General features: G+C 50.1%; 7 protein-coding genes across 8 annotated transcripts; 5 read left to right on the plus strand and 2 right to left on the minus strand.

Moving 5' to 3' along the window:
* Positions 1 to 3,522: 3,522 nt before the first annotated feature.
* LOC119933313 (DELTA-thalatoxin-Avl1a-like) lies at positions 3,523 to 8,585 on the minus strand. The gene is made up of 2 exons (XM_038752764.1): positions 8,485 to 8,585; positions 3,523 to 3,946 (listed from the first exon to the last, which is right to left on the minus strand). The coding sequence occupies exons 1-2, from the start codon at positions 8,583 to 8,585 to the stop codon at positions 3,523 to 3,525; spliced, it is 525 nt and encodes a 174-aa protein (XP_038608692.1).
* Positions 8,586 to 13,395: 4,810 nt separating this feature from the next.
* CABP5 (calcium binding protein 5) lies at positions 13,396 to 16,288 on the plus strand. Its single transcript, XM_038752765.1, has 6 exons — positions 13,396 to 13,458; positions 14,029 to 14,059; positions 14,172 to 14,315; positions 14,732 to 14,841; positions 15,732 to 15,879; positions 16,263 to 16,288. Exons 1-6 carry the CDS (start codon positions 13,396 to 13,398, stop codon positions 16,286 to 16,288), a joined length of 522 nt encoding a protein of 173 aa, XP_038608693.1.
* Positions 16,289 to 26,923: 10,635 nt separating this feature from the next.
* On the plus strand, positions 26,924 to 42,514 carry LOC119932887 (epididymal sperm-binding protein 1-like). The gene is made up of 5 exons (XM_038752012.1): positions 26,924 to 26,993; positions 33,478 to 33,618; positions 39,417 to 39,563; positions 40,279 to 40,437; positions 42,125 to 42,514. Exons 1-5 carry the CDS (start codon positions 26,924 to 26,926, stop codon positions 42,286 to 42,288), a joined length of 681 nt encoding a protein of 226 aa, XP_038607940.1. The 3' UTR covers positions 42,289 to 42,514.
* Positions 42,515 to 44,051: 1,537 nt separating this feature from the next.
* Positions 44,052 to 54,649, minus strand: ZNF787 (zinc finger protein 787). Its single transcript, XM_038752014.1, has 5 exons — positions 54,627 to 54,649; positions 47,586 to 47,645; positions 46,049 to 46,157; positions 44,850 to 45,619; positions 44,052 to 44,783 (listed from the first exon to the last, which is right to left on the minus strand). The coding sequence occupies exons 3-5, from the start codon at positions 46,125 to 46,127 to the stop codon at positions 44,601 to 44,603; spliced, it is 1,032 nt and encodes a 343-aa protein (XP_038607942.1). The 5' UTR covers positions 46,128 to 46,157; positions 47,586 to 47,645; positions 54,627 to 54,649; the 3' UTR covers positions 44,052 to 44,600.
* Positions 46,394 to 88,113, plus strand: LOC119932889 (vomeronasal type-2 receptor 26-like). Its single transcript, XM_038752015.1, has 12 exons — positions 46,394 to 46,526; positions 47,566 to 47,616; positions 54,660 to 54,794; positions 54,923 to 55,120; positions 55,268 to 55,488; positions 64,541 to 64,776; positions 67,084 to 67,375; positions 70,249 to 70,620; positions 76,004 to 76,300; positions 79,530 to 79,760; positions 85,256 to 85,379; positions 87,041 to 88,113. Exons 1-12 carry the CDS (start codon positions 46,394 to 46,396, stop codon positions 88,111 to 88,113), a joined length of 3,363 nt encoding a protein of 1,120 aa, XP_038607943.1.
* A 10,079-nt stretch (positions 88,114 to 98,192) lies between these two features.
* On the plus strand, positions 98,193 to 110,225 carry LOC119933280 (zinc finger protein 500-like). Of its 2 annotated transcripts, none has more exons than XM_038752718.1 (6): positions 98,193 to 98,601; positions 98,937 to 99,087; positions 100,314 to 100,396; positions 105,215 to 105,332; positions 106,908 to 107,015; positions 108,015 to 110,225. In XM_038752718.1, the coding sequence occupies exons 1-6, from the start codon at positions 98,212 to 98,214 to the stop codon at positions 108,779 to 108,781; spliced, it is 1,617 nt and encodes a 538-aa protein (XP_038608646.1). In that variant the 5' UTR covers positions 98,193 to 98,211; the 3' UTR covers positions 108,782 to 110,225. The 2 variants fall into 2 exon arrangements, with proteins under 2 accessions (XP_038608646.1, XP_038608647.1); XM_038752719.1 differs by having other exon boundaries at positions 106,911 to 107,015.
* On the plus strand, positions 109,537 to 128,447 carry LOC119933295 (epididymal sperm-binding protein 1-like). Its single transcript, XM_038752742.1, has 8 exons — positions 109,537 to 109,614; positions 113,967 to 114,131; positions 116,915 to 117,079; positions 119,663 to 119,827; positions 122,523 to 122,687; positions 124,253 to 124,417; positions 126,870 to 127,038; positions 128,356 to 128,447. Exons 1-7 carry the CDS (start codon positions 109,575 to 109,577, stop codon positions 127,031 to 127,033), a joined length of 1,029 nt encoding a protein of 342 aa, XP_038608670.1. The 5' UTR covers positions 109,537 to 109,574; the 3' UTR covers positions 127,034 to 127,038; positions 128,356 to 128,447.
* Positions 128,448 to 133,380: the final 4,933 nt, after the last annotated feature.

Below are 133,380 nucleotides of genomic sequence, written 5' to 3' on the forward strand. Positions count from 1 at the left end.
CAAGCACTGTTCTAAGCTCTGGGTTAGCGCTGAAGCACAGCTGTCTAGGCCTTGCATGAAACCCTTTTCAGCCAACCGTTCCCTCCGAGTTGTTTTGTTTCTAGGCCTGTTTGATTGTCTCCTAACCACTTGTTTAAGTGAACAAGAGTAACTCTGGTGACTAGAATCTCTAGGAGTGGTAAAATACCAAGGGATGGGACGTGAGGGGTCTTTAGGCCTGGACTCCATTTTGTCTGTCCAAGCTGCCATTCACTCGAACCAGGCATATCACGTATCCTCCCCGCTCCTTTGTTCTCTCAATCAATCAATCAATCAATCGTATTTATTGAGTGCTTACTGTGTGTAGAGCACTGTACTAAGCGCTTGGGAAGTACAAGTTGGCAACATATAGAGACAGTCCCTACCCAACAGTGGGCTCTCCTTCTAGGTATCGATCTGCTTATCAGAAAGTTTAGTTTATGGAGGTTTTGAGACAGGGAGAAGTCAGGTCAGGATTCCAAATCTGCTTATCAGTAGTCTTTGCTCACCGGATCCCTATAATGGAGAGAACCAGGCAGGGCCTAATAATTACCCCAGTAAAATTTATTGCTGTTTGCAATAAGGTATATACAGCGATTTGTGCTCTTCGATCAGGTGTGAAGCTTGGATTCTGAACCAATTGTATGTAACGAAACTGTATTGCTTGAAGGTGACCTGACCTTGACTTAAGCAGAGGAAATTCTGCCCATCAAACACCGCTCCCTGCTAGTGCTAGAAGTGCTAATAGTAATAAACTTACCCAAGCGCTTAGTGCAGTGCTCCACGGCTGGGAGAGGTCACTAAACTCCAGCGCATAGAAAGGAGGAAATGGTGGTTGATGTTGAGCAGTGTAGCCGGACAATTTTTCTTTAATGGTATTCGCTAAACTCTTACTATGAGCCAGGCATTTTACTGGCTGGGGTAGGTGTGAGCCGGTGAGATCCCACATGGGGCTTATAGTCTAAGTAGAAGGGAGTGGTAAAATACAGGTGAAGACACTGAGGCACAGAGAAGTTAAGTGGCTTAATAATAATAATAATAATGATGATGATGATGGTATACGTTAAGTGCTTACTATATGCAAAGCACTGTTCTAAGCTCTGGGGGGATACAAGGTGACCAGGGTGTCCCACGTGGGGCTCACAATCTTAATCCCCATTTTACAAATGAGGTAACTGAGGCACAGAGAAGTTGAGTGACTTGCCCAAAGTCACACAGCCGGTAAGTGGCGGAGCTGGGATTAGAACCCATGACTTGCCCGAGGTCATGCAGCCAGGATTAGAAACTAGTTTTTTTGTGTGGTTTTTATTTTTGGGTATTTGTTAAGAGTTTACTATGTGCTGGGCACTATACTAAGCTCCGGAGTAGATACAAGCTATTCAGGTTGGGCACAGTTCCCGTCCCACAGGGGGCTCACAGTCTTAATCCCCATTTTACAGATGAGGTAGGTAACTGAGGCCCAGAGAAGTGAAGCGACTTGCCCAAGGTCACACAGCAGAAAAACGGAGGAGCCAGGATTAGAACCCACATCCTTTGACTCCCAGGCCACACTGCTTCTCGGTGGTTCAGAATGCTGGGAAATGAATCGGGGAAGGCTTGTTGGAGGGAGGGGGTTTTTAGAAGGGGTTTGAACAGGGTCAGGGGGCTGCGGTCTCTCTGATGTGGGAGGGAGGGAGTTTCAAGCAGTGGAAAGAGCAGGAGAAGGAGATGGGAGTGTCGAAAGTCTAACGGGAGAGCTGGGGGATAATCAATCAATCGTATTTATTGAGCACTTACTGTGTGCAGAGCACTGTACTAAGCGCTTGGGAAGTGCAAGTTAGCAACGTATAGAGACGGTCCCTACCCAACAGTGGGCTCACAGTCTAAAAGGGGAAGAGAAAGCGGCAGGGAGCAGGTGCGAGAGGCCGAGAAGCCGACTGGGAACAGTCTTCAAAGCACATCTGAGCAAACACTGGAAGTCCAGTCCATAAATCCCAATTGTCGATCACAATGGTATTTGTTAAGTGCCTACTCTGTGCCGAGCCCTGTGCTGAACACTGTGGGAGATACCAAGGTAATCAGACAGGTCACCGTTCCTTTCCAACACAGGATGAACAGTCAAAGAGGCAGAGAAAACAGGTATTTCAATCCCCATTTTTCAGGCAATCAATCAGTTGTATTTATTGAACACTTACTGTGTGCAGAGCACTGAACTAAGCGCTTGGGAGAGCACAATACAGCAGAGTTGGAAGACATGTTCTTTGCTCACATTGAGGTCACAAGGAGACTGAAGTATAGAGCAGTTAATTTTCTCATGGCATTTCCTAAGCGCTGTTCCAAGCACTGGGGCAGATAGAAGTTAATCAGGTGGGACACAGTCTAAGTAGGAAGGAGGTATTCATTCAGTCGTATTTATTGAGCGCTTACTGCGTGCAGAGCACTGGACTAAGTGCTTGGGCAGTACAAGTTGGCAACAGATACCGAGACTACCTATCCAACAGCGGGCTCACAGGCTAGAAGGGGGTGACAGACAACGAAACAAAACATGTGGACAGGTGTCCAAATAGTCAGAACAAATAGAATTAAAGCAATATGCACAATTGAATTGAATCCCCATTTTACAGATGAGGAAACTGGGACACAGAGAAATGAAGTGATTTGCCTGAGATCACGCGGCGGGCAATTGGTGGAGCCGGGAGCAGAACCCAAGTCCTCTGACTCCCAGGGCCCTACTCTCGAATGACTTTTCCAAGGTCACCCAGCAGACAGAGTGGTGGAAGCAGGACTCGAACCCGGGCCCTGTGCTCTTTCTCCTAGGCCAGGCCGACTCATCATTTCCAAAAATCAGAATCCAACTGTCGGCAGTTGCGGTCACCAATAAAAAATGACCAGGGACAGGGGCAGGGCGGTGGGCTGTCATTGACTAGAAGCGGCGTGGCTCAGTAGAAAAGAGTGCGGGCTTTGGAATCAGAGGTCATGGGTTCAAATCCCGGCTCCGCCAGTTGTCAGCTGTGTGACTTTGGGCAAGTCACTTAACTTCTCTGTGCCCCAGTTACCTCATCTGGTAAATGGGGATGAAGACTGTGAGCCCCACGTGGGACAACCTGATCACCTTGTAACCTCCCCAGTGCTTAGAACAGTGCTTTGCACATAGTAAGCGCTTAATAAATGCCATTATTATTATTATTATTATTATTATTATTATTAGCAAAGTTGCGCTCCGGGGGTTGGACGGCTGGCGAGCTGAGCTGCGACTGAAGGCGGGGCATCTTTCTGGGCATTCGGGCCTGGGGGTGGAGGATCAATCAATCAATCGTATTTATTGAGCTCTTACTGTGTGCAGAGCGCTGTACTAAGCGCTTGGGAAGTACAAACTGGCAACATATAGAGACAGTCCCTACCCAACAGTGGGCTCACAGTCTAGAAGGATGGGAGGGGTGCGGAGAGAGGCCGGGACCCCCCAGGACAAACAGTGGGGGCTGGGAGGGGCAGCTCGGACTGGTTCCGGCCTTCCCGGAAACTGGATTAAAAGTCGTCGGCCTCGACGTGAACCTTGAGGATGGCCTTGACGTTGTTGGACATGGTGGCCGTGACCATGAGCCGCCCCGCCCGCAGGACCAGGGGAAGCTGGGATTCACAGAGCTTCTCCTTGGCCACCACCAGCCACGTCTTCTCCGTTTCCTGGTAGAGGAGATCGAACAGGGCCTTCAGGTCCTGGGTCCCTTCGCTATAGCTGGAGAGGGCCACGGCGAACTCCATCTTGTAGAGGTTGTAGTCGAAGGGGTTGGAGAACATGACGGCCAGGGTGTGGTCTTCGATCTCGTACACCAAGAGCCCCACGCTTCCCCGGAGGGAGAAGTTTCTTTTCACGAAGACGCAGTGCCCCTTGGCAGCAGGAGGGATGAGGGGAGTTGGCGGGGTGTGGTTGTGGCCGCTGAAGCAGTAGGTCCTGGGGGAGGCAGGGAGAGGAAGGAAGGCGTCTACCTCAGAGGACAGTAGAACACCTTTTAGACTGTGAGCCCACTGTTGGGTAGGGACTTCCTTCCTCTCCCCCTCGTCCCCCTCTCCATCCCCCCCTTCTTACCTCCTTCCCTTCCCCACAGCACCTGTATATATGTATATATGTTTGTACAGATTTATTACTCTATTTATTTATTTATTTTACTTGTACATATCTATTCTATTTATTTTATTTTGTTAGTATGTTTGGTTTTGTTCTCTGTCTTCCCCTTTTAGACTGTGAGCCCACTGTTGGGTAGGGACTGTCTCTATATGTGGCCAACTTGTACTTCCCAAGTGCTTAGTCCAGTGCTCTGCACATAGTAAGCGCTCAATAAATACGATTGATGATGATGATGATGACTGTCTCTCTGTGTTGCCAACTTGTGCTGCCCAAGCGCTTAGTACAGTGCTCTGCACACGGTAAGCGCTCAATAAATCCGATTGATTGACTGATTGATTGGTGAGGGAGAGGTCCGCCCTCCACCCCCCGGGGAGAGATTCATTCATTCATTCCTTCAAGCGTATTTATTCATTTGTTCATTCATTCAATCGTACTTATTGAGCGCTTACTGTGTGCAGATCACTGTACTAAGCGCTTGGGAAGTACAAGTTGGCAACACGTAAGTTTGTTGTGGGCAGGGAATGTGTCTGTTTATTGTTGTATTGTACTCTTCCAAGCACGTAGTACAGTGCTCTGCTCACGGTAAGCACTCAGTAAATGTGACTGTACATATTTACTCTTGTCCATATTTACTATTCTATTTATTTTGTTAATGATGTGCATCTAGCTTTATTTCTATTTATTCTGATGACTTGACACCTGTCCACATGTTTCATTTTGTTGTCTGCCTCCCGCTTCTAGACTGTGAGCCTGTTGTTGGGTAGGGACCGTTTCTATATGATGCCAGCTTGTACTTCCCAAGCGCTTAGTACAGTGCTGTGCACACAGTAAGCGCTCAATAAATATGATTGATTGATTGATTGATTAGTACAGTGCTCTGCATACAGTAAGCACTCAATAAATACTATTGAATGAATGAATGAATGAGTATTGAGACGGTCCCTACCCAACAACAGGCTCACAGTCTAGAAGGGGGAGACAGACAACAGAACAAAACACTTATTGAGCGCTTACTGTGTGCAGAGCACTGGACTAAGCGCTTGGAAAGTACAATTTGGCATCAAATAGAGACAATCCCTACCCAACAATGGGCTCACAGTCTAGAAGCGGGAAGACAGATCACAAAACAAAACAAGTAGACAGGCATCAATAGCATCAGTATAAATAAATAGACATAGATATATACACATCATTAACAAAATAAATAGAATAATAAATATGTACATATATATGTGTGTGTATATATATATATATATATATATATATATATATATATATATATAGTGACAGTGGGGTGCAGAGATCAGGCTTAGAGCAACAGCTATGACACCACACCCTAAACTCACACACTCCTTTGTGACATCATACCCTGTCCTCCCAGGGCCACTGTGTCATCGTAATATGTGCTACCTATGTAGAGTGTGAGCTCCTTGAGGGCAGTGACCACGTCTACCTACTCTAGACTCTAGCCTGTGAGCCCACTGTTGGGTAGGGACCGTCTCTCTATGTTGCCAACTTGTACTTCCCAAGCGCTTAGTGCAGTGCTCTGCACACAGTAAGCGCTCAATAAATACGATTGATGGATTGATTGATTGATTCATTCATTCCATCATATTTATTGAGTGCTTACTGCGGGCAGAGCACTGTACTAAGCGCTTGGGAAGTAGGGAAGCAGCGTGGCTCAGCGGAAAGAGCCCGGGCTTTGAAGTCAGAGGTCATCGGGTCAAATCCCGGCTCTGCCACTTGTCAGCTGTGTGACTTTGGGCAAGTCACTTCACTTCTCTGAGCCTCAGTTACCTCCTCTGTAAAATGGGGATTAAGACTGTGAGCCCCACGTGGGACAACCTGATCACCTTGTAAATTCCCCAGCGCTTAGAACAGTGCTCTGTACATAGTAAGCACTTAATAAATGCCATTATTATTATTATTACTCCATTGAGTAGCAGAATGGCCTAATGGAAAGAGCCTGAGCTTGGGGGTCAGGGGAACTGGGTTCTAATTCCAGCTCTGCCACGTGCCTGCTGTGTGACCTTGGACAACTCACTTCACTTCTCCCCCTCTAGACTGTAAGCTCATTATAGGCAGGGAAGGGGACTGTTAATTCTGTTGTATTGTACTCTCCCAGGTGCTTAGAACAGTGCTCTGCGCATAATAAGCACTCAATAAATACCACTGGTTGATTCTCCGTCCCTCAGATGCCTCATCTGCGGAATGAGGATCCAAACCCTGTTCTCCCTCCTACTTCAACTGTGAGTCCCATTTCAGACCTGACTATCTTGTGTCTCCCCCTCCCCATCCCCCTGGCCCTCCCTCCTTCCCCTCTCCACAGCACCTGTATATATGTTTGTACAGATTTCTTGCTCTATTTATTTTACTTGTACATATTTACGATTCTATTTATCTTGTTGATGTGCATCTAGCTTCACTTCTATTTATTCTGACAACTTGACACCTGTCAACATGTTTTGTTTTGTGGTCTGTCTCCCCCTTCTAGACTGTGAGCCCATTGTTGGGTAGGGACCATCTCTATATGTTGCCAACTTGTACTTCCCAAGTACAGTGCTCTGTACACAGTAAGCGCTCAATAAATACGATGGAATGAATGAATGAATGAATACCCCAGTGCTTAGTACAGTGCTTGGCACATAGTAAGCATTGAACAAATACCACAATTATTATTATGATTATTATTATTTTCCCAAGCACTTAGTACAATGCTCTGCACATAGTAAGCGCTCAACAAATACCCGTGATTGAACTCCTAGTGGCTGCCCATAATAATAATAATAATGATGGCATTTATTAAGCGCTTACTATGTGCAAAGCACTGTTCTAAGCACTGGGGGGGATACAAGGTATTCAAGTTGTCCCGCATGGGGCTCACAGGCTTCAACCCCATTTTACAGATGAGGTAACTGAGGCTCTGAGAAGTTAAGTATGTTTGGTTTTGTTCTCTGTCTCCCCCTTTTAGACTGTGAGCCAACTGTTGGGTAGGGACTGTCTCTATATGTTGCCAATTTGTGCTTCCCAAGCGCTTAGTACAGTGCTCTGCACATAGTAAGCGCTCAATAAATACGATTGATTGATTGATTGATTGATTAAGTGACTTGCCCAAGGTCACACAGCAGTCACGTGGTGGGGCCGGGGTTCGAACCCATGACCTCTGACTCCAAAGCCCGTGCCATCTAATTCAGCATCAAGCAAAAACTCCTCACCATTGGCTTTAGAGCACTTAACCCCCTTGCCCGCTCCTACAACCCAGCCCGCACATTTTGTTCCTCTGGTGCCGCTAACCTCACTGTGCCTTGAATCCCGGCTCCGCCACTTGTCTGCTGTGTGACCTTGGGCAAGTCACTTCACTTCTCTGAGCCTCAGTTCCCTCATCTGTAAAATGGGGATTCAGACTGGGAGCCCTAAGTGGGACAACCTGATCACTTTGTATCCCCCCCCCCCCCAGCGCTTAGAACAGTGCTTGGCACATAGTAAGCGCTTAACAAATACCAAAATTATTATTATTATCAATGTATTTATTTATGTATAGCTATTGATTTATATTAATGTCTGTCTCCCCCTCTAGACTGTGAGTTCACTGTGGGAAGGGAATATGTTTCATGTTCTATTGTACTGTCCCAAGTGCTTAGTACAGTGCTTTGCACACAGTAAGTGCTCAATGAATATGGTTATTATTATTATTAATGATAATAATAATATGGCCTGGGTGACATCATGCCCCATGCTTCTGTGGCCTCCTCCTGCATGTCACCCTGTGCGAATGGGGCCATTGTGACATCGTATCCTGTGCTTCTGTGGCACCTTTCTCCATCTAAGCCCATGCCACACAGACATCACAGTCCCAGGGCACCCTGGCCCTTGCCGCCTGGCCCTGGCAGCTCTCCGGGCACGGAAGGGGTTGGTTGGGTGTTGGGTGGGCAGAGGTCAGAATCGACGATCAGCCCACCCAAGGTCCCCGGAGAACGGTTCAAGGCCCAGGGGTCCAGTTCGGTCTGTCACCTGGTCCTCCGGGCCACCCAGTGCTTGGTCCAGGACCCCAACCGTTCCCTGCGCTGCCCCCACCTTCCTCCCCCAGCAATGTGGTCCCGGGCCGGGATCCCTACTCTCTCAAGCGCTTAGTACAGTGCTCGATAAATACACTGACTGATCAGTCTGGAAGTTCTTCCTTTGGTCTGACTCGATCCTTCATGCTGTAACGAGGCCCTGGGCTGGGACTCATCCGGGAGTTGACCAGGATTACCCTGGTCTTCCTTCGGGATGGGCCGGGGGCCGGGGCGGGACGGAAGGGCGGAGGGTCCGGTTCTAGGACCCCGGGATGGATCGGCCGGAGAAGCCCGGGGGAGCGTCCTCACCTGGGGGAGCGAAACACCATGTTCGTGTCATTGGTGACCTCGATCCCCACACATCGCCCGGAATCCACCTTCTGGACCAGCTTTTCAATGGTCTGCTCCATGTCGGCCTCCTCTCGGGGGTCCCGCCGGGCACGTAGGGCCTGTGGATGAGGGCTGCGTGGGGGACTGAGAGGACGGAACCCCCCCCAGCCTGTTATAACCTTTAGGACTGAGGGGGAGGAGCCAGGAGGTGACCTTATTCCCTCCCCACCCCGTCCCCAAAACCTCCACTTCCCTTTCCTCCGATCCCAGTTTCCTGTGACAGGGCTGGGAGAGGAATTCTGTGGTCCAGGGGGGTCCTGACTGGGGGAGTCTCCCCTGCTGCTGGGGCTGAGGAGCTATGGGAGGGAGGATATGGGGAAGTTGGAAATGGCCTGAGTCCTGGGTTCGAGTCCCTAGATGAGCCAGTGAAAGTGCCAGCCAGAGCCGGCCGGAGTCCAGATCCCCAACATTGGTTTTGGGGAGACAGATCGGCGAGGGTCTTGGCCCAGAGCGGACCTCAGCGGGCAGACTGTGGGCCAACCCAGGACTTGGGCAGCTGCAGCACAGACTGCCGCTGCAGACTGAGAGATTGAGGTGAGATTTAAGGACGATGAGATTTTAGACCGTAAGCTCCTTCCCTAGACTGTAAGCTCCCTGCGGGCAGGGAAAATGTTTACCAACTCCACCAACTCAGAGAAGCATCATCAATTGTATTTTTCATCAATCGTATTTATTGAGCCCTTACTGTGTGCAGAGCACTGTACTAGAGGCAGCGTGGCCTAATGGGCAGACCATGGGCCTAGGAGTCAGAGGACCTGGTTTCTAATCTCACCTCCACCACTTGTCAGCTGGGTGACCTTGGGCAAGTTACTCCACTTCTCTATGCCTCAGTTTCCTCATCTGTAAAATGAGGAACCCTGTCCTCCCCCTGACTTTCGCATCACCATAGACGGCACCGGGCTCAGTGGAAAGAGCCCGGGCTTTGGAGTCAGAGGTCACGGGTTCAAATCCCGGCTCCGCCAATTGTCAGCTGTGTGACTTTGGGCAAGTCACTTCACTTCTCTGGGCCTCAGTTACCTCATCTGTAAAATGGGGATTAAGACTGGGAGCCCCCCGTGGGACAACCCGATCACCTTGTAACCTCCCCGGCACTTAGAACAGTGCTTTGCACGTAGTAAGCACTTAATAAATGCCATTATGATTATTATTATCCTTCCTGTCTCACAGCCCCGTAACACTGGCATTTTCCTTGAATCCGCTCTCTCATTCAATCCACATATTCAATCCGTCACCAAATCCTGTCGGTTCCACCTTCACAACATTACTAAGATCCGCCCTTTCCTCTCCCTCCATACTGATACCACGTTAACACAGTCGCTCACCCTATCTCTCCTGAATTGCTGCATCAGCCTCCTTGCTGACCTCCCAGCCTCCTGTCTGTCTCTCCCCACTCCAGTCCATACTTCACTTTGCTGCCCGGGATCGTTTTTCTACAAAAAAATTCAGGACACATCACCCCGTTCCCCCCCAAATTCCAGTGGTTGCCCAACCACCTCTGTATCAAACAAAAACTCCTCTCCATTGCCTTTAAAGCAGTCCATCACCTTGCCCTCTCCTACCTTGCCTCACTTCTCTCCTTCTACCACCCAGTCCGCACACCTTGCTCCTCTCGTGCTAACCTTCTCACTGGGCCTCGATTTCGCCTGCCTCACCGCCGACCCCATAGCCCATGTCCCGCCTCTGGCCTGGAATGCCCTCCTTCCGCTAATGATGATGATGATGGCATTTATTAAGCGCTTACTATGTGCAAAGCACTGTTCTAATCCGACAGACAACCGCTCTCCCCGGCTTCGAAGCCTTGTTGAAGGCCCACCTGCTCCAGGAGGTCTTCCCAGGCTAAGCCCCACTTTTCCTCATCTCCCACTCCCTTACTCATCGCCCTGACTTGCTCCCAGCCCCTAAGCACTTACTTACATATCTATTTCATTATTTGTATTGATATCTGTCCTCCCTGCCCAGACTGTAAGCTCATTGTGGATAGGGAATGCCACTGTTTACTACATTTTCCCAAGCACTTAGTACAGTGCTGTGCACACAGTAAGTGCTCAGTAAATACAATCAATCAATCAATCAATCGTATTTATTGAGCGCTTACTGTGTGCAGAGCACTGTACTAAGCGCTTGGGAAGTACAAGTTGGCAACATATAGAGACAGTCCCTACCCAACAGTGGGCTCACAGTCTAAAAGGGAATGAATGAATGAATAAAATGAAGGAATAAAAGTCTTTCTCCCTCCAATTTAGACTCTATCTGAGCTCTATGTGAGACAGGGACTATCTAGCCTGATTATTTTGTATCTACTCCAGCGCTTTGTACTTGATACATAGTACATACAATCATAAAACAAACCAAAAAAACCTTGTTATATTCTCCCAAGTGCTTAGTATAGTGCTCTGCACACAGCAAGTGCTCAAAAATGCCACTGATTGACTGACTGCTTGAAGGGCTTCCCACTTGAGAAGAAAGGAAGAAAATGGGCAGAGGATAAAGGGCCACCATGGAGGTGTCTTTCACCGGAAGCAAGAGTGTCTCCTCTAGCTGGCCTGGAGGCAGAGAGCTGGATGAGATGACCTGTGAAAGACATCATCAATAGTATTTATTGAGCGCTTACTGTGCGCGGAGCACTGTACTAAGCGCTTGAGGAACTCTGCCCTGGGCTCACTTCCTCCAGCTCAATCCTTGGCGGTCTGAAAGGAAGGAACCTGTCAGGATCGGGGGCACCCAGGGGGGCTCAGGGAGAAGACGGCACAATTTCCCCGGTGGCTTCGCTCCACGATCCGGTGGGAAGGGAGATCTCACATCCACAGACTCCTGCTCCCAAATATCAGGAGCAGCAGGGTGAGAAGCAGCGTGGCCTGGTGACTAGTGCCCAAGCCTGGGAGTCAGAGGATGTGGGTTCGAATCCTGGGTCCGCTCCTTGTCTGCTGTGTGACCTTGGGGAAGTCACTTCACTTCTCTGGGCCTCAGTTACTTCATCTGTAAAACTGGGATTAAAGCTGTGAGCTCATATGAGACAGGGACTGTGTCCAGCCTGATTACCTCATATCTACCCCAGTGCTTAGAGCAGTGCTTGGCACATAGTAAGCGTGTAACAAATACCACAATCATCATCATCGTCAAATGTGACAACCCCCACACACAAACACACACACACAGTTACTTTCTTGGGAAGTGACCATTCTCGGGAAAATTCTGAAAAATCAGCGGATTCCAGGAGGAACAGGGGGATTACCTGTATATATGTATATATGTTTGTACATATTTATTACTCTACTTATTTATTTATTTTACTTGTACATATCTATTCTATTTATTTTGCTTTGTTAGTATGTTTGGTTTTGTTCTCTGTCTCCCCCCTTTTAGACTGTGAGCCCACTGCTGGGTAGGGACTGTCTCTATATGTTGCCAACTTGTACTTCCCAAGCACTTAGTACAGTGCTCTGCACACAGTGAGCACTCAATAAATACGATTGATGGTGATGGTGATGATTACCTAGTGACGAGGGTGACAGCAAGCCAGGGAGGTAGCTGGGAGGTGGCAGGGAGTGAGGGGGTTTCAGATTCATTTAGGGCCCGGGTAGTTTGGAGAGTCATGTAAATCACTCACTGTATGCAGAGAGCACTGTCTGCTTCTCTAGAGGGTAAGCTCATCACGGGCAGGAAATATGTGTCTACCAACTCTGTTATAATGTACTCTCCCAAGCACTTGGTACAGTGCTGTGCACATAGCAAGTGCTCAATAAATACCATTGATGATGAAGATGATGGGGGTTTACCAACTCTGTTGTACTGTAATTTCCCAAGCGCTTAGTATAGTGCGCTGCACCCAGTAAGCACTCAGTAAATACCACCCATTGATTCAAGGACTGGAATTTTAAGTAGGGGAGGGTGCCTGATGGGGCTAAGTAAGGAAGTTTTCTGATTGTAGGTGTTGTGTTTCTGGGAGGTGCCTGCGTGGGGTGTGTGTGTGTGTGTGTGTGTGAGTGAGTGTGTTTGTGTGCATGCGTGCGTTCGATGTATTTAGTTTCTGTGGGTCTCAGCCATAAGACCCGTTCTTCCTCTTTCAGTTTTATTTGCAGTGAAACTTCTTTTTTTTTCCTGTCTCCCATTCTCTTATTCCAGAAATCCCTGTTCAAAGTCTATTCCTAGTGTCTGTCCAGTGCTCAGTCCCTCAGTCTCTCTGTCATTCTCTCTCTCTCTCCCTCTCTCTCTGTCTGTCTTTCTCTGTCCCTGCCTGTCTCCATAGATCCCTGGCTGTCTCTCAAATAACCCTTTGCTTTTCTCTGGGTCTCGGGCTCTGGCTTCCAAGTTGTCTCTGTCTCCGTCTCTGCCTGCCTGTCTCTGGGACTCTTTCCCTCACCGACTCCTTTACCGGGAAAAACCATCCCAATCCATTCCTGGGAGCCTCCAGTCCACCCGTCCTCTCCCTCTCCCCCCTCATTCCCGCCCCCCAGCCAACCACCCCAACCCCCAGACCTTGGGCTAAGAGCAGATGGACAGTTAGCAATACCTCCTGTCCAATACCCCTCCCCAATTCCCCCCGCCTCAGGAGATTTGGTGTTGCAGATGTCCCGGCATTAGGGGAGAAGGATAAACCCAGAGAAAGCCAGTTATCGACAGAGAGAGAGAGAGAGAGAGAGAGAGAGAGAGAGAGAGAGAGAGAGAGAGAGAGAGAGAGAGGAGGCAGAGGCAGAGTTGGAGATACAAGAACAGAGACTGAGAGAAAGCAGTAAAGAAGAACTCAGGGAGTTAGTGAGGAGAGAGCCTGAGGGCAGAAGGCAGAGGACATTGGGGAGGGGGTGCTGGAGCCCCTGGCCCCCCTCTTCCACCATGCAGCTCCCCATGGGCCCTGCCTGCATCTTCCTCAGGAAAGGGATCGCCAAGAAGCAGAGGGTGAGAGTGCCTCAGAGGGGGAGCGAAGAAGGGGAAGAGGAGCTGGACAAGGCGGAGAGTGAGGAGGGGGAGAGAGAGGAGAGAGATGGACCCGCTGGGAAGGGAGGAAGAGAGGGAGAAAAGAGCAAGAGGAGCGAGAGGAAGGGACAAGTTGAGGAGAGTTGGAGCAAGGGAGAGAGGGATAGGGGAGGAGAAGAGGGGGAGAGAGGGAGAGGCAGGGGGAGTGAAGAGAGTAGTAGAGGAAGATTTGTTGACTGGTGCGACTGATACGATTGATTGATTGCAGATGGGGAGAAAGGGAAGGTGGGCAATGGGAGATGGGAGAAGCTGGAGAGGGAGAGCAAATAGAGGAGAGGAAGGTAGGGAAAAGCAAAGGGAGATGGGACAGAGAAGAGATTCAGGACGGGGAGGGGAGGGAAGAGATGGATCAGCAGGAAAAGGAGAAGGGCTGGGAGGTGGGGCAGGAGGTTGCTAGGGGCCCGATGGGGGTGGGGCTGGACCAGGGAGGAGGGTGGCAGGGGGGTCCCTCCCCCCATCTTCCCCCAGCTCCCCCATCTGACTCTCCCCTAGGAGCGGCCTCTGGGGCAGGATGAGATTGAAGGTAAGGGCACCTTTGTCTCTCTCAGCCTGATTTGGGGACCCCTCCCTTTTGTGTTGATTTCGCGGGGGCCCTCACTCTCTCTTTGGTGGTTTCGCCACCCTATCCCACCCAGAACTCCGGGGGGCCTTCTTGGAGTTCGACAAGGACCGGGACGGATTCATCTCCTGCAAGGACCTGGGCAACTTAATGCGGTCGATGGGCTACATGCCGACCGAGATGGAGCTGGCCGAACTGGGCCAGCAGATCCGCATGAACCGTAATCCCGGGGCCGGGGCCGGGGCCGGGGCTTGGGGGTGGGGGAAAGCGAGGGTCTAGGGGTCCGGAGGCCCCAGCCTAAATCTCTTCCCCTTTTTGGGCCTCAATTTCCCCATCTGCAAAATGGGGCTGCGATAGCTTTCCTTCCGTCGGCCTATGGTGGGTCCCAGGGGGGCGGCTGCAGGGAAAGGGCTTTGTCCAGGGCTCGGGTGGGGGTGGGAGGTCCTGGCCACCCTGGTGGGGTGGTGGGAGCCCAAGGAGGGACCCAGGGGGTGCAGACAAGGGCTGGAGGCCTGGGCTCTCCTTTCTCCCTTTCTCCTCTCCCCTTCTCTCTGTCTGTCTGTCTGTCTGTCCCCTTTCCCACTTCCTCCACCCCCTCCCCATCTCCTCCACCCCCCTCGCCCCCTGCCCCCGCAGAGGGCGGGCGCGTGGACTTCGAAAACTTCGTGGAGCTCATGGCACCCAAGCTGCTGGCGGAGACGGCGGGCATGATTGGCCTGCACGAGATGCGGGACGCCTTCAAGGAGGTCAGCTGGGCCGGACAGAAGCATATGGACAACCAGATAGACGGACAGGAGGGGATGCAAGTGGACAGACAGACAGACAGACAGGTGGATAGACAGATGGGCCAAACAGACAAAGAGGCCAGCAGTAGGAAAAACAGGCAGGTGGACAGAGGGACAGTAAGCGCTCATAGTAAGCGTTCAATAAATATGATTGATGATGATAGACAGGATGGTAGAGAGGCAAGCAGTAGGATGAACAGGCAGATGGACAGATAGACCGAGAAAGACAGAGAGAGAGCGCGCCGGTCAGACAGTAGGCATTCATTCATTCATTCGTACTTAGCGAATGCTTACTGTGTGCAGAGCACTGTACTAAGCACTTGGAAAGCACAATTCAGCAATAAAGAGAGACAATCCCCGCCCACACCGGGCTTACAGTCTAGAAGGGGGGAGATAGACATCAAAAGAAGTAAACAGGCATCAGTAGAAATAAATAGAATTAGGTGGACAGAGAGAGAGAGAGATAAAAAGAGAGTGGGGTGGTCAGAGAGGCAAGCAGATAGAGAGAGAGAGAGAAACATACCCAGAGAAAGATAGAGAGAGTGGCAGTCAGATGGGAGGCAGGAGGACAGAGAGAGAGAGACACAGACAGAGAGAGAGAGAGTGGCGGTCAGACAGCAGACAGGCAGTGGGATAGACAGACAGACAGACAGACCAACATGCAGTCAGACTGTTGGGTCTCCCCCCCGGATGCAGGGAGGGAGGCTGGGGTGAGCCGGGGTGGTCCTGGGGTCTGGGGGCAGCCGGGGGAAGGGACCGTCTCACTGCCCCTCTGCTGATCTTCCCCCTCCCTCGGCCCCTCGGGCCTTGGGCCTCGGGCCTCGGGCCTCGGCCGCCTGGGCCGCTCTTAGTTCGACACGAACGGGGACGGGTCGATCACGCTGCTGGAGCTGCGGCAGGCCATGCAGAGGCTGCTGGGAGAGCGGCTCAGCGCCCTCGAGGTGGCCCACGTCGTGAGGGAGGCCGATGCCAACGGCGACGGCACGGTGGACTTTGAAGGTGAGAGGGCGGGACTGGGGCCCGGCGGCCAGAGGGACGGACACAGGTTGGGAGGTCAGTGGCCCCGGACGGACGGAAGAATGGGTGGGGGTCGGAAGGATCCGCGGACACACCTTCACACCTCTTCATGGGGCACAGGGCCGCGGGACTGACCTCTCCCGTAACCCTTTGCTCCCAGCGTTTAGAATAACAACAACAATAATAATAATGGTATCTGTTAAGCGCTTGCTATGTGCCAAGCACTGTTCTAATCACTGGGGGAAGATACAAGGTGATCAGGCTGTCCCACATGGGGCTCACAGTCTTAGTCCCCATTTTACAGATGAGGTGCTTGGCACCTAGTAAGCGCTTAACAAATACCACCATTATTATTATGTCCCCAGAGTTTGTGAAGATGATGTCTCGCTGAGCTGATGTCCCCCCAGTAAAGCACCTGGGACGGAGCCGGAAAGAAGGGCCGAGGCGCCGATCCTTCCTATTCCTGCCCCCTTCCCCACCACTCCTGACCCCTGAAGGTCATCATCAATCGTATTTATTGAGCGCTTACTGTATGCAGAGCACTGGACTAAGCGCTTGGGAAGTCCAAGTTGGCAACATATAGAGACGGTCCCTACCCAATAGTGGGCTCACAGTCTAAAAGGGGCTCACGGTCTAAAAGGTCTTGACTGAAGGCCCAGCTCCTCAGACAGGGCAGTGGGGGAGGGCGGCAGGGGACTGCCAACGATGGGGCTGGGGGGAGGCGGCAGGAAGGACCCTTATTTGGGGTCATTCTCTCCTCCTCTGGACGTCTCATCTCAGCTAAGCCCCCCATCTCTGAGGAGAACGGTCTGTACTCTCCCCCACCCTAGACGTCCATTGGAACTGCGGAAGATATTAGCCTCTGGTTCCCCTTCCCTGGGGGAAGTCCTTCCCCACGGTCTCACTTGCCTCCCTCCTGCTGCAGAAACCAGTAATAACTGGTTTCTAACTAATAACTAATCCCAGATCAGATCAGATCAGACCCTGTCCCGTTTGCACCCTGGGGCTTTTCCATGTAAAATCGTCTCTAGACAGTAAGGTCGTTGTGGACAGGGGATGTATCTGTTTATTGTTCTTTTGTCCTCTCCCAATTGTCAGAAATATCCTCTGGGGCTGCCTGCTTAGGAGTTGGGGGTCCACTGACCCTTCCTGTCACATGTGGCCCTCTTTGAGAAGCAGTGTGTTTCAGTAAAAAGAGCCCGGGCTTTGGAGTCAGAGGTTGTGGGTTCAAATCCCGGCTCTGCCAACTGTCAGCTGTGTGACTTTGGGCAAGTCACTTAACTTCTCTGGGCCTCAGTTACCTCATCTGTAAAATGGGGATTAAAACTGTGAGGCCCCCCGTGGGACAACCTGATCACCTTGTAACCTCCCCAGCGCTTAGAACAGTGCTTTGCACATAGTAAGTGCTTAACAAATATCATCATTATTATTATTTAAGGGGTCCTCCCCCCTCTGGTTGAAGGAAGCCCACAATGACCCTAAATAATAATGATGATAATAATGGCATTAAGCCCTTACGATCTGCCAAGCATTGTACTAAACGCTGGGGTGGCCGCAAGATAATCAGTTCGGACACGGTCCTTGTCCCACACAGGCCTCACAGTCTAAGTCAGAGGGAGAACAAGCATTGAATCCCCATTTTACAGATGAGGAGACTGAGGCCCAGAGAAGTGAAGTGACTTGCCCACGGTCACAGAGCAGGCAAGGGGCAGAGCCGTGGTTAGAACCCAGGTATCCCGAATCCCAGTCCTGTGCTCTTTCTACTAGGCTGGAACAAAGATTGAAGTGAGGCTTTCCTGGTTTTTATCGGGAAATTATGTTCTCTGGGACAGGGTTTGCGGGGGAGGGGGATCGTGAAGAAGAAAACTATAAAGAGCCTCATTCTTCAGGGCAGTGGAAAGGATTAATGGCCAGGGAACCAGAGATCACGGTGATGGCTCAAGAAATCCCACTGGCTGCTGGTTCATGCCCCCTTTTTTTTGGTATTTCTTATACGCTTACTATGTGCCAGGCACTGTACTAAGCGCTGTGGTAGATACAACCTAATCAGGTTGAACACAGTCCCTGTCCCACAGAGCCTCACAGTCTTAATCCCCATTTTACAGATGAGGTAACTGAGGCCCGGAGAAGTGAAGTGACTTGCCCGAGGCCACACGGCAGACAAGTGGCAGAGCTGGGATTAGAACCCAGATCCTTTTGATTCCCAGGCCTGGGCTCTGCTTCATTCAGCCCCTCCGGATCCTTTCCCCCACAGCCTCTTTTCCGCAGCTTGAGAGAGGGGAGGCATGAAGAAGCCCTGCCCATCCCATCCCCTTCACTCCGGAGGGATAATCTGTTCTTTTCCAGGAACAAGGGAGGGGGAGAGGCTGGGACAAGAGGGAGGTGGATTGAACGATAAATCTGGATTAGAAGAGCTCAGGATGTGCCAATCTGTGGAAAATTAATTTCGCCCTTAAACCCGGGGAGATGTCATGAGGGAGTTGGGATCGAGGAATCCACAGATCCGCCCTTTGGCGAAGTCAGCTAGAAGGTCGACCCAACCAGTCCCCTCCCTCCATGCCGGATGACCCCATCTCTAGGCCCTCATAGCCAGGTGGGGGTGGGAGGGTCTCCCCTTTTCTCCAAGCAGCGTGGCTCAGTGGAAAAGAGCTCGGGCTATGGAGTCAGAGGTCATGGGTTCAAATCCCGGCTCCGCCAGTTGTCAGCTGGGTGACTTTGGGCAAGTCACTTCACTTCTCTGGGCCTCAGTTACCTCATCTGGAAAATGGGGATGAAGACTGTGAGCCCCCCGTGGGACAATCTGATCACCCTGTATCTTCCCCAGCGCTTGGAACAGTGCTTTGCACATAGTAAGCGTTTAATAAATGCCATTATTATTATTATTATTACTAAGAACATGGGCTCAGGAGTCAGAGGACATGGGTTCTAATCCCGGCTCCACCACCTGTCTGCTATGTGACCTTGGGTGAGCCACTTAACTTCTCTGAGCCTCAGTTCCCTCATCTGTCAAATGGGGATGAAGACTGTGAGCCCCGCGTGGGACTGCCTGATGACCCTGTAGCTACCCCAGCGCTTAGAACGGTGCTTGGCACATAGTAAGCACTTAACAAATACCACAATAATAATAATTATTATTGTTAAGACCCTCCCCCGGACCCTGTCCTCCTGCTCAATCAATCAATCAATCAATCGTATTTATTGAGCGCTTACTGTGTGCAGAGCACTGTACTAAGCGCTTGGGAAGTACAAGTTGGCAACATATAGAGACAGTCCCTACCCAACAGTGGGCTCACAGTCTAGAAGGCTCCTGGTTTGAAGATAATTAGAGGCTCTCCCCACTCCCAAGCCGGCTCTTTTCGTCATCCTCGTCTCGGCGCCCTAATTCTCTGCCTCTCTTCATGCGTCACTGCCAACAGAAACCGACCTCTCCACCCGGCATGAATTGTCCATCTCTAATCTGACCTCCCTGTCCAGCTGACCTCACCGGGAACGCCCTGGCTCCCAATGCCAGAGAACGGAGGCGTTTATCTCCGATCACATCAGATCAGATGAGACCCTGTCCTGTTTGCACCCCGGGGCTTTTTCATGTAAAATCGTCTCTGGACAGTAAGGTCGTTGTGGACAGGGGATGTATCTGTTTATTGTTATTTTGTCCTCTCCCAAGCGCTTAGTAGAGTGCTCTGCATACCGTAAACGCTCAGTAAATATGATCGAGTGAATCTAAGAGGGAACCATTTGTCTGCTGTGTGACTTTGAAGGAGTCGCCTAACTTCTCTGGCCTCCATTCCCTCATCCTTAAAATGGGGATTAAGACTGTAAACTCCTTGTGGGCAGGGAATTTGTCTGTTATATTGTACCCTTTCAAGCGTTTAGTTCAGTGCTCTGCGCACAGTAAACGCTCAGTAAATACGATTGTCTGACTGTGAGCCCCATGAGGGGCAGGGTCTATGTCCAACCAGATGATCTTGTACAATATTGCTAAGTGCTTACTATGTTCCAAGCACTGTGAGCCCACTGTTTTTAGACTGTGAGCCCACTGTTGGGTAGGGACTGTCTCTACATGTTGCCAACATGTACTTCCCAAGCGCTTAATACAGTGCTCTGCACACAGTAAGCACTCAATAAATACAATTGATTGATTGATTGATTGATTCTAAGCGTTGGAGGAGATACAAGGTAAGCAGGTTGTCCCACTTGGGGCTCAGCCTTAATCCCCATTTTACAGATGAGGTAACCGAGGCACAGAGCATTTAAGCGGCTTGCCCAAGGTCACACAGCAGACAAGTGGTGGAGCTGGGATTCGAACCCACATTCTCTGACTCCGAAGCCCGTGCTCTTTCCACTAAGCCACGCTGCGTATTTATCCCCAGCGTTTAGTACAGTGTCTGGTGCAGAGTAAGTGCTTAATACCACAATTTTTGAAAAAAATCAGGAGGCACGGGGCAGGGATAAATACACAGCCTGGAGGATGGGGATGAAAGGTACCGGGGTGGGGTGGAAGAAGACAGCTGTCGGGGGGGGGAGATGTTTCAGTTTCTCTTATCAATTCACCAATCGATCGATGGTATTTTTTTGAGCACTTCCTGTGTGTAGAACACTGTACTAAGCGCTTGAGAGAGTTCAATACGACAGAGTTGATAGGCACGTTCCCTGCCCACTTTTATCTTAAGCTCATAATAATAATGCTAGTATTTGTTAAGTGCTTACTATGTGCCAAGCACTGTTCTTAGGGAAGAGACATTGCAGGAGTGATGGACATCGGGGGGGAACTAAGTAAGGGCTCTCTGCTTGTGGGCAGGGAATGCGATTTGTTTAATGTTGTCGTGTATGCTCCCAAGCGCTTAGTACGGTGCTCTGCATACAGGAAGCACTCGGTAAATACTAGTGAATAAACGAAGGAATAAGGGCAAAGGGAGAGAAAGGAGAGGGGAGGTGATGAGAATTGGGGTGGAAACTTCTGGGGTTCATCATCATCATCATCAATCGTATTTATTAAGCGCTTACTGTGTGCAGAGCACTGTACTAAGCGCTTGGGAAGTACAAGTTGGCAACGTATAGAGACAGTCCCTACCCAACAGTGGGCTCACAGTCTGGGGTTGAGGGCTCCAAGCACTGTGCTAAACACTGGGGCTCAGAACCCACCCCGGGACTTCACCTGCCTGTCAGGGAAATGTCATGGTATTCAAAGCTTCATCTTGTGGGAAAAGCAGTCTTCGCGCTCTCTGGATGGAACTGCCCTACTTTTTATTTTTATTTATGTATTATTATTATTATTATCATTATTGTTATTATGGTATTTGTTCATTCAATCGTATTTATTGAGCCCTTACTGTGCGCAGAGCACTGGACTAAGCACTTGGGAAAGTACAGTACAGTAATAAAGAGAGACAATCCCTGCCCACAACGGGCTTACAGTCTAGAGGCTGGGGGAAGGTTTGTTAACCGCTTACTACGTGCCAGGCACCTTACTGAGCCCTGGGATGGATCCAAGCTCATCAAGTTGGGCACAGTCCCTGCTCCCACACGGAGCGCAGCCTTAATTCCCATTTTGCAGATGAGGTCACTGAGGCCCAGAGAAGTGAAGGGATTTGCAGCATAGAGAAGCAGCCTGGCTCAGTGGAAAGAGCCCGGGCTTGGGAGTCAGACGTCATGGCTTCGAATCCCACTCTGCCTCATGTCTGCTGTGTGACCTTGGGCAAGTCACTTAACTTCTCTGAGCCTCATCTGTAAAATGGGGATTAAGATTGTGAGCCCCACGTGGGACAACCTGATTACTTTGTATTCCCCCCCCCCAGCGCTTAGAACAGTGCTTTGCACATAGTAAGCGCTTAACAAATGCCATTATTATTATTTTTTTTTTCCAAGGTCACGCAACAGACAGGTGGCAGAGCCGGGATTAGAATACAGATCCTTCTGACGCCCAGGTCCATGGTCTAACCACTGAGCCATCCTGCTTGCTCCTGGGCCTTAGCGTTCCTCTGTGCGTTATTCATCAGTAGCTAATTAAGCCCAAGCCCTTCTGGGTCACTAATTTCTGACCTTATTCACCCACAGCTGTAGATGGGGTGGGCACTGTGACTGCAGAGAAAGAGCAGGAGCCTGGTTGTACAGGTTTTTTTTTTTATGGCATTTGTTAAGCGCTTACTATGTGCCAGGCACTGTAATAAGCACGGGGGTAGGTAAAAGATAATCAAGTTGGGCACAGTTCCCGTCCCACTAGGAGTTTACAGTCTACAAAGGGAGACAGACATGAAAATGTATTACAGATAAGGGAAATAGTTATAGTTATCTTGAATCTACCCCAGTGTTTAGCACAGTGCTTGGCGATTAATCCATCAGGGGTATTTATTGAGCACTTACTATGTGCAGGGCGTTGTGTTAAGTGCTTGGGAAAGTACAACAGAAATGGCAGGCACTCTCTGCCCACAAGGAATCTACAGTCTATGTGGGGAGACGGATAAAACAATAGATTAGGGACAGGGGAAATAGTAGAGAAAAGAATATTTACACAAGTACTGAATGGCTGGGTTGAATAACAAGGTACACAGCTGAATTCATATTGATATAGTGATACATATGGAACTCAATAAATATCAAAAATAACTAATGCGACTTTCCTCCCTGGGTTGAATACTGTACCTTTCAGCTGCAATACTGAATAAAGTCACTCTCCCAACGCTTAGTACAGTGCTCTGCACACAGTAAGTGCTTAATAAATGTTATTATTACTATTAGCACCTTTGTCATATTGTACAGTGCTCTGCACACAGTAAGTGCTTAATCAAAGCTATTACTACTACTATCAACTCCGTTGTATTGTTACCTTTCCAGCACTTAGCACAGTGCTCTGCACAGTGCAGGCACTTAACGCTATTATTATTACTACCAACTCTGTTGTACTGCACTCTTCCAGCACTTAGCACAGTGTTCTGCACACAGCTTTTAATAAATGCTATTATCACTACTAATACCAACTCTGTTGTACTCCCCAGTGCTTAGTACAGTGTTCTCCACACAGTAAGCTCTTAATAAATGCTATTATCACTACTACTAATACCAACTCTGTTTTATTGTACTCTTCCAGCGCTTAGTACAGTGCTCCGTACACAATAAGCACTTAATCAATGCTATTACTACTGCTACTATGCCGATGATGAGGGGATGACAGTGAGATGGGGGGCAACCTGTTGGCTGGGGGTCCTGGAGGGAAATACCGGGAGCCCAAGCGCTGGGTTCTAATCCCGCTCCACCACGTCTGTTTGTGACCTTAGGCAAGTCACTTCACTTCTCTGTGCCTCAGTTACCTCATGTGTAAAATGGGGATTAAGAGTGTGAGCCCCATGCGGGACAGGGACTGTGTCCAACCTGATGAGCCTGTATCTACCACAGTGCTTGGCACATAGTAAGCACTTAACAAGTACTCTTATTATTATCATTATTACTAAAATGGTCCCAAAGGCCCTGGGGAAGGAGGCAGTGGGCTAGAGTTCTGGACTGAAATGTCTCAGGTGGAAGATCTGGGAGCTGCCAGGCTGCCCCACTGCCCCTCAGGGTGGGCTTCAGTAGAGAAGCAGCATGGCCCAGTGGAAAGAGCGCGGGTTTGGGAGTCAGAGGTCATGGGTTCGAATCCCTGCTCCGCCACTTGTTAGTCGTGTGACCTTGGGCCACTTCTCTGTGCTTCAGTGACCTCATCTGTCAAATGGGGATGAAGACCATCCCCATCTCTCCCCCTCGTCCCCCTCTCCATCCCCCCCATCTTACCTCCTTCCCTTCCCCACAGCGCCTGTATATATGTTTGTACATATTTATTACTCTATTTATTTATTTGTTTTACTTGTACATATCTATTCTATTTATTTTATTTTGTTACTATGTTTGGTTTTGTTCTCTGTCTCCCCCTTTTAGACTGTGAGCCCACTGTTGGGTAGGGACTGTCTCTATATGTTGCCAACTTGGACTTCCCAAGCGCTTAGTACAGTGCTCTGCACACAGTAAGTGCTCAATAAATACGATTGATGATGATGATGATGATGAAGACTGTGAGCCCCATGTGGGACAACCTAATAACCTTGTATCCCCCCAGGGCTTAGAACACCGCTTTGCACATAGTAAGCGCTTAACAAATACCATCATTATTATTACTAGCAGGCAGGGGCTCTGAGCCTCAGAGAAATCTGGTGGTGGGGGGCTCGGGCAGCGAGAGGATGGGAGGAGAGAGAGCCCAGGAGTGGAGGGAACATTCCTCCCCTCACTCCTGGCAACGAAGCCAAAAATCTGGATTGCCCACCGGCTCATGGAGAAGGCAGAGGGCCAGTCCTGCCAGAGCCAGTGTGAACCAGCCCCAGATCTGCCCCTCAATCAATCAATCAATCAATCAATCATATTTATTGAGCGCTTACTGTGTGCAGAGCACTGTACTAAGAGCTTGGGAAGTACAAGTTGGCAACATCTAGAGACAGTCCCTACCCAACAGTGGGCTCACAGTCTAAAAGGGGGGAGACAAAGAACAAAACCAAACATACTAACAAAATAAAATAAATAGAATAGATATGTACAAGTAAAATAAATAAATAATGTACAAACATATATACATATATACAGGTGCGGTGGGGAAGGGAAGGAGGTAAGATGGGGGGATGGAGAGGGGGACGAGGGGGAGACGAGGAAAGAGGCTCAAATCCAGCCCACCCTCAAAGCCTCCTAACCACTCAGGAGGCAAGGCTGACCCTCTGAATGGCTCTGGGTGGGGTGGGCATAAATCAGTCAGTCAATCATATCTGTTGGGTAATAATAATGATAATAATGATGACATTTATTAAGCGCTTACTATGTGCAAAGCACCGTTCTAAGCGCTGGGGAGATTACAAGGTGACCAAGTTGTCCCCAGGGGGGCTCACAGTCTTAATCCCCATTTGACAGATGGGGGAACTGAGGCCCAGAGAAGTGAAGTGACTTGCCCAAAGTCACCCAGCTGACAACTGGTGGAACCGGGATTTAAACCCCTGACCTCTGACTCCAAAGTCCCTCGAGCCCCCTCCTTCTTCTCCCCCTCCTCCCCCTCCCCATCCCCCCACTTTACCTCCTTCCCCTCCCCACAGCACCTGTATATGTGTATATATGTTTGTACATATTTATTACTCTATTTATTTATTTTACTTGTACATATTTATTCTACTTATTTTATTTTGTTAATATGTTTTGTTTTGTTGTCCGTCTCCCCCTTCTAGACTGTGAGCCCGCCGTTGGGTAGGGACCGTCTCTATATGTTGCCGACTTGTACTTCCCAAGCGCTTAGTACAGTGCTCTGCACACAGTAAGCGCTCAATAAATATGATTGAATGAATGAATGAATGAATGAATGAATGAATGAAAAAGTCCGTGCTCTTTCCACTGAGCCACGCTGCTTCTCCGCAGGCTTACTGTGTGCCTAGTACTGTACTAAGCACTTGGGAGAGAACAATATGACAATAAACAAACACATTCCCAGCCCACAGGGAGCTTCTAGTCTACAGGGGGAGACAGACATTAACAGAAATAAATAAATTACAGATATGAATAGAAGTGGTGTGGCGCTGGGAAGGACAAAGGGAGCAAGTCAGGGTGATGCAGAAGGGAGTGGGAGAAGAGGAAAGGAGGGCTTATCGGGGAAGAGGAGATGTGTCTTTAATAAGGCTTTGAATGTGGGGGGGAGTAATGAGCCTGCCCAGGAGGGAGAACTACAAGCCCCAGAACGCATTGCCCTCCTCTGCCCCCTTAAATGAACCAGCAGTCCCGCCCCCTTGGCTGCTGTAAATTAGGATCAGGTGAGGAGGGGGGCTGGATTGGATCCAAGGGAGGGAGACTGCAGGTTGTAGGCTTCCTTGGATTAATGTCACAGGGCCCTGCTGGGAGGGTGGGGGGAAGCTAGGTGGGGGGCACCTTCTGTCTTGGCCATTTATTAGACTCCAGTGGGTTCTGCTCAGGATCCTGGCCTCCAGGCTGACACAACTTCTGCCCCTGGCGTACCCCACTGTGGCTACTCAGTGGGCTGTAAAGGAGCCCGGGCGGGTTTCGGGTGGGAGAGCATGAAAGCCCTTTGCCTCGGGGCCTAAACAGGACGTTCTGCCACAGGGAACGGATGGGGGGCATTTTGGCTTTGCTGTGCCCTCGTTAGTGTCTAAGAGACAGAGCCTCATCCCTGCTGGCTGGGGCCTGGTCGTCTGGTTCTTTCCCCAACCCTCCTCTCACCAAGTAATGATGACATTTATTAAGCACTTACTATATGCAAAGCTCTGTTCTAAGCGCTGGGGAGGTTACAAGCTGATCAGGTTGTCCCACGGGGGGCTCACAATCTTAGTCCCCATTTTACAGATGAGGTAACAGGCTCAGAGAAGTTAAGTGACTTGCCCAAAGTCACACAGCTGCCAAGTTGCGGAGCCGGGATTTGAACCCATGACCTCTGACTCCAAAGCCCGGGCTCTTTCTACTGAGCCACGCTGCTTCCCACCAAGTAGGGTGGGAGGGTCTGGCCTTGACCCAGGAGAGGCAGAGTTGTGCCCCTAATCATCTCTGGGGGTGTCTCTCTGAACCCATCCTGCCTTCCCTCACCCTTTCCAGCCTCCTGGGACTTGTGGTCAGCGGATGCCATATACTGGGCACCGGTAAGGAAAGGAGGCCGTCGTCAGCCAGTGAGTGATTCGATCCCAGTCAGTAAATCATAGTAGGTCAATTATTTGGTGTCCATCAGCTATTCAATCAAGTACAGCCCCAGTCCACCAATTATCAATCAGTGGCATTTATTGGGTGCTTACTGCGTGCAGAGCACTTGTACTAAGCGCTTGGAAGAGTACCATGCCGCAGGGCCAGGGGTCATTAAGCCGGGAGTGGGGGTCAGTTCCGCCTCTTCCAGAGGCCCTCGCCCCCAGGTTGTCCTGGGGAAGGGGGCTGGGCAGGACGAGGGGAGGGGTGGGGGTATATAGGAGGCCGGGAGTCCGCCCGGCCCACAGCTCCTTTGGAGGCGGCGGGGAGGATGAGGATGGGGCTGGCCATGGTCACCGTCCTGAGCTGGCTGTCTCTGGGTTTCCAGTTCAGCGATTCCTCCTTGTGGGCAGTTTCAGGTGAAACCAAATAATAATAATGATGGTATTTAAGTGCTTACTATATGCCAATGTGGGGCAATAAGGTTGGTGGGGGGGTGGGACAGGAGGGAATTCATTCTTTCAATTGTATTTATTGAGCACTTGTGTGCAGAGCACTGTTCTAAGCGCTTGGGAACATATAGAGATGGTCCCTACTGAACAGTGGGCTCACAGTCTAGAAGGGAATGGGCTGGAGGTGGGAGTGGGGCAAGTTCACAGGGTCATGGGGCCGGGGAGGGGTTTAGGGGGGATCATCATCAATCGTATTTATTGAGCGCTTACTGTGTGCAGAGCACTGTACTAAGCGCTTGGGAAGTACAAGTTGGCAACATATAGAGACATCGAGGCAGGGGGCCAGGGATAAATTCACGGGGGCGTGGGGATAGGAGGTCATGGAGAGTGGTGGATGGAGGAGCCGATCAGGGGCCTCTGGAAACTGATGAATGATCCTGCCGTGGCCCTTAGGTCAGGATGGTCCTGAGCTCTCTGCCGTCCAACGGAGGTGGGGAATTCAAGGAGGGCCTCAGAGATCAGCAGGGGAAATCAAGTCAGATGGCAGCGGGGAAGAGAAGGTTAAGGGGAATGAGCAGAAGGTGTCTCAATCAATCAATCAATCGTATTTATTGAGCGCTTACTTTGTGCAGAGCACTGTACTAAGCGCTTGGGAAGTACAAGTCGGCAACATATAGAGACCGTCCCTACCCAACAGTGCGCTCACAGTCTAAAAGAGTCTCACAGTCTCGGTCTTGGGGGCTCCACCGGGAGATCAGAGCACCCGAGGAGGGAACCGAAGGAAGCCACTGCAGGTTTTGAGGTTTGAGGAAGAGTTGACCAACCATCATCATCATCAATCGTATTTATTGAGCGCTTACTATGTGCAGAGCACTGTACTAAGTGCTTGGGAAGTACAAATTGGCAACATATAGAGACAGTCCTACCCAACAGTGGGCTCACAGTCTAAAAGGGGGTGACAGAGAACAAAACCAAACATACTAACAAAATAAAATAAATAGAATAGATATGTACAAATAAAATAAATAAATAGAGTAAAAAAATATGTACAAACATATATACAACCATGAAGGAAGAGAGCGATGCTGGGCTGGGAGCCGGAGAATGACGTGGCGTCTCTTACCCGGGAAGACCCTAGGCACAGGAGGGGTTTGGATGAATCCTTCCTGGAGATGAGGGGAAGGACAAATTGACAAGTGGTTCCTGATGGGGGAGGGAGCATATCTCAATATGCTTTGAGATATTATTCGTGGTTCTTCACAGCAAGGTCAGAGGAGGGAGAGGAGACGGAGGGGTCCCTCCGCCTGAACTGCCAATAAGCCTTTAAATGAATTCGCCAGAAATGCGTGGGGCCAACTCATGAATATTAAAGAAGTCACACTAGGGTAACGACTACTGATGCAGTCACAAACTAGAAGGGGCCTCATTAGTATTAATGAGATGGGGAGGGAGGGTTCGTTAATGACATTTTTTAAGCACTTATGTGTCAAACTCAAAGGGCTGCGGCGCTTAGTACAGTGCTCTGCACGCAGTAAGCGCTCAATAAATGCGATTGAATGAATGAATGAATTTATTTTATTTGTCCATATTTATTCTGTTTATTTTGTTAATATGTTTTGTTTCGTTGTCTGTCTCCCCCTTCTAGACCGTCTCTATATGTTGCCAGCTTGGACTTCCCAAGCGCTTAGTGCAGTGCTCCGCACACAGTAAGCGCTCAATAAATGCGATTGAATGAATGAATGAATTTATTTGTCCATATTTATTCTACTCATTTTATTTTGTTAATATGTTTTGTTTCGTTGTCTGTCTCCCCCTTCTAGCCTGTCTCTATATGTTGCCAACTTGTACTTCCCAAGCGCTTAGTACAGTGCTCTGCACACAGTAAGCGCTCAATAAATATGATTGAATGAATGAATGAATGAATAACAATAATAATGATGGCATTTATTAAGCACTTACTATGTACTGAGCCACACGGCTTCTCAAGTTCGGTAGGTACCTACCGTGTACCTTCTCAAGGTAGGTACAAGTTAATTAGGTTGGAGACAGTCCCTGTCCCGCATGGGGCTCACAGTCTAAAGTAGGAGGGAGAACAGATATTTAATCCCCATTGAGGAAACTGAGGCACAGAGAAGTGAAGTGACTTGCTTGAATTGCTCTGCCAATTTTCGGGATTAGAACCCAGGTCCTTCTGTCTCTTCCCAAGCGCTTAGTACAGTGCTCTGCACACAGTAAGCGCTCAATAAATACGATTGATGATGATGATGTCCATACTCTATCCACTAGGCCATGCTGCTCCTCTATGTTCCACCTGACAGCCTCTGGGAACTTCTTCGCTCTCACTATAATCCCTCCTGCTGCAGCTCCCCGTCTTTGGCTGTAGCCCCTGCCCCAAAATAAGCCTTTGGAAATGTACCCCACGGGGCCTTTTTGGGTGGTTGGGGTCTGTTGTGACTCCGACCGGGTTCTGCTGCCTTGAGGTGAGGGTGCCCCTCCGGCCCCCATTCATTCATTCATTCAATCAATCGTATTTACTGGGCGCTTCCTGTGTGCAGAGCACTGTACTAAGCGCTTGGGAGAGTACACTATAACAATCATCAGACACATTCCCTCCCCACAGGGAGCTCGAAGTCTAGAGGGAGAGACGGACATTAATAGAAATAAATATAGATAAATGACAGATATGGACATAAGTATTTACTGAGCGCTTACTGTGTGCAGAGCACTACACTATAACAATCATCAGACACATTCCCTCACCACAGGGAGCTCAAAGTCTAGAGGGAGAGACGGACATTAATAGAAATAAATATAGATAAATAAATGGCAGATACGGACATAAGTATTTACTGAGCGCTTACTGTGTGCAGAGCACCGTACTAAGCGCTTGGGAGAGTACACTATAACAATCATCAGACACATTCCCTCCCCACAGGGAGCTCAAAGACTAGAGGGAGAGACGGACGTTAATAGAAATAAATATAGATAAATGACAGATACGGACATAAGTATTTACTGAGCGCATACTGTGTGCAGAGCACTGTACTAAGCGCTTGGGAGAGTACACTATAACAATCTTCAGACACATTCCCTCCCCACAGGGAGCTCGAAGTCTAGAGGGAGAGACGGACATTAATAGAAATAAATATAGATAAATAAATGACAGATACGGACATAAGTATTTACTGAGCACTTACTGTGTGACATTAATAGAAATAAATATAGATAAATGACAGATACGGACATAAGTATTTACTGAGCACTTACTGTATGCAGAGCACCGTACTAAGCACTTGGGAGAGGACACTATAACAATCATCAGACACATTCCCTCCCCACAGGGAGCTCGAAGTCTAGAGGGAGAGATGGATATTAATAGAAATAAATATAGATAAATAAATGACAGATACGGACATAAGTACTTACTGAGCGCTTACTGTGTGCAGAGCACCGTACTAAGCGCTTGGGAGAGTACACTATAACAATCATCAGACACATTCCCTCCCCACAGGGAGCTCGAAGTCTAGAGGGAGAGACGGACATTAATAGAAATAAATATAGATGAATAAATGACAGATACGGACATAAGTATTTACTGAGCACTTACTGTGTGACATTAATAGAAATAAATATAGATAAATGACAGATACGGACATAAGTATTTACTGAGCACTTACTGTGTGCAGAGCACCGTACTAAGCGCTTGGGAGAGGACACTATAACAATCATCAGACACATTCCCTCCCCACAGGGAGCTCGAAGTCTAGAGGGAGAGACGGACATTAATAGAAATAAATATAGATAAATGACAGATACGGACATAAGTATTTACTGAGCACTTACTGTGTGCAGAGCACCGTACTAAGCGCTTGGGAGAGTACACTATAACAATTATCAGACACATTCCCTCCCCACAGGGAGCTCGAAGTCTAGAGGGAGAGATGGATATTAATAGAAATAAATATAGATAAATAAATGACAGATACGGACATAAGTACTTACTGAGCGCTTACTGTGTGCAGAGCACCGTACTAAGCACTTGGGAGAGTACACTATAACAATCATCAGACACATTCCCTCCCCACAGGGAGCTCGAAGTCTAGAGGGAGAGACGGACGTTAATAGAAATAAATATAGATAAATGACAGATATGGACATAAGTATTTACTGAGCACTTACTGTGTGACATTAATAGAAATAAATATAGATAAATGACAGATACGGACATAAGTATTTACTGAGCGCTTACTGTGTGCAGAGCACCGTACTAAGCGCTTGGGAGAGTACACTATAACAATCATCAGACACATTCCCTTCCCACAGGGAGCTTGAAGTCTAGAGGGAGAGACGGACGTTAATAGAAATAAATATAGATAAATGACAGATATGGACATAAGTATTTACTGAGCACTTACTGTGTGACATTAATAGAAATAAATATAGATAAATGACAGATACGGACATAAGTATTTACTGAGCGCTTACTGTGTGCAGAGCACCGTACTAAGCGCTTGGGAGAATACACTATAACAATCATCAGACACATTCCCTCCCCACAGGGAGCTCGAAGTCTAGAGGGAGAGACGGACATTAATAGAAATAAATATAGATAAATGACAGATACGGACATAAGTATTTACTGAGCGCTTACTGCGTGCAGAGCACCGTACTAAGCGCTTGGGAGAGTACACTATAACAATCATCAGACACATTCCCTCCCCACAGGGAGCTCGAAGTCTAGAGGGAGAGACGGACATTAATAGAAATAAATATAGATAAATAAATGACAGATATAGACATAAGTATTTACTGAGCACTTACTGTGTGACATTAATAGAAATAAATATAGATAAATGACAGATACGGACTTAAGTATTTACTGAGCGCTTACTGTGTGCAGAGCACCGTACTAAGCGCTTGGGAGAGTACACTATAACAATCATCAGATACATTCCCTCCCCACAGGGAGCTCGAAGTCTAGAGGGAGAGACGGACGTTAATAGAAATAAATATAGATAAATGACAGATACGGACATAAGTATTTACTGAGCGCTCACTGTGTGCAGAGCACCGTACTAAGCACTTGGGAGAGTACACTATAACAATCATCAGACACATTCCCTTCCCACAGGGAGCTTGAAGTCTAGAGGGAGAGACGGACGTTAATAGAAATAAATATAGATAAATGACAGATATGGACATAAGTATTTACTGAGCACTTACTGTGTGACATTAATAGAAATAAATATAGATAAATGACAGATACGGACATAAGTATTTACTGAGCGCTTACTGTGTGCAGAGCACCGTACTAAGCGCTTGGGAGAATACACTATAACAATCATCAGACACATTCCCTCCCCACAGGGAGCTCGAAGTCTAGAGGGAGAGACGGACATTAATAGAAATAAATATAGATAAATGACAGATACGGACATAAGTATTTACTGAGCACTCACTGTGTGCAGAGCACCATACTAAGCGCTTGGGAGAGTACACTATAACAATCATCAGACACATTCCCTTCCCACAGGGAGCTCCAAGTCTAGAGGGAAAGACGGACGTTAATAGAAATAAATATAGATAAATGACAGATATGGACATAAGTATTTACTGAGCGCTTCCTGTGTGCACAGCACCGTACTAAGCGCTTGGGAGAGTACACTATAACAATCATCAGACACATTCCCTCCCCACAGGGAGCTCCAAGTCTAGAGGGAGAGACGGACATTAATAGAAATAAATATAGATAAATAAATGGCAGATACGGACATAAGTGTTATGGGGCTGGGAGGGGGCGATGAATAAAGGGAGCAAGCCAAGGTGACGCAGAAGGGAGTGGGAGAAGAGGAAAGGAGGGCTTAGTCACGGAAGGCCTCCTGGAGGAGATGTACCTCACGAGAAGCAGTGTGGCTCAGTGGAAAGAGCCCGGGCTTCGGAGTCAGAGGTCATGGGTTCGAATCCCGGCTCCGCCACATGTCTGCTGTGTGACCTTGGGCAAGTCACTTAACTTCTCTGAGCCTCAGTTACCTCATCTGTAAAATGGGGATCAAGACTGTGAGCCCCACGTGGGACAACCCGATCACTTTGTATCCCCCCAAGCGCTTAGAACAGTGCTTCGCACATAGTAAGCGCTTAACAAATGCCAACATTATTATTATTATTGTCTGCTGCGTGACTTTGGGCAAGCCACTTCACTTCTCTGGCTACCTCATCCGTAAAATGGGGATTAAGACCATGAGCCCCACACGGGACAACCTTGAGTGCCCTGTATCTGCTCCAGCGCTTAGAACAGTGTTTGGCACAGAGTAAGCACTTAACAAATATCATTATTATTGTGAATAAGGCTTTGAAGGTCGGGAGTGGGGGGAAGAGTCATTGTCCGTCGGATATGAGGAGGGAGGGCTTTCTGATGTCCGGCCGCTTGGTTTGTGTTTGTGTTCTCTGGCAGAAGGGACAGGCCCTTGCCATTTCCCCTTCAAGTACAAGGCCACTCTCCACTATTCCTGCACCCAAGAAAGCAGCTTTTCTCACTGGTGCGCCACAGAGCCACAGTACAGCTCCAAAAACTGGCGGAAATGTAACCAAGAAGGTAAGAAAGCCCCCCCAACCCCGGGCCGGTGGTGGTCTCCCTCCACGCCAGCCCCTTCCTCTTAGCACCCGAGTCTCTCGGCGATTCTATTTATTTTGTTAGTATGTTTGGTTTCGTTCTTGGTCTCCCCCTTTTAGACTGTGAGCCCACTGTTGGGTAGGGACTGTCTCTAGATGTTGCCAACTTGGACTTCCCAAGCGCTTAGTACAGTGCTTTGCACACAGTAATAATACTAATAATAATAATAATAATAATGGTATTTGTTAAGTGCTTACCACGTGCAAAGCACTGTTCTAAGCGCTGGGGGGGTACAGTGTGATCAAGGTGTCCCACGTAGGGCTCACAGTCTTAATCCCCATTTTAACAGATGAGGTAACTGAGACTCAGAGAAGTGAAGTGACTTGCCCAAGGTCACACAGCAGACTTGTGGTGGAGCCGGAATTCGAACCCACGACCTCTGACTCCAAAGCCCGGGCTTTTTCCACTGAGCCACGCTGCTTCTCAGTAAGCGCTCAATAAATACGATTGATTGATTGACCACATCCAGAGCCCCCCTCCCCTCAGGGTCCCTTTGTCCCTGGCCCTTTCCTCACTTATATTGTATTATTACTAGTATTATGGTACTTGTTAAGTGCCTACTATGTGCCCAGCACTGTTCTAAGCACTGGGGTAGATTCGAGTTAGGTTGGACACGGTCCCTCGTCATCAATCATATTTATTGAGCGCTTACTATGTGCAGAGCACTGAAAGTCCCTGACCTTCACAGGGCTCACGATCTTAATCCCCATTTTACAGAGGAGGGAACTGAGGCCCAGAGAAATGAAGTGACTTGCCCAAGGTCACGCAGCAGACGTGACGGAGCCGGGATTAGAACCCATGGCCTTCTGACTCACGGGCCCGTGCTCTAACCACTATGCGACGCTGCTTCTCCAAGCAGCGTATTCTCCCAAGAGCTTAGTACATTGCTCTGCACACAATAAGTACTAGATAAATACCACTGATGCACCTTTTATAATAATAATAACGGCATTTATTAAGCGCTTACTATGTGCAAAGCGCTGTTCTAAGCGCTGGGGAGGTTACAAGGTGATCAGGTTGTCCCATGGGGGGCTCGCAGTCTTAATCCCCATTTTACAGATGAGGTGACTGAGGCACAGAAAGTAAAGTGCCTTGCCCGAAGCCACGCAGCTGACAATTGGCGGAGCCGGGATTTGAACCCATGACCTCTGACTCCAAAGTCCGTGCTCTTTCCACTGAGCCACGCTGCTTCTCTAATGTATTTGTAGGGTACTCATTGTATGCAGAGCGCTATACTGAGCGTTTGAGGGAGTGTGACGGAGTTGGTAGACAGCCTCCCTACCCACAGGAGCTTACAGTCTAGAGAGCTTTACTCTGTATAGTCAATTAAACAGTGGTATTTACTGAGCATTTATTGGGTGCAGAGCACTGGATTAAGTGCTCGGGAGAGTGCAACAGAATTGGTAGACCCGTTCCCTGCCCATAACGAGTTTACGGTCTAGAGGGGAAGACGGACGTTAATATACATGGATAAAGTAGAGAAGCAGCATGGCTCAGTGGAAAGAGCCCGGGCTTTGGAGTCAGAGGCCATGGGTTCAAATCCCGGCTCCGCCACTTGTCAGCCGTGTGACTTTGGGCAAGTCACTTCACTTCTCTGGGCCTCAGTTCCCTCATCTGTAAAATGGGGATGAAGACTGTGAGCCCCACGTGGGACAATCTGATCACCTTGTAACCTCCCCAGCGCTTAGAACGGTGCTTTGCACATAGTAAGCGCTTAATAAATGCCATTTAAAAAAAATAAAAAAATAAAAAAATAATAAAAATGTATGGATACGTCTGTAAGAACTGTGGGGTGAGTATCGAGTGTCGAGCGCTGTACTGAGTGTTTGGGAGAGTAAAATAGAATTAGGAGACATGTTCACTGCCCTCAAGGAGTTTACACTCTTGTGGAATCAATCAATCAATCAAGCAATCGTATTTATTGAGCGCTGTGTGCAGAGCACTGTACTAAGCGCTTGGGAAGTACAAGTTGGCAACATATAGATCAATCAATCAAGAGATAGACACTAAACTAAATTACAGATAGAAAGTGGTAATAGAGGATATCCTCTATTGGAAAGCTCTCCCTCTTCATATCTGATGATTCATATCTTCATATCTTCATATCTGACGATTGATGATGATGATCTGACAGATAATTACTCTCCCCACCTTCAAAGCCTTATCGAAGGCACATCTCCTCCAAGAGGCCTTCCCTGACTAAGCCCTCATTTCCTCTGCTCTCACTCCCTTCTGCGTCGCCCTTGCACTTGGATTTGCTCCCTTTATTCACAGGACTTAGATACATATCTGTAATTAATTTATTTAATTTATTTAGTCAATCAATCAATCGTATTTATTGAGCGCTTACTGTGTACAAAGCACTGTACTAAGCGCTTGGAAAGTACAAGTTGGCAACATATAGAGACAGTCCCTACCCAACAGTGGGCTCACAGTCTAAAATTAATTACATTAATGTCTGTCTACCTCTCTAGACTCTCAGCTCACTGTGGGCAGGGAACATATCTACCAACTCTGTTATAGTGTCCTCTCCCACGCAGTTAGTACAGTGTTCCAGACACAGTAAACGCTCAGTAAATATGACTGAAGACATGTACAAGGTCTTTGGGAGTTGCGTTAAAATGCTTAGTTGACGAGGAAGTGCTGAAATAGCAGCAGTGGAAATAATAACAGTAATGATGATGGTATTTGTTAAGCGCTTACTATGTGCCAAGCACTGTTCTAAGTGCTGGGGGAGATACAAGCTAATCAGGTTGTCCCCCGTGGGGCTCACAGTCTTAATCCCCAGAGTGGAAATGATAATAATAATAATAATGGTGGTATTTGTTAAGCGCTTACTATGTGCCAAGCACTGTTCTAAGTGCTGGGGGAGATACAAGCTAATCAGTTTGACCCCGTGGGGCTCAGGGTCTTAATCCCCAGAGTGGAAATGATAAAAATAATAATAATAATGATGGTATTTGTTAAGCGCTTACTATGTGCCAAGCACTGTTCTAAGCACTGGGGGAGATACAAGCTAATCAGGTTGTCCCCCGTGGGGCTCACAGTCTTAATCCCCAGAGTGGAAATGATAATAATAATAATGATGATGGTATTTGTTAAGCGCTTACTATGTGCCAAGCACTGTTCTAAGTGCTGGGGGAGATACAAGCTAATCAGGTTGTCCCCCGTGGGGCTCACAGTCTTAATCCCCAGAGTGGAAATGATAATAATAATAATGGTATTAAGTGCTTACTATGTGCCAAGCACTGTTCTAAGTGCTGGGGTAGATACAAGCTAATCAGGTTGTCCCCCGTGGGGCTCACAGTCTTAATCCCCAGAGTGGAAATGATAATAATAATAATAATAATAATGGTATTTGTTAAGCGCTTACTATGTGCCAAGCACTGTTCTAAGTGCTGGGGGAGATACAAGCTAATCAGGTTGTCCCCCGTGGGGTCACAGTCTTAATCCCCAGAGTGGAAATGATAATAATAATAATAATAATGGTATTTGTTAAGCGCTTACTATGTGCCAAGCACTGTTCTAAGTGCTGGGGGAGATACAAGCTAATCAGGTTGTCCCCCGTGGGGCTCAGAGTCTTAATCCCCAGAGTGGAAATGATAATAATAATAATAATGATGGTATTTGTTAAGCGCTTACTATGTGCCAAGCAATGTTCTAAGTGCTGGGGGAGATACAAGCTAATCAGGGTGTCCCCCATGGGGCTCACAGTCTTAATCCCCAGAGTGGAAATGATAATAATAATAATAATGATGGTGGTATTTGTTAAGTGCTTACTATGTGCCAAGCACTGTCCTAAGTGCTGGGGGAGATACAAGCTAATCAGGTTGTCCCCCGTGGGGCTCACAGTCTTAATCCTCAGGTGGAAATGATAATAATAATAATAATAATAATGGTATTTGTTAAGCGCTTACTATGTGCCAAGCACTGTTCTAAGTGCTGGGGGAGATACAAGCTAATCAGGTTGTCCCCCGTGGGGCTCACAGTCTTAATCCCCAGAGCGGAAATGATGATAACAATAATAATAATGGTATTTGTTAAGTGCTTACTATGTGCCAAGCACTGTTCTAAATGCGGGGGGAGATACAAGCTAATCAGGTTGTCCCATGTGGGGCTCACAGACTTAATCCCCATTTGACAGATGAAGTCACTGAGGCACAGAGAAGTGAAGTGACTTGACCAGGGTTCCACATCAGACAAACGGCAGAGCCGGGATTAGAATCCAAGTCCTTCTGACTCCCAGGCTTTATTCATTGAGCACGCTGCTTCCCTGGAGGAGATGTGATTTCAGAGGGGTTTTGGAGAGGGGAAGAGCGGCAGTTTGCCGGATATGAAGAGAGAGAAAGAGTTCCAGGCAGAAGGAAGGACATGATCAAGGGTCTGGAGTGGGAGAAGTAGCATGGTGTAGTGGCTAGAGCCCAGGCCTGGCCGTTTAAAAGGCTGTGGATTCTAATCCTGGCTCTTCTATGTGCCTGCTGTGTGACCTTGGACAAGTCACTTTACTTGTTTGTGCCTCAGTTACCTCATCTGTAAACTGGGGATCGAGACTGTGAGCCCCGCATGGGACTACCCGATTTGCTCCTATCCACCTCAGTGCTTAGTAAGGTGCCCGGCACATAGTAAGTGCTTAATGACGACTTGACACCCGTCCACATGTTTTGTTTTGTTGTCTTTCTCTCCCTTCTAGTCTGTGAGCCCACTGTTGGGTAGGGACCATCTCTATATGTTGCCAACTTGTACTTCCCAAGCGCTTAGTCCAGTGCTCTGCACACAGTAAGCGCTCAAATACAATTGAATGAATGAATGAACAGATATCACTGATTCATTCATTCAGTCGTATTTCTTGAGCGCTTACTGTGTGCGGAGCACTGGACTAAGCGCTTGGGAAGTACAAGTTGGCAACATAGAGAAGCAGCGTGGCTCAGTGGAAAGAGCATGGGCTTTGGAGTCAGAGGTCATGGGTTCGAATCCCGGCTCCACCAAGTCTGCTGTGTGACCTTGGGCAAGTCACTTAACTTCTCTGAGCCTCAGTTCCCTCATCTGTAAAAATGGGGATTAAGACTGTGAGCCCCACGTGGGACAACTTGATCACATTGTACACATACATACATACATACATATTTATTACTCTATTTATTTATTTATTTATTTATTTTACTTGTACATTTGATCCTATTTATTTCATTTTGTTGGTATGTTTGGTTTTGTTCTCTGTCTCCCCCTTTTAGACTGTGAGCCCACTGTTGGGTAGGGACTGTCTCTATGTGTTGCCAATTTGTACTTCCCAAGCGCTTAGTACAGTGCTCTGCACATAGTAAGCGCTCAATAAATACGATTGATTGATTGATTGATTGACTGTATCCCCCCCCCCGCGCTTAGAACAGTGCTTTGCACATAGTAAGCGCTTAACAAATGCCACCATTATTATTATATAGAGACGGTCCCTACCCAACAGTGGGCTCACACTATGATTACTACTAGTAATTCACCTTGTATCCCCCCAGTGCTTAGAACAGTGTTTTGCACATAATAAGCACTTTAACAAATACCGTTATTATTATTATTAGTAGTAGTAGTAGTATTAATAGTTGGCTGGAGAGCGAGTAGGCCGGCCCAACTATCAGGGGCCGAACCACGGAGCGGGGAGGGCAAAAATCCCAAACTCCCACTTCCGAGAAGACGTGGAGGGGCTTCGGCCTCGGGCTTTCGCTTTTCAGATTTTCCCAGGTGCATCTTCCCCTTCACCTACGGCGGCAGACGCTACACCGCCTGCACCACCAACGGGTCCTTCGGCGACAAGCCGTGGTGCGCGGTGACCAGCCGTTTTGAAGAAGTCAAGCAATGGAAGTACTGCGTCCTCAAGCGTGAGCGGGGCGCGGGGCGGGAGGGGAGGAGGACACGGCGAGGCGGGGGGACGGGGGCTGGGGAAAAAGTGCAGACCCGACTTTTGAGGGGAAAGGTCGGGGGAAGGAGAAAGATAAAAGTAGGGAGTAGGTTCAAAGTCGGCCGAACAGTTCGAAGTCCAGATGCACATCAACAGACCCGTACCTACATCCACGGGGGCTACCATTTGATCTATCAATCAATCGAGCAGCGTGGCTCAGTGGAAAGAGCCCGGGCTTTGGAGTCCGAGGTCATGGGTGCGAATTCCGGCTCTGCCGCTGGTCAGCTTTGTGACTTTGGGCGAGTCACTTCTCTGTGCCTCAGTTACGTCATCTGTAAAATGGGGATGAAGACTGTGGGCCCCCTGTGGGACAACCTGATCACCTCGTGTCCTCCCCAGTGCTTAGAACGGTGCTTGGCACATAGTAAGCGCTTAACAAATGCCATCATTATTATTAATCAATGGCATTTACGGAGCATTTACTCCGTGCAGGGCACTGTATTAGGCGCACAGGACAACAGAATTAGCAGACGTGTCCCCCGCCCACAACGCACTTCTCATCTAGAGGGTCTGCAAGAGGAGGGGATTGACGGAACCCATTTGGCCGTTGGGTTTTTTGACCCGTGGCCCACTTTTTATCATCCTCGTCGTTGACGGTATTTATTGAGCACCCGCTCCCACCCCTCTCTGGACAGCCTACGGCGGGAACTCCAAAGGCAGGCCCTGCGTCTTCCCATCCATCTACAAGGGGAGGACGGTCCAGGCCTGCATCGAGGAAGAGAGGGCCCAGCTCTGGTGTCCGACCACCGCCAACTTTGACCAGGACCGGCAGTGGAGTTTCTGTCCAGACCAAGGTAAGGGGCTCTGGGTGGGGAGGAGCTGTTGGGTAGGGACTGTCTCTATGTGTGTTGCCAACTTGTACTTCCCAAGCGCTTAGTACAGTGCTCTGCACACAGTAAGTGCTCAATAAATACGATTGATTGAGGACCAAATTGGAGGACCCGAGTTTGGCCAGGGGCCGCCCAACTGATCCAGCCTTCAGGCACGTGAATGCCCAAATCATCCAGGGCCAATGATGCCCTATCCCTTTTGGGGGGAAGATTTTTGGGATTTGGCTTAGTGTTTCTGGGATCACGGGGACTGGCCGACCCTTGTCATTCAGCTTGGGGGCCACTGTGACCCTCGGGTCATTTTCTGACTTTGGAGGGGAGGGGGGTCGGCTTACATTCTCTGGTGGGTGGCGGATAGGATCGTCTGAGCCGCGACCAACAGGTGTTCACCGAATATCCCGGGAGGGGAGGAGCCCGGGGACAAGAGGAAAGTTCCTGCCTTCAAGGAGCTTCTGGGGGAATGGAAGAGGTAACAGGCACAAGGTCAACGGAGACCCGGTGACCGCAAGAATAAGTGGAAAGAGAAGAGGGGGTCGCGGACTGAGCTGGCAGGAGGACGGTAGATCAGGGAGAAGAGAAAAAGAAGAGAAGGTGGAGGCAGTGAAGAAGAAAAAGGAGGAGGTGAAGGAGGTGGGGGTGTTGGAGGAGGAAAGGGGTGGAGGAGAAGGAAAAGGAGGTGGAAGAGGACATGGAAGAGGTGGAGGAGGAAGTGGAGAAGGAAAAGGAGGCGGAAGAAGCTTGGCTTAGAGGAAAGAGCCCGGGCTTGGGTGTCAGAGATCGTAGGTTCTAATCCCGGCTCTGCCACTCGTCAGCTGTGTGGCTTTGGTTAAGTCACTTCACTTCTCTGTGCCTATTACCTCATCTGAAAAATGGGGATTAAGACTGAGTCCCACCTGGGTCCACTTGATGACCTTGTACCTACCCAGCCCTTAGAACAGTGCGTGGCACCTAGTAAGCGCTTAACAGCGTGGCTCAGTGGAAAGAGCCCGGGCTTTGGAGTTGGAGGTCATAGGTTCAAATCCCAGCTCCGCCACTTGTCAGCTGTGTGACTCTGGGCAAGTCACTTAACTTTTCTCAGTTACCTCATCTGGAAAATGGGGATTAAGTCTGTGAGCCCCCCATGGGACAACTTGATTACCTTATCTCTACCCCAGCGCTTAGAACAGTGCACATAGTAAGCGCTTAATAAATGCCATCATCATCATCACTATCATTCTTCTTATTATAAATACTTTTGAATGGATGAATGGCATGGATGAGGAGGTGGAGGGAAAAGAGTTGGAAGAGGAGGAGGTGGAGGAGGACAAGGTGACAGAAGAAGGGGAGGAGGAAAAGGAGGAGGAGGAAGTAGAGGAGGAGATGGAGATGGAAGCGACGATTTAACAGAGGAGATGGAGGCACGGCGGACAGGATCTGGGAGACAGTTCCACACGGAGGAGAGAGCGTGGGCAAGGGGGAAAAGCCCAAAGAGGGAGGGGAACTTCTACAAGGTGGGCTCACCTTGGCCAGGAATGGGGGGGCAATGAAGGGGAACAGTAGAGGAGAGTGGGCAGATGGAAGGGAGACAGCCACGTATGCATGTGTGTTGGGGGGCAAAGGGGGTTGTCTTTGAAGGCCACAATCAGAGCTCTTGGCTTCTCTCCCACTCCAGCTGTCCTACAGGAATTCCCACCGAAAGCGTGCCGCTTCCCCTTCATATACAAGGGCAAGGTCTATTATTCCTGCACCGCCAAGGGCTCCAAGATGAACCTCAAGTGGTGTGCCACCACTCACACCTACGAGACGGACGGGGCCTGGATTTACTGCAGCCCTTAGGGTGAGCGTGGGGATCCTCGGGTGCACAGAGGCCTGCCTCGGCAGGGAGGGGAGGGTAAGGAGGAAATCGATGCACTGGAGGTTTCCTTGAGGCCTAAGCTCATCCTCTACCCTGTAGCCATTGTGGGCAGGGGATGTGTCTGCTTATCATTTTACTGTACTCTCACACACACTTAGTACAGTGCTCTGCACACAGCAAGTGCTCAATAAATACGACTGAATCGAACAGACCCACAGAATCAGGTTCTGACATAGAGGCCCAGGCGCTGGGGAGCAGAGGGAGACAGAGATGGAGCGGCAGAGAGGGAGAGAAAATCGGATGGGGAGCGTGTTGAACATGCCATGGTAAGCTGTTTGGGTTGACATGTCATCCCAGACCCCCCATGGGAGATCCCCTTCCCGGTGTGGGGGCAGTAAGTGGGGAAGGCTTCCTGGAGGAGGTGACCTGAACTCTACAGTGCAGGAAAAAGGGAGGGAGGAGAGGCAAGGAAATCTGTGCCCACTACTTGAGGCTCAGCTGTGGGAAGGGGCGGCCCAGGGGTCCACAGGCATCGTTTCTCTAGACTCAGCCTACCTCTCCTCCTCCCAGCTGGGCCTCCCCCCTCATAAATCCTGGAAGGAGCAAAGACTGCAGGTCAAGACCCCATAGGAACTCTGCTAAGCAAATAAGGATTCCCAGTTGCCTCCACGCTTGTGGTGTTTAAGCGCGTACCTTGTGCTAAGCACTGTACTACGGGCTGGGATAGGTACAAGATCATTAGATCCCACACGGGACTTACAGTCTAAGTAGGAGAGGGAGCAGGTAGCGAATCCCTAGTTTGCAGATGAGGGAACTGGGGCACAGAGATATTAAGAGTCTTGCCCAAGGTCACACAGCAGGCGAGGGGTGGAGCTGGGCTTAAAACTCAGGTCCCCCGATGTCTGAGTGCTCTTCAATCCACCAGTGGTATTTATTGGTGCTTACAGTGGGCAGGGCACTGTACTAGCGCTGGGGTAGATGATCAGGTTGGACACAGTTCCTGTCATCATCATCAATCGTATTTATTAAGTGCTTACTGACCCACACTGCACTGTACTAAGCGCTTGGGAAGTACAAGTTGGCAACATATAGAGACAGTCCCTGTCCTACGTAGGGCTCACAGTCTTAATCCCCATTCGACAGATGAGGGAACTGAGGCCCAGAGAAGCGACTTGCCCAAAGTCACAGAGCAGACAAGTGGGGGAGCTGGGATTAGAACCCAGGTCCTGCTGAGCCCCAGGCCCGTGCTCTTATCCACTAGGCCACACCGCTTCTCTGATCGACTCATTGTGTGAGCAAACCGAGATCGGGGGACGGGGCTGAGCAGGAGGAGCCGGGGGGGGCTGGATGGAAGACACAGCGAGGGCAAGGATGGCATGGGGCGAGAGAGGTCACGGGTGGCCTGTCGGGGAGGAGAACTGTGCCGTGTCAAGGCCGAGCCACGGTCCCAGCCGGGCAACTAAACCGGCACAGCTCGGGAGAGCAGTCTGGCTCCTGCCCTCTCCTGGGAAACGCCTCTCGGCATCTCCTGAGGCCCAAGACGGCTTCCGCGAGATCTCTGAGCCCGGGTGTGGGGCGAGGGGTGGGGGGAGCAGATGTCCCCGCCCTCCGCTTGCAGGGTCCAGCAGCAGGGTGGCCCAAGAAGCGTAGCCGGAGGCCTCTTTCCACCCGGCCTCGGTCTTCCCTCCGCTCGCCCTCCACACCGGCCAGGGACCGAGACACACACACAGGGGACTGAGGCTGACTTGTTTATTGGCCCAGCTCCTACCCGCCGACCCCCGGCCGGTGGCCCAGGGCTGGGCTGAGCTGGGGAGGGGGCTTGTGTCGAGGTTTCCCGGGCCCCCTTCCCCGCCCCGGGCACCGGCCTCCCCGAGCCCAGCCTCCAGTCTTCCTCTGATCCCATTCCAGTTCCGCCTTTTGCGATCTCAGCCCGTGGGCTCTGCGCTCAGGGGCGGGAGGAGGGGACGGTGCCCTTTGGCTTCGCCCCCCGCCCTCCAGGACGCCTCCCCGCTCCCCGCTCGCAGCAGGCCAGATGGGGGCAACGAGAGGAAGAGGATGGGGAGAGCGAGGGCAGAGGAGAGGTCGGGGGATCGGGGCGGGCGCCTCAAAAAAAAAACCGGAGACAAATCAAGCCTACGAGAAACTCCTACGGGCCTGCTCCGGTCCTACGGAGGGCCCGGGCCGCCCTCGCCGGGGCAAGGGGGCTCGGGGCCCCCGTGCCGCGGGCCCCGGGAGGCGGCCCGGCCCCGGTGGCTTGGGAGGAGAGACGCACGGGAGGCGGCGGGCCTCCCCACTACCGACCGCTCTCCTGGCAGTGGGGGCAGCGGCCGGCCCGGCCCGGCCCCCGGTAGTAGCTGTTGCCGCAGCCTCCGCAGACGCGGGGCGCCTCCACCGCGTGCACCTGTTTGTGGCGACGCAGGGCCGCCCCTTGCCGGAAGCCCTCGCCGCACTCCACGCAGATGTGCGCCGGCTCCTCCTCCTCCCCGTCCTCCCCGTCCTCCCCCTCGCCGTCCTCGTCGTCCCCCTCCGTGGCGGCGGCGGCGGCGGCGGCGGCCCCCCGGCCCTCCTCGCGGTGGGTGCGCTGGTGAGCCAGCAGGCCGGCGCTCAGCCCGAAGCCCCTCCCGCACTCCACGCACACGTAGGGCTTGGGGGCCGGGGGCGGGCGGCGGGTCGGCCGGCCGGGGCCGGGGGTCCCGGGCCCGGCGGGCAGCCCGGGTCCCCGGGCGGCCGGCGGGTGGAGGCGGAGGTGGCGGGCCAGGCTCTTGCTCTGGCTGAAGCCGCGGGCGCAGTGCGGGCAGCAGAAGGGCTTCTCGCCCGTGTGGGAGCGACGGTGCTTGGCCAGGCTCTTGCTCTGCGTGAAGGAGCGGCCGCAGTCGGGGCAGGCGTACGGCTTCTCGCCCGTGTGGATGCGCTGGTGCTGCATGAGGTTGGAGCTCCAGCTGAACCGCTTGCCGCACTCGGTGCAGGCGTAGGGCTTCTCGCCCGTGTGGGTGCGCCGGTGCTGCACCAGGTGGGAGCTCTGGCTGAAGCTCTTCCCGCACTCGCCGCAGGTGTTGGGCCGCTCGCCCGTGTGCGTGCGCTGGTGGCGCGTCAGCTTGGACCAGTGGCTGAAGCTCTTGCCGCACTCGTTGCAGATGTACGGGCTCTGGCCCGGGGCCCCCGGGCGGGGCCGCGGGGCGCCCGGGACCCTGGCCGCCCCGCCCCCGCGCCGCCGGCCCGCCGGGGGAGGGACCGCGCCGGCCGCGGAGCCCCCCTTCGGGCTGGACGCGCCGCCCTCGTCCTCCTCGCTGTCCGTCATGATCAGGATGCCCACTGTGTGGCCGGAGGTGGGGGGGGAGAGGAGCGGTCAGGCTTTGCGGCCGGGGACGCCCGGCCCACCCCCTCTGCTCCTCCTGGCCGGAGGGCGGTGGGAGGGGGTCCCCGGTGCACCCTGAGCACCCCCCCGGGGGCGAGGCCACCGCTGGGTCTGGCCCCGGATGAGCGCGGGGTCTAATGACGGGGTGGGGCGCGGGGGGCCAAACCTCGTGGTGGGCAGGGAATGGGTCTGTTCTATTGGACTCTCCCCCGTGCTTGGTACACGGTAAGCGCTCGATGGATACGACCGACCGAAAGAGGGAAAGTCGGGGTAGTTGATGGGGGCGGATCATCCCGACCCGGGGCCCCCGGAGTCCGGGGAGGAGGGAGTGGTGGGGATGGGGAGGGGGCGGGGGGGGGATGAAGACGGAAGGTCTCGCTCCTTACCTGGGTGCTCAAGGCTGGGGATCTGCTGCTCTTCCGAATCCAGGGGCCCCGAGGCCCAGGGCTCTTCCCGCAGCTCCATGCCAGGGAGGGGGCGGGCCACGGGATCCTGCTGGGGGAAGACAGGCCGGGGGGGTTGGGGGGTGTCACCGGAGCCTCCCCGCCCCCACCCGGGGCCATCCCGGCGGGACCAACCCAGGCCCCAGGTGCTGCCTCAGTCACTCAGTCATACTTATTCAGCGCTGACTTTGTGCAGAGCACTGTACTAAACGCTTACGGCTGTGGGCTCCCCCAGGCATCACCCCCTCCCATCCCCGCCCCACCCCGCCCCGCCGGCCTCTGTGGTCCATGCCTCCCCCCACCAGGGCCCCTCTTGAGGACCCCCGGCCCCTGACCTCCCCTCTCCAACCCCTAGGACACGTGTCCAACATGAGACAGTGGAGGAAGGAGGGAGTGGGAGCCCCCCGCTCCCCGGTAGTCGGTGAGGGGGAGCAGCGCTTATGCGATGCGAGTCCCCCGAGCTCCCGGGGCGCGTGTGCCAACCCCGCCATGGCAGCCCGCTTCCCCCCGGCCCCTCTCATCTGGCCGTCCTCATCTCCCCAACCGACCTCCTGCCACTCTCTGTTCCTGACGAGCCAACCTGCTCCAAAACCCCAGTAGCTGCTCCAAACCACTGCCCACGTGCCACTCGTGCCCTGGGCTGAAATGCTCTCTCCCCCATGCCCCAAATCAAACATTTCCCCCTTCCAAACCGCCCCTGAGAGACACCCCCTGCCCTACCTCGGTGGGGGGACCAATCAATCAATCAATCGTATTTATTGAGCACTTACTGTGTGCAGAGCACTGTACTAAGCACTTGGGAAGTACAAGTTGGCAACATATAGAGACAGTCCCTACCCAACAGTGGGCTCACAGTCTAAAAGACCACCTTCTCAGATGAACCGTCTTGGGTTCCGCTTCCTCCAATGCCCCAGCTCATATCTACCCCGGTGCTTAGAACAGCGCCTGGCACACAGTAAGCACTTAATACCACCATTATTATTATGATGAAGTGCCTCTAGACATCCTGTTTCTGTTCAGCCAACGGTATATACTGAGTGCTTACTGCGGGCAGGGTACTGTACTAAGTGCTTGGGAGAAGACGAAACAACGGAGTCGGTAAATACGTCCCCTGCTCACAGCGAGCTTCCAGGCTAGCGCTGTTGTTGGAGCCTTTGAGAGATTCATGTTCTCTGTCTCCCCGTTTTAGACTGTGAGCCCACTGTTGGGTAGGGACTGTCTCTCTATGTTGCCAATTTGTACTTCCCAAGCGCTTAGTACAGTGCTCTGCACATAGTAAGTGCTCAATAAATACGATTGATGATGATGATAAGGCTGAGAAAGAGACAGAGTGAGAGTGATGAGTCCTGTCTTCCCCCATGTCCCCAGCACGGCTTTAGAACAGTGCTTGGCACATAGTAAGCACTTAATTACCACTATTATTACTGAGGGCAGGGTCAAGCTGGGACTTCTTGTTTCAGGAAAGATAAAGGACACTTACAGGAAGCGGGTGCCCCTGGCCCGGGGGTGGGGTGAGGAGCTTCAGTCTTCAGCAGCAGTCCTGGGGTGGGAGGGAAGGGCGAGGATGAGGATAAGAGGGTCCCCCCCCACCTCACCCCGGGCAGGGGAAGGTCAATCAATCAATCAATCAAATTTGAGTGCTTACTGTGTGCAGAGCACTGTACTAAGTGCTTGGGAAGTACAAGTTGGCAACATATAGAGACAGTCCCTACCCAACAGTGGGCTCACAGTCTAAAAGTCCTCAGTGGCCCTGGGGTGACCCAGCCCCTCCTTCCTTCAGCCCTCAGAGGGGCTGGCTTTGGGAATCCAGGAATGGGGGTCCCTCATTTCCCACTACTTCCCATCATCATCATCATCATCATCATCATCAATCATCAATTGTATTTATTGAGCGCTTACTATGTGCAGAGCACTGTACTAAGCGCTTGGGAAGTACAAATTGGCAACATATAGAGACAGTCCCTCCCCAACAGTGGGCTCACAGTCTAGAAGGGGGAGACAGAGAACAAAAACAAACATACTAACAAAATAAAATGAATAGAATAGATATGTACAAATAAAAGAAATAAACAAATAGAGTAAAAAAATACGTACAAACATATATACAGGTGCTGTGGGGAAGGGAAGGAGGTAAGATGGGGGGGATGGAGAGGGGGACGAGGGGGAGAGGAAGGAAGGGGCTCAGTCTGGGCCCCTCCTCGGCTACGGGGAGTGGGGCCGGCCGTGACCCCGCTGGAGCCAGGGTGAGAGGCCGGGGGGCCCTGGGGAGAGGGGCCCTCATCTCCTGCTCCGGCGGCCGACCCCCGGCTCCGGGGGGAAGGCAGAGAACGGCCGCGGAGAGCCCGGTGGGGACGGAGCCCAGAACTAACCCCTCTTGGGACCCGGCTCCTCACTTCTGCATGCCTCGGTCTCCCCCTCTTTCAGTCAGTCAATCGTACCGAGTGCTTACTGTGTGCAGAGCAATCGATCAATCAATCGTATTTATTGAGCGCTGTGTGCAGAGCACTGGACTAAGCGCTTGGGAAGGACAAGTCGGCAACACATAGAGACAGTCCCTACCCAACAGTGGGCTCACAGTCTAGAAGCACTGTACTAAGTGCTTGGGAGAGTACAATACAACAATAAACACATTCCCTGCCCACAGGAGCTTACAGCCCAGTGGGGAAGGTAGACACTAATAAATAATAATAATAATAATAATGGCATTTATTAAGCGCTTACTATGTGCAAAGTACCGTTCTAAGTGCTAGGGAGGTTACAAGGTGATCAGGTTGTCCCACGGGGGGCTCACGGTCTTCATCCCCATTTTGCAGATGAGGGAACTGAGGCCCAGAGAATCAATCAATCATATTGATTGAGCGCTTACTGTGTGCAGAGCACTGTACTAAGCGCTTGGGAAGTACAAGTTGGCAACATATAGAGACAGTCCCTACCCAACAGTGGGCTCACAGAGAATCAATCAATCAATCAATCGTGTTTATTGAGCGCTTACTGTGTGCAGAGCACTGTCCTAAGCGCTTGGGAAGTACAAGTTGGCAACATCTAGAGACGGTCCCTACCCAACAGTGGGCTCACAGTCTAGAAGGGGGAGACAGAGAACAAAACAAAACATATTAACAAAATAAAATAAATAGAATAGATATGTACGAGTAAAATAAAAAAATAAATAGAGTAATAAATACGTACAAATATCTATACATATATACAGGTGCTGTGGGGAAGGGAAGGAGGTAAGGCGGGGGGGTGGAGAGGTGGAGGAGGGGAAGTGAAGTGACTTGCCCAAAGTCACCCAGCTGACAACTGGCGGAGCCGGGATTTGAACCCGTGACCTCTGACTCCAAAGCCCGGGCTCTTTCCACTGAGCCACGCTGCTTCACTACCCCCAGAAGACCCCCATGGGCCTGGACTGAGGAAGCTGCAGCGGGCTGGAATGGGGTCAGACCCCAGGAAGGCCTTCCCAGGGAAGGAGGGGCAAGTCGCTCTGCAACCTAGAAGACTTGGGGGGTGCTTCGTCATTGGGTGGGGGGCAAAATCCCACCCTCCTGGGACTTTGGAGGCAGGGGTCCGCCCGGGGATGAGGCCTGGCAGTGCTTTGCGCAGAGTAAGCGCTTAATAAACACCATCATCGTCATCATCAATCGTATTTATTGAGCGCTTACTATGTGCAGAGCACTGTACTAAGCGCTTGGGAAGTACAAATTGGCAACATCTAGAGACGGTCCCTACCCAACGGTGGGCTCACGGTCTAAAAGGGGGAGACAGAGAACGAAACCAAGCATGCCAACAAAATAAAATAAACAGAATAGATACGTACAAGTAAAATAAATAAATAAATAGAGTAATAAATCTGTACAAACATATACCATCATTATTATTATTATTCTTTCTAGGGATGAAAGAGGGGCAGGGCTCGGGACGTGCCAGACATAGCGGGGAAAAGACTGCTCTCTCCTATTTAATAACAGCCTTGAGTGAGCTGGATTAGAGGCCTCGCGGGTGGCCCATCTCATTAAGGTCGGGCCTCGGGCGGCAACGGTGATTAGGACAGGAGAAGCAGGAGATGCATTCATTTAATCGTATTTATTGAGCGCTTACTGTGTGCAAAGCACTGTACTAAGCGCTTGGGAAGTCCAGGTTGGCAACATATAGAGACGGTCCCTACCCAACAACGGGCTCACAGTCTACACCTGCAAGGGGTGGGTAGGGACTGTCTCTATATGTTGCCAATTTGTACTTCCCAAGCGCTTAGTACAGTGCTCTGCACACAGTAAGCGCTCAATAAATACGATTGATGATGATGATGATGAAGACCATCCCGGACAGGGAACCTGTCTACCGACTCTGTGGGACTGCACACTCGCAAGCGCTTAGCACAGCGCTCCGCACACAGTAAGAGGGGGCCGTCTCTCCATGTTGGCGACTTGTAATAATAATAATGATGGCATTTATTAAGCGCTTACTATGTGCAAAGCACTGTTCGAAGCGCTGGGGAGGTTACAAGGTGAACAGATTGTCCCACGGGGGGGGCACACAGTCTTCATCCCCATTTTCCAGATGAGGGAACTGAGGCGCAGAGAAGTAAAGTGACTTGCCCAAAGTCACACAAGCTGTGTCGCTCGGTGGAAAGAGCACGGGCTTTGGAGTCACAGGTCATGGGTTCGAATCCCGGCTCCGCCACATGTCTACAGTGCTCTGCACATAGTAAGCACTCAATAAATACGATCGATGATCTTGGGCAAGTCACTTCACTTCTCTGGGCCTCAGTTACCTCATCTGTAAAATGGGGATTAAGACTGTGAGCCCCACGTGGGGCAACCTGATCACCCTGTATCCTCCCCAGCGCTTAGAACAGTGCTTTGCACATAGTAAGTGCTTAACAAATGCCAATTATTATTATTACTTCCCAAGCACTTAGTACTGTGCTCTGCACACGGTGAGTGCTGAAGCGCTTAGTACAGTGCTCTGCACATAGTAAGCGCTCAATAAATACGATTGATTGATTGAAGCGGCGTGGTTCAGGGGCAAGAGCCTGGGCTTGGGAGTCGGAGGTCATGCGTTCTAATCCTGGCTCCGCCACGTGGCTGCTGTGTGACCTCGGGCAGGTCACTTCACTTCTCTGAGCCTCAGTTACCTCATCCGCGAAATGGGGATTAAGACTGTGAGCCCCACGTATATCCTCCCCAGAGCTTAGAACGGTGCTTTGCACATAGTAAGCGCTTAACAAATGCCATCATCATTACTATTATTATTCTCCAAGCCTCAGTTACCTCATCTGTAAAATGGGGACGAAGACTGTGAGCCCCACGTGGGACAACCTGAACAAACGCCAGCATTATTACTATTATTATTCTCCAAGCCTGTTACCTCATCTGTAAAATGGGGACGAAGACTGTGAGCCCCATGTGGGACAACCTGTTCACCTTGTATCCCCCCCAGAGTGTAGAGCTTCACACATAACAAGCGCTTAATAAATGCCATCATTAAATGTGACCGAATGAATGAATAAGAGCTCAATAAGTAGCGCTGATTGATGGGAGAGGTCCCTCCGGGCCCCCACTGAAACTTAGTGCTCAAATGAGTGTGTGTGTAAGAGAGACAGAAGAGAGAGCATCATCATCATCATCAATCGTATTTATTGAGCGCTTACTATGTGCAGAGCACTGTACTAAGCGCTTGGGAAGTACAAATTGGCAACATATAGAGACAGTCCCTACCCAACAGTGGGCTCCCAGTCTAAAAGGGGGAAGTCTTCTGGCCAAGACGGCAGCACCCTAGCCCACCTCCATCTCCCCTCTTTGCCCTTGGCTGGAAAGTTCTTCCCGGGGGTGTCTAACTCCCATCCCTCCTGCTGCTTGGAGGGCGGGGAAGTCTTTCTTTCCAAGTGGTGGAACTTCTCTCTTTTCCACGGCCGATTCCGCCCAAACGCCCGTCCTGGATTCGGAGATGAGGGACGGTCAAGGGGTGAACCGACAGGGTGGGCAGGGGCAGGGAAAGTGTCTCTCCTATTGTCCTCTCCCAAGCGCTTACTACAGCGCTCTGCACCCAGCAAGCGCTCAATAAATACGACTGGAGTGCGGGGGTGTGTGCGTGTGAGCGAGAGAGTTAGGGTCACAATCCGGTGTTGGGTAGGGACCGTCTCTGTTGCCGACTCGTCCTCTCCCAAGCGCTTAGTCCAGCGCTCTGCACACGGCAAGCGCCCAATAAATACGACTGATTGGGGTGTGGGTGTGTATGTGCGTGAGAGTGAGTTAGGGTCACAATCCGGTGTCGGGTAGGGACCGTCTCCATCTGTGGCTGGCTTGTACTTTCCCAAGCGCTTAGTACAGTGCTCGATAAATACGGCTGGATGAATGAATCCACCCCTCCCCCTGGTCAGCGGGGGGGGGGGGGGGGGGGGAGCGAGGCAGTGCTCAGTAAAGACGAGTGATTGATTTATGTGTGTGTGAGAGGGAGGGAGAGAGAGAGAGAGAGAGAGAGAGAGAGAGAGAGAGAGAGAGAATGGATCACACTCCACCCCCTCCCCCAGGTCAGAGGGGGAAGGGAGAGAAGCGAGGCAGTGCTCAATAAATACTATTGATCGATTGATGTGTGTGTGTGTGTGTGTGTGTGTGTGTGTGTGAGAGAGAGAGAGAGAGAGAGAGAGAGAGAGAGAGAGAGAGAGAGAGAGTCACACTCCACCCCCTCCCCCAGATCAGCGGGAGAAGGGGGAGAAACGAGGCAGTACTCAATAAATACTATTGATTGATTGGTGTGTGTGTGTGTGTGAGAGAGAGAGAGAGAGAGAGAGTGAAAGAGAGAGAGTGGAGAGAGAGAGAGAGAGAGAGAGAAAGAGAGAGAGTGGAGAGAGAGAGAGAGAGAAAGAGGGTCACACTCCACCCCCTCCTCCAGGTCAGCGGGGGAAGGGGGAGAAGTGTGGCAGTACTCAATAAATACTATTGATTGTGGGGGGGAGTGTGTGTGTGTGTGTGTGTGTGTGTGTGTGTGTGTGTGAGAGAGAGAGAGAGAGTCACACTTCACCCCCTCCCCCAGGTCAGCGCGGGAAGGGGGAGAAACGAGGCAGTACTCACTAAATACTATTGATCGATTGGTGTGTGTGTGTGAGACAGAGAGAGGGTGAGAGAGAGAGAGAGAGAGAGAGAGAGACAGAGAGAGAGAGAGAGAGGGTCACACTCCACCCCCTCCCCCATATCGGCAGGAGAAGGGGGAGAAGCGAGGCTGTACTCAATAAATACTATTGATTGACTGGTGTGTGTGTGTGTGTGTAAGAGAGAGAGAGGGTCACACTCCACCCCCTCCTCCAGGTCAGTGGGGGAAGGGGGAGAAGCGTGGCAGCACTTAATAAATACTATTGATTGATTGGTGTGTGTGTGTGTGAGAGAGAGAGAGAGAGAGAGAGAGAGAGAGGTGGGGGGATCACACTCCATCCCCTCCCCCAAGTCAGCGGGGGTGGTGGGAGAAGCGAGGCAGTGCTCAATAAATACTATTGATTGATTGGTGTGTGTGTGTGTGTGTGTGTGTGTGTGTGTGTGAGAGAGAGAGAGAGAGAGAGAGAGAGAGAGACAGAGAGAGAGAGAGAGAGAGAGAGAGAGAGAGAGAGAGGTGGGGGGATCACACTCCATCCCCTCCCCCAAGTCAGCGGGGGTGGTGGGAGAAGCGAGGCAGTGCTCAATAAATACTATTGATTGATGTGTGTGTGTGTGTGTGTGTGTGTGTGAGAGAGAGAGAGAGAGAGAGAGAGAGAGAGTGAGAGAAAAAGGGGGGGGGTCCCACTCCACCCCTCCCCCAGGTCAGCGGGTCGAGGGGGAGAAACGAGGCCGTGCTCAATAAATGCTATTGACTGACTGCCTGTTGCCAACTTGTAGTCCCCCGGCGCTCGGTCCACTGCTCTGCACACAGTAAGCGCTCAACAAATGCGTGTGTGTGCGAGGGAGACGAAGAAGGAAAGAGAGAGTCAATGGTGTGTGTGTGTTGGTGCATGGGTGTGTGAGGGAGTGAGCGGGACAGAAAGAGAGAGTCCCACTCCAGCCCTCTCCCGGGTCGGCGGGGCGGGGGAGGGGCGAGGCACTGATCAATACTACTGATTGATTGATTGGTGAGTGTGACAGACAGACAGACACACACACACACGCTCCATCCCTCCCCCAGGTCAGCGGGGAGGCGGTGCTCAGTAAGCACCATTGATTGATTGATTGATTGGTTGACTGGAGAGTGTGTGTGAAGGAGGCAGAGGGGGCCCGGCTGGGGGGGGGAGGGGAGGGGGGAGGGGGCTCCGCCCTGCCCCTCCCCCCTGCCCCTCCCCCCCCCCCCGATCTGCCCCACTTCCGGCCTCGGACAAGGCGGCGGGAGGGCGGGGGGGAGGGGCCGCGCTGGAAGCCCCCCGGACCCACAAACTCGCGTCTGACGCCCCCCCCCCCCGCCCGCCCCCATAATTCCCGGAGCGGGTGGGGGAGGGGAGGGGGGCGGCCGGGCCCCTCCCCCCCTTCTCCCCTCCCCCCTCCCCCCCCGTTCGTCCGTCACTCACCCCGCCGCTGCCGCCGCTCCCGCCCGGGGTCAGGGGGGACGGACGGACGGACAGGCGGCCGGACGGACGGCCGGAAGTCACCCCGACGCCGCTTCCGGGCAGGCCGCTCTAGGCCCCCGCCCGCCTCTATGGTCACCAAGGGCCCCCCCCCGCCCCTGGGCAACCCAAGTCCGTCTCTCGCCCCCTCCCCCACCCCCTCCTCGCTCTGTGCCCGCCGCCCGGCCCCAGGCGGCCACTTCCGGGACGTTCGCTCCCGCCCGGTCCGCCCGCCCGCTCTATGGTTTTAACCCCTTCAGGGTCTGCGGACCGCGGTCTGGGTCCCCGCGGGCTCCCGCCTCCCCCGGCCGCCCGGGCGCGGGGACACGGGCCCGGGGCGAGGCCGCGGTCGTCGGCGGGAACGCGCCGTGCCCCGCCCGCCATCTCCTTTAGCGGCGGAGCCCGGTCCGGCGGCTCCGACCCGCTCCCGCAGCTCCCTCCAACCCTCCAAGAAAAGGGTTAAGGTCACCGAGGGGACGGGCTAGAGCGGCCGGGGGGAGCCCTGAGTGCACCCCCCAATCTTCCACCCCACCACGCCCCCTGCTGGGCGGGTCCGGACCCTCACCACCCCCTGAGCCCACCACGCCCACTGGTGGGCGGGCCAGGACCCTCACCACCCCCTTGCCCCACCACGCCCCCTGGTGGGCGGGGACGGACCCTCACCACCCCCTGCGCCCCACCACGCCCCCTGGTGGGCGGGGACGGAACCCCACCCCCTTCCCCGCACCCCACCACGCCCCCTGGTGGGCGGGCCCGGACCCTCACCACCCCCCGCCGCGCCCCACCACGCCCCCTGGTGGGCAGAACCCGGCCCCTCACCCTCCGGGTGGGGGAGATAACGGAGCCGGGAGCGCGCAGGGTGGCGCTTTCAATCAATCAATCAATCAATCAATCAATCAATCAATCGTATTTATTGAGCGCTTACTGTGTGCAGAGCACTGGACTAAGCGCTTGGAAAGTCCAAGTCGGCAACATATAGAGACAGTCCCTACCCAACAGTGGGCTCACAGTCTAAAAGGGGGAGACAGAGAACAAAACCAAACATACTAACAAAATAAAATAAATAGAATAGATATGTATAAATAGAATAGATATGTAATAAATAGAATAGATATGTAGTCTATTCTAGACTACAGTTTAGAAGGGGGAGACAGACAACAAAACAAAACATGTGGACAGGTGTCTGTCAAGTCATCCAAATAAATAGAAGTAAAGCTACATGCACATCCTTCACAAAATAAATAAAATAAATAGAATAGTAAATACATACAAGTAAAATCTGCCAAACAATCACTCTTTTTCCTCCCTTTCAAGCCTTATTGAAGGCCCATCTCCTCGAGGAGGCCTTCCCTGATTAAACCCTCCTTTCCTCTTCTTCCACTCCCTTCTGCTTTGCCCTGACTTGCTCCCTTTATTCTTCCCCCCTCCCATCCGCACTGCACTTATCTCCTTATCTGTCCTTTATTTATTTTTATTCATGTCTATCCCACTGCACTTATCTCCATATCTGTCCTTTATTTATTTTTATTCATGTCTGTCCCACTGCACTTATCTCCCTATCTGTCCTTTATTTATTTTTATTCATGTCTGTCCCACTGCACTTATCTCCATATCTGTCCTTTATTTATTTTTATCCATGTCTGTCTCCCCCCTAGACTGTGAGCTCGCTCTGAGCAGGGAATGCGACTGTTTTTTTATTATTTTTAATGGCATTCATTAAGCACTTACTATGTTCAAAGCACTGTTCTAAGCGCTGGGGAGGTTACAAGGTGAGCACGTTGTCCCACGGGGGGCTCACAGTCTTAATCCCCATTTTACAGATGAGGGAACTGAGGCCCAGGGAAGTGAAGTGACTTGCCCAAAGTCACACAGCTGACAATTGGCGGAGCCGGGATTTGAACCCATGACCTCTGACTCCAGAGCCCGTGCTCTTTCCGCTGAGCCATGCTGTTCTAGACTGTGAGCCCATTGTTGGGTAGGGACCGTTTCTATAAGTTGCCAACTTGTGTTGCTCTGCACACAGTAAGCGCTCAATAAATACGATTACATACGATTGATGTTGTACTTCCCAAGCGCTTAGTACAGTGCTCTGCACACAGTAAGCGCTCAATAAATACGATTGAATGGATGAATGAATGTTTATTGTTGTATTGCACTCTCCCAAGCGTTCAGTACAGTGCTCTGCACACAGTAAGCGCTCAATAAATACGACTGAGTGCATGAATATCTGTAATATATCAATGGTATTTGTTAAGTACTTACTATGTGTCAAACACTGCTCTAAGCGCTGGCCACTGTTCTAAGCGCTTTATTTACATTAATGTCTGCCTCCCCCTCTAGACTGTGAGCTGGTTGCGGAGAGGGAATGGGTCTGTTTATATTATACTCTCCCGAGCGTTTAGTACAGTGCTCTACACACAGTAAGTGCTCAATAAATACGGTCGAATGAATGAATATCGGTAACATTGATTTAGACTAATGTTTCTCTCCCCCTCTAGACTGTGAGCTGGTTGTGGAGAAGGAATGGGTCTGCTTGTATTATACTCTCTCGAGCACTTAGTACAGTGCTCTACACAGTAAATGCTCAATGAATACGATTGAATGAATGAATATCTGTAACATTTATTTGCATTGATGTCTGCCTCGCCTTCTAGACTGAGAGCTCGTTGTGGAGAGGGAATGGGTCCGCTATATTGTCCTCTTCCAAGCGTTTAGTACAGTGCTCCACACACAGTAAGTGCTCAGTAAATACGATGGAATGAATGAATAACTGTAACATTTATTTGCATTGATGTCTGCCTCGCCTTCTAGACTGAGAGCTCGTTGTGGAGAGGGAATGGGTCCGTTATATTGGCCTCTCCCAAGCGTTTAGTACAGTGCTCCACACACAGTAAGTGCTCAGTAAATACGATGGAATGAATGAATATCTGTAACATTTATTTGCATCGGTGTCTGCCTCGCCTTCTAGACTGAGAGCTCGTTGTGGAGAGGGAATGAGTCCGTTATATTGGCCTCTCCCAAGCGTTTAATATAGTGCTCCACACACAGTAAGTGCTCAGTAAATACGATGGAATGAATGAATATCTGTAACATTCATTTGCATTGATGTCAGCCTCGCCTTCTAGACTGAGAGCTCGTTGTGGAGAGGGAATGGGTCCGTTATATTGTCCTCTTCCAAGCGTTTAGTACAGTGCTCCACACACAGTAAGTGCTCAGTAAATACGATGGAATGAATGAATATCTGTAACATTCATTTGCATTGATGTCAGCCTCGCCTTCTAGACTGAGAGCTCGTTGTGGAGAGGGAATGGGTCCGTTATATTGTCCTCTCCCAAGCGTTTAGTACAGTGCTCCACACACAGTAAGTGCTCAGTAAATACGATGGAATGAACCTGTAACATTTATTTGCATTGATGTCTGCCTCGCCTTCTAGACTGAGAGCTCGTTGTGGGGAGGGAATGGAGAGAAGCAGCGTGGCTCTGTGGAAAGAGCACGGGCTTGGGAGGCAGAGGTCATGGGTTCGAATCCCGACTCTGCCACTTGTCAGCTGTGTGACCTTGGGCAAGTCACTTAACGTCTCTGTGCTTCAGTTACCTCATCTGTAAAATGGGGATTAAGACTGTGAGCCCCCCGTGGGACAACCTGATCACCTTGTAACCTCCCCAGCGCTTCGAACAGTGCTTTGCACATAGTAAGCGCTCAATAAATTCATTCATTCATTCAATCGTATTTATTGAGCGCTTGCTGTGTGCAGAGCACTGGACTAAGCGCTTGGGAAGTACAAGTTGGCAACATCTAGAGACGGTCCCTACCCAACAGTGGGCTCACAGGCTAGAAGGGGGAGACAGGGGACAAAACAAAACATATTAACAAAATAAAATAAATAGAATAAATATGTACAAATAAAATAAATAAATAGAGTAATAAATCCGTACAAACATATATACAGGTGTTGTGGGGAGGGGAAGGAGGTAAGGCGGGGGGGATGGGGAGGGGGAGGAGGGGGAGAGGAAGGAGGGGGCTCAGTCTGGGAAGGCCTCCTGGAGGAATAAATGTCATCATCATCATTATTATTATAGAGCACTATAATAATATTATATAATTATAATAATAATATTATATTATAATTATTATATATAAAATAATTATAATATGATTATAATTATAATATTATAGAGCACTTCTGCACACAGGAAGCGCTCAATAAATAGGATTGAATGACAGACTGACTGATGATCCCAGGGATGCCATCATCATCATCATTATTATAGTGCTCTGCACACAGGAAGCGCTCAATAAATAGGATTGAATGACAGACTGACTGATGATCCCAGAGATGCAATAACAGCCCGAGGCAGGGAGTGCTAATTAGGCCATTTAAAGAAGTGCTAATCAGGCATTTTAATTTAGTCACGCCCCATACAGTGTAGGGAGACGGGGCGGTGGAGGTTTAATACAGTGCTCCGCGCATAGTAAGCGCTCAATAAATGCGATAGAATGAATGAATGAATAGCAAGGGGCCAGCCCCACCTTTTTATAAACCGTGGTGGTTTGTATCCATTCATTCAATCGTATTTATTGAGCGCTTACTGGGTGCAGAGCATCGTACTAAGCGCTTGGGAAGCCCAATTCAGCGACAGAGACCATCCCTGCCCACAACGGGCTCCCAGTCTAGAAGGGGGGGAGAAAGACAGCAAAAACAAGAAAACAGGCCTCAGTAGCATAATTGTAAATAAAAAGAATGATAGAAATATATGCACATCATTCCAGACTGTGAGCCCACTGTTGGGTAGGGACTGTCTCTCCATGTTGCCAACTTGTCCTTCCCAAGCGCTTAGTCCAGTGCTCTGCACACAGTAAGCGCTCAATAAATACGATTGATCGATTGATCATTAATAAAAATCAATAGAATTATGATGATAAATATGTACATATCATCATCAACATCATCAATCGTATTTATTGAGCGCTTACCGTGTGCAAAACACTGTACTAAGCGCTTGGGAAGTACAAATTGGCAACATAGAGAGACAGTCCCTACCCAACAGTGGGCTCACAGTCTAAAAGGGGGAGACAGAGAACAAAACCGAACATACTAACAAAATAAAATAGAATAGATATGTACAAATAAAATAAATAGAGTAATAAATATGTACAAACATATATCCATATATACAGGTGCTGTGGGGAAGGGAAGGAGGTAAGATGGGGGGGATGGAGAGGGGGACGAGGGGGAGAGGAAGGAAGGGGCTCAGTCTGGGAAGGCCTCCTGGAGGAGGCCATAAATATTTGTACCAGGGTATACCAGTGCTGTGGAGCGGGGAGGGAGTCGGGGCGATGGGGAGGGAAAGGGGAGCAGAGGAAAAGGGGGGCTTAGCCTGGGAAGGCCTCCTGGAGGAGGTGAGCTTTCCGTAGAGCTTTGCATGCAGAACGGGGAAGGGAGGTTGCTACGGGCGCGTTATCGCCTTGTGAGGTGATGATGATCATGGCATTTGTGAAGCGCTCACCCTGTGCCAGGCACTGTACTAAGCGCTGAGGGGGGATACAGTCTTGATCCCCACTTTACAGATGAGGGAACTGAGGCCCAGAGAAGCGAAGTGACTTGCCCATGTTCAGGCGGCAGACAAGTGGTGGAGCGGGATTAGAACCCATGACCTTCTGACACTCAGGCCCGGGCTCCAGCCACTGAGCCATTTCCTCCCGACCAAGTCTGGTATTTCTGCACGGTTTAGACGTTTGGGTTTGTCCTTTTATTTATTTATTTTATTTTGTTAGTATGTTGGGTTTTGTTCTCTGTCTCCCCCTTTTAGACTGTGAGCCCACTGTTGGGTAGGGACTGTCTCTAGATGTTGCCAACTTGGACTTCCCAAGCGCTTAGTACAGTGCTCTGCACGCAGTAAGCGCTCAATAAATACGATTGATGATGATGATGATGGTCCTTGCACTGGAACTATGAGTCCCGCGTGGGTCAGGGACTTTTTCCAATCCGATTTGCTTTGTATCCACCCCAATGCTCAGTACAGCGCCTAGCACGTAGTAAGCGCATAACCCTCCCTCTCCATTCATTCAATCGTATTTATTGAGCGCTTACTGTGTGCAGAGCACTGTACTAAGCGCTTAATAATGATGGTATTTGTTAAGCGCTTACTTTGTGCAAAGCACTGTTCTGAACGCTGGGGAGGTTACAACGTGATCAGGTTGTCCCATGGGGGGCTCACAGTTTTAATCCCCATTTTACAGATGAGGTAACTGAGGCACAGAGAATAATAATGCAAATAAATGTTACAGATATTCATTCATTCCATCGTATTTACTGAGCACTGAGTCTAAAAGCAGTGGGCTCACAGTCTATCAGCTGTGTGACTTTGGACAAGTCACTTAACCTCTCTGGGCCTCAATCAATCAATCAATCAATCAATCGTATTTATTGAGCGCTTACTGTGTGCAGAGCACTGTACTAAGCGCTTGGGAAGTACAAGTTGGCAATTTATAGAAACGGTCCCTACCCAACAGTGGGCTCACAGCCTCAGTTCCCTCATCTGTAAAATGGGAATGAAGACTGTGAGCCCCACGTGGGATAACCTGATTACCTTGTATCGACCCCAGCGCTTAGAACAGTGCTTGGCATATAGTAAGCGCTTAACAAATACCAACATCATTATTATCTTCTCGACTGTGAGCCCACTGTTGGGTAGGGACCGTCTCTGTATGTTGCCAACTTGTACTTCCCAAGTGTTTAGTACAGTGCTTTGCCCACAGTAAGCACACAATCAATCAATCAATCAATCAATCAATCAATCGTATTTATTGAGCGCTTACTGTGTGCAGAGCACTGTACTAAGCGCGTGGGAAGTACAAGTCGGCAACACATAAAGACAGTCCCTACCCAAATACGATTGAATGAATGAATGAATTATTACCTTATATCTACCCCAGCGCTTAGAACAGTGTTTGGCACATAGTAAGCGCTTAACAAATCAATCAATCAATCGTATTTATTGAGCACTTACTGTGTGCAGAGCACTGTAACAAATGCCATTATTATTATTATATAAGTGCTGCAGGGAGGGGTGAATAATGGGCGCAAATCCAACTGCAAGGGAGAGGGAGAAGAGGAAATGGGGACTTAATCAGGGAAGGCCTCTTGGTGGAGGTGTGCTTTCAATAAGGCTTTGTAGGTGGGAGAAAAATCATCTGTCAGATAGGAAGAGGGAGGGCATTCCAGGGCAGAGACGGGATGTGGGCGGCAAGAAGGAGATGGAAATACGGTGAGTAGGTTGGCATCGGAGGAGAAAAATGGGAGATGAGGTAGGAATTGTCTGTCTCCCCATTCTAGACTGTGAGCCCGTTGTCGGGTAGGGACCGTCTCTATATGTTGCCAACATGTACTTCCCAAGCGCTTAGTCCAGTGCTCTGCACAGGGTAAGTGCTCAATAAATACGACCGAATGAATCAAAGGGGCCAATGTGATTGACTTCAAGGCCCTGCTGAGAGCTCACCTCCTCCAGGAGGCCTTCCCAGACTGAGCCCTTTCCTTCCTCTCCCCCTCGTCCCCCTCTCCATCCCCCCATCTTACCTCCTTCCCTTCCCCACAGCACCTGTATATATGTATATATGTTTGTACAGATTTATTACTCTATTTATTTATTTATTTTACTTGTACATATCTATTCTATTTATTTCATTTTGTTAGTATGTTTGGTTTTGTTCTCTGTCTCCCCCTTTGAGACTGTGAGCCCACTGTTGGGTAGGGACTGTCTCTCTATGTTGCCATCCCCCCGTCTTACCTCCTTCCCTTCCCCACAGCACCTGTATATATGTTTGTACATATTTATTACTCTATTTATTTATTTATTTATTTTACTTGTACATATCTATTCTATTTATTTTATTTTGTTAGTATGTTTGGTTTTGTTCTCCGTCTCCCCCTTTTAGACTGTGAGCCCACTGTTGGGTAGGGACTGTCTCTCTATGTTGCCAACTTGGACTTCCCAAGCGCTTAGTCCAGTGCTCTGCACACTGTAAGCGCTCAATAAATATGATTGATTGATTGATTGACTGCTTTGAAGAAGGAGCATGGATTAATGAAAAAAAGCACAGGCTTGGGAGTCAGAGGTCGTGGGTTCTAATCCAGCTCCGCCACTTACCAGCTGGGTGACTTTGGGCAAGTCACTTCACTTCTCTGAGCCTCAGTTACCTCATCTGGAAAATGGGGATTAAGACGGTGAGCTCCATGTGGGGCAACCTGATTAGCTTGTATCCCTCCAGCGCTTAGAACAGTGCTTGGCACATAGTAAGTGCTTAACAAATATCATCATCATTATTATTACTGTGTACTTGGGGTACTGTGTGCATGGGGTAGATACAAGGTAATCAGGTTGACCCTCGTGGGGCTCACAGTCTTAATCCCCATTTTACATATGAGGTAACTAAGGCCCAGAGAAGTTAAGTGACTGGCCCAAAGTCACCCAGCTGACAAGTGGAGGAGCCGGAATTAGAACCCACGACCTCTGACCAAGTCTGGGCTCTTGCCACTAAGCCACGCTGCTTTCTTTTCACTAGGAGATCCTCTTCCTCTTTTTTTCCTGTGGCAATAGGTGCAAGGTTCCTTCACTCATTCAGTCGTATTTATTGAGCGCTTACTGTGTGCAGAGAACTGTACTAAGCGCTTGGGATGTCCAAATTGGCAACATATAGAAACGGTCCCTACCCAACAATGGGCTCCCAGTCTAGAATTGACTGTGGTTGAAGGTTCAAGTGAGGGGGTCGCCTGCTCCTCTTGTGTCTTGCACTCGCACTTGGGTCTTGAGGTCTTAGGGAAGCAGCGCGACTCAGTGGAAAGAGCCCGGGCTTTGGAGTCAGAGGTCATGGGTTCAAATCCCGGCTCCGCCAATTGTCGGCTGTGTGACTTTGGGCAAGTCACTTTACTTCTCTGGGCCTCAGTTCCCTCATCTGTAAAATGGGGATTAAGACTGTGAGCCCCCCGTGGGACAGCCCCATCACCTTGTATCCTCCCCAGCGCTTAGAACAGTGTTTTGCACATAGTAAGCGCTTAATAAATGCCATTATTATTATTATTATTGAGGAACAGCAGTACGGTGTAATGGATAGCGCGCAGGCTTGGGAGTCAGAAGGTTGTGGGTTCTTATCGCGGCTCCACCCCTTGTCTGCTGTGTGACCTTGGACAAGTCACTTCACTTCTTTGTGCCTCGGTTACTTCATCTGTAAAACGGGGATTGGGACCGTGAGCCCCATGCGGGACAGGGACCGCGTCCAACCCGATTTGCTTGGATCCACCCCAGTGCCCGGCACACAGCAAGCGCTTAACAAACACCAGGATGATGAGGATGAGGATGATGATTCCCGCTTCTAGACCGTGAGCCTGTCGTTGGGCAGGGACCATCTCTCTATGTTGCCAACTTGTACTTCCCAAGTGCTTAGTACAGTGCTCTGCACAGAATAAGCGCTCAATAAATACGGTTGAATGAATGATGGTGATGATTATTGCACTTTCAGCTCCTTGACTCAGGGGCAGGTGCGAAGTTGGGGGGAACCAAACTCCCCCAGCTGCTTCTGGGGCCACCAGGGTATTTTGGTCATTAGATAGGCAATCAAGGTTGGGGGGGGTCCCCAGGGGTCCCCCCACCCCCCGTCCCTCCGGATCTCTCCGTGGCCTGAAGGCTGGAGACAAATTGACCTGGTGGATTATCCTGGGGTGAGGAGGGGAGGGAAGGGGGGGTCCCCCAGGACCCTCAAGGCCAGCTGTGCTGCTTCCGTGTAATTGTGTGATGGGGGCTCCCCGGTGTAAATGGGGGGAGGGGGCTGGGGACCCCATAAATGTCCCGGGCTCCCCCGGGCCCTTTCCCTGGCCTACACAGGCCCTGTCCCGAGTTGCCTCTCTGCCTTCTGGCCCGGCCATGGCCGTGTCCCCACTGGTGGCCCTGATGCTGCTCTACCTGCCCCTATCCAACACGACCCGCCTCGGAGGCCGGATCCCGCGCTCGTTCGGGAAGTCGGGGGACCTGCGGATCGGAGGCGTCTTCCCCATCACCGACACCGACTCCCAACCCGCCGTCGCCTTCGCCTCCCGCCCGCCGGCGCGGAGCTGTGAGCTGTGAGGCCCGGAGATGGGGCGGGGGCAGTTGGGGGAGAGGGGTTAGAGAAGCAGCGTGGTTTAGTAGAAAGGGCCCAGGTTTGGGAGTCAGGGGTCCTGGGTTCTAATCCCGCCCCCACCACTCATCAGCAGTGTGATTTGGGGCAAGTTGCTTCACTTCTCTGGGCCTCAGTTACCTCATCTGGAAAACAGGGATTTTTAAGACTGTGAGCACCACGAGGGACAACCTGATAATCTTGTATATATCCCCGTGCTTAGAACAGTGCTTGGCACATAGTAAGTGCCTGACAAATACCATTGTTATTATTACTATTATTCTCTGTGCCTCAGTTGCCTCATCTGTTAAATGAGGATTAAGACTGTGAGCCCCACGTGGGACAACTTGATTACCTTTTATCTTCCCCAGTGTCTAGAACAGTGCTTGGCACATAGTAAGCGCTTAACAAATGCCAACATTATTATTATTATTATTATAGTAAGCGCTTAACGAATACCATCATTATCAGCTCTTATAACGGTGCTTGGCACATAGTAAGTGCTTAATAAATACCATCGTTATTCTTATTATTATCAAATATAGCAACAGTAATAATAATGGCATTACTTTCCCAAGCTCTTAGCCCAGTACCCTGCCCACAGTAAGTGCTCAATAAATTGATTTTTTATGGTACTTGTTAAGCGCTTACTATCCTGCCTCCGCCAATTTTCACCTGTGTGACTTTGGGCAAGTCAGTTAACTTCTCTGTGCCTCAGTTACCTCATCTGTAAAATGGGGATTAAGACTGTGAGCCCGCCGTGGGACAACCTGATCACCTTGTAACCTCCCCAGTGCTTAGAACAGTGCTTTGCACATAGTAAGTGCTTAATAAATGCCATTATTATTATTATTATGTGCCAGGAACTGTACTAAACACTAGGGTAGATACAAGCTAATTTATTCATTCATTGTCGTATTTATTGAGTGCTTACTGTATGCATAACACTGTACTAAGCGCTTGGGAAGTACAACTTGGCAACATATAGAGACGGTCCCTACCCAACAACGGGCTCACAGTCTAGAAGGGGGAGACAGACACTAAAACAAAACACGTGGATGGGTGTCAATCAATCAATCAATCATATTTATTGAGCACTTACTGTGTGCAGAGCACCGTACTAAGCGCTTGGGAAGTACAAGTTGGCAGCATATAGAGACAGTCCCTACCCAACAGTGGGCTCACAGTCATCACAATAAATAGAAATAAAGCTAGATGCGCATCATTAACAAAATAGAATAGTAAATATGTTAATGAGGATGGACCCAGTCCCTGCCCCGCATAGGGCACTGAGGGAACTGAGGCCCAGAGAAGCGAAGCGACTTGCTCAAGACCACTTGATCAAGATCTCTTTTAGACTGTGAGCCCACTGTTGGGTAGGGACTGTCTCTATATGTTGCCAGTTTGTACTTCAATCAATCAATCAATCAATCAATCGTATTTATTGAGCGCTTACTATGTGCAGAGCACTGTACTAAGCGCTTGGGAAGTACAAATTGGCATCACATAGAGACAGTCCCTACCCAACAGTGGGCTCACAGTCTAAAAGGGGGGAGACAGAGAACAGAACCAAACATACCAACAAAATAAAATAAGTAGGATAGAAATGTACAAGTAAAATAAATAAATAAATAAATAAATAAATAGAGTAATAAATATGTACAACCATATATACATATATACAGGTGCTGTGGGGAAGGGAAGGAGGTAAGGCGGGGGGATGGAGAGGGGGACGAGGGGGAGAGGAAAGAAGGGGCTCAGTGTGGGAAGGCCTCCTGGAGGAGGTGAGCTCTCAGCAGGGCCTTGAAGGGAGGAAGAGAGCTAGCTTGGTGGATGGGCAGAGGGAGGGCATTCCAGGCCCGGGGGATGACGTGGGCCGGGGGTCGATGGCGGGACAGGCGAGAGCGAGGGACAGTGAGGAGATTAGTGGTGGAGGAGCGGAGGGTGCGGGCTGGGCAGTAGAAGGAGAGAAGGGAGGTGAGGTAGGAGGGGGCGAGGTGATGGGCAGCCTTGAAGCCCAGGGTGAGGAGTTTCTGCCTGATGCGCAGATTGATCGGTAGCCATTGGAGGTTTTTGAGGAGGGGAGTAATATGTCCAGAGCGTTTCTTCCCAAGCGCTTAGTACAGTGCTCTGCACATAGTAAGCGCTCAATAAATACGATTGACGATGAGGATGATGATCGCACAGCGGACAAATGGCGGAGGTGAGATTAGAGCCCATGACCCGTTCACGGCCTTACACGGTTTCTTCTCTCCCCTCCCGCCCCCGGCAGCTTCTCCTCCACCATCTACCGGGTGGTCCAGGGCTTCCTGTATGCCGTGGAGGGGGTCAACGGAGACCCCCACCTGCTCTCCAACCTCACCCTGGGCTTCTCCGTCTGGGACTCGTGTGCCCTGGTGTCGGAGGCGCTGCTGGGGGTGGCTGAGCTCCTGACGGGACGAGGGGAGCCCACCCCCAATTACCGCTGCGGGGTCCCCTCGCCCGTGGTGGCCTTCGTCGGAGAGGACCGATCCACCCTGTCCATCGCCATGGCCACTTGGCTCGGCCTGTACAAGGTCCCACAGGTAAGGCTCCCCCCTCCATCGCCGTCGGGGATCCTGTCGTGATTTGCCCCTCGGTTATTATTAATAATAATAATAATAATAATAATGGCATTTATTAAGCGCTTACTATGTGCAAAGCACTGTTCAAAGCTCTGGGGCGGTTACAAGGTGATCAGGTTGCCCCACGGGGGCTCACAGTCTCAATTTAGACTCAATTTAGAGGAAAGGAGGGTTTAATCAGGGAAGGCCTCCTGGAGGAGATGGGCCTTAGAGCATCAGCCTGAGAGTCAGAAGGTCATGGGTTCTAATCCCCACTCCGTCACGACTCTGCTGTGTGGCCTTTGGGCAAATTGCTTCACCTCCTGTGCCTCAGTTACCTCATCTATAAGACTTTTAGACTGTGAGCCCACTGTTGGGTAGGGACTGTCTCTAGACGTTGCCAATTTGTACTTCCCAAGCGCTTAGTACAGTGCTCTGCACATAGTAAGTGCTCAATAAATGCGATTGATGATGATGTTGGGTAGGGACTGTCTCTATATGTTGCCAACTTGTACTTCCCGAGCGCTTAGTACAGTGCTCTGCACACAGTAAGCGCTCAATAAATACGATTGATTGATTGATTGATTAATCCCCATTTTACAGATGAGGTCACTGAGGCACAGAGAAGTGAAGTGACTTGCCCGAAGTCACCCAGCTGACAATTGGCGGAGCTGGGATTTGAACCCCAATAATTGCGGTAGTCATTAAGTGCTTACCAGCGCTTAGAACAGCGCTCGGCTCTTAGAACAGTGCTCGGCACATAGTAAGTGCTTAACAAATGCCATCATTATTATTATTTTGTGCCGGGCACTATACTAAGCGCTGGGGTGGATACAAGAAAATTGGGTTGGACACCATCCCTGTTTGACATGGGGTGCACAGTCTTATTCCTCATTTTATAGATCATCATCAGTCGTATTTATTGAGCGCTTACTATGTGCAGAGCACTGTACTAAGCGCTTGGGAAGTACAAATTGGCAACATATAGAGACAGTCCCTACCCAACAGTGGGCTCACAGTCTAAAAGTCTTATAGATGAGGTAACTGAGGCACAGGAGGTGAAGCAATTTGCCCAAAGGCCACACAGCAGAGTCGTGACGGAGTGGGGATTAGAACCCACGACCTTCTGACTCTCAGGCCGATGCTCTAAGGCCCATCTCCTCCAGGAGGCCTTCCCTGATTAAACCCTCCTTTCCTCTTCTCCCCCTCCCTTCTGCGTCCCGCTGACTTGCTTCCTTTATTCATCCTCCCTCCCAGCCCCACAGCACTTATAGTCATAGCTGTCATTTATTTATTTATATTAATGTCTATCTCCCCTTCTAGGCTGTAAGCTTGTTGTGGGAAGGGAATGTGTCTGCTATATTGTACTCTCCCAAGCGCCTAGTACAGTGCTCTGCACACAGTAAGCATTCAATAAAGGATTGACTGACTGACTCTGCAATCAATCCTACTTACTGAGTGCTTCCTGCCGACAGAGCACTGTACTAATCAATCAATTGATGGTATTTTCCTGAGCGCTTATTTATCGAGAAGCAGTATGGGCTAATGGATAGAGGACGGGCTTGGAAGGCAAAAGGACCTGGGTTCTCATCCGGCTTCTGTCCCTTGTCTGCTTTATGACCTTGAGCAAGTCACTTCTCTTCTCCGGGCCTCAGTTACCGCATCTTTAAAATGGGAATTAAGACAATGAGGCCCCAGTGTCCAACCTGAACTGCATCCAACCTGATTATCTTGTATCTACCCAATGCTTAGTGTAGTGCCTGGCACATTTATAGCAAGCTCTTGATCAATCAATCAATTGTATTTATTGAGTGCTTACTGTGTGAAGAGGCCTTCTGCAGAGGCCTTAGGAGGCCTTCCCAGACTGAGCCCCCTCCTTCCTCTCCCCCTCGTCCCCCTCTCCATCCCCCCCGTCTTACCTCCTTCCCTTCCCCACAGCACCTGTATATATGTTTGTACATATTTATTACTCTATTTATTTATTTTACTTGTACCTATCTATTCTATTTATTTTATTTTGTTAATATGTTTGATTTTGTTCTCTGTCTCCCCCTTCTAGACTGTGAGCCCACTGTTGGGTAGGGACTGTCTCTAGATGTTGCCAACTTGTACTTCCCAAGCGCTTAGTACAGTGCTCTGCACACAGTAAGCTTAGACTGTGAGCCCACTGTTGGGTAGGGACCGTCTCTATATATTGCCAACTTGTACTTCCCAAGCGCTTAGTACAGTGCTCTGCACACAATAAGCGCTCAATAAATACAATTCAATGAATGAATGCAAGCAAAACGGGTTGGACGCAGTCGCCGTCCCATGTGGGGTTCACTGTCTCAATCCCAGATTGAGCCCCCTTTTCCCTCTCCTCCTCCCCATCCCCCCCGCCCTACCGCCTTCCCCTCCCCACAGCACCTGAATATATGTTTGTACAGATTTATTACTCTATTTATTTTACTTGTACATATTTACTATTCTATTGATTTTGTTAATCAATTCTGTTTCTGGACTGTGAGCCCACTTTTTAGACTGTGAACCCACTTTTTAGACTGTGAGCCCACTGTTGGGTAGGGACTGTCTCTAGATGTTGCCAACTTGTACTTCCCAAGCGCTTAGTACGGCGCTCTGCACACAGTAAGCACTCAATAAATACGATCGACTGATTGATGGATAGCAGAGAAACTTAAAAAGGAGCACTTATGTGCAGAGGTGCTGGGGAGCGTACACTATAACAGAGGTGGTAGATTCCCCGACCACTCTCTCCTACTCCGCTCCGACCCCTTCGACTTCCTCCTTTCCCCCCCGAGATGCCCTTCCCCGGCTCCTCCCCGTACCCCAATTGCCCCGACCCTTCTCCCCCGCAGATAAGTTATGCCTCCACCGTGCCCACCCTCAGCGACCGGTCTCGTTTCCCCTCCTTCCTGCGGGCCCTGCCGCCAGATGGGCTCCGGACCTCGGCCCTGGCCCAGCTGGCGATCCGCTTGGGCTGGACGTGGGTGGGCATCTTCGCCGACGACGATGACTACGGGCTGCAGGGGGGCTGGGGGCTGAGGGCCGAGCTGGAGGCGGCCGGGGTCTGCGTGGCCTTCTTCGCCGAGCTGCCCACTACCCGGCGGCCGGAGAAGATCCGTCGCCTCAAGGACGAGATCCGGAGACTGACAGCCCGGGCCCTGCTGGTGGTCTCCAGTGACATCGACTATCTCCGAGCCGCTCTGGACATGATCCTGAAGGAGGAGGTCAGTATTCCTGCCGCCAGCTTCCTCACTGCCCCTCACCATTCCCCTCACCCATCATTATTATTATTATTACCCCCGCCCCCTCACCTATGGCCACCTTCTTTCCTTAATCATCATCATCAATCGTATTTATTGAGTGCTTACTATGTGCAGAGCACTGTACTAAGCGCTTGGGAAGTACAAATTGGCAACACGTAGAGACAGTCCCTACCCAACAGTGGGCTCACAGTCTAAAAGGGGGAGACAGAGAACAAAACCAAACATACTAACAAAATTGGCAACACATAGAGACAGTCCCTACCCAACAGTGGGCTCACAGTCTAAAAGGGGGAGACGGAGAACAAAACCGAACATACTAACAAAATAAAATAAATAGAATAGATATGTACACATAAAATAAATAAATAAATAAATAAATAGAGTAATGAATATGTACAAACATATATACAGGTGCTGTGGGGAAGGGAAGGAGGTAAGATGGGGGGGATGGAGAGGGGGACGAGGGGGAGAGGAAGGAAGGGGCTCAGTCTGGGAAGGCCTCCTGGAGGAGGTGAGCTCTCAGCAGGGCCTTGAAGGGAGGTAGAGAGCTAGCTTGGCGGATGGGCAGAGGGAGGGCATTCCAGGCCTGGGGGATGACGTGGGCCGGGGGTCGATGGCGGGCCTTAATAATAATTGTGGTTTTTGTTAAGCGCTTATCCTGTGCCAGGCACTGATAATAATAATAATGATGATGGCATTTATTAAGCGCTTACTATGTGCAAAGCACTGTGGAGGTTACAAGGTGATCAGCTTTTAGACTGTGAGCCCACTGTTGGGTAGGGACTGTCTCTATATGTTGCCAATTTGTACTTCCCAAGCGCTTAGTACACTGTTCTGCACATAGTAAGCGCTCAATAAATACGATTGATGATGATGATCAGCTTGTCCCACAGGGGGCTCGCAGTCCTCATCCCCATTTTACAGATGAGGTAACTGAGGCACAGAGAAGTTAAGTGACTTGTCCAAAGTCACGCAGCTGATAACTGGTGGAGCCGGGATTTGAGCCCATGAACTCTGACTCCAAAGCCCGGGCTCTTTCCACTGAGCCACGCTGCTTCTCACTGATCTAAGCGCTGAGGTAGATACAGGATAATCATTCATCTAATTGTATTTGTTGAGCACTTACTGTGTGCAGAGCACTGTACTAAGTGCTTGGAAACTACAGTTCAGCAATTAAGAGATGATCGGGTGGGTTGGACACAGTCTCTGTCCCACATGGGGCTCACAGTCTTAATCCCTATTTTTCAGACGAGGGAACTGAGGCCCGGAGAAGTGAAGTGACTGGTCCAAGGTCAAAAGAGCAGACAAGTGGCAGAGCCGGGATTAGAACCCAGGTCCTTCTGTCTGCCAGGCCCGGGCTCTAGCCACTAGGCCATGCTGCTTTTCCTTGGGTAGGCTCCAGTCCCCAAGCTTGTAGAGTATGGGCAGTGGCAGTGGGAGAGCCGGGAAGAGAAGATGGGATGAGGAGGAAGGGGAGTAAGAAGATGGGGAGAGAGAGAGAGAGAGAGAGAGAGAGAAAGAGAGAGAGAGAGAGAGAAGAGGTTGGAATGGCAAAACAGAAGGAGAGGTGAGGATAGGGAAGACAGGAGGAAAAAGAAAAAGGTGGAGGAAATGGTAGATGAAAAGGGGGCATTAGTGACTGTGTCCAGCTCGATTTGCTTGTAATAATAATAATAATGTTGGCATTTGTTAAGCGCTTACTATGTGCAAAGCACTGTTCTAAGCGCTGGGGGGGGATACAAAGTGATCAGGTTGTCCCATGTGGGGTTCACAGTCTTAATACCCATTTTACAGATGAGATAACTGAGGCTCAGAGAAGTTAAGTGACTTGCCCAAGGTCACACAGCAGACATGTGGCAGAGTCGGGATTCAAACCCATGACCTCTGACTCCAAAGCCCGTGCTCTTTCCATTGAGCCACGCTGCTTCTCACCTTGTATCCACCTCTTGTATCCACCCCAGCGCTTAGTACAATGCCTGGCACATAGTAAGCACTTAACAAATACCATAATAATAATAATGATGGCATTTATTAAGCGCTTACTATGTGCAAAGCACTGTTCTAAGCGCTGGGAGGGATACAGGGTGATCAGGTTGTCCCACAGGGGGGCTCACAGTCTTAATCCCCATTTTACAGATGAAGTAACTGAGGCCCAGAGAAGTGAAGTGACTTGCCCAAGGTCACACAGAAGACATGTGGTGGAGCCGGGATCCGAACCCATGACCTCTGACTCCAAAGCCCGGGCTCTTTTGCACTGAGCCACGCTGCTTCTCCTTCTCCTTCTCCATCGTCATTATTGATGGATTGATAATTGATAGAGGAGCAGTGTGGCTCAGTGGAAAGAGCACGGGCTTTGGAGTCAGAGGTTGTGGGTTCCAACCCCGGCTCCGCCAATTGTCAGCTGTGTGACTTTGGGCAAATCACTTCACTTCCCTGTGCCTCAGTTACCTCATCTGTAAAATGGGGATTAAGACTGTGAGCCCCCCGTGGGACAACCTGATCACCTTGTAACCTCCCCAGCGCTTAGAATAGCGTGGCTCAGTGGAAAGAGCATGGGTTTTGGAGTCAGAGGTCATGGGTTCAAATCCCAGCTCTGCCACTTGTCAGCTGTGTGACTTTGGGCAAGTCACTTAACTTCTCAGTGCCTCAGTCACCTCATCTGTAAAATGGGGATTAAGACTGTGAGCCCCCCGTGGGCCAACCTGATCACCTTGTAACCTCCCCAGCGCTTAGAACAGTGCTTTGCACATAGTAAGTGCTTAATAAATGCCATTTAAAAAACCCCAAAAACCCCAGTGCTCTGCACATAGTAAGCGCTTAATAAATGCCATTATTATTGTTATTGTTATTATCATTCATTTAGCACTTACTGTGTGAAGAGTGCTGTACTAAGTGCTGGAAAAAGAATACACAAATGGGAATTAGTCATGGTGTCTGGCCCGCAGAGTCAGAGTGGCTCGCAATCAGGGATGAAGGGGTGCAGAAGAAGAGAAGAAAGGAAGAAGCAGAGGGAAAAGCAGGGCAAAGATGATGAAGGGAGAACGTCCAGAGGGAGGAGATGGGGGAAGAGAAAGAAAATTATTATCATTATGGTATTGGTTAAGCATCCCTTTCAGGGTCGCACCTGGAGAGTTTCCGATACTCCACCGGTCTCAGGTACGGGAGGGAGAGTCAAGCAGAGGCCCACGCACTCCATTTCTAGCATGGCCAGGGGCTAGCGAGTGGAAGACAATCTGCTACAAGTTAAAACTCACCTGTGCTGGGCAGAAGCGGCCTGGGAGAGAGTCATCATCATCATCATCATCAATCGTATTTATTGAGCGCTTACTATGTGCAGAGCACTGTACTAAGCACTTGGGAAGTACAAACTGGCAACATATAGAGACAGTCCCTACCCAACAGTGGGCTCACAGTCTAAAAGGGGGAGACAGAGAACAAAACCAAACATACTAACAAAATAAAATAAATAGAATAGATATGTACAAATAAATTAAATAAATAAATAAATAGAGTAAAAAAATATGTACAAACATATATACATATATACAGGTGCTGTGGGGAAGGGAGGGAGGTAAGATGGGGGATGGAGAGGGGGACGAGGGGGAGAGGAAGGAAGGGGCTCAGTCTGGGAAGGCCTCCTGGAGGAGGGGAGCTCTCAGCAGGGCCTTGAAGGGAGGAAGAGAGCTAGCTTGGCGGATGGGCAGAGGGAGGCCATTCCAGGCCCGGGGGATGACGTGGGCCGGGGGTCGATGGCGGGACAGGCGAGAGCAAGGTACGGTGAGGAGATCAGCGGTGGAGGAGCGGAGGGTGCGGACTGGGCTGTAGAAGGAGAGAAGGGAGGTGAGGTAGGAGGGGGCGAGGGGATGGACAGCCTTGAAGCCCAGGGTGAGGAGTTTCTGCCTGATGCGCAGATTGATTGGTAGCCACTGGAGATTTTTGAGGAGGGGAGTGATATGCCCAGAGCATTTCTGGACAAAGATAATCCGGGCAGCAGCATGAAGTATGGATTGAAGTGGAGAGAGACACGAGGATGGGAGATCAGAGAGAAGGCTGGTGCAGTAGTCTAGACGGGATAGGATGAGTCGAGGGCGGAGACCCGAGTTTACTGGGCAGAAGACGGCAATTGTAAACCAATTCTGCATTTTTACCAAGAAAGCTCTGTGGATCCGCTACCAGAACAATTGCAGATGGAGAGCTGGGCGTTCTGGGAGAGATGTGTCCTTGATGCCGCTATGGGTTGGAAATGACTCGACGGCATAAGACAAGATCGGTTAAGCATTTATTATGTTTCAAGCACCATCCTAAACTCTGAGATAAATACAAGTTAGTCAGGTTTGACACACTCGTTCAATCGTATTTATTGAGCGCTTACTGTGTGCAGAGCACACCCCTGGTCCACATGGGGCTCACGGTCCAAGGAGGAGCGTTAACAGGGATTTAATCTCCATTTTACAGTTGAGGGAACTGAGGCACAGAAAAGTGAAGTGAGTTGCCGAAGGTCACACAGCAGACAGCTGGTGGGGCTGGGATTAGAACGTGGGTCCTCTGACTCTTCTTTTCACCGGGTCGTGCTGCTTCTCTGAGAAATGAGAAGCAGGAGAGAGAGAAAGAGAGGGAGAAAGAAAGAGGGGGAAGGGGGGATTGAGGGAAAGAGGGAGAGCGAGAGAAAGAGTGAAGCAGCGTGGCTTAGTGGCAAGAGCACAGGTTTGGGAGTCAGAGGTCCTGGGTTCTAATCCCGGCTCTACCACTTGTCAGCTGTGTGACTTTGGGCAAACCACTTAACTTCTCTGTGCCTCAGTTACCTCATCTGTAAAATGGGATTAAGACGGTGAGCCCCATGTGGGATAACCTGAATACCCTTTATCTACCTCGGTATTTAGAACAGTGCCTGGCACATAGTTAGCGCTTAACGAATACAATAATTATTATAGTCTGGCCTTCCCAGACTGAGCCCCCTCCTTCCTCCCCCCCCCATCCCCACAGCACCTGTATATATGTATATATGTATATATGTTTGTATGTATTTATTACTCTATTTATTTATTTTATTTATACATATTTATTCTATTTATTTTATTTTGTTAATATGTTTGGTTTTGTTCTCTGTCTCCCCCTTCTAGACTGTGAGTCCACTGTTGGGTAGGGACCGTCTCTCTATGTTGCCAACTTGGACTTCCCAAGCGCTTAGTCCAGTGCTCTGCACACAGTAAGCGCTCAATAAATACGATTGAATGAATGAATGAATGAATATAGAGAGAGGGAGCGGGAGAAAGAGAACAAGGGAGAGAAAGAGAGTGCAACTGAGTGACCCTCCCCTTTCTTGCCCACCCTGACTTTGCCCCAGGGGAGAGGCAGCCGCTTGGTGGGCACAGCCTGGGCACACAGCGATAGCTGGAGTAGCACGGACATGTTCTCCTTCTCCGCCGGGCCCATCAACTGGATACTGCAGGGCTCCCTGGCCCTCTCCACCCACGTCGATGAGATTCCGGGCTTCCTGGAATTCCTCAACCGTCTCCACCCCGCCGGGAATCCGGAGGACATCTTCCTGAGGTCCTTCTGGGCCGAGACCTTCGGCTGCCGGTGGGCATCCCCGGGGCCCGAGAACGAGACCCTGCCTTCTGAGGGGAGCGAAGCCGAGACGGTAATCAATCAATCAATCAATCAATCGTATTTATTGAGCGCTTACTGTGGGCAGAGCACTGTACTAAGCGCTTGGGAAGAACAAGTCGGCAACACATAGAGACAGTCCCTACCCAACAGCGGGCTCACAGTCTAGAAGGGGGAGATGGAGAACAAAACCAAACATACTAACAAAATAAAATAAATAGAATAGATATGTACAAGTGAGATAAATAAATAAATGAATAGAGTAATAAATCTGTACAAACATATATACATATATACAGGTGCTGTGGGAAAGGGAAGGAGGTAAGATGTGGGGATGGAGAGGGGGACGAGGGGGAGAGGAAGGAAGGGGCTCAGTCCGGGAAGGCCTCCGGTAAGTGTCCGGAGGCGGGAAGAGGGCAGGGGCATAAGGGATTGCCGGGGGGTGAGGTGGTTCCGGCGAAGGAGGATGACTGTGATGCTCCTTAAGCGTTTACTATGTGCCAAGCACTGTTCTACGCACTGGGGTAGATACAATTTAATGAGGTTGGACACAATCTCTGTCTCACATATGAGGCTCACACTCTTTATCCCCATTTTCCAGATGAGGTAACTGAGGCACAGAGAAGTGAAGTGACTTGCCCAAGGTCACGCAGCAGACATGTGGCAGAACCGGGATTAGAACCCGGGTCCTTCCAGCTCCCAGGCCCGGGCTTGATCCACTAGGCTACGTGCCTGGTCTCCGCCTCTGCTCAGATGGGGGACACTGTGGACTTCTACTCCAGCCCAGCCTGCGCACTTTGCTCCTGTAATGCCAACCTACTCACGATACCTCAATCATCATCATCATCATCATCATCAATCGTATTTATTGAGCGCTTACTGTGTGCAGAGCACTGTACTAAGCGCTTGGGAAGTACGAGTTGGCAACATAGAGAGACAGTCCCTACCCAACAGTGGGCTCACAGTCTAAAAGGGGGAGAATCTCTCCTGTCTCGCTGCTGACCTCTCGCCCACGTCCTTCCTCTGGCCCGGAACGGCCTCCTTCTCCATATCTGACAGAAAATTACTCTCCCCACATTCCAAGCCTTAACAAAGGCACATCTCCTCCAAGAGGCCTTCCCTGACTAAGCCCTCGTTTCCTCCCTTCCCCACTCCCTTCTGCATCACCCTGATTTGCTCCCTTTATTCACCCCCCCAACACTCTCATTCCACAGCACTTATGTGCATATCTGTAATTGATTAATTTATATTAATATCTGTCTCCCCTTCTAGACTGTAAGCTCCTCATGAACAGGGAACGGGCCTACCAACTCTGCTATACTGTTCTATCGTACTCTTCCAAGTGCTCAGAGCTCACCTCCTCCAGGAGGCCTTCCCAGACTGAGCCCCCTCCTTCCTCTCCCCTTCCTCCCCTTCTCCATCCCCCCTGCCTTACCTCCTTCCCCTCCCCACAGCACCTGTATATATGTTTGTACCTATTTATTACTCTATTTTATTTGTACATCAATCAATCAATTGTATTTATTGAGCGCTTACTGTGTGCAGAGCACTGTACTAAGCGCTTGGGAAGTACAAGTTGGCAACATATAGAGACAGTCCCTACCCAACCGTGGGCTCACAGTCTGTACATATTTATTCTATTTATTTTATTTTGTTAATATGTTTTGTTTTGTTCTCTGTCTCCCCCTTCTAGACTGTGAGCCCACTGTTGGGTAGGGACTGTCTCTATATGTTGCCAACTTGTACTTCCCAAGCGCTTAGTACAGTGCTTTGCACACAGTAAGCGCTCAATACAATTGAATGAATGAATGAATGAATAGTACCGTGCTCTGCACACAGTAAGCGCTCAATAAGAACGACTGACATTGAACAGAGTTGGTAATAATAATAATAATAATAATAATGATAATAATGGTATTTGTTAAGCGCTTACTATGTGCAAAGCACTGTTCTAAGCACTGGGGGGATACCAGGTGATCAGGTTGTCCCACATGCGGCTCACAGTCTTAATCCCCATTTTACAGATGAGGTCACTGAGGCACAGAGAAGTTAAGTGACTTGCCCAAAGTCACACAGCTGACAATTGGTGGAGCCGGGATTTGAACCCGTGACTTCTGACTCCAAAGCCCAGGCTCTTTCCACTGAGCCACGTTCCCTGCCCATGAGGGGCTTCCAGTCTAGAGGCAGTTTGGCGTAGTGGATAGAGCACGGGCCTGGGAGACAGAAGGTCATGGGTTCTAATCCCGGCTCTGCCACATGTCTGCTGTGTGACCTTGGGCAAGTCACTTCACTTCTCTGTGCTTCACTTACCTCAACTGTAGAATGGGGGCTGAGACTGTGAGCCCCACATGGGACAGGGACTGCGCCCAACTCGAATTGCTTGGTATCTACCCCGGTGCTCAGTGAAGCCGTCTGGTACGTAGTAAGCGCATAACATATACCATCACCGGGGATTGACCCCGATTGGCAGAGAGGAGAACGGAGGGCATTCTGGTGAGGGGAACAGCTTGGAGGTGGGAGAGTTTTCAGTGAGGTGACTGGCTGCAGGGGAGGGGGCAAGGAGATCATGGGGGTGGGCACTGTTGTTGATGAGCAGATGAGAGTTTCAGGCAGAAACTCCTCACCCTGGGCTTCCAGGCTGTCCATCCATCCCCTGGCCCCCTCCTACCTCACCTCCCTTCTCTCCTTCTCCAGCCCAGCCCGCACCCTCCGCTCCTCCGCCGCTAATCTCCTCACCGTACCTCATTCTCGCCTGTCCCGCCATCGAACCCCGGCCCACATCATCCCCCAGGCCTGGAATGGCCTCCCTCTGCCCATCCGCCAAGCTAGCTCTCTTCCTCCCTTCAAGGCCCTGCTGAGAGCTCACCTCCTCCAGGAGGCCTTCCCACACTGAGCCCCTTCCTTCCTCTCCCCCTCGTCCCCCTCTCCATTCCCCCATCTTACCTCCTTCCCTTCCCCACAGCACCTGTATATATGTTTGTACATATTTATTACTCTATTTATTTTACTTGTACATATCTATTCTATTTATTTTATTTTGTTAGTATGTTTGGTTTGGTTCTCTGTCTCCCCCTTTTAGACTGTGAGCCCAATGTTGGGTAGGGACTGTCTCTCTATGTTGCCAATTTGTACTTCCCAAGAAGTGCTCTGCACATAGTAAGCGCTCAATAAATATGATTGATGATGATGATGATGAGCATTTATTTCTCCATCCGCCCGCTGCCCCGGCGGCTGATGGGCATCATCCCTCTGCCCCCGTGCAGGCACACTTTGCTGTGGGCAATTCAAGCATCCGCGTCTGCACGGGGTCGGAGAACCTGCGGGGTCTCCCCATCCCCTTCCTGGACCTGAGGGACTCGAGTGCCACGTTCCGCGCCTACGAAGCCGTGCAGAGCATCGCCCGCGCCCTGCGGGCCCTGAGCCTCTGCCAGCCCCCGGAGGGTCCCTTCGCGGATGGAGCATGTGCCAAGATCGGAGACTTCAAACCTTGGCAGGTAAGAGGTGGAGAGATGTCTCCATGCGTTCATTCAATCGTATTTATTCATTCGTTGAATCGTATTTATTGAGCACTTACTGGGTGCAGAGCACTGTCCTAATTATTGAGCACTTACCAGACACATTCCCTCTCAAAATGAGCTTATAGTCTAGAGGGGAAGACAGACATTAATTTATATAATTATATAAATTAATATTAATTAATTATATAATTAATCAATTAATTATATAATTAATATTTATATTAATTTATATTAATTGTCTGTAATTAATTATGATTAACTAATATATTATATTAATTAATTATATTATTGATTATAATGAATTTAATGAATTATCTGTAAATAAATTACAGATATACAGACGTTAATAGAAATAAAGCAGCATGGCCTAGTGGTTAGACCACGAGCCTGGGAGTCGGGAGGTCATGGGTTCTAATCCCGGCTCAGGCACTTGTCTGCTGTGTGACCTTGGGCATGTCACTTCTCTGTGCCTCAGTTACCTCATCTGCAAAATGTGGGACAGGGGCCATGTCTAACCTGATTTGCTCGTGTCCGCCCCAGCACTTCGTACAGTGCCTGGCACATAGTAAGTGCTGAACAAATACCATAATTATTATTATTCTAAATAAATTACAGATATAATAAATAACCGATAGCTATTTCCAGGGTCTGTGTCTGTACCATCCAGAGAAGCAGCGTGGCTCAGTGGGAAGAGCTCGGGCTTTGGAGTCAGAGGTCGCGGGTTCGAATCCCAGCTCCTCCACGTGTCTGCTGTGTGACCTTGGGCAAGTCACTTAACTTCTCTGCGCCTCAGTTACCTCATCTGTAAAATGGGGATTAAGACTGTGAGCCCCACGTGGGACAACCTGATCACCTTGCATCCCCCCCCCAGCGCTTAGAACAGTGCTTTGCACATAGTAAGCGCTTAACAAATAAGATTGATTGATTGATTGATTGATTAACAAATGCCATCATTATTATTATTACCAGAAAGAAAGACCCTCTTTCTTCCCCCTCTCCATCCCCCCGTCTTACCTCCTTCCCTTCCCCACAGCACCTGTATATATGTATATATGGTTGTACATATTTATTACTCTATTTATTTATTTATTTATTTATTTATTTTACGTGTACATTTCTATCCTACTTATTTTATTTTGTTGGTATGTTTGGTTCTGTTCTCTGTCTCCCCCTTTTAGACTGTGAGCCCACTGTTGGGTAGGGACTGTCTCTATGTGATGCCAATTTGTACTTCCCAAGCGCTTAGTACAGTGCTGTGCACATAGTAAGCGCTCAATAAATACGATTGATTGATTGATTGATTGATTAACAAATGCCATCATTATTATTATTACCAGAAAGAAAGACCCTCAGGTTACTCTGTCTTTTGTTGAACAAAGGAGGGAGGGAGAAGGGGAGAGAGAGAGAGAGTGTAGCCTTCCCTGATTAAGTCCTCATTTCCTTTTCTGTCTTCTAGACTGCAAGCTCGTGTGGGCAGGGAATGTGTCTGTTTACTGTGTTTGGGAGAGTCCAATATAACAATAAACAGGCTCATTCCCCATTTTCCAGATGAGGTAACTGAGGCCCGGAGAAGTGAAGTGACTGGCCCAAGGTCACCCAGCAGGCATGCGGCGGAGCTGAGATTAGAACCCGGGTCCTTCTGACTCCCAGGACCGGTCTCTATCCACTAAGCCGTGCTGCTTCCCTCTAGACCGTAAGCTCAATGTGGGCAGGGAATGTGCTATTAATTTGGCTCCACCAGACGCTCCCAAGCGCTTAGTCCAGTGCTCTGCGCATAGTAAGCGCCACTGATGGATTGACTGGTTGTGTTCTCCGGTCCCCAGCTCCTGTACTACCTCAGGAAGGTGAAGAGCCAGGTGTCCCAGAAGGAGCTTTACGGCGGGGGCGAACCCCCAGGAGTTTTCGACATTCTCAACTGGCAGGTCGCCCCCGGAGATGGCTACAATTTTGTGCCAGTGGGGCACTTCAACTCCTCCAGAGCGCGGGGGGGAAAGGCTCAGTGTCCACCTGAGTGCCATATTGTGGAGTGGAGGAAGGCGGGAGGTGAGAAGACCCCCGGAGAGGGGAGGCCGGGGGAGGTGCAGGGCTGTCCTAAACGTGCAGGGTCACTCATTCATTCAATCGCATTTATTGAGCGCTTACTGTGTGCAGAGCACTGAATGCCCTCCCTCTGCCCATCCACCAAGCTAGCACTCTTCCTCCCTTCAAGGCCCTACTGAGAGCTCACCTCCTCCAGGAGGCCTTCCCACACTCAGCCCCTTCCTTCCTCTCCCCCTCGTCCCCCTCTCCATCCCCCGCATCTTACCTCCTTCCCTTCCCCACAGCACATGTATATATGTATATATGTTTGTACATATTTATTATTTTATTCATTTTACTTGTACCTATCTATTCTATTTATTTTATTTTGTTAGTATGTTCGGTTTTGTTCTCTGTCTCCCCCTTCTAGACTGTGAGCCCACTGTTGGGTAGGGACCGTCTCTATATGTTGCCAGCTTGTACTTCCCAAGCACTTAGTACAGTGCTCTGCACACAGTAAGCGCTCAATAAATACGATTGATTGATTGATTGAAGTACAAGTCGGCAACATATAGAGACGGTCCCTACCCAACAACGGGTTCACAGTCTAAAAGGGGGAGACAGACAACAAAACAAAACACGTGGACAGGTGTCAAGTCATCGGAATAAATAGAAATAAAGCTAGATGCGCATCATTAACAAAATAAGCGGAATAGTAAATATGTACAAGTTAAATAAATAGAGTAATAAATCTGTATAAACAGAGATACAGGTGCTGTGGGGAGGGGAAGGAGGTAGGGTGGGGGGGATGGGGAGGAGGAGGGGAAAAAGGGGGCTGAGTGTGGGAAGGCCTCCTGGAGGAGGTGAGCTCTCAGGAGGGCTTTGAAGGGAGGAAGAGAGCTAGCTTGGTGGATGTGTGGAGAGAGGGCATTCCGGGCCACACCTGGTCGACACAGACAATAGGCCTGGGGTCTGCTCTTTCAGATTTATAACCCAAGACATTATTTTTTTTTATCATTTATTCACTCAATCATATTTATTGAGCATTTACTGGGTGCAAAGTACTGTACTAAGCCCTTAGGAGAGTACAGTATAATAATAACAGACACATTCCCTGCCCACAATGAGCTTATGATATTTGTTAAGGGTTTACTATGTGCCAGGCACTGTACTAAGAGCTGGGGTGGGGCCAAGTTAATCAGGTTGGGCACAGTCCTTGTCCCACGTGGGGCTCACAGTCTTAAGCCCCATTTTTCAGAGGAGGGAATGGAGGGACAGAGAAGCCAAGTGACTTGCCCAAGGTCACACAGCAGATGAACAGCGGAGCCGGGATAAAAAAAAAACCCAGGTCCTTTTGACTTTTATTTATTTTTTATTTATTTTATTTTGTTAGTATGTTTGGTTTTGTTCTCTGTCTCCCCCTTTTAGACTGTGAGCCCACTGTTGGGTAGGGACTGTCTCTATATGTTGCCAATTTGTACTTCCCAAGCGCTTAGTACAGTGCTCTGCACATAGTAAGCGCTCAATAAATACGATTGATTGATTGATTGATTGATTGATTGATTGACTCCAGGCTTGTGTCTATCCACGCTGCTTCTCTAGTCAAATATGATCAGCAGTGCCCGCGACAGCTAACCATTTATTTTGTTAGTATTTTTGGTTTTGTTCTCTGTCTTCCCCTTCTAGACTGTGAGCCCACTGTTGGGTAGGGACTGTCCATGTTGCCATCTTGTACTTCCCAAGCGCTTAGTACAGTGCTCTGCACACAGTAAGCGCTCAATAAATACGATTGATTGATTGATTGATTGATAACCATGATAATGACTAGAATAAGCAGCATGGCTTACTGGAAACAACCTGGGAATCAGATGACCTGTGTTCTCATCCCAGCTCTGCCGCATGCCTGTTCTGTGCCTCAGTTTCTTCATCCATAGAATGGGGATAAAATAGAGCAGCAGCCATGGCTCAGTGGAAAGAGCACGGGCTTGGGAGTCAGAAGTCATGAGTTCTAATCCCAGCTCCGCCACTTATCGGCTGCGTGACTTTGGGCAAGTCACTTCACTTCTCTGTGCCTCAGTTACCTCATCTGATCATTACAGAGAAGCAGCTGTGGCTTAGTGGAAAGATCATGGGCTTTGGAGTCAGAGGTCCTGGGTTCGAATCCCAGCTCTGCCACTTGTCAGCTGTGTGACTTTGGGCAAGTCACTTAACTTCTCTGGGCCTCAGTTCCCTCATCTGTAAAATGGGGACTAAGACTGTGAGCCCCATGTGGGACAACCTGATAACCGTGTATCTTCCCCAGCGCTTAGAACAGTGCTTTGCATATAGTAAGCACTTAACAAATACCATCATCATCATTATTATTATTATTATTATTATTATTATCTGATCTGATAACTTTGTATCTACCTCAGTGCTTAGCCCATAGTAAAAACTTAATAAACACCAACATCAGTAGTAGTAGTAGCAGCATTTAATAGTATTGTAGGTGCCTACTGTGTACTAAGCACCGAAAAAAAAAAACTACACGGATGAGTCAGACAGGGTCTTTGCCCCCACCCCCCAGGCCCAGCAGCCTGTTTACTTGTTTTGTTTTGTCAGAGAAGCAGCGTGGCTCAGTGGAAAGAGCCCGGGCTTGGGAGTCCGGGGTCATGGGTTCGAATTCCGGCTCCGCCACTTGCCGCTGTGTGACCTTGGGCACGTCACTTAATTTTTCCGTGCCTCAGTTACCTCATCTGTAAAATGGGAATTAAGACTGTGAGCCCCATGTGGGACAACCTGATCACCTTGTCTCCCCCCGGCGCTTGAACAGTGCTTTGTACATAGTAAGCGCTTAACAAATACCATCATCATTATTATTATTATTATTATTATTAAAATACCAGTTCTTCCTCCCATTTAGTCTGGATAAAGACTGTGTCCAACTGGTTACTTTTGTATCCACCTCAGCACTTAGAATAGTGATCACCTCCTCCAGGAGGCCTTCCCAGACTGAGCCCCTTCCTTCCTCTCCCCCTCGTCCCCCTCTCCATCCCCCCCATCTTACCTCCTTCCCTTCCCCACAGCACCTGTATAGATGTATATATGTTTGTACAGATTTATTACTCTATTTATTTTACTTGTACATATCTATTCTATTTATTTTATTTTGTTAGTATGTTTGGTTTGGTTCTCTGTCACCCCCTTTTAGACTGTGAGCCCACCGATGGGTAGGGACTGTCTCTGTATGTTGCCGATTTGTACTTCCCACGGGCTTAGTACAGTGCTCTGCACCTAGTAAGCGCTCAGTAAATACGATTGATGATGATGATGATGATCAACACATAGCGCTTAACAAATACAATGATGATAATAATCATAATAACAACAACAACAAGCTGGGGGGGATGTGGATGGTATTCTTGGCACAGAATTCCCTTGGCATGGGCTCAGCTTCGCCCGTTTTTCCCCAGACCCCCCGCTCTGTCTGCAGTGAGAGCTGTCGGCCAGGCTCCGTGCGTACCCCACGACAGGGCCAACCCCCCTGCTGCTTTGACTGTGCTCCCTGTTCGGAGGGAGAGATGGCCAACCAAAGTGGTGAGTGGACGGGCCCCCGAGGAAACAAAAAGGGAACCGGGAGAAGCGGCGGGGCCTAGCAATCAATCAATCAATCAATCGTATTGATTGAGCGCTTACTGTGCGCAGAGCACTGGACCAGGCGCTTGGGAAGTCCAAGTTGGCAACATAGATATAGATATATAGGGAGAGAGCGAGAGAGACGGTCCCTACCCAACAGTGGGCTCACAGTCTAGAAGGGATTATTATTATTATTATTTCAATCAATCGTATTTATTGAGCGCTTACTGTGCGCAGAGCACTGGACCAGGCGCTTGGGAAGTCCAAGTTGGCAACATAGATATAGATATATAGGGAGAGAGCGAGAGAGACGGTCCCTACCCAACAGTGGGCTCACAGTCTAGAAGGGATTATTATTATTATTATTTCAATCAATCGTATTTATTGAGCGCTTACTGTGCGCAGAGCACTGGACCAAGCGCTTGGGAAGTCCAAGTTGGCAACATAGATATAGATATAGATATATAGGGAGAGAGAGAGAGAGACGGTCCCTACCCAACAGTGGGCTCACAGTCTAGAAGGGATTATTATTATTATTATTTCAATCAATCGTATTTATTGAGCGCTTACTGTGTGCAGAGCACTGTACTAAGTGTTTGGGAAGTCCAAGTTGGCAACATATATATAGATATAGATATATAGGGAGAGAGAGAGAGAGAGAGACGGTCCCTACCCAACCGTGGGCTCACAGTCTAGAAGGGATTATTATTATTATTATTTCAATCAATCGTATTTATTGAGCGCTTACTGTGTGCAGAGCACTGTATTATCATATTATTAGAATAGTATTATATTATATAATCATAATAATTATCATTATTAAAGAAGTCCCGGAATAAGCACTGTACCAAGAGCTTGGGAAGTACAAGTTGGCAACATATATAGAGATATATAGATATAGATATATATCTATAGACATATAGATATATAGATATATATCTCTCCCTAGATACATAGATAGATAGATAGATAGATAGATCTATATCTATATAGGGAGAGAGAGAGAGACGGTCCCTACCCAACAGTGGGCTCACAGTCTAGAAGGGATTACTATTATTATTATTATTTCAATCAATCGTATTTATTGAGCACTTACTGTGTGCAGAGCACTGTATTATCATATTATTAGAATAGTACTATATTATATAATAATAATAATTATCATTATTAAAGAAGTGCCGGAATAATGATAATAATTACTATTATTTTCCTGCCCCGCAGCGCTTAGAGCAGGGTTGGGCCCGTGGGAAGCGCTTATCAAGTAGCACAGTTGTGCCAAGAGGAGGGAGCAGATGGAGCAGATGGAGATGGATGGAGCCCGGGCCTGGGAGCTGGAAGGTCCTGGGTTCGAATCCCGGCTCGGCCACAAGTCTGCTGGGTGACCATGGGCAAGTCCGTTCACTTCTCTGGGCCTCAGTTATCTCATCTGTAAAATGCGGAATAAGAGTCTGAGCCCTATGCGGGATGGGGACTGTGTCCAACCCAATTACCTTATATCTACCCCGGGGTTTAGTACAATGCCTGGCACAAAGTAAGCGCTTAGCAAATACCACAATTATTATCATTGCAGTGAGCGCTTGAGAAATAAAAAAAAAGTCCAACCTCCTGGCTTCTTTCCCCAGACGCCCTGACATGCCAGCGTTGTCCGGATGACGAATCTTGGCCCAACGAAGCCAAGGACCGGTGCGTGATGAAAGCGGTGGAGCATCTCTCCTACAGCGACCCTCTCGGCACCGCCTTGGCTTCTTCGACGGTGGCTGCCGCCCTGCTCCCCGCCGTCATCTTGGGCCTTTTCTTCCGGTTCTCCCACACGCCCGTGGTCCGGGCCAACCGCCTGGACCTCAGCAACGTGCTGCTGGGCTCGCTCCTCCTCTGCGACCTGGGCTGCCTCCTTTTCCTCACCCCGCCGACGCGCCTCACCTGCCTCCTCCGCCAGGCAGCCTTCGGGGTCCCGTTCGCCACCGGGGTCTCGTGCGTGTTGGCCAAGACCGTGGTGGTGGTTGTGGCCTTCCGGGCCACGGTCCCCGGGAGCGTCCTCCAGGGATGGTTGAAGCCCTGGCTCCCCCAAGCCATCGTGGCCGTGGGAGCCCTGATCCAGGCGGTCATCTGCGCCTCGTGGATGGTCTTGGCGCCGGCCTTCCCCGAGCGGGACACGCGGTCCAGTCCCGGCAAGGTCCTCCTGGTGTGTAACGAGGGGTCACCCGTGGCCTTCTGGTGCGTCTTGGGCTACCTGTGTCTCCTGGCCTCGGCGTCCTTCGTCCTGGCCTTCCTCGCCCGCCGTCTCCCCGACGGCTTCAACGAGGCCAAGTTCATCACGTTCAGCATGGTGGTGTTCGTCAGCGTGTGGGGGGCCTTCCTCCCGGCCCACCTGAGCACCCGCGGCCGGGCCGCGGTGGCCGTGGAGGTGTTCAGCATCCTCTGCTCCAGCTCCGGCCTGCTCGGCTGCATCTTCTTCCCCAAGTGCTACATCCTCCTCCTGCGGCCCGACAGGAACACCCGGGAGGCTCTCCTGGGAAGACGAACTCCGGCCAGGAAAAAGCAGATCTCTCCGAAGACTGTCGCTGGTCCTTCTCACGCCCAGATCCTGGAAGCGGGGCTGCCATCGGGCCGAAGATCTCTCTGGGAATTTCGGGGGATGATGAAGCGCCCCTCCTCTCCCCCGACACTCAATCCGGATTCTCCTTCCTCGAAATGAACAGGCGGCATGCTTTTCTGACTCTTCAGATGACGGGAAGCCTGAGGCTGTGGTTCTGACTCGTGTCGCTATGGGGACTCCGAACTCATCCAGTCGTATTTATTGAGTGCGCACGGTGTTCAAAGCACTGTGCTCTGAACGGCAGAGAACCCGAGATCTGCTCCTGTAGCCACAGAACCCGCGGTTCTGACTGTATTTACCGGGTCTGCGTCTTTGACGTGATTTTTGTGTCGTTGCCATTTTGTCGCTCCTTAGGCGTCCATCGCTAACCCCGTTGGGAGCCCTTTCATTCATTAATTCAGTCGTATTTATTGAGCGCTTACTGTGTGCAGAGCACTGTACTAAGCGCTTGGGAAGTACAAATCGGCAACAGATGGAGACAATCCCTGCCCAACAACGGGCTCACAATCTAGAAGGGGGAGACAGACAACAAAACAAAATACATAGACAGGTGTCAAACTTAGCTGTGTGACTTTGGGGAAGTCAGTTAACTTCTCTGGGCCTCAGTTCCCTCATCTGTCAAATGGGGATTAATAATAATAATAATAATGGCATTTATTAAGCGCTTACTATGTGCAAAGCACTGTTCTAAGCACTGGGGAGGTTACAAGGTGATCAGGTTGTCCCACGTGGGGCTCACAGTCTTAATCCCCATTTGACAAATGAGGTAATTGAGGCACAAAAAAGTTAAGTGACTTGCTCAAGGTCACATAACTGGCAAGTGGCGGAGCCAGAATTCGAACCCATGACCCCGGACTCCCAAGCCCGGACTCTTTCCACTGAGCCACACTGCTTCTCTGACAAAACAAAACAAGTAAACAGGCTGCTGGGCCCGGGGGGTGGGGGCAAAGACCCTGTTTGACTCATCTGTGCAGTTTTTTTTGGTGCTTAGTACACAGTAGGCACCTACAATACTATTAAATGCTGCTACTACTACTACTGATGTTGGTGTTTATTAAGTATTTACTATGGGCTAAGCACTGGGGTAGATACAAAGTTATCAGATCAGACACTGCCACAGTCTTACTTGGGGCTCTCAGTCTACTCTTGAATGAATGAATGAATGAATGAACAAATGGATGAATGTGTACGAATGAATGAATGAATGAACGATTGAATTAGTGAATGAATGAACAAATGAATAAATTAATGAATGAACAATCGAATTAGTGAATGAATGAACAAATGAAGAAATTAATGAATGAACAATCGAATTAGAGAATGAGCAGAGTGGCTAGAGAACGGAGCTGGGAGTCAGAAGGTCATGGGTTCTAATCCCGGCTCCGCTACTTGTCTGCTGTGTGACCTTGGGCAAGTCACTTCACTCCTCTGGGCCTCAGTAACCTCATCTGGAAAATGGGGATTGAGACTGCGAGCCCCATGTGAGCCAGGGACTGTGTCCAACAGAATTGGCCTGTATCACCCCAGTGATTAGTACAGTGCCTGGCACATTCATTCATTCATTCATTCAATCAATCATTCATTCAGTCTAGAAGACTAGACTGTCTAGTAAGCGCTAGGCACGTAGTAAGCGCTTAACAAATGTCACGAACAAAAGAAAGAAGGAATGAATGAGAGTGGATGAATGAATGAGGGAATGAATGAGGGAATGACTGAGAGAGTGCTTTAGAGCGCTTTCTCTGCTTCCGCATCAGACGGAAACGCCTCACCTTTGGCTTCAAAGCCGTCCATCCCCTCGCCCCCTCCTACCTATAATAATAATAATAATTATTATTATTATTCTAGACTGTGAGCCCGCTGTTGGATAGGGACTTCCCAAGCGCTTTGGTCCAGTGCTCTGCACACAGTGAGCGCTCAATAAATGCGACTGACTGACTGAATGAATGAACGAGCGAATAATGATGGCCTTTGTTCATTCATTCATTCACTCAATCGTATTTCTTGAGCGCTTACTGTGTGCAGAGCACTGGACTAAGCGCTTGGGAAGTACATTTGTTAGGCGCTTACTATGTGCATAGCACTGTTCTAAGCGCTGGACTCACCTCGCTACTCTCCTACTCCATTTCAGCCCACTCACGTGGCTCCTCTAACGCCAACCGCTGATCTCCCCTTTTAGACTGTGAGCCCACTGTTGGGTAGGGACTGTCTCTATATGTTGCCAACTTGTACTTCCCAAGCGTTTAGTACAGTGCTCTGCACACAGTAAGCGCTCAAGAAATACGATTGATTGATTGATTGATTGATTTAGAGCGGGTGGCTGGGGCGGGTGCTTTGAGAGAGATGAAAAACAGCATCTCCTCAACTCCTGGCCCTGCTCCCCTAACTAGCTCTGAGTAGCTCCTGATTAGTGTTGGTCTTTGGGCAATCACGGAGCCATTGGGCATCAGAGGACCCAGAATGTTCCACCTGGGCAGGCTGCATTAGCTGAAGTAGGGGCCCTGGGATGGTCATCTAATAATAATAATAATGCTAATGATGGTGGTATTTGTTAAGCAGCGCTTAGAAGAGTGCTTTGCTCATAGTAAGCACTTAATAAATGCCATTATTATTATTATTATTATATTCTAAGTACTGAGGGGGATACAAGGTGATCAGGTTGTCCCACGTGGGGTCACAGTCTTTATCCCCATTTTACAGATGAGGTAACTGAGGCACAGAGAAGTTAAGTGAACTGCCCAAAATCACGCAGCTGACAAGTGGCGGAGCCGGGATTAGAACCCATGACCTCTGACTCCCAAGCCCGGGCTCTTGCCACTGAGCCACGCTGCTTCTCCAGTGGGGTCCCTCCCTCGCACAATCCTCTGATATTGTTACACGCCCACCACTCAGAGCGGCAGCGCAGATGGAGGGAAACTCTGGGCGGCCTCGACAGCTGGGGCCTGGAGGCCCTTTCTCTGCGCCTACTTTTTTACTTAACGGTATTTTTTAAGCGCTTACTATGTGCCAGGAACACGGGCTTGCCTATTACCACCGAATTCTTCAATTTTATAAACAAATCAACCCTAGAAGAAGCAGCGTGGCTCAGTGGAAAGAGCACGGCCTTTGGAGTCAGGGATCATGGGTTCAAATCCCGGCTCTGCCAACTGTTTGGGCAAGTCACTTCACTTCTCTGGGCCTCAGTTACCTCATCTGTGAAATGGGGATTAAAACTGTGAGCCCCCTGTGGGACAACTTGATCACCTTGTAACCTCCCCCAGAGCTTAGAACAGTGCTTTGCACATAGTAAGCGCTTAACAAATGCCATCATCATCAACCCTATCAATCAATCGTATTTATTGAGCGCTTACTGTGTGCAGAGCACTGTACTAAGCGCTTGGGAAGTCCAAGTTGGCAACATAAATATGTTTATGTTGGCAACATAAACATAACATAAATATGTACAAATAAGATAAATAAATAGAGTAATAAATAGGTACAAACATATATACATATATACAGGTGCTGTGGGGAAGGGAAGGAGGTAAGGGGGGGGGAGGAAGGAGGGAGCTGGACACAGTCCCTGTCCCACGTGGGGCTCACGGTCTCAATCCTCATTTTCCAGATGAGGCAACTGAGGCCCAGAGAAGTGACTACTACTACTACTACCTCTTCATACTTCCTCAATCCAGTCCCTCAACCTCCTAGGCGCTTCCTGTCCTCCACTCACCTACCTCATCTTTTCCCTGGACCCACCTTCTAGATACCGTCAGTGGATCTCAACCTTTTAAACACTCCTCATGTCTCAAATTTAGAGACATCTCCCTGTAAGCTCCTTGTGGATAGGGAAAGTGTCTCCCAACTCTATTATATCATACTCTCCCAAGGGCTTAGTACATGCTCTGCACACAGTAAGGACTCAATAAATACCACTGACAGCTCTGGATATAGAGTGTGCTCATTAAATAGCATTCTTTTGGATGGCACTTGTTAAGCACTTTATGCCAGGCACTGTACTGAACACTAAAGTAGATACAAGATAATCAGGTTGGACACAGTCCGTGTCCCACATGGAGCTCACAGTCCTAATCCCCACTTTACAGATGAGGTAACTGGGGCCCTGGGAAGTTAAGTGATTTGTTGAAGATCATACAAAAGATAAATGGCTGAGCCAGGATTAGAACTTCCAGGCCCTTGCTCTATCCACTAAGCCATGCTGTTTCCCTATCAAATGATTACCTCCAACCCATGCCCCCTGGGAAAAACTCACAAGTAGATATTTTATAATCAGAAAAAGCACAGGATACTCACGGCCTAGTTGGAATGCTTGTTGACACTTAGGGACAATGGAGTGTGGCCTGCCAGCCTGCCTGTTACCTTCAATCCGTCAGCCAACTGCCATCCTTTCCATATAATAATAATAATAATAATAATGGCATTTATTAAGCACTTACTATGTGCAAAGCACTGTTCTAAGCGCTGGGGAGGTTACAAGGTGATCAGGTTGTCCCACGGGGGGCTCACAGTCCCCATTTTCCAGATGAGGTAACTGAGGCACAGAGAAGTTAAGTGGCTTGCCCAAAGTCACACAGCTGACAAGTGGCGGAGCTGGGATTTGAACCCATCACCTCTGACTCCAAAGCCCATGCTCCTTCCACCGAAAATGATTTTAAGAAAAGGAAAAAAACCCTAAACAACACTTGAGTGATTGTGAAAGGTAAACTACGTCTGATATCTATTTTCAATTACTCGTGATGGAACAAATGACTCCGAAGGACCGTGGGTTAAAATGGAAACAATGTATTTTGTCAAACAGCACCGATCAAAACGTGAGAGAAATGTATACTATATATCGACGCCCGCAACCCTTCCTTAACCCGCTGCAGGCCCTCAACCTTGTATCATCCCCAGTCTCCTCAATCCCGTAAATTCCTGAGTTGCCATGGAGACAGTGGTCCAGGCACCTCAATCCCCGGTTGCCAAGGAGACGCCTCTGGGGCTCTGGCTGGGGGAAAGCTCTTCCTCCCACTCCCCATCTCCATCGCAACCAGGGGTTGCATCCACAGACCCTTCCCAATTTGTTGTCCTTCTACCTTCTTCGAGCCCTGTCCCCATCTCCGCTGCTCCCTTCCACTTCTCGCTCTCCCCGAAGCCTTTTTTTCTCGAGATGCTCGGCCCGTGCCGCTAAACTACATTTCCCAGAAGTCACTTTCGAACGCATGCGCACCGGGAACCTCAAGGCCCTTCCAAACTGCGCATGCGCAGTTTGAAGCGCCACCATCCTAGCGACCGATGAGTGGAGGGCGCGTGAGCCGACTACACTTCAGGCTTCATTCATTCATTAGTCGTATTTATTGAGCGCTTATTGTGTGCAGAGCACCGTACTAAGCGCTTCATCATCATCAATCGTATTTATTGAGCGCTTACTGTGTGCAGAGCACTGGACTAAGCGCTTGGGAAGTCCAAGTTGGCAACATATAGAGACAGTCCCTACCCAACAGTGGGCTCACAGTCTAAAAGGGGGAGACAGAGATTGTCTCTATCTGTTGCCGAATTGTACTTTCCAAGCGCTTAGTACAGTGCCCTGCACACAGGAAGCGCTCAATAAATACGATTGAATGAATGAATGAATCAGTCAATCTCTGAATGAATCAGAGGAGCAGCATGGACTAATGGAAAGAGCCCAGGTTTGGGAGTCAGAGGTCGTGGGTTCTAATTCCACTCCGCCACTTCATTCATTCATTCAATCGTATTTATTCATCAATCGCATTTATTGAGCGCTTACTATTTATTGAGCACTTACTGTGTGCAGAGCACTGTACTAAGCGCTTGGGAAGTACAAGATGGAAACATACAGAGACGGTCCCTTCCCAACAACGGGCTCACAGTCTAGAAGGGGGAGACAGACAACAAAACAAAATATGTAGACAGGTGTCAAACTTAGCTGTGTGACTTTGGGGAAGTCACTTAACTTCTCTGGGCCTCAGTTCCCTCATCAGTCAAATGGGGATTAATAATAATAATAATGATGGCATTTATTAAGCGCTTACTATGTGAAAAGCACTGTTCTAAGCACTGGGGAGGTTACAAGGTGATCAGGTTGTCCCACGGGGGGCTCACAGTCTTAATCCCCATTTTACAGATGAGGTAACTGAGGCACAGAGAAGTTAAGTGACTTGCCCAGAGTCACACAGCTGACAATGGGCAGAGCTGGGATTTGAACCCGTGACCTCTGACTCCAAGACTGTGAGCCCCATGTGGGACAACCTGATGACCTTGTATCAACCTCAGTGCTGAGAACAGTGCTTGGCACAAAGTAAGCGCTTAATAAACACCAATATTATTATTATTATTATAACGACCCAGCAGCGGTTGCTATGGAGACGCAGCCTCACAGCCCCTGATTGGACGAGAGCTCCTGCCCAACCCTCCTCTTCCTTCCCCATCTCTACTACTGACTGACCGAATTTGGAGAGGTTGCGGGGAAGTGGGGGGAAAGAGCAGGGGCTTTGGAGTCAGGGGTCATGGGTTTGAATCTCGCCTTTGCCAATTCATTCATTCAATCATATTTATTGAGCGCTTACTGTGTGTACAGCACTGTACTAAGCGCTTGGGAAGTACAATTTGGCAACATATAGTGACGGTCCCCTAACCAACAACGGGCTCACAGTCTAGAAGAGGGAGACAGACAACAAAACAAAATATGTGGACAGGTGTCAAGTCATCAGAATAAATAGAAGTAAAGCTAGATGCACGTCATTAACAAGATAAATAGAATAGTAAATATGTCCAAGTAAAATAGAGTAATAAATCTGTACAAACATATATACAGGTGCTGTGGGGATGGGGAGGAGGTGGGTAGAGAAGCAGCGTGGCTCAGTGGAAAGAGCCTGGGCTTTGGAGTCAGAGGTTATGGGTTCAAATCCTGACTCTGCCACTTATCAACTGTGTGACTTTGGGCAAGTCACTTCACTCCTCTGAGCCTCAGTTACTTCATCTGTAAAATGGAGCTTAAGACTGTGAGCCCCACACAGGACAACCTGATCACCTTGTAACCCCCCCCCCCAGCACTTAGAGCAGTGCTTTGTGCGTAATAAATGCCATTCTTGTTATTATTATTATTATTGTTATCCTCACTGGTCCCCCCCGTCCCCTTGGTGCTTAGTAAGCGCTTAACAAATGCCATAATTATTATTATTATTACTTCCCAAGCGCTTAGTGCTCTGTACACAGTAAGCACTCAATAAATACGACAATGAATGAATGAATGAATGAGGAGAGGAAAAAGGTGGCTCAGTCTGGGAAGACCTCCTGGAGGAGGTGAGCTCTCTGTGTGACTCTGGGCAAGTCACTTAACTTCTCTGTGCCTCAGTTCCCTCATCTGTAAAATGGGGATTAAGACTGTGGGACAACTTGATCTCCTTGTACCCTCCCCAGCGCTTAGAACGGCGCTTTGCACATAGTAAGGGCTTAATAAATGGTTCCCTCATCTGTAAAACAGGGATTAAGACTGTGAGCCCTACATGGGACAACCTGATCACCTTGTAAACTCCCCGGCGCTTAGAACAGTGCTTTGCACATAGGAAGCGCTTAATAAATGGTTCCCTCAGTTGTAAAACGGGGATTAAGACTGTGAGCCCTACATGGGGCAACCTGATCACCTTGTAAACTCCCCGGCGCTTAGAACAGTGCTTGGCACATAGGAAGCGCGTAATAAATGCCATTATTATTATTATTATTATTATTATTGGAGGGCTTTTCTCTCTCTTCTTTCACCTCCCCATCCCGCGAGATGCCCAGGCTCTTTGGCCTTGTTCCCGAGAGCGGAGGGAGGCTCCCCCTTCTAGACTGGGAGCCCACTGTTGGGTAGGGACTGTCTCTATATGTTGCCAGCTTGTGCTGCCCAAGCGTTTAGTACAGTGCTGTGCACACAGTAAGCGCCCAATAAATACGATTGATTGATTGATTGACCGAAGAATCAGAGCCCACGTTTGGCAACCAGGCCCTGCCCCCTTCCTCCGAGCTCCACTCGGGGCACCGTCTCCTTGGCAACCCTCCCCTTCATCCCTCCCCTCATGTCCAAAGAAAGAGGGCTGCCGCGAAGGCTTCTGGGAAAAGTAGTCCGGAGCTGGGGTCGCCTGCGCATGCTCAGTCGGCCTTGGAGTCTGAGGTGAGTGAAGGGGGAGGGGGTCGGAGAAGTGGGGTGCTGGGGGGGGGGTGAGACTGGGATATTGGGGGGTGGGGAGCAAGGCCGAGAGAGGGATGGAGACCCCAGGTGTGGGGGGGTGTCGGTGGGGGAAGGGGTTCAGGGGAGAGGGGACAGGAAGGGCCTTGGGGAAGAATGGGGGTTGGTGGGAGGAGGCAGAGTGACCATGAGCAAGGGGGACGAGGAAGAAGTTAGTTGTTGCTGAGGGGAGGGTGAGTGGGGTGGGGAAGGGTAGGGAAGATGGGGCACAGACACTAGTTGTGGGAGCCAGAGGACCTGAGGGGTTGGGGGAGACCCCAGGGGGGGGAGGGAAAAGGAGCCAGGGTGAGGGGAGGGATGAGGGAGATGGAAGCGATGGGCAGAGAGGAGGTTGAGGGAAATCAATCAATCGTATTTATTGAGCGCTTACTATGTGCAGAGCACTGTACTAAGCGCTTGGGAAGTACAAATTGGCAACACATAGAGACAGTCCCTACCCAACAGTGGGCTCACAGTCTAAAAGGGGGAGACAGAGAACAGAACCAAACACACCAACAAAAGAAAATAAATAGGATAGAAATGTACAAGTAAAATAAATAAATAGAGTAATAAATATGTACAACCATATATACAGGTGCTGTGGGGAAGGGAAGGAGGTAAGACGGGGGGATGGAGAGGGGGACGAGGGGGAGAGGAAAGAAGGGGCTCAGTCTGGGAAGGCCTCCTGGAGGAGGTGAGCTCTCAGCAGGGCCTTGAAGGGAGGAAGAGAGCTAGCTTGGCGGATGGGCAGAGGGAGGGCATTCCAGGCCCGGGGGAGGACGGGGGCCGGGGGTCGATGGCGGGACAGGCGAGAACGAGGTACAGTGAGGAGATTAGCGGTGGAGGAGCGGAGGGGGCGGGCTGGGCTGGAGAAGGAGAGAAGGGAGGGGAGGTAGGAGGGGGCGAGGGGATGGGCAGCCTTGAAGCCCAGGGTGAGGAGTTTCTGCCTGATGCGCAGATTGATCGGTAGCCATTGGAGGTTTTTGAGGAGGGGAGTAAAGAGGCAGGGAAAAAGTGTTGGGAGAGAAAGAATAATAATAATAATGATGGCATTTACTAAGCGCTTACTATGTGCAAAGCATCATCATCATCAATCGTATTTATTGAGCGCTTACTATGTGCAGAGCACTGTACTAAGCGCTTGGGAAGTACAAATCGGCAACATATAGAGACAGTCCCTACCCGACATTGGGCTCACAGTCTAAAAGGGGGAGACAGAGAACAAAACCAAACATACTAACAAAATAAAATAAATAAAGCACCGTTCTAAGCGCCGGGGAGGTTACAAGGTGATCAGGTTGTCCCCTGGGGGGCTCACAGTCTTCATCCCTGTTTTACAGATGAGGTAACTGGGGCGCAGAGAAGTGAAGTGACTTGAAGGATCCGGCTGTGTGTGTGTGTCTGGGGAAGGGGATGGGTGAGGGGTGAGCCCGCTGTTGGGTAGGGACTGTCCCTGTACGTTGCAAACTTGTACTTCCCAAGCGCTTAGTACAGTGGTCTACACGCAGTAAGCGCTCAATAAAGACGAATGACTGAAGGGGCGGCAGGGGATCATATTAATAATTGTTATGGTATTTGTTAAGCGCTTATTGTGTGCCAAGCACTACTCCAAGCGCCGGGATAGATACAAGGTGATCAAGTTGGACACCGTCCCTGTCCCACGTGGGGCTCGCAGTCTCAATCCCCATTTTACAGACGAGGGAACTGAGGCCCAGGGAAGTGACGTGGCTTGCCCGAGGTCACACAGCGGACGAGTGGCGGAGCCGGGATTAGAACTCACAACCACTGAAGAGATGGTTCTTAGGGAAGGGTTGAGGGAGTGGGGAAGCGCAGGGGATGGTTCGCCCGTGAGGGTTCCTCACTATCTCGGTCTCGTCTTCTCCCCCAGGGCTCCGTGAGAGACACTGCTCTGAAGACAGAAAGACCCGGCAAGCCTTGCCTCCTGCCCGCCCGTCCCCCTTTCCCCCCGTCGTCCTCCCCCTGTCCCCTGGAGCCAGATGAAGCCTTCAGGCCTAGGCCCCCTGAGCCTAGCCCCCCAGGAGCCCATGGGGATGCTCCCCGTGAAGGTCGAGGAGGATGCTCTCTGGGGCCGGGGCCTCACGCCCGGTCCTGAGACCGCCCGCCAATGCTTCCGGGGCTTCCCCTACCAGGAGGCGGCCGGGCCCCGGGAGACCCTCTGCTGCCTCCGGGAGCTGTGCCGTCGGTGGCTGAGGCCCGAGCGGAGAACCAAGGAGCAGATCCTGGAGCTTCTGGTGCTGGAGCAGTTCCTCACCGTCCTGCCCCGGGAGATCCAGGCCTGGGTGCGGGAGTGGAGGCCGGAGAGCGGCGAGGAGGCCGTCACCCTGGTGGAGGGCCTGCAGAGGGAACCCGGGGTGCCGAGCCAGTGGGTGAGGAAAACGGGGACTTGAACGGGGAGAGGAGGGAGACAAGAGGGAAAGGGGAAGAGGAGGAAACGATAGGAGCAGGATGGGGTCTGACCAGAGGAAAAGGGACGAGGGCTGGATCGCCTGGGGAGATGGAAATGAGGGAAAAGGGAAGGAGAAGGACAGTCTTGAGAAGGGGAGGAGGGAGGGAGAAATGAGGCAAAGAAGGTGGAAATGGAGGGGGCCGGAGAGGACTCTTGAAGACGATGGGTTCGGCTCCCTTTAAGCACAAGGATTCTAGTTGGCGCGGACGCTGCCTCCCCGGGGGCTGGGCTGACAAGGGCTTGGGTTTCCCACAGGTCGCCTCAGAGAGGATGGAGGCCCTCACTCTGCCCGTGGATTTGAGGCCCAGGGGGCCATCCCAGGAGGAGGGGGCTCGGGGCCTGGTACCCCAACCGGAGCGGAGCCCCATCGTGCAGGAGGAGCGACGAGCGGCTCTGCAGGACAGTGGTCAGTCAATGTGCGCTACTGCACCCCCCACCCCCAGAGAGCAGGGCAGGGGTTCGGGGCCCAGTCTGGAAAATAGATCTGCAGCAGGCAGACGATGGACACCCCGATCATGTGGCTAACAGGAGGATAATAATAATAATGATATTTATTAAGCGCTTACTATGTGTAAAGCACTGTTCTAAGCGCTGGGGAGGTTACAGGGTGATCAGGTTGTTCCACAGGGGGCTCACAGTCTTAATCTCCATTTTACAGATGAGGTAACTGAGGCACAGAGAAGTGAAGTGACTTGCCCAAAGTCACAAACAATTGGCGGAGTTGGGATTTCTAGACTGTGAGCCCACTGTTGGGTAGGGACTGTCTCTACGTGTTGCCAACTTGTACTTACCAAGCGCTTAGTACAGTGCTCTGCACACAGTAAGCGCTCAATAAATATGATTGATGATTGATTGATTTGAACCCGTGACCTCTGATTCCAAAGCCCGGGCTCTTTCCACTGAGCCACACTGCTTCTCAGTGTGAGATGTGAGATTAAGGAGCTGATTGGGTCCTGGGTTGCGCGGGGAAATCACATTTTAGGCGGGGTGAGGAGCAGAGAGGAATTGGAGACGGGAGAGAGAGGACCACGGGTCGAGCACTCCTAGAAGTCAGTTGGGGATGGGGTGCAGGGGGTAGACTGGGGGAGACTGGGAGGGGGAAGCGAGGAAGAGGGGCCATTTGTCTTGAGCTCAGGAGGCCAGACTAGCATGGGTTTGATCTGCAGGTAAGAGGGGAGCGTTGGAGGGCTGGGAGAAGCAGGGAGGTTTAATGGTAGACTGGGAAGGGGGTGGCAAGGGAGACTGGGGTTGGGTAGGGGCCCGAACACAGGGTGAACGGAACACCTGGAATCCTGGAATCGGGAAGCTCCATCCCCCAGCCCAGCCCCATCAGGAATGGATGACTGCCTCTTTTTCAAAAGGTTTTCGAGGAGGGAGAGCCCACAGTGTCCTCAGTCAACCCTCCCAGTGCCTCAGTCCCTCCTCAGTTTGGAGGGCCTCGTCTCCTTTGCAGCAATAAGAGAGTTCTGGCTCTCGCCCAGAATCTTGAGGACAAGGCACACACCCAGCCAGCAGGGTCTCCAAGGGATTCGGTGATGGGAGTCCCCCCGGCCCCTTCCTCTAGCCCCGGGGAGGATGGATGGGGGAGCGGCCAGGCCGACCCAAGCTCCCTCTTGGCTCTGTTCTCTCCAGCACAGCCTATTTCCCAAGTTCCCGCCCTTTCCAAGGAAGAGTGTGATGGAGACCGGGGGGCGGCAGTCACGGCTGGGTCCCAGGTAAGTGCTCGTTTCCCCACCCCGGCCCGGTCCAGAACGCGCATCCCATTTTCCCCTCGTTTATGGAAGATTCCCCCGCCCCCTGGGACTTTTCCAGCCAGTAAATCCCCTGCAGCGGGAAGATATCTCTCGAGTCAATGAGTCCAGCCTCCTGTCTCCTGGAAACTCAGTCCCTGCTAAGCCTTCTCTTGGCATAGTTTCACAGGGTTGAAGGTTCCCCAGCCTTCCCACGCCTCCTTTAATCCCCTTGACAGGATCACTAGGGGAAGAACTCTTTGCTGGGATTCAAGCCAGTTTCCTCTAGTTCTCTCCGCTGGCCCGGGAGAACCTGGTCAGTGCCCTCACGGAATCCCATCGGAAACCCGAAGACAGTCCTTCTGGTCTCCCTCCTGCCCTCCTGGGGCTTTCTCTTCGCTCTGCTAAACAACCCAGAATTCATTCATTCATTCATTCAATCATATTTATTGAGCACTTACTGTGTGCAGAGCACTGTACTAAGTGCTTGGGAAGTACAAGTCGGTAACATATAGAGACGGTCCCTACCCAACAAGGGGCTCACAGTCTGGCTCACAGCCCCCGGCCCACATCCTCACCCGGTCCTGGGATGCCCTCCCTCTACCCATCCGCCAAGCTAGCTCTCTTCCTCCCTTCAAGGCCCTACTGAGAGCTCACCTCCTCCAGGAGGCCTTCCCAGACTGAGCCCCTTCCTTCCTCTCCCCCTCATCCCCCCTCCATCCCCCGCATCATACCTCCTTCCCTTCCCCATAGCACCTGTATATATGTATATATGTTTGTACATATTTATTACACTATTTGTTTGTTTATTTTACTTGTACCTATCTATCCTATTTATTTTATTTTGGTAGTATGTTTGGGTTTGTTCTCTGTCTCCCCCTTCTAGACTGTGAGCCCACTCTTGGGTAGGAACTGTCTCTATATGTTGCCAGCTTGTACTTCCCAAGCGCTTAGTCCAGTGCTCTGCACACAGTAAGCGCTCAATAAATGCGATTGATTGATTGATTGATTGATTGGAGGGGGGAGACAGACAACAAAACAAAACATTCCTGTTTTCACCCCTCATTCAGGCTGTTTGTCCTTCTCTGGCCCCTCGCCAGTTTCTTCTCCTTCTTTCTAAAACAGAGTGAATTACCGACATGCTTCCCCAGGAAGGATCGGGACAGTGCTCAGTTTAGGGGGAAAGATTACTTCCTTGCCCTTCGTATATCGTTCTCCTAATTACTCCACCCAGAATTACATTGGGTCCCATAGGAACAGCCGGGTAGTGTTGGGGTATAATGGATTAGTTTATGCCCTCCACTCGTCCTTCGCCCCCTCTGCGCCTGGCTGCACATGCTCCTTCAATCCCCGGGGCCATTACTGTCAGATTCAACAGGGTTGATTCATTGCTAATGGGTTGCCAGGAGCGTAGCCTAGTGGAAAGAGCCCAGGCCTGCGAGTTGGGAGACCTGGGTTCTAATCCTGGCCCCATTACTTGCCCCACTTTGTGACTTTGGGCAATCAGTCGATCAATGATATTTATTTAGTGCTTACTACGGGCAGAACACTGCACTGAACGCTTGGGAGAGTACAGTGAGAAGCAGCGTGGCTCAGTGGAAAGAGCACAGGCTTTGGAGCCAGAGACCATGAGTTCAAATCCCGGCTCTGCCAACTGTCAGCTGTGTGACTTTGGGCAAGTCACTTAACTTCTCTGTGCCTCAGTTACCTCATCTGCATTCATTCATTCAATCGTATTTTTTTATTGAACACTTACTGTGTGCAGAGCACTGTACTAGGAATGAATGAATGAATCTGTAAAATGGGGATTAAAACTGTGATCCCTGTGTGGGACAACCAGATCACCTTGTAACCTCCCCAGTGCTTAGAACAGTGCTTTGCACATAGTAAGCGCTTAACAAATATCATCATCATCATCATTATTATTATTATTATTATTACAGTACAGTCACTTCTCTGTGCTGAGTTTCCTCATCTGTAAAATGGGGATTCAGCACCCCTTCTCCCTCCCCCTGAGGCGGTAAGTCCCCTGTGGTACAAGGACTGTGTCCAGTCTTCATGTATTTTATCGACCCCAAAGCTTAATACAGCGCTTGACATATAGTAAGCACGTAACAAATACCATTATCATTGTTATTATTATTCTGCTGAGCGCTATACTATATGCTTGGGGAACAATCGAACAGGATGTGGTCCCTGCCCTCAGGGGGCTTCCGTTATAGTGGGAGATACCAGCGGGCATAAAATGAACGGCAGTGTCACTGCCAAGAATGAGAAAACAGACCTAAAAACGGGGCAGGCGGAAATGAATAAACCCCGTACTGTTACGTTTGCCCGTGAGCCCATTGTTGGGTAGGGACCGTCTCTATCTGTTGCCAACTTGTCCTTCCCAAGCGCTTAGTACAGTGCTCTGCACACAGTAAGCGCTCAATAAATACGATTGAATGAATGAATGAATGAATTTGCCAGTTCTCCCCTGTCAGCTTCCCCTGGCCTGGCCTCATCCCCTCAAATTCCTACAAATCCAATTTTTCCTCAAGTCTTTGAGACAGCAGAAAGAGCATGGGACGAAGGGTCAGTAGATCTGGGTTCTAATCATCATCATCATCATCAATCGTATTTATTGAGCGCTTACTATGTGCAGAGCACTGTACTAAGCGCTTGGGAAGTACAAATTGGCAACATATAGAGACAGTCCCTACCCAACAGTGGGCTCACAGTCTAAAAGACTAATCCTTCCAGTGACAGATGGAGTGACCTGGGGCACATCACTCGGACCCCCATTTCCTCTTCTCTAAAATGGGGACAAGATGGACTCTCTCCCTGGAAAACCGAGCACTAGAGGGGCAGGAACTGGTCTGATCCGATGATCCTGTGTCTGTCCCAGCACTTAACCCAGTGCTTGGCACAGGACAAAGACTATAAGTTCCTTATCTCTGGACTGTAAGCTTGTTGTGGGCAGTCAGTGTGTGTATTGTTATATGGTACTCTCCCAAAGGCTTGGGACACAGTGCGCGCTCAATATGTACGATTGAATGAATGAACAAAGACCTTAATTATTATCAGTAAGCGGGCATATCAGCCACTTCCAGGGCTAATCTCGCCGGGCCTCAGTTGGTCCACTCGATCCGGGAGTACCTCAGCGCCGTGCTTTTCACAGTGCCGGATCTCGTCCAATTTTCTGTTGTTTTTGTTCTTAGATAAACGGTGGTGTTTATGCTGGCCGGGTGCCAAGTCCGCTTCTCCTGTTCGGCAGTCCGCCCATAGTTAAGGGGGCAGGGACTCAAATTTTAGCATTTGAATGTTGGGGGGACGTGAGGGGTCCCCTCCTTTGTTAAACTGGCAGGAGCTGCGTCTCCCCTTACTCCCCTTACTCAACTTCCGTCTGCTTGCTATCTGTCCTTACGTACATATCTGTAATTGAGTTATTTATTTATATTAATGTCTGTCTCCTCTTCTAGACTGTGAGCTCATTGAAGGCAGGGAATCTGTTTATTGTTATAGCCCACTCTCTCAAGCGCTTAGTACAATGCTTTGCACACAATAAGCTCTCAATAAATATGATTAATGGAATGAATGTCCTCCAGGCTGGGTCTTTCTCCCCAAACTGAGTCTCCCCATGTTTGTTTCTCTGTCATTTGTTTTATTAATCAATCAATGGTATTTGAGGGCTTACTATGTGCAGCACACTGTACTACTACTACTAATAATAACAATGGCATTTGTTAAGCGCTTACTATGTGCAAAGCACTGTTCTAAGCGCTGGGGGGGGGATACAAGGTAATTAGATTGTCCCACATGGGGCTCACAGTCTTAATCCCCATTTTACAGATGAGGTAAGTAAGGCACAGAGAAGTGAAGTGACTTGCCCAAAGTCACACAGCTGACAAGTGGCGGAGCCGGGATTAGAACCCATAACCTCTGACGCCCAAGCCCGGGCTCTTTCCACTGAGCCACACTAAGCACCTGGGAGCTTACATCTTTTGTTTTTTTGGAGTGGCATTTGTTAGGTGCTTACTGTGTACCAGGCAGCGTACTAAGCGCTGGACTAGACACAAGCTAATCAGGTTGGACAGATTCCCTGTCCCACGTGGGGCTCACAGTCTCAATCCCCATTTTACAGATGAGGGAACTGAGGCCCAGAGAAGTGAAGTGACGTGCCCAAGGTCACACAGCAGACACGTGGTGGAGCCAGGAGGAGAACCCAGGTCCTTCGGACTCCCAGCCCCGGGCTCTATCCATAGGTCACGCTGCTTGCGTTTCTACTGTGTTTGTCTCTTTCCGTGTCCATTCTCCACCTCTCTCCATTTTCCTGGTCGCTCCACAGGGGCTTCTCCTTCCTCTGTTCCCTCCCACCCCTCCATCATCATCATCATCATCAATCATATTTATTGAGCGCTTACTGTGTGCAGAGCACTGTACTAAGCACTTGGGAAGTCCAAATTGGCAACATAGAGAGACAGTCCCTACCCAACAGTGGGCTCACAGTCTAAAAGGGGGACACAGACTACAAAACCAAACATACTAACAAAGTAAAATAAATAGAATAGATATGTACAAGTAAAATAAATAAATAAATAGAGTAATAAATATGTGCAAACATATATACATATATACAGGTGCTGTGGGGAAGGGAAGGAGGTAAGATGGGGGAAGGAGCGCAGGGCTTACCTCCCAGTGGACCCTCAGGGCCGTCTGTTGAGTATCTGATGCATCAGCCATCATTTTAGGGCCTCCCCAATCCTTCTCCTGAGGGTGACAGAGCCGGGGCGGGGACGGGGTTGGGGTCTTGTGTAATTTCAGGGGCCGGTCGCCTTCCAGGATGGGCCGGAAGAGGAGCTGCGGCAACGGGATGGACAGAAGCCGGGGGCCTGCGGAGATCCGTCCGTCCAGGAGGAGGGATGTGTGAGGGCTCCCTGGGGTGAGGACTGACTTCTCCCGGGACCGGCGAGCCTGTCTTCCTTCTGGCCCCAGCCCAGGGAGGGGGTGGCATTCATGCATTTATTCAGTCGTAGTTATTGAGCGCTTACTGTGGGCAGAGCACTGTACTATGCACTTGGAAAGTACAATACGAAAATAAACAGACACATGCCCTGCCCACAAGGAGCTTATGGTCTAGAGGGCATTGAACCTCCATCAGCCGCCCGCTTCCCTTTCTTGGGGTGGCGTAGTATTTGTATTTACCTCGTCAGCCGGAGGGAGAGAGTGTCACCCCAGGGCTTGGGATGGGCCGGCGGGAACCAGAAGTAGCGGAAGAATCCGGTGGCTCTTTCGCCTCGGCGGGGTAGAGCGGGAGTCGTGAGAGGCCGGGGCTCACCACATCTGGGACCGCCGGGGTCTCTGGGCCCGAGAACTGAATCGGTCATGAGCCCTTGTGGCATTCCGGGGTCCAGACGCAGTTCCGGACCCCAACGAAATGTCTGGTGGTGGTGGGTTGGAAGCTGTGCTGGAGGAGGATGGGTCGCCTGTCCCTCCCCTGCCAACGCCTCCAGCAGCCAGCCTGACCCCTTCTGCGCTCTCCCAGAGGGCAGGTTCGGCGATGTGGCTGGCCTTTTGGTAAAAGTGGGGGGAATCAACACCCCTAAATTCCAGACCTTCCCGCCTATTACCATGCCGACGGACTGTTGAGGCTAGATCCAGGGTGAGGTGCGCTTAGGGTGGGATGGCAGGGGTGGAAGATGGGGTCTTAAAGCTGGTCCAGGAGGGCTCTAACCCAAATCCCCTTTGTGTGTGTCTTTTGTGTTGGGGGCGACGGGCCTTTGGGTTTTTGGAAAGGCAGGGTAGTTCCAAGGGTTCTCTGGGTTGGGGCAGGGGCAGGTCTTGGGGCTTCCAGGAGGGCACCGGATCCGGGCGGGTGTTTGTGTGTGTGTGTCTGTGTGTCTCCGCCTAGGACGTAAGGTGGGCAAGATCCAGCTTGGCTGGAGAAGCAGCGTGGCTCAGTGGAAAGAGCCCGGGCTTTGGAGTCAGAGGTCATGGGTTCAAATTCAGGCTCTACCAATTGTCAGCTGTGTGACTTTGGGCGAGTCACTTAGCTTCTCTGTGCCTCAGTTACCTCAACTGTAAAATGGGGGTTAATACTGTGAGCCTCCTGTGGGACAACCTGATCACCTCGTAACCTCCCCAGCGCTTAGAACAGTGCTTTGCACTTAGTAAGCGCTTAATAAATGCCATCATTATTATTATTATTCAGCCCGAGAGGGGTTCTTACCCAGCCCCCGGCCCTGGAAGACTCCGCACGATCGTCCCCCCCCCTGCCAGACTTGGAACGTTTCTCCCTTTGACCTTGAGTCTCACTTTGAGCAGGCCTCTAGGGTGGCTCTGGGATGCCAAACCACCCACACAGGCCCGGGTCCACGGAGGCACCAAATGGCAGCAGCCGTTTTCAGGACAGTTTTAATCTCCCGCCTTCCCGTCGTCTCCCCTGCCACTCTCTTCCCGCACCTCGTGAGTGGCGGTGCCTCCCCCAGCCACAAATGTGTCATTTGTTTCTCCCCAGCAGGACCCCCATCCGACGCTGCCCCCAAACTCGGAGCTGGGGATGGACCGTGGGCTTCAGGGCTCCGGCACTGGGAGCAGAGGGACGCTACCCAAGTGATGCTCACAGGTGAGGAGTCTCTCAGGACCAGGGGTGGCCGGAACCTTTGGAGGTCACTGGATCCAGTCCCTGGTCGTATTTGTCATGTTTATTGAGTGCTTACTGTGTGCAGAGCACTGTAGGAGAAGCAGTGTGTCTCAGTGGAAAGAGCACAGGCTTTGGAGTCAGGGGTCGTGGGTTCAAATCCCAGCTCCGCCAATTGTCAGCTGTGTGACTTTGGGCAAGTCACTTAATCAATCAATTAATCAATCGTATTTATTGAGCGCTTACTGTGTGTAGAGCACTGTACTAAGCGCTTGGGAAGTACAAGTTGGCAACACAGAGAGACAGTCCCTACCCAACAGTGGGCTCACAGTCTAAAAGGGGGAGACAGAGAACTTCTCTGGGCCTCAGTGACCTCATCTGTAAAATGGGGATTAAGACTGTGAGCCCCCCATGGGACAACCTCATCACCTTGTAACCTCCCCAGCGCTTAGAACAGTGCTTCATCAATAAATACGATTGATGATGATGATGATGATGATGATGCTTTGCACATGGTAAGCGCTTAAATGCCATCATTATTATTATTATCATTATTATTATTACTAAGCACTTGGGAGAGTACATGAGTACAATAAATAGATGTTCCCTGCCCACACCGAGAGGTGGTTATCTCTCCTGCTTTGAACAGGCTCCCGGGAAGAGGTCCTCCTTTGTATCCCGCTAAATCTCCCCGCACCAAACCCCGGCCCATATCGCCACCACCTCCGCTTCTTTGGATTAACAAAAAAAAATTCCTAATTAGTGTAGTTCTTGGTAAGTTGGTTCAATTCTTTGGGCCTCAGTTACCTCATCTGTAAAATAGGGATAAGCTTGTGAGCCCCATGTGGGACAGGGACTATGTCCAACTTGATTCGCTTGTATCTACCTCAGCGCTTAGAACAGTGCTTGCCACATAATAAGCGCTTAACAAGTACCATCGTTATTATTGGTAGCTTCAGTTGGATCCTCTGTTCCTCCCGGCAGGAGACCCGAGCGAGAGCGAACCGAAGCCCGCCGGAGGCCCCGAGAAGGCCGAGCGGCACAGCGCGTTTTCGGGGGGCGCCCCGGGCCCCGACCGCAGGACCCCCTGCAAGGAGGAGCCCAGGAGGGTCTTGGGGAGGAGAGCCGAGCTCCCCGTCCCGCGCTTCGTCGGCTTCCCCCTGGCCCCGCACGCCCCGCCGGGCAAACCCCACGCCTGCCCCGAGTGCGGGAAGGGCTTCCTCAAGCCGGCCCACTTCAGCCGGCACCTGCGGAGCCACACGGGCGAGAAGCCCTACCAGTGCGCCGAGTGCGGGAAGAGCTTCGGCCGGAACGAGCACCTGATCCGCCATCAGCGGACCCACCTCGGGGAGCGGCCCTTCAAGTTGCCCAAGTGCCGGAAGAGCTTCCTGTGGGCCGCCGCCCACCCCCTGAGGCACCAGACCCGGGAGAAGCCCTACGAGTGCTGCCAGTGTGGGAAAAGTTTCTACTGGCGCGAGCACCTGATCCGCCACCAGAAGACCCACACGGGCGAGAGACCCTACGGCTGCCGGGAGTGCGGGAAGAGCTTCGGCCGGCGGGAGCACCTCATCAGGCACCAGAGGACCCACGCCGGGGAGAAACTCTTCCCCCGCCGCCCCCTCTGGGAGAGCTACCGGCAGGGGATGGAGCTGGCCGTCCACCCGAGAGGCCTCCTGGCAGCCGGGCCCCACGGGACTGGCACCTGTGGGAAAAGCTTCGTCCAGGGGACCCCCATGGGAGAGGGGGTCTGACCCGGCGCCCTCCGTCTCCCTCCTCTCCTGCGGACGTGTTCCTCCTCTTTGGCTTTTCCCCCGACTCCTGACCTTAACTGCTGGGGGGGAGGAAGGAGCGAAAGCCACGGGGCGGCGTTACCCCAGGGGGACTCGAGCGCTTTTGGAGGTGTGAGTTGGCTTGTCTCCGTGGGTTCGGAGTCCTTTAGTAGGGGGAGGCCTCCAAGAGATCGGGTTCCCCCGAAAGCCCTGCCCTTTCCCCGGGGTGCGGCCCGGTTCTGGGCCTTTCTCGGGGCGCAGCGGGCCGCTCCGAGGGCTGAGGGCCGGCCCCGTCTTGGACCGAACGGTGCCTGGTAAACTCCCAGTCCTTCTGCCCCATCCCTGTGAAGCCACCAGGGATTTGATTTGTCTTCCTGGGGATGATCTGTCGGAACTAGGAGTGCATGACTGCTCCACCCCGAGAGCCAGGGCTCTGTGACTATTTCCCCCTACAGAGACTCCACGGAGGAAAGTTTTGCCTCGGGGGCTGAGCAAGGCCCCACTCCCCTCTCTGGGTTACAAGGACGAATGTGATGGGTCTGATGGGGTGGTTTTTGGTGCTCCTGGGACTGCTGTCCCTCCCGCTGTACCCCAAAGTGGCCTTTCCCAACCGCCCTCTCTGGAGTGAGGCCTCCAGGAAAGGGAGCTGGAATCGTTGGCTTGCCATTTACCTCCCTCCCCCCTCAACAACGGTCAGTTCAACCAGGGTTGACTTGGACCGGTTGGGCCCAGGGCGACTTTTGGCGACCAGCACCAGCGCTCTGAGTCAGCCCAGATGACTTGGGCTCCGGTCTCTCGTTCCCCTGGAGGTCCAGGTGTGTCTGTGGAAGAACCACCCGAAACCTCCGATGGGCCCCCATATCAGTGTGCCCTCAGATGCCCGGGTCATCCTCAGACACGACTCCCCAAGGAGTTACCCCCGAGCTCGCCCGCGAGGCTCCCATACGATGGTCCTTCTCCACACCCGGAGGGTGGGCGAGGGGCACCAGGGTACCCAGCCCTCCTCCCGCCAGCTCTTCACTGGGAAACATAAGCCCAGCGAGACCCTCCCCTTCCCCAGACTCCCTGTTTTCTCTTCCACCTCAATCGCTCCCCAACTACCTCCCTAAGATGCATGTACGCTCTACAGGTTGACAAAAAAAAAGCTGATTTTTTTTTTTCTAACCGAGTAGCTCTGGCCAGATTCTTTCATGAGCATCGGGGAACTGGGAGGGAGGGGCGGCTCCCATAAACACCTGTCAAGCCTCGGGGTTGGGAGATGCGGGAGACCCGGTGAACCAGCCGAGTCTGCGGAAAAACCAAAAGGGAGTTGAAGGGAAAACGGCAGAGCCCATACATGTGACGCTTCGTTGGATTCAAAGTTTGATTTCGCCAGTGTATTTCTGAACAGCCCTGATCAATCAGTCATTGTAATTATTGAGTGCTTATTCGCTCTGCCAATTGTCAGCTGTGTGACTTTGGGCAAATCACTTAACTTCTCTGGGCTTCAGTTACCTCATCTGTAAAATGGAGATTAAGACTGTGAGCCCCCCATGGGACAACCTGATCACCTTGTAACCTCCCCAGCGCTTAGAACGGTGCTTTGCACATAGTAAGCGCTTAATAAATGCTATCACTATTATTAATAGTAGTAGTAAGTGCTTAATAAATGCCATCATTATTATTATTACTAGACGCTTGGGAGAGTACTGCCACTTTTCAGCTGTGTGACTTTGGGCAAGTCACTTAACTTTTCTGGGCCTCAGTTCCCTCATCTGTAAAATGGGGATGAAGACTGTGAACCCCACGTGGGACAACCTGATTACCTTGTATCGACCCCAGTGCTTGGAACAGTGCTTGGCACATAGTAAGTGCTTAATACCAACATTATTGTAATTATTACACTATAACAAGAGTTGATAAGTGATTTGCCCCAGGTCACACAGCAGACAAGGAGCAGAGCCAGGATTAGAACCCAGGTGCTCTCACTCCCAGGCCTTGACTTTTCCACTAGGCCTCGCTACTTCCCTAGTCAAGAGGGAGGGAGGGAGGGACGCACTCTTATACCGAGGCAGAAAAACCAAAGGTTACCCAGGAGGTCAGTAGCAGACCTGGAACTAGAACCCGGCTCTCAATCCCAGACCCGTGTGCTCTCCGCTAAGCCACACTGCCTCCTGGAGCGATTATTCTGAGCACATGGGACTGCTTTTCATTCATTAATTCATTCAATCGTATTTATTGAGCGCTTACTGTGTGCAGAACACCGGACTAAGCGCTTCAGAAGTACAAGTTGGCAACATATAAAGATAGTCCCTACCCAACAACGGGCTCACAGTCTAGAAGGGGGAGACAGACAACAAAAGAAAACATGTGGACAGGTGTCAGGTAATCAGAATAAATCCAAATAAAGCTAGATGCACATTATTAACAAAATAAATAGTATAGTAAATATGTACAAGTAAAATAGAGTAATAAATCTGTACAAACATATATACGGGTGCTGTGGGGAGGGGAAGGAGGTAGGGTGGGGGGGAGGGGGGAGAGAAAAAAGGGGGCTCAGTCTGGGAAGGGCACCTGGAGGAGGTGAAGCTCAAGAGTTGTGAAAAAAGGTTGGTACAGGGGTAGGGCATACCCACATAATGATGATGCTAAATAAAGAAAAGATGGTATTTGTTAAGTGCTTACTATATATCCAGCACTGCTCTAAGCTCTGGAGTAGATACCAGCTAATCAGGTTGTCCCACATGGGGCTCCCAGATTTAATCCCCATTTTACAGATGAGGTAAGTGAGGCACAGAGAAGTGAAGTGACTTGCCCTAGGTCACACAGCAGACAAATGGCGGAGCTGGGATTAGAACCCAGGTCCATACTCTACCCACTAGGCCATGCTGCTTCACGAAGAACGGCACAAGCAGCATCTTGGGGTTGGACGTAGGGCGTGGGACACAGCGGGCAGACAGGCTTAGCTGGAGAAGAAAGCTTTCCACCCTTGGACTTTGAGTGATTTGAGCTTCTTATGTCTCGCTGCCTCCGATACAAGGGTTTTTTGTACGCCAGACTCGGCCGGCTTATCGGCGCTGAGAGGTCTGGGGTTACTCGGTCACTGGAACCAGCTGGACTTGAATGTGGTTTGCGGGAGGCGGGCGGGGGGTTTGCCCCAGAGGAGGGCTTGGGGCCTCGACGTTATAAAGGCCGTTTCTTTCTGCCCACCCCAGCGGTTGACCTCTTTGGGGCTGGCGGGAAGATGGCCTCTACCTTGTTCTGGTTCTTCTCGGCCCTGATGTCCCTTCCCCTGCGGGCAACCAGCCAGGAGAGTCCGGGCGGACCTCTAGGATCTGGGATTGAAGGTGGCAGGTTGGGGAGGGTAGGGGGATGTGCTCTGAAGGGGATATCTGTGGGGTGATAGACTCAGTAGCATAAATCAATAATGGACTAATGGACTGGTGGGGTAGGCTTGTTGGAGAGGGCCCTGGGGGGCCAAAGTGGAGTGATTGAGGATTCCTTGGGGGTTATGAGAAATGTCAGGGAGGAGAGTCTTTGTGTGTGTGTGTGTTTGTGTGTGTATGGGTGTTGTGGCATGTATCTGTGTCTGCGTATATAATTTTGGAAGTATTCGGGCAATAATAATAGCAACTGTGGTATTTGTTAAGTGCTTATTATGTGTCAAGCCCTATACTAAGCGCTGGGGTTATGTTGCCAATTTGTACTTCCCAAGCGCTTAGTACAGTGCTCTGCACATAGTAAGCGCTCAATAAATGCGATTGATGATGATGGGGTAGATACAAGGTTATCAGGTTGGACCTAGTTCCCTGTCCCCCCTGGGGCTCACAGTCTTAATCCCCATTTTATTGATGAAGGAACTGAAGCCCAGAGAAGAGATCTGCTCAAAGTCACACAGCAGATAGGTGGCGGAGCTGGGATTAGAACCCAGATCCTTCGGACGCCCAGGCTCTAACCACTAGGCCACGTTTGGAAGAGCAGGTGTTTGTGCCTAAAGATACTGATGTCTGGTCTGTGCGTATTTTGTAGACACGCGGGTTACTTTCTGGGCCTACGGAAAACTGACATTCCTTTTGACGCTCTATCCAGCTAGACACATGTTGCTGTGAGCCCGTTGTTGGGTAGGGACCATCTCTGTATGTTACCAACTTCCCAAGCGCTTAGTCCAGTGCTCAGCACACAGTAAGCGCTCAATAAATACGATTGAACGAACGAATGAATGAATGGAAGAACACCCCCTAATCACTTAGCCACGTTCTTTCCAAAACACATTGTGGCCTAGCGGATAGATCACGGGCCCGGGAGCCATTCATTCATTCATTCAGTAGTATTTATTGAGCACTTATTGTGTGCAGAGCACTGTACTAAGCGCCTGGGAAGTACAAATCAGGAACATGCAGAGACGGTCCCTACCCAACAACGGGCTCACAGTCTTGAAGAGTCACAAGGACCTGGGTTCTAATCGCAGCTCTGCCACTTGTCTGCTTTGTGACCTTGGGCAGGTCACTTCACTTCTCTGGGCCTCAGTTCCCTCACCTGTAAAATGGTGATTAAGACTGTGAGCTCCATGTGGGCCATGGACTGCCTAACCTGATTAGCTGGTATTAGGCCCTACTGAGAGCTCACCTCCTCCAGGAGGCCTTCCCGGACTGAGCCCCTTCCTTTCTGTCCCCCTCGTCCCCCTTTCCATCCCCCCATCTTATCTCCTTCCCTTCCCCACAGCTCCTGTATATATGTATATATGTTTGTACATATTCATTACTCTATTTATTTATTTTACTTGTACATATCTATTCTATTTATTTTATTTTGTTAATATGTTTGGTTTTGTTCTCTGTCTTCCCCTTTTAGACTGTGAGCCCACTGTTGGGTAGGGACTGTCTCTGTATGTTGCCAGTTTGTACTTCCCAAGCGCTTAGTCCAGTGCTCTGCACACGGTAAGCGCTCAATAAATACGATTGATTGATTGATTGTATCTACCCCACCACTCAGTACGGTGACGGGCACATAGTAAGCGCTTAACGTGTACCATAAATACATTTTTAAAAAGAGTGGGGAGGCGATGGGAAGCAGGTGGGCTGGAGTGGAGGGTGCTGTTGTCCCCTGGGTTGGGGGAGATGAGGGTTGGCTGGACGGGGGTGGGGATGAGGGGGGTGAGGAGACAATCGCTGGGTTTCTCGTCTTGCAGCTTCGCCGAGCGTGCCGGACCATCGCCCCTGTGTCTTCCCCTTTGTGTACAAAGGCAGGCGGTTCTCGGCCTGCACCCGCGTCGGGGGGTGGTCGCAGAGGCCCTGGTGTGCCACCACGGGCAACTATGATCTCCTCCCCGAGTGGCGCTACTGCTCCGAAGACGGTGAGCATCGTCTTGGGGGTGCCCTCCCCGCCGCACCCCTGAGCCTTTCCCAATCGAATCAATCCATTCATTCATTCATTCAATCGTATTTATTGAGCGCTTACTGTGTGCAGAGCACTGGACTAAGCGCTTGGGAAGTACAAGTCGGCAACATATAGAGGCGGTCCCTACCCAACAACGGGCTCACAGTCTAGAAGGGGGAGACAGACAACAAAACAAAACGTGTGGACAGGTGTCAACCCCTGAGCCTTTCCCATTGGAATCAATCAATGGTATTTATTCATTCATTCATTCATTCATTCATTCAATCGTATTTATTGAGTGCTTACTATGTGCAGAAACTATATCAAGGCTGTCCATCACCTCGCCCCCTCCTACCTCACCTCCCTTCTCTCCTTCTCCAGCCCAGCCCGCACCCTCCGCTCCTCCGCCGCTAATCTCCTCACTTTACCTCGCTCTCGCCTGTCCCGCCGTCGACCCCCGGCCCACGTCATCCCTCGGGCCTGGAATGCCCTCCCTCTGCCCGTCCGCCAAGCTAGCTCTCTTCCTCCCTTCAAGGCCCTGCTGAGAGCTCACCTCCTCCAGGAGGCCTTCCCAGACTGAGCCCCTTCCTTCCTCTCCCCCTCGTCCCTCTCCATCCCCTCATCTTACTTCCTTCCCTTCCCCACAGCACCTGTATATATGTATATATGCTTGTACATATTTATTACTCTATTTATTTTACTTGTACATATCTATTCTATTTATTTTATTTTGTTAGTATGTATGGTTTTGTTCTCTGTCTCCCCCTTTTAGACTGTGAGCCCACTGTTGGGTAGGGACTGTCTCTATATGTTGCCAACTTGGACTTCCCAAGCACTTAGTCCAGTGCTCTGCACACAGTAAGCGCTCAATAAATACGATTGATGATGATGATGATGATAGAAGGGGGAGACAGATAACAAAACAAAACGTGTGGACAGGTGTCAACCCCTGAGCCTTTCCCATTGGAATCAATCAATGGTATTTATTCATTCATTCATTCATTCATTCAATCGTATTTATTGAGCGCTTACTATGTGCAGAGCACTATACTGAGCGCTTGGGAGAGGACGATACAGCAGAATTAGCTGTATTCCTTGCCCTTAACGCACTTACAGTCGAGAGGGAATCTGGGGTAAAGCACAGACTATGTGCCAAGCACTGGGATAGACGTAAGCTAATTCTGTTGGTTTGGACTCTCCCAAGCGCTTAGTACAGTGCTCTGCACAGACTAAGCACTCAATAAAGCACTCACTGACTGGTTGATGGATCGATTGATAGATTCCAGGTCATCCACATCAGGCAGTCCATGTCCCACACGGGGCTCACAGTCTGAGGAAGAAGGCGAACAGGTATTGAATCCCCATTTTACAGATGAGGAAACTGAGGCCCAGAGAGGGGAACTGACTTGCCCGAGGTCACACAGAGGACAAGTGGCGGAGCAGGGATGAGAACCCAGGTCCTCTGTCATGCCGAACAACTCTTATTAACGATAATACGAATAATGGTATTTGTTAAGCGCTTACTATGTGCCAAGCACTGTTCTAAGCCCTGAGGTAGATACAAGGTGATCAGGTTGTCCCACATGGGGCTCACAGTCTTAATCCCCATTTTACAGATGAGGTAACTGAGGCACAGCTAAATGAAGTGACTTGCCCAAAGTTACGCAGCTAATAAGCGGCAGAGCAGGGATTAGATCCCACGACCCCTTTTCCTCCCCTCCCTTTTCCTCTCCTCCTCCCCATCTCCCCTGCCCTACCTCCTTCCCCTCCCCACAGCACCTGTATATATGTTTGTGCAGATTTATGACTCTATTTTACTTGTACATATTTGCTATTCTATTAATTTTGTTAATGATGTGCATCTAGCTTTATTTCTATTTGTTCTGACGACACCCGTCCACATGTTTTGTTTTGTTGTCTGTCTCCCCCTTCTAGACTGTGAGCCCGTTGTTGAGTAGGGACCGTCTCTATATGTTGCCAACTTGTACTTCCCAAGCGCTTAGTCCAGTGCTCTGCACACAGTCAGCGTGCAATAAATCCGACTGAATGAATGAATGACCTCTAACTCCCAAGCCCAGGCTCTTTCCACTAAGACGCACACAGCGAAGCAGTCCTTTTAGACTGTGAGCCCACTGTTGGGTAGGGACTGTCTCTATATGTTGCCAATTTGTACTTCCCAAGCGCTTAGTACCGTGCTCTGCACATAGTAAGCGCTCAATAAATACGATTGACGATGATGATGAAGCAGCATGGCTCAATGGAAAGAGCACGGGCTTTGGAGTCAGAGGTCATGGGTTCGAATCCCAGCTCCGCCACGTGTCTGTCCCTTTTAGACTGTGAGCCCACTGTTGGGTAGAGACTGTCTCTATATGTTGCCAATTTGTACTTCCCAAGCGCTTAGTACAGTGCTCTGCACATAGTAAGCGCTCAATAAATACGATTGATGATGATGATGTCTGCTGTGTGACCTTGGGCAAGTCACTTAACTTCTCTGAGCCTCAGTTACCTCATCTGTAAATGGGGATTGACTGTGAGCCCCACGGGGGACAACCTGATCATGTTATATCCCCCCAGCGCTTAGAACAGTGCTTTGCATATAGTAAGCGCTTAACAAATGCCGTTATTATTATTATTATTATTATTTTATATTGTATTCTCCCAGACGCTGAGTACAGTGCTCCGCAGACCGTAAGTGCTCAATAAATAACGACTAATGGACGGGTTGAAGTCCCTCACAAGACGCCCCTTCTTTTTCTCCAGCATACGGGGGCAGCTCTGGCGGACAGCCCTGCTTCTTCCCTTTCGTGTACCGAGGGCAGACCATCCACTCCTGTATCCCGGAGAGGCGGCAGCCTGGAAAATTCTGGTGTTCCACCACGGCCAGCTACGACCAGGACAGGCGTTGGAGCTTCTGCCCCGACACAGGTAAGACGAAGAGCCGGAAACCCCGGATTCTATCAATCAATCAATCAATCAATCAATCAATCGATCAATCGTATTTATTGAGCGCTTACTGTGTGCAGAGCACTGGCCTAAGCGCTTGGGAAGTCCAAGTCGGCAACATATAGAGACGGTCCCTACCCAACAGTGGGCTCACAGTCTAGAAGGGGGAGACAGAGAACGAAACATATTAACAAAATAAAATAAATAGAATAGATATGTCCGAGTAAAATAAATAAATAAAAAGAGTAATAAATACGAATGAACATTTATACATATATACAGGTGCTGTGGGGAAGGGAAGGAGGTAAGGCAGGGGGGATGGAGAGGGGGAGGAGGGGGAGAGGAAGGAGGGGGCTCAGTCTGGGAAGGCCTCCTGGAGGAGGAGGAGGAGGTTCTACTCCCTGCGACGCGCCACTGACCGGCTGCGTGACAGCGGGCCAGTCGCTCAACCTCTCTGGGCCTGCTTCCTCATCCGTAAAATACCTGCTCTTCCTCCCTCTGCCATTGTGAGCTCTGGACAGGGACTGCGTCTGATCTGAAAATCTACTCCCGTGCTTAGTACAGTCCTGGACACATAGTAAGTGCTCAGTAGATACCTTAATAATCAGTCAGTTGTATTTATTGAGCGCTTACTGTGTGCGGAGCACTGTAATAAATAAATAATAATGATGGCGTCTGTGAAGCGCTTACTATGTGCAAAGCACTGTTCTAAGCACTGGGGAGGTTACAAGGTGATCAGGTTGTCCCACGGGGGGCTCACAGTTTTAATCCCCATTTTACAGATGAGGTAACTAAGGCACAGAGAAGTTAAGTGGCTTGCCCAAAGTCACACAGCTGACGGAGGAACTGGGACTTGAACCCATGACCTCTGACTCCAAAGCCCGGGCTCTTTCCACTGAGCCACACTGCTTCTCTAATCTACTCCTGTGCTTAGTATAGTCCTGGACACATAGTAAGTGTTCAGTAGATACCTGAATAATCAGTCAGTTGTATTTATTGAGCGCTTACTGTGTGCGGAGCACTGTACTAAGCCCTTGGGAGAGTACAAAATATAACAGTATAACAGACACATTCCCTGCCCTCAACAAGCATACATAATAATAACAATAATAATGGCATTTATTAAGCGCTTACTATGTGCAAAGCACTGTTCTAAGCACTGGGGAGGTTACAAGGTGATTAGGTTGTCCCACGTGGGGCTCACAGTCTTCATCCCCATTTTACGGATGAGGGAACTGAGGCCCAGAGAAGTTAAGTGACTTGCCCAAAGTCACACGGCTGACAAGTGGCAGAGCTGGGATTTGAACCCGTGACCTCTGACCCCAAAGCCCGGGCTCTTTCCACCGGGCCACGCTGCTTCTCTACATCTCTTTCCACATATCCAGTTTTCATGGAAATGGTTCCCAAGACGCTAACTTCTGGAGATTCCTTCCTCACTTGACCTGAGAAGCAACGGGGCTTAGTGGAAAGAGCACAAGCTTGGGAGTCAGAGGTCATGGGTTCTAATCCTGACTCCGCCACTTATCATCTGTGTGACTTTGGGCAAGTCACTTAACTTCTCTGTGCCTCAGTTACCTCATCTGTAAAGTGGGGGTTAAGACTGTGAGCCGCAGGTGGGACAGCCTGATTACCTTGTATCTACTCCAGTGCTTGGCACATAGTAAGCACTTAATAAATCATTATTATTATTATTAGTAGTAGTATTATTACATCTTCTCCTCCTCCCACACTTCCTTTCCCTTTTCCTCAGAAAGGACCCCCCACCCCACCTACTTCCTTCTTTATTCCGTCTCTCTTCAGTCAGTCGGTCAATCAGAGCACGTACTGTGTGCAGAGCACTGTTACTAAGTGCTTGGAAACCAGCATGCATAGTGGCTCGAGCACGGCCCTGGGAGTCAGAAGGTCCTGGGTTCTAATCCCACCTCTGCCGTGTGACCTTGGGCAAGTCACTTTGTTTCGCCGTGCCTCAGTTACCTCATCTGTAAAAGGGGGACCGAGACCGTGAGCCCCAATGAGACAGGGATTGTGTCCAACCTGATTTGCTTGTATCCACTCCAGCCTGGCGCATAGTAAGCCCTTAACAAATACCATAATTATCGTTATTTTTATCGGGAGAGGACAATATAACAATATAAGAGATAAGAGATGCGTTCCTTGCCTACCACGAGCTTGCATCTCTCTTCGCACAGAGTACAGTGCTCTGCACATAGTAAGTGCTCAATAAATACGATTGATTGATTGATCCAGCCGTCTTGGGATCGGCTCCCAGGGGCTAACTTCTGGAGACTGCTCCTTCACTCGAACTGGTCAGCCTTGTCTTTGGCCAGTAAGTCCCGGTGCCCAAGGGTTGGACTGGTCGGATGCCAGGCCTTTGGGTAGAGTTTCTGTGGGTTGCGGGGCATTGAATATGTTGTCACAAAGACATAGACTAGAGCCCCCTCCGTATGGCTACGTTAGCAGATGACCGTACAAACGTCCAGGTTCGGAGTGTAAGGCCGACCCTGAGGGAAATGCGTCTCACCATCGCCGGCTGATTTTTATTTTCCCTCTTCCCCTCCCGAACAGCTCTCACGGAGACCCTTCCCAATCGTCCCTGCGTCTTCCCCTTTCTCTACCGGGAGAAATTCTACCACAGCTGCACGGAGACCGGGGCCAGCGAGGGAAAGGCGTGGTGTGCTACTACCAACAACTATGACGTCGACCGCAAATGGAGGCCGTGTCACACCACGAGTAAGTCCGGCCACGGAGGGGTTCTTCACTGAGTTGAGTCTGAATAATAATAATAATAATAATGATGATGGTATTTGTTAAGCACTTACTATAGGCAAAGCACTGTCCTAAGCGCTGGGGGGATGCAAGGTGATCAGGTTGTCTCACGTGGGGCTCAGTCTTCAACCTCATTTTACAGATGAGGTAACTGAGGCACAGAGAAGTGAAGTGACTTGCTCAAAGTCACACAGCTGACAATTGGCGGAGCCGGGATTTGAACCCATGTCCTCTGACTCCTAAGCCCGGGCTCTTTCCACTGAGCCACGCTGCTTCTCTAAATAGGAAGCGCCGCCCGGTGCAGGGGAGTCGACACAGAAAGAGACAAATGCAGTAGAAACACAAGAGAAGAGGCATGGCCTAGTGGGTAGAGCCCGGCCCTGGGACTCAGAAGGTTATAAAGAAGGCTATAAATCCACGTCTCCATTTTCTTCATCCTCTGACCTTGGAATTTTATTTTTAAACGGTATTTGTTAAGCGTTTACTGTGTGCCAGGCACTGTACTAAGCACTGGGGTAGAGCCAAGCTAATCAGATTGGACACAGTCCTTGTCCTGTGTGCGGCTCACAGTCTTAATCCCCATTTTCCAGATGAGGTCACCGAGGCCCAGAGGAGTGAAGCGACTTGCCCAAGGTCACACAGCAGGCAAGTGGCTCTAAGTGGCTCTCGTAAGCAGGCGAGAAGAAGCGTGGTTCAGTCAATCAATCAATCAATCGTATTTATTGAGCGCTTACTATGTGCAGAGCACTGTACTAAGCGCTTGGGAAGTACAAATTGGCAACATATAGAGACAGTCCCTACCCAACAGTGGGCTCACAGTCTAAAAGGGGGAGACAGAGAACAAAACCAAACATACTAACAAAATAAAATAAATAGGATAGATATGTACAAGTAAAATAAATAAATAAATAAATAGAGTAATAAATATGTTCAGTGGAAAGAGGCCGGGCTTTGGAGTCAGAGGTCATGGGTTCAAATCCCGGCTCCGTCACTTGTCAGCTGTGTGACTTTGGGCAAGTCACTTCACTTCTCTGGGCCTCAGTTACCTCATCTGTCAAATGGGGATTAAGACCGTGAGCCCCCCGTGGGACAACCTGATCACCTTGTAATCTCCCCAGCGCTTAGAACAGTGCTTTGAACATAGTAAGCGCTTCATAAATGCCATCGTTATTGTTATTATTACTCCATGTTCTGGATTGGGAAACTTGGGAGCTATTAATTTGACCCCCGATCTAGCAGAATGGAGGGCGGAAGGTTCGCGGACTATTAGGGGACGAGGTTCAGGATGCCGGGTTCCGTACTCTGTGTTCTAGGCGTGGGAAACTCGGAAGCTAGGAATTTTCTACCGGACTACAGGCGAAAGAGGAGACAAATCACAGAATTCCTTTGGGTGGTGGGGCTCTTAAAGAGTCATCTTGTTCATCCCCCTGCTTTCTGGAAAGATGGTCCTCCCCCAATCATCCTCCAACAGAGGGGCCGCTTCCTGCCCTGCAAGACCTCCCGAGGCCATTACACCTCTAGACTCTATCAGGGAACATGAACCGACTCTTTTAAATCAGATTCTGCCCAGTGCTTAGTACAGCGCTCAGCACATAGGAGCACTGAGAAGCAGAGTCGATAGAGCACAGACCTGGAAGTTGGAAGGACCTGAATCCTAGCTCTGCCACTTGTCTGCTGTGTGACCGTGGACAAGTCACTTCACTTCCTCTTGCCTCAGTTCCCACATCTGTAAAATGGGGATTAAGATTGAGAGCCCTCCCGAGGGACATGGACTGTATCCAACCACATATCTATCCCAGCACTTAGTATAGGGCCTGGCACATTAGTAAGTTCTTAACAAATACCCTAAAACCAAATAAGTGCTCAATAAATATCACTGATGGATTGATTGGCTGCAGGAAGAGGAGACCCACAGCGGAGTTGGTGAAGCGGGGGGTGGGATCGGTTGTCCCGGATGCAGAGGAACAGATGACATGACCTCTGAGAGATCCCTTAAGCTCTCGGAGCCGATGAGGGTATTGATTTCTGAGAATCTCATCGAACGCGTCACCGAAACCCTTCACATCCGGTAATAGGTCCCGTCGACTTCCTGATGTGATTATCTTTAATCTGTTGATTTTGGCCCGGGTGACGAGAAAACCTGTCCAGGGCTTAACTCAACAGAAGAGCTCGGTGTTCCCAAGGAAATCGGGTCACCCACAGCGTAGCTTAAGTGGACAGAGCAGGGGCTTGGGAGTCAGAAGGATCTGTGTTCTAATCCCGGCTCTGCCACTTGTCTGCTGGGTGATCTTGGGCAAGTCGCTTCACGTCTCTGTGCCTCAGTTACCGCATCTGTAAAATGGGGAGCCCAAGGTGGGACAGGGACTGTGGCCAACCCGATTAACTTCTATCTACCCCAGTGCTTCGTACAGCGCCTGGCACAGAGTAAGCGCTTAACAAATACAATTTTTTTTCCTCCTTGAGAAAGAAAGAGAGAGAAAGAAAGGAAGAAAGAGAGATTGGGGACCCCGCTCTGGAGATACTCGAGTGTAAGAGCGAGTGTTGCCTGCCAAGGATCGGCTCCAGGCCTGCCCCGATGCAGGGGCCTGGCGGAGATGACCTCCGGGAACGTTCCTCCTTGCCTGATTTGTCCCTCTTCCTGTCCCACTTTTGTTTCCAGCCTACGGAGGCAACAGCAACGGCGAGAGCTGCGTCTTCCCCTTCATTCACAACAAGTCTCCGTCCTACCGCTGCCTCGAAGGCGGCCAGGGGAGGGAAGGCTTCTGGTGCGGCACTACCTCCAACTACGACCGAGACAAGCTCTGGAGTTACTGCCCCGACACCAGTAACGACACCGGGGCGGAGAGGACCGGGGGCGGTGGAAGAGGAAGGTCCCGGGTTGGGGTGGAGTCCCGGGTGAAAGTTAAGTCTTGCTCCATTAATCCGTGGTGTTTATTAAGCGCTTACTTTGGGTAGAACACTGTGCTAAGCACTTAGAAGAGTAAAATACGAGGGTTTTTTTAATAGTATTTAAGTGCTTATTGTGAACCAGGCACTGTATTAAGCCCTGGGGTAGATGCAAGCTAATCAGTTCGGACCAAGTCCGAATTCATTCACGGTATGAACTGAGGCCCAGAGAGGTGAAGTGACCTGTCCAAGGGCACACAGTAGATGAATGGCGGAGCCGAGCTTAGAATGCAGGTCCTTTTGTCTCCCAGGGCTGTGCTCTACTTCTCTGAGCCTCAGTTACCTCAACTGTAAAATGGGGATTACGACTGTGAGCCCCACGTGGGACAACCTGATCACCTTGCATCCCCCCCAGCGCTTAGAACAATGCTTTGCACATAGTAAGCGCTTAACAAATGCCATCATTATTATTATTATTATTACTAGGCCACAGTGCTTGGCACAGAGCAAGGGCCCGGTAAATACCACTGATTGATCAATTAAATAATTAAACAGTTATTATTCTTTGGAAGCAGCATGGGCTAATGGACGGAGCCCAGGCCCAGGAGTCAGAAGGACCTGGATTCTAATCCCGGCTCTGCCACTTGTCTGCCGTGTGACCTTGGGCCACTCACTTCACTTCTCCATGCCTCAGTTCCATCATCTGTAAAATGGGGATTATTCATTCATTCCATCGTATTTATTCTATTTATTTTATTTTGTTAGTATGTTTGGTTTTGTTCTCTGTCTCCCCCTTCTAGACTGTGAGCCCGCTGTTGGTTAGGGACTGTCTCACTGTGTTGCCGACTTGTACTTCCCAAGCGCTTAGTACAGTGCTCTGCACACAGTAAGCGCTCAATAAATACGATTGATTGATTGATTGATTGAGCGCTTAAAGTGTGCAGGGCGCTTGGAAAGTACAATTCATGACAGTGAATAATAATAATAATAATGGCATTTATTAAGTGCTTACTGCGTGCAAAGCACTGTTCTAAGCGCTGGGGAGGTTACAAGGTGATCAGATTGTCCCACGGGGGGCTCACAGTCTTAATCCTCATTTTACAGATGAGGGAACTGAGGCCCAGAGAAGTGAAGTGACTTGCCCAAAGTCACACAGATGACAATTGGCGGTGCGGGATTAGAACCCATGACCTCCGACTCCAAAGCCCGTGCTCTTTCCACTGAGCCACGCTGCTTCTCTATGGGGACAGCGACTGTGTCCAACCTGATTAGCTCGCCTCTACCCCAGCGCTTAGAACGGCGCCTGGCACATAGTAAGCGCTAACAAATGCCACGATTATTATTATTATTAACAGTGCTCGGCACATAATAAGCGCTTAACAAATACGGTCATCATGATCCTTTCCTTCCCTTTGATGAGAAGTGGAGCGTCAGGCTGGAGGTAGGGCCGGGTCGGGGGGTTCTGGGTCAGCCGCCAGGCTGAGCCCCGGCCTGTGTCCACAGTGTTGAGCCAGGAGAGGTTCGGGCCCAGCTGCGTCTTCCCGTTCATCTACAAGGGGCGGCCTCACAACTCCTGCGTCGCCCTCAGCCACGGAGCCGGCCGTTTCTGGTGCTCCACCACCAGCAGTTACGACAGCGACGGACGGTGGGACTACTGTGCCGAATTGGGTGAGGGTCCCCCGCTCCCCGCCCCTAGGGCATGGATGGGTCTCCCCGCGGACTGTGAGCTTCTTGTGGGCAGGGAGTGTGTTTATTGCTATGGTGTCCTCTTCTAAGTGATCAGTACAGTGCTCTGCATACGGCGAGTGCTCAATAAACAGGGTGGACTGAAAAACTCCTCACTCTCGGCTTCAAGGCTGTCCATCACCTCGTCCCCTCCTACCTCACCTCCCTTCTGTCCTTCTGCAGCCCAGCCCGCACCCTCTACTCCTCCGCCGCTAATCTCCTCACCGGGCCTCGTTCTCCCCTGTCGCGCCATCGACCCCCGGCCCACGTCCTCCCCCTGGCCCGAAATGCCCTCCCTCCGCACATCCGCCAAGCTAGCTCTCTTCCTCCCTTCCAAGCCCTACTGAGAGCTCACCTCCTCCAGGAGGCCTTCCCACACTGAGCCCCCTTTTTCCTCTCCTCCTCCCCATCCCCCCGCCCTACCTCCTTCCCCTCCCCACAGCACCTGTATATATGTTTGTACAGATTTATGACTCTATTTATTTTACTTGTACATATTGACTATTCTATTTATTTTGTTAATGATGTGCATCTAGCTTTGATTCTCTTTATTCTGATGACTTGACACCGTCCACATGTTTTGTTTTGTTGTCTGTCTCCCCCTTCTAGACTGTGAGCCCGTTGTTGAGTAGGGACCGTCTCTATATGTTGCCAACTTGTACTTCCCAAACGCCTAGTACAGTGCTCTGAACACAGTAAGCGCTCAATAAATACGATTGAATGAATGAATGAATGACCCCTCACCCCGTCTCCTCCCTTGGGGCCGGAATGCTTCATCTTTCTATACGTTGCCAACTTGTACTTCCCAAGCGCTTAGTACAGTGCTCTGCACACAGTAAGCGCTCAATAAATACGATTGATTGATTGATCTTTCAAATGGGGATCAAAGACCCATGTAAGTCGTCTCCCTATTTAGACCCTGACCCTAATAAGGAACAGCGATTGTGTGTAACTGGGTTGCCTGGGAAGCAACGTGGCTCAGTGGAAAGAGCCTGGGCTTAGGAGTCAGAGGTCGTGGGTTCTAATCCCGGCTCCGCCACTTGTCAGCTGGGTGACTTTGGGCAAGTCACTTCACTTCTCCGTGCCTCAGTTACCTCATCTGTAAAATGGGGGTTAAGAATGTGAGACCCGGGTGGGACAACCTCATTACCTTGTGTCTCCCCCCAGCACTTTACAATAATGCTTGGCACATAGTAAGCGCTTAACAAATGCCATCATTATTATTATTATTATTACTCTGGTGCTTAGTACAGTGCCTGGGATCTGGTAAGTGCCTAACAAATATTATTACTGTTATTATTATGATTATTATTATTATTGTTACAGAGCTGTGAATGGTGATCAGGCCACCAGTGGGCTCTAAGAATAGAAGAAGATTCCCTCCCAGTCCTCCTCGGCCTTGGGTCTGCGTCTCTACCCTCTCCTCTCGCTTCTGTCCTTTGTTCCTCCATTTCTCTTTCCTCCCCCTGTTCCCCTCCCCAGTGGCTAGAGACCAAGCCTGGGAGGCAGAAGGACCTGTGTTCTAATCCCGGCTCCACCATGTAGCTGCTGCGTGACCTTGGACAAGTCACTTTACTTCTCAGTTCCTCGGTTACCTCCTCTGTAAAATGGGGATTAAGGTTGTGAGCCCCATGTGGGACAGGGACAGTGTCCAACCCAATTTGCTTGTATCTGCCCCAGCGCTTAGGACAGTTCCCAGCACATAGTAAGTGCTTAACAAATACCTCAATTATTATTATTATCCGTCAACTGTCTTTCTTCATCATCATCAATCGTATTTATTGAGCGCTTACTATGTGCAGAGCACTGTACTAAGCGCTTGGGAAGTACAAATTGGCAACATATAGAGACGGTCCCTACCCAACAGTGGGCTCACAGTCTTAAAGCTCCCTCACCCCAGACCTAGCCCCGGGTCATCGGACCCCGGCCAGAAAATACCAATCAATCAATCAGTCGTATTTATTGAGCGCTTACTGTGTGCAGAGCACTGTACTAAGCGCTTGGGAAGTACAAGTTGGCAACATATAGAGCCAGTCCCTACCCAACAGTGGGCTCACAGTCTAGGAGGGGGAGACAGAGAACAAAACCAAACATATTAACAAAATAAAATAAGCTCTGTGGCGTAGTGGATAGAGCACGGGCCTAAGAGTCAGCGCGCTTGTCTGCTGTGTGACCTTGGGCAAGTCACTTCGATATTCTGGGCCTCAGTTCCCTCAAGCCCTTTCTCAAGCGCTTAACAAATACCTCAATCATTATTATTATCAATCAACTGTATTTCCCGGGCATCTACTGTGTACAGAGCTCTGTATTAAGCTCTTAGGAGGGAGATTCCCCCCAGGGGCCCTACGGGGGCTGAGGAGCCCGGCAGTCCTAACCCCCCTTCTCTGCCGGACAGGTTTTGAGGGCGGTCTGCCCGCGCCGCGCTGCGTCTTCCCCTTTGTCTTCGAGGGCCAACTCTACTCCGGCTGCACCAACGCCAGTGACGTCAACGCCAAGCTCTGGTGTGCCACCACGGACAACTACGACCGGGACCGCCTCTGGGCCCTGTGCCCGTCCTAAGCCGGGTACGGTCCGGGGTGCCATCGGGCGAGGGGAGAGAGGGGAGAGAGGGCCTTTCTCTCCGTGGCATATTGTGCACCCTCACCACGCCAGAGCCATCTAAGAGGGCATGGGGGTCCCCGGGCGGTCACCCCGTGAGGAGAGTAGTATGTTTGGTTTTGTTCTCTGTCTCCCCCTTTTAGACTGTGAGCCCACTGCTGGGCAGGGACTGTCTCTATATGTTACCAATTTGTACTTCCCAAGCGCTTAGTACAGTGCTCTGCACCTAGTAAGCGCTCAATAAATACGATTGATGATGATGATGAGAGGGAGGATGCGAGCAGGGGCTCCTCAGTGAGGCACCAGTTCTGTCCTTAAATCAATCAATCAATCATATTTATTGAGCACTTACTATGTGCAGAGCCCTGTACTAAGCGCTTGGGAAGTACAAGTCGGCAACACATAGAGACGGTCCCTACCCAACAGTGGGCTCACAGTCTTAAAGCTCCCTCACCCCAGACCTAGCCCCGGGTCATCGGACCCCGGCCAGAAAATACCAATCAATCAATCAATCAATCAATCGTATTTATTGAGCGCTTACTGTGTACTAAGTGCTTGGGAAGTACAAGTTGGCAACATATAGAGACAGTCCCTACCCAACAGTGGGCTCACAGTTTGGAGAAGCAGCGTGGCTCAGTGGAAAAGAGCCCGGGCTTTGGAGTCAGAGGTCATGGGTTCAAATCCCGGCTCCGCCACTTGTCAGCCGTGTGACTTTGGGCAAGTCACTGCACTTCTCTGGGCCTCAGTTCCCTCATCTGTAAAATGGGGATGAAGACTGTGAGCCCCATGTGGGACAACCTCATGACCTTGTATCCCCCCAGCACTTAGAACAGTGCTTTGCACATAGTAAGCGCTTAATAAATGCCATCATTATTATTCTTATTATAATTGTAGAAGGGGGAGACAGAGAACAAAACCAAACATATTAACAAAATAAAATAAGCCCCGTGGCGTAGTGGATAGAGCACGGGCCTAAGAGTCAGCACACTTGTCTGCTGTGTGACCTTGGGCAAGTCACTTCGATATTCTGGGCCTCAGTTCCCTCATCTGGAAAATGGGGATTGAAACTGTGAGTCCCACACGGGACAGGGACTGTGTCCAACTCAATTTGCTTGTATCCACCCCAGCGCGTTGTACAGTGCTTGGCACAAAGTAAGCACTTAACAAATACCGTCATTATTATTGTTATTATCTGACCCTGCCCCGAGTGACTGGGTTGGGAGGGACGGGGGAGGGACAGCTATGCATGGGATGCGTACGTCCTAACAACTCTTCCATTGCAGATCCCCAGATGCAGCAAGGGGGATTGAAGAGAGACTTCAAAGAACCTCACAATTGAGTAGTGGAGGGGTTGGGGGACTTCTCCTGATTTCTAAGAGAGAAAATAAATGCTAACTATCTGCCTTTCAGAGACTGACTCTTTATGTTGGGATCCAGGTGGAAGTGAGAACTTTATTTGGGGGTGAAGGGGTGAGAAGAGAAGGGGTGGGGGGCTTCTCCTGATTTCTAAGACAGAAAATAAATGCTAACAATCTCTGTTCATCATCATCATCATCAATCGTACTTATTGAGCACTTACTGTGTGCAGAGCACTGTACTAAGTGCTTGGGAAGTACAAGTTGGCAACATATAGAGACAGTCCCTACCCAACAGTGGGCTCACAGTCTAAAAGGGGGAGACAGAGAACAAAACCAAACATACTAACAAAATAAAATAAATGGAATAGATATGTACAAGTAAAATAAATAGAGTAATAAAACTGTACAAACATATATACATATATACAGGTGCTGTGGGGAAGGGAAGGAGGTAAGATGGGGGGAGGTGAGGGAATTCTCCCTCCTACTTAGAATCTGAGCCCCATGCGGGACCTGATTATCTTGTATCTACCCCAGCGCTTAGTGCAGTGCTTAAGGCTGATGATATTTATACTTATGTAAACATATCAATTTATATTTTATGTGTCCCCCTTTAGATAGTAAGTTCGTTGTGGGCAGGGAAGGTGTCTATTTATTATTCTATGGTACTCTCCCAAATGCTTAGTACAGTGCTTTGCACTATAAGCTCATTGTGGTCAGGGAACGTTTCTGCTTATTGTTCTGTTGTACTCTCCCAAGCGCTTAGTACAGTGCTTTGCACACAGTAAGCACTCAAATACAACTGAATGAATAGAATAAATCAAATGAGAGGAAATTTGCCTCCCTTTTTATTATTGTTTTTTGTCATTTTAATTCATTCAATCGTATTTATTGAGCGCTTACTGTGTGCAGAGCACTGTTCTAAGTGCTTGGGTCAGCTGGACTCTGCTTACTCGAAGTCTTGAAAGTCAGCCCACTGTTGGGTAGGGACTGTCTCTATATGTTGCCAACTTGTACTTCCCAAGCGCTTAGTACAGTGCTCTGCACACAGTAAGCGCTCAATAAATACGATTGATGATGATGACTTTGGGCTAGTCACAACTTCTCTGGGCCTCAGTTCTCATCTGTAGAATGGGGATGAAGACTGTGAGCCCCCCCATGGGACAAGCTGATCACCTTGTATCCTCCCCAGCGCTTAGAACAGTGCTTTGCACATAGTAAGCGCTTAACAAATGCCATTATTATTATTGTTATTATCATGGGTGAGACTGTATCCTCAGGTCTGATGGGACAATTACCCAACTGGCTGACTACTAAGGCCTTATCTGATCATACTTTGGATATAGTAATGAGGCGATTAGCAACAACAAGGGGCAGTCCTCAATTTACTGCTTGAGTTAAGACTCCCGGCCAGTACGTTTCATTCATTCAGTCGTATTTATTGAGCGCTTACTGTCTGCAGAGCACTTACAGTCTGGCAGGGAGAGGGGAAGACAGACATGGATACTGTGAGCCCACTCTTTTAGACTGTGAGCCCACTGTTGGGTAGGGACTGTCTCTATATGTTGCCAACTTGTACTTCCCAAGCGCTTAGTACAGTGCTCTGCACACAGTAAGCGCTCAATAAATACGATTGATTGGTTGATTGATTGATGGATACAAATGAACTACATTTCCCATAAACTGATGGTGCAAATCCCTTCCTACACCCAAATTTCATTTAGCTTTATTTTCCCAGACGCCTCCACGGCTCTCCCTTCTCCACTGGTCGATGGAGGATGGGTTGAAACCTTAAAGCGTGGAACCTCTTTTTAATAATAATTAATAATTGTATATGTATATACCTGTAATTTATTTATCAATTTATTTATATCAATATCTGCCTCCCCCTCTAGACTGTGAGCTCGTTGTGGGCGGGAATGTGTTATACTGTACTCTCCCAAGCGCTTAATACAGTGCTTTGCCTACAGTAAGTGCTCAATAAGTACGATTGAATGAATGAATGAATTGTAGTACTTGTTGAACGCTTACTATATGCCAGGCACTGTAATAAGTGCTGGGATGGGTACAAGCCACAAAGGGCATGGGTTCTAATCCCGACTCCGCCACTTGTCGGCTGTGTGGCTTTGGACAAGTCACTTAACTTCTCTCTGCTTCAGTTACCTCATCTGTCAAATGGGGATTAAGACTGTGAGCCTCACGTGGGACAACCTGATCACCTTGTATCTATCCCAGCACTTAGAACAGGGCTTGGCACATAGTAAGCACTTAATAATAATAATGATGGTATTTGTTAAGCACTTACTATGTGCCAAGCACTCTTCTAGGCGCTGGGGGGATACAAGGTAATCAGGTTGTCCCACGTGAGGCTCACAGTCTTAATCCCCATTTGACAGATGAGGTAACTGAGGCCCAGAGAAGTGAAGTGACTTGCCCAAAGTCACCCAGCTGACAAGTGACGGAGCTGGGATTAGAACCCACAACCTCTGACTCCCAAGGCTGGGCTCTTTCCACTAAACTACTCTGCTTCTACAAGGATTGGGCTTGTTGAATTCAATCATTCATATTTATTGAGTGCTGACTGTGTGCAAAGCACTGCACTAAGCGCTTGGGAGAGTACAAAATAACAATAAACGGACCTAGTCCCTGCCCACAGTGAGTTTACAATCCATCAATCTGATTTATTAAGCCCTTACTGTGTGCAGAGCATGGGAGAGTATGACACAACAGTGCTCAGTACGGTGCCTGGCACATAGCACTTAGCAAATATCACAATTATTATTATTATTATTATTATTATTATTATTATTATTATTATTATTATTATTATTCGCTGCCCACAATGTGCTTGCAGTATAGAGGGGGAGACAGACAGGAGGACGGTGCTTCCGTGCTTGCAGTCAGCAGTCACCAAGGAAAATCATCATCATCATCATCAATCATATTTATTGAGCGCTTACTATGTGCAGAGCACTGTACTAAGCGCTTGGGAAGTACAAATTGGCAACATATAGAGACAGTCCCTACCCAACAGTGGGCTCACAGTCTAAATCGAGAAGCAGTGTGGCCTAGTGGAAAGAGCATGGGCCTAGGAGACGGGAGACCTGGCCTCCAATTCCAGCTCCACCACTTGTCTGCTGTGGACCTTGGGCAAGTCACTTGGCTTCTCTGTGCCTGAGTTACCTCATCCGTAAAATGGGAATTAAATCCTCCTCTGACAAACCGGGATCCCCCTGCGGGACAGGGATCGTGTCCGTCCTGATGATTTTGTATCTACCCCACTGCCTTAGTACAATGCCTCGCACGTAGCGGACGCGAAACAAGTACCATAGACATAAAAGACAGGGGGTACAGGGCATGACACCTCATTTTTCCTTCCCCTCCCTCATCTTTCCTCCATTTAGCCAGCAGTCTTCTGGAAAAACAGTGAAGAGGATAATAGGCCTCTTTTTGCATCTAATTGCCTTGTTTCCCTTTTCCCAGCAGAGAGAACAGGGAGGGGGGCTTGTGGGGTGAGTGAGGTGGCAGCAAGAGAGCATGAAGTAAATAATAATAATAATAATAATGGCATTTATTATTCACTTACTATGTGCAAAGCACTGTTCTAAGTGCTGGGGAGGTTACAAAGTGATCAGGTTGCCCCACGGGGGGCTCACGGTCTTAATCCCCATTTGACAGATGAGGGAACTGAGGCCCAGAGAAGTGAAGTGACTTGCCCAAAGTCACACAGCTGACAATTGGCAGAGCTGGGATTTGAACCCATGACCTTTGACTCCAAAGCCCGGGCTCTTTCCACTGAGCCACGCTGCTTCTGAATCACACCCCAAATCACAGGCAGGTAGACGCAGGCGCAGAGCGAGACAGACATCCGTCAGGAAATGGAGCGTTTATGGGTGTGTCGATGTGTGTCTTCAGGGTGGTCAGATATCAGTTTCGAGATTACAATAATAAAAATAATGGTATTTGTTAAGCGCTTACTACGTGCCAAGCACTGTACTGAACGCTGGGGTGGATACAAGCAAATGGAGTTGGACACACATTGCATATGAAATATATATAAATATATATATATACAATAAAATATAATATATATATAAACCTGTATATATAATAATGGCATTTATTAAGCTCTTACTATGTGCAGAGCACTGTTCTAAGCGCTGGGGAATTTACAAGGTGATCAGGTTGTCCCCCGTGGGGTTCACAGTGTTAATCCCCATTTTACAGATGAGGTAACTGAGGCCCAGAGAAGTGAAGTGACTTGCCCAAAGTCACTCAGCTGACGAGTGGTGGAGCCGGGATTTGAACTCATGACCTCTGACTCCAAAGCCCAGGCTCTTTCCACTGAGCCACGCTGCTTCTCTAATATGTTTGTATAGATTTATTACTCTATTTATTTTACTTGTACATATTTACTATTCTATTTATTGTGTTGATGATGTGCATCTAGCTTTATTTCTATTTATTGTGATGACTTGACACCTGTCCACATGTTTAGTTTTGTTGTCTGTCTCCCCTTCTAGACCGGGAGCCCATTGTTGGGTAGGGACCGTCTCTATATATTGCCAACTTGTACTTCCCAAGCGCTTAGTACAGTGCTCTGAACACAGTAGGCGCTCAATAAATACGATTGAATGAGTGAGTGAATGAATAAGCTCCTGCAGAGAAATGGGCTTTGGGTCACTCAGAAACAGGACAGTTGTGTATGTCCTTTGGCAAGAACATCAGCGAGAAACAGACAAGGCAGTGGGAAAACTGGCCATCGCAGACGGCTGGGGTCCCGTGTCTGTTTATTGTTATATCGTCCTCTCCCAAGCGCTTAGAACAGTGCTCCGCACACAGTGAGAGCTCAGTGAATACGACCGAACGAACTGGGTGTATTTTATCTATGCTTCAAGCGCTTAGTACAGTGCTCTGCACATAGTAAGCGCTCAATAAATACGATTGATG

Source organism: Tachyglossus aculeatus, chromosome 10, assembly GCF_015852505.1.
Source record: "Tachyglossus aculeatus isolate mTacAcu1 chromosome 10, mTacAcu1.pri, whole genome shotgun sequence".
Taxonomy (NCBI): domain Eukaryota; kingdom Metazoa; phylum Chordata; class Mammalia; order Monotremata; family Tachyglossidae; genus Tachyglossus; species Tachyglossus aculeatus.

Coding starts and splice junctions, on each gene's coding strand:
- LOC119933313 (XM_038752764.1), bottom strand. CDS start 8,585: ATGGAGCAGACCATTGAAAAGCTGGTCCAGAAGGTGGATTCCGGGCGA. Junction 3,947..8,484: donor ATGGTGTTTCGCTCCCCCAG/GTGAGGACGCTC, acceptor TGCCTCCCCCAG/GACCTACTGCTTCAGCGGCC.
- CABP5 (XM_038752765.1), top strand. CDS start 13,396: ATGCAGCTCCCCATGGGCCCTGCCTGCATCTTCCTCAGGAAAGGGATC. Junction 13,459..14,028: donor GGATCGCCAAGAAGCAGAGG/GTGAGAGTGCCT, acceptor ACTCTCCCCTAG/GAGCGGCCTCTGGGGCAGGA. Junction 15,880..16,262: donor CGGCACGGTGGACTTTGAAG/GTGAGAGGGCGG, acceptor TTATGTCCCCAG/AGTTTGTGAAGATGATGTCT.
- LOC119932887 (XM_038752012.1), top strand. CDS start 26,924: ATGGTCACCGTCCTGAGCTGGCTGTCTCTGGGTTTCCAGTTCAGCGAT. Junction 39,564..40,278: donor GAAGTACTGCGTCCTCAAGC/GTGAGCGGGGCG, acceptor CTCTCTGGACAG/CCTACGGCGGGAACTCCAAA. Junction 40,438..42,124: donor GAGTTTCTGTCCAGACCAAG/GTAAGGGGCTCT, acceptor CTCCCACTCCAG/CTGTCCTACAGGAATTCCCA.
- ZNF787 (XM_038752014.1), bottom strand. CDS start 46,127: ATGGAGCTGCGGGAAGAGCCCTGGGCCTCGGGGCCCCTGGATTCGGAA. Junction 45,620..46,048: donor CCCCAGCCTTGAGCACCCAG/GTAAGGAGCGAG, acceptor CCGGCCACACAG/TGGGCATCCTGATCATGACG. Junction 44,784..44,849: donor GCCGGGGGGCCGCCGCCGCC/GCCGCCGCCGCC, acceptor GACGGGGAGGAG/GAGGAGCCGGCGCACATCTG.
- LOC119932889 (XM_038752015.1), top strand. CDS start 46,394: ATGCCTCCCCCCACCAGGGCCCCTCTTGAGGACCCCCGGCCCCTGACC. Junction 55,489..64,540: donor CCCGGCCCCTCACCCTCCGG/GTGGGGGAGATA, acceptor TGGCCTACACAG/GCCCTGTCCCGAGTTGCCTC. Junction 79,761..85,255: donor GAGACTTCAAACCTTGGCAG/GTAAGAGGTGGA, acceptor GTTTTTCCCCAG/ACCCCCCGCTCTGTCTGCAG.
- LOC119933280 (XM_038752718.1), top strand. CDS start 98,212: ATGAAGCCTTCAGGCCTAGGCCCCCTGAGCCTAGCCCCCCAGGAGCCC. Junction 99,088..100,313: donor AGCGGCTCTGCAGGACAGTG/GTCAGTCAATGT, acceptor TGTTCTCTCCAG/CACAGCCTATTTCCCAAGTT. Junction 107,016..108,014: donor TACCCAAGTGATGCTCACAG/GTGAGGAGTCTC, acceptor TCCTCCCGGCAG/GAGACCCGAGCGAGAGCGAA.
- LOC119933295 (XM_038752742.1), top strand. CDS start 109,575: ATGACTTGGGCTCCGGTCTCTCGTTCCCCTGGAGGTCCAG. Junction 109,615..113,966: donor TCGTTCCCCTGGAGGTCCAG/GTGTGTCTGTGG, acceptor CTCGTCTTGCAG/CTTCGCCGAGCGTGCCGGAC. Junction 124,418..126,869: donor GGACTACTGTGCCGAATTGG/GTGAGGGTCCCC, acceptor TCTGCCGGACAG/GTTTTGAGGGCGGTCTGCCC.